This window comes from Dendropsophus ebraccatus, chromosome 1 (assembly GCF_027789765.1).
Source record: "Dendropsophus ebraccatus isolate aDenEbr1 chromosome 1, aDenEbr1.pat, whole genome shotgun sequence".
In the NCBI taxonomy this organism is placed as follows: domain Eukaryota; kingdom Metazoa; phylum Chordata; class Amphibia; order Anura; family Hylidae; genus Dendropsophus; species Dendropsophus ebraccatus.
The window spans coordinates 26,444,958-26,589,136 of record NC_091454.1 but is presented as its reverse complement, the minus strand read 5'-3'; the positions used below and the strand labels follow the sequence as shown (position 1 = coordinate 26,589,136).

At 45.0% G+C, this 144,179-nt stretch overlaps 1 protein-coding gene across 2 annotated transcripts; it reads left to right on the top strand.

Annotated features, from left to right (window-relative positions):
* Positions 1-60,529: 60,529 nt before the first annotated feature.
* On the top strand, positions 60,530-143,599 carry ARSI (arylsulfatase family member I). 2 transcript variants are annotated; one of them, XM_069969145.1, is made up of 2 exons: positions 60,530-61,098; positions 141,049-143,599. In XM_069969145.1, the coding sequence occupies exons 1-2, from the start codon at positions 61,073-61,075 to the stop codon at positions 142,454-142,456; spliced, it is 1,434 nt and encodes a 477-aa protein (XP_069825246.1). In that variant the 5' UTR covers positions 60,530-61,072; the 3' UTR covers positions 142,457-143,599. The 2 variants fall into 2 exon arrangements, with proteins under 2 accessions (XP_069825246.1, XP_069825245.1); XM_069969144.1 differs by lacking the exon at positions 60,530-61,098 and adding an exon at positions 134,223-135,291.
* Positions 143,600-144,179: the final 580 nt, after the last annotated feature.

The following is a 144,179-nucleotide window of genomic DNA, read 5'->3' as shown; positions in this document are numbered from 1 at the left end:
TCTGCACATAGGTTAGTGTGCCAGTGTGTAGCCTGAGTATATATACTGTACAAGTATACAAGTATTAGGGACTAGTTAGGTCTAACCATGTTATACTGTCATGAAGCTTGTTACTACTGGAATAACTTTAGCCTCTCTAAACCCCCTGCATTTGGATGTTATTGGTTGTTACATGGTTGTTCAAACATGTTGAAAGACAAACGACGGGGATAACAGCGATCTGCCGCCGTTACTCTGTGGAACAGAAGCGGCGGCAGCAGACCGCCGCTATCCCTATGGGCTGCCCGAACGATCTAGTGATCACTTGGGCAGCCCTCTGCAGCTCCCTGTGGCTGCCCCCGGACTCACCCGCTCGCTGTTGCTGCGTTGACAACTGACAGCGCTCGTTTGCTCCTCTCGTCAGCCCGTGGAATAGGGCCTTAACTAGTGTTGCTTTACATCGTCACCCCCCACCATCTTAGAATATGATCTGACACTTGTTGCCCCCTTCTCTTCATAACTATGTGCAGCAGCGATTGTCATTCTTCTTCCATAGAACACCTCCACTCCCACACCACTCAGCAGAACATCAGACTCATTCACTCCATAGACTGTAATGAAGCAAACAAGTTGCCTTTGATTGAGAGCTGAGAAGAGACGCACACTCCCCCAGGCTGTATCTCATGATATGAGGAGTCAGGCCCAGTGCGATCAGTATCCTTTCATATGTCACCAGCAGTAGCGAAATTAGAGGGGGGCAAAGGGGGCGGTCGCCCCCGGGCCCACCAAGGCTGGGGCCCCCCCGGGCCGGTCCCCCCCAGTACACTTAAGGGCCGTAGAGGCCGGATGTTAATTAGGCTTCTCTGCCACTTTAAGGCTGCCCGGAAGTAGCGGCCGCTGCACTCAGGGCAGACACTGCAGCTTCCTGTCTGTGTGTCTGCTCACTCTATACCAGGGCAGAAGAGACACAGACAGGACCCCCTCCTCACAGCCGGGGCCCCTCCCCCACTCCCTCACTACCTCCTCCGGCTGCTTCCTGCTCTCCTGGATGTCGGGACAGAAGAAGAGGAGGGGCCCAGAGTCCGACTGTGAGGAGAAGATCAGAGAACTGCACCACATGGCCCCCTCAGAGCTTCCCTGCAATTACAGTAAGTGCTGTGTGTCCTGGGTGCATGTGATGTGTGTGTCCTGGGTGCATGGGATGTGTGTGTGTGTCCTGGGTGCATGGGATGTGTGTGTCCCTGGGTGCATGGGATGTGTGTGTGTCCCTGGGTGCATGGGATGTGTGTGTGTGTCCTGGGTGCATGGGATGTGTCTGTGTCCTGGGTGCATGGGATGTGTGTGTCCCTGGGTGCATGGGATGTGTGTGTGTCCCTGGGTGCATGGGATGTGTGTGTGTCCCTGGGTGCATGGGATGTGTGTGTGTGTCCTGGGTGCATGGGATGTGTCTGTGTCCTGGGTGCATGGGATGTGTCTGTGTCCCTGGGTGCATGGGATGTGTCTGTGTCCCTGGGTGCATGGGATGTGTGTGTCCTGGGTGCATGTGATGTGTGTGTCCCTGGGTGCATGGGATGTGTGTGTCCCTGGGTGCATGGGATGTGTGTGTGTGTCCCTGGGTGCATGGGATGTGTGTGTGTGTCCTGGGTGCATGGGATGTGTCTGTGTCCTGGGTGCATGGGATGTGTCTGTGTCCCTGGGTGCATGGGATGTGTCTGTGTCCCTGGGTGCATGGGATGTGTGTGTCCTGGGTGCATGTGATGTGTGTGTCCCTGGGTGCATGGGATGTGTGTGTCCCTGGGTGCATGGGATGTGTGTGTGTGTCCCTGGGTGCATGGGATGTGTGTGTCCTGGGTGCATGGGATGTGTGTGTGTCCTGGGTGCATGTGATGTGTGTGCCCTGGGTGCATGGGATGTGTGTGTGTGTCCCTGGGTGCATGGGATGTGTGTGTGTCCTGGGTGCATGGGATGTGTGTGTGTGTCCTGGGTGCATGGGATGTGTGTGTGTGTCCCTGGGTGCATGGGATGTGTGTGTGTGTCCCTGGGTGCATGGGATGTGTGTGTGTGTCCCTGGGTGCATGGGATGTGTGTGTGTGTCCCTGGGTGCATGGGATGTGTGTGTGTGTCCCTGGGTGCATGGGATGTGTGTGTGTGTGTCCCTGGGTGCATGGGATGTGTGTGTCCTGGGTGCATGGGATGTGTGTGTGTGTCCTGGGTGCATGGGATGTGTGTGTGTGTCCTGGGTGCATGGGATGTGTGTGTGTCCCTGGGTGTATGTAATGTGATGTAAGAAGAGATAAGTAAAACTTAGTGTTTAAGGCTATGTTCACACTACATACAGTAAGTTCCGTAGTAATCATGGCCGTTGTAACAATGGCCGTGATTTCTACGGAACTTATGTAGTACTGCCTTCTGAGGAATCCCGGCTGGAGTGTATACACATAGGTAGAGTTTATTTAGTAGTGTTCTCAAACCTGTGACAAAACTACAGCTCCCATCATGCCCTTCTGGCAGGAGATAGTGGGGATTGTAGTTTAGGAACAGCAGGAGGGTCACATGTTGGAGAATACTTTACTAAATAAACTGTACCCCTAAATGATTGCTTCCTAACAGTGGCTCCTGAGCTGTTACCAAACTAAAACTCTCATCATGTCCTGCCACCAGGGTACAATGGGAGTTGTAGTTTTGCCACTGGTAGGGAAACCATAATTTAGGAGGGAGGTTTATTTAGTATAGTGTTCTCCAACATGTGACCCTTCAGTCGCTACAAGACTAGAACTCCCATCATGTCCTGACATAATGGAGGTTGTAGTTAAGGAACAGTTGAGGAGACACTGGTTGGAAAACAATGATTTAGGAGGTCAGTAGTAAAGTACATTAGAGGGGACAGTGGTACAGTACATTAGAGGGGACAGTGGTACAGTACATTAGAGGGGACAGTGGTACAGTACATTAGAGGGGACAGTGGTACAGTACATTAGAGGGGACAGTGGTACAATACATTAGGGAAGGACAGTGGTACAATACATTAGGGAAGGACAGTGGTACAATACATTAGGGAAGGACAGTGGTACAGTACATTAGAGGGGACAGTGGTACAGTACATTAGAGGGGACAGTGGTACAGTACACGAGAGAGGACAGTGGTACAATACATTAGAGAGGACAGTGGTACAGTACATGAGAGAGGACAGTGGTACAGTACATTAGAGGACAGTGGTACAGTACATTAGAGGGGACAGTGGTACAGTACATTAGAGGGGACAGTGGTACAGCACATTAGAAGACAGTGGTACAGCACATTAGAGGACAGTGGTACAGTACATTAGAAGGACAGTGGTACAGTACATTAGAGGACAGTGGTACAGTACATTAGAGGACAGTGGTACAGTACATTAGAGGACAGTGGTACAGTACATTAGAGGACAGTGGTACAGTACATGAGAGAGGACAGTGGTACAATACATTAGAGAGGACAGTGGTACAGTACATTAGAGGACAGTGGTACAGTACATTAGAGGACAGTGGTACAGTACATTAGAGGGGACAGTGGTACAGCACATTAGGACAGTGGTACAGCACATTAGAAGGACAGTGGTACAGCACATTAGAAGGACAGTGGTACAGTACATTAGAAGGACAGTGGTACAGTACATTAGAGGGGACAGTGGTACAGTACATGAGAGAGGACAGTGGTACAATACATTAGAGAGGACAGTGGTACAGTACATGAGAGAGGACAGTGGTACAGTACATTAGAGGACAGTGGTACAGTACATTAGAGGACAGTGGTACAGTACATTAGAGGACAGTGGTACAGTACATTAGAGGACAGTGGTACAGTACATGAGAGGACAGTGGTACAGTACATGAGAGAGGATAGTGGTACAGTACATTACAGGGGGCAGTGGTACAGTACATTGGAGGGCAGTAGTAATATAGTTTATTAGGTAGGTAGTGGCAAACTACATTGTGGGCACAGTATAATACGGAGACAGTGGCACTATTTAATATAAAAACAGTTCATAAGAGGCACAGTTTATACAGGGGTCGGTGGTACAGTTCATTAGGACAAAGGGGTACCATTTATTTAGCACAAAGGGGGGGGGGCTAACTGCAGATGGAGGCACAAAGTGGGGGCCCAACTAGTGTTGAGGGTATAAGGTGGGGGGCTAACTACAGAGAGCAAAGAGAGGGAACACAACTACAGATGGGGCATGAAGAGGATGTCTTGCTACAGATGAGGGCACAATGATGGATCCTAACTACAGATACAGGCATAAAGAAGGGGATCTATGTATAGAAAGAAGCACGGAAAAGGAAAAATGACTACAGATTGGTCTTCAAAGAAGTCTCTGTTACTGTTTAAGGGCACTATGATGGAGAGTTTGTATAGAGGTGGTTAAAGGTGCTGTAAAAGTAAGGTGCTGAAGATGTTTGTCTGGCAGATACTGCTGTGATGATTTGTGGTTAGAAGAGTCTTCACAATGAAAAAGAAAAGGAAACCTGACCCACTCTCATCAGAGAAGACGTCACCTGTGAGTCACTGGATGTGTCTGCACTTTACTTACACCTCTATTTGTTTGGGGTCTACTGAGGTTCCCTATGGGTAACATAATAGGTTGGAGGCCCACTCAGACTCACTCGCCCCCCCTAGGCTGAACCCCTAGCTACGCCCCTGGTCACCAGATATGGAAAAAGTTACTGCAAATGACAGTAATGCTTTAAAGGGAACCAATCACTCAAAACATCGCTGTAACAATAAAGGGGTATTACAGCGAAAATCTTTTTTCTTTCAAATCAACTGGTTTCAGAAAGTTATAGATTTGTAATTTACTTTCATTTAAAAATCTCCTGCCTTCCAGTAATTATCAGCTGCTGTATGTTTTGCAGGAAGTGGTGGATTCTTTCCAGTCTGACACAGTGCTCTCTGCTGCCACCTCTGTCCGTATCAGGAACTGTCTAGACCAGTAGCAAATCCCCATAGAAAACCTCTCCTGCTCTGGACAGTTCCTGACATGGACAGAGAATGCAGCAGAGAGCACTGTGCCAGACTGGAAAGAATACACTTCTTGATGCAGGACATACAGCAGCTGATAAGTACGGGAAGAGTGGAGATTTTTAAGTAGAAGAAAATTACAAATCTGTATAACTTTCTGAAACCAGTTGATTTGAAAGAAAAAGATTTTCGCTGGAGTACTTCTTAAGGACCATGACCAAGTCCTGCGCTGTGTGTAAATGACCCTCAACTGGTCATCTGGGCTTTTGCCCACCACCAACTAGTCACAGGGCATGATTACAGCACTGGCACGCCCCCCTGGGCATGGTTCAAAGCACGATAATCTCCAGAACGTCACAGAGAGGCAGGCCTTCATGTCACCGAGGGGTGGAGCCCATGCGCATAACTGGCGCAAGGAAGACGTCTGCCACTTGTTCCTCGATGGCGTGAAGGCCCGCCTCTCTCTGATGTTCTGGACATTACAGCGCTTTGAATGGCGCCCAAGGGACTGCAACGCTACTGACACAGACGGCTTCACACCAAGTCTGTTATCTAATATCTTATTAATATGTATGACCATTCAGAAACTTAAAACAATGATCAAGGCAAAGCAGAAGTTGTCTGTAATGGGATTTACAGTGGTTTACGTTAATATGATTTGCTGCAAGGAACACTGAGCTATGGTACATATGGAGCCTGCCAACTTTCCTAGCCGCCTCATGTATAAGCCAAGAAAGCTGTTAGATTTTTTAGTTTAACATTGAATACTTAAAGGGGAGGTTCACTGTAAATGATCATCTATATTCACACATGTGGCTATAAGTGAAAGGGGTTTTACCCACATTGAATATATGGATGCACAATATGCCCGGAGACACATTGAAGGATGCGTATTATTTTAGGGTACGGAAATGCAACGTAAAATCCGTTGCAGATTCCGCAGCTCTGCCTGTGTCATAGACTTTATTCTATGCACAGGCGGATTCCGCCCTCCGTCTAAAGAATGAACCGATTCAGAGGGTGGAATCCGTCCGTGCATAGCAGTGGTGGATTCTAATGTGGGTGGTTTGGGCAGCCGCCCGGGGCCCGAGGCTCTGGGGGGGCCCATGCCGCCGCCGCCACCCACATTATTGGTATGAAGGATGCTACACGGCAGCACATCACTTTTGGGGCCCAGCGGGCCCCTGAGTGATGTGCTGCGCCTGCTGTGGTGTGCATCCCCTTCAGGCCCCCCGCCCGCTGCTGCGCTTCAGCAGCAGCGGCGGTACTGACAGAGAGAGAGCGCAATTGGCTCCCTCCCTGTCAGTCACTCTTGTGGCCGCACTTCCTGCGGTCACAAGAGGCCGCACTCTCCCTCTGGCGCCCGACGTCACCGGAGCGTCGGCGCAAGGGTAAGGGGAGTGCAGCCTCTTGTGACCGCTGCAGTGCCAGCCACAAGAGGGAAAAGAAGAGGAACGCGTGGACCCAGGTGAGTATAATTGTTTTTTTTTATGTTATATTGGGGGAGGGGAGCACAGCAAGGGGGCTATATACTATTGGGGAGAAGGCGCAGCAAGGGGGCTATATACTATTAGGGGAGAGCACAGGGGGGCTATATACTGTTGGGGGGAGCACAGGGGGGCTATATATTATTGGGGAGAGCACAGGGGGGCTATATACTATTGGGGAGATCACAGGGGGGCTATATAATACTGGGAAGAGCACAGGGGGGCTATATACTATTGGGCAGAGCACAGGGTGGCTATATACTATTGGGCAGAGCACAGGGGGGCTATATACTATTGGGCAGAGCACAGGGGGGCTATATACTATTGGGCAGAGCACAGGGGGGCTATATACTACTGGGGAGAGCACACAGGGGGGCTATATACTTCTGGGGGAGCGCACAGGGGGCTATATACTACTGGGGAGCACAAAGGGGGCTATATACTACTGGGGATAGCGCATGGGGGGGGCTATATACTACTGGGTTAGCACACGGGGGTCTATATACTACTGGGGAGAGCGCACAGGGGGGCTATATACTACTGGGGGAACACACGGGGGGTCTATATACTAATGGGGAAGCGCACAGGAGGGCTGTATATAACTGGAGGAGCACACAAGGGTCTATATACTACAGGACACCTTAAAACTATGGAGGCACAGAGGGGTGTAACTATGTAGGGGTACAGAGGGGTGTAACTACTGTATAGGGGTACAAGGGACCTAACTACTGTATGTGTTGGAGCCTAAAATATTTGTCTGGCAGATTCTGGAGAGAAGATGCACAGCCAGGAGAAGACTTCAAGGTGGTCCGGGCTAAAGGTGGCGCAGGCTGGATGGAGAGAAAAAGAAAAAGTGACAGACTCTGATCGGAGGAGACGCCCCCGGTTAGTCACTGGATGTAACTGCAATATGTTTATGGGGGGGGGGGGGGCGGTTAGGGGCCCAGGTTGGGTGGACAGCCCGGGTGGATTTTACTGACTAAAGTCAAGGCAGTGTACAATAAGGCTTCTTACCCTGAATCAGGCGATATAGCTCTTATTTACAACTGCTTATCCAGTGCTGGGATATAAACTTATTAATGCAAATAAGGAGATGGGGTTCACCTGGCTTATAAAGCCCAGCAACAATTTGCCCCTTCTCTTATAGCTAATACCCCTATTCATTTACCTGCCCAGTCTGTGAACTTTGCTGGGTTTTTGCAATCTGGGTTGACTCCCCCTGGAGCCTTATCTTCCAATTTACATAAAATCTCTAAGGCTTATATCTTAGCGCTGGAGCAAAAGATTGAAATAAAAGTTATATCTCTTAAAGTATCTCTGTCGTTTAATTTTTTTTTGCAGAAATCAATAGTACAGGCAATTTTAGGAAACTTTGTAATTGGGTTTATTAGCTGAAAAATGCATTTTTATCATGAAAAAGCAGTTTGAAGCTCTCCCCCTGTCTTCACGGTTCTCTTATGGAGAGGGGAGGGGTGGAGGGAGATGAGGCACCACAACAGGACAACAGAGAGTTAATTTACAGCTATATCACAGGGCTATCTCCTCTGAAGTCAGCCCTGACCTCTCTGATCTCTGAATAGAGGCTTTCACACAGGTCCCGCTGTGTAATCCTGCTCTCTGCTGGTGACTAATCTCCCTTCTCCCCCCTCCCCTCTCCATAGGTTAAACAGGGCTCAACTGATGTAAAAGAGTTCAGATTTCCTGATAATAAGCAGTGAATGAGAGAGAGGAGGGAGGGTGGGGGGACCTGGGGAAAGTCTTTTTGAATGCAGATAATGGCATATGTGCCCAATAAACCCAATTACAAAGTTTCTTAAAATCGCTTGTACTATTTATTTCTTAAAAACAAAAACAAAAACAAAAAACATGACAGTGACACTTTAAAGGGAACCTGTCACCCCCCGTGCCGGGGTGACAGGCTCCCGGCCCCCCGTTAGAGCCCCCTATACTCTCTAACGGGGGGCCGGGATCCTGTCACCCCGGCACGGGGGGTGACAGGTTCCCTTTAAGTCAATTGTCTTTAATTTAGTCAGCAAAGCTGGTGACAGGTTCGCTTTAAGTCACTGTATAGCAGTATTATTCAGTCACTGTATTTAGTAGGTATGTTTGGTCGATATGTTTAAAAAAAAAATCAAAAAGATAAAAATATAATAACTATGAGGATTGCTTTTTGCCATATACTCTATTCAGTAAACAGTCCATAAAGTAAGGGGGTTTATGGTAGAAATAAAACAATGTGAGAGAAGTAGACTAGAGAAGAAAGAGAAGAACCTGAAATATACAACAGGTGGATTTTTCTGACATTGAAGTGTTATGCTGTGTGTGAGGCTTTTATCCCTCCGGTCACTAGACCAAAAAAATAGAATTGCTGAATCTGTGGACACCCAAGGATACATATAACCTCCTCCACAGAGGGCTTCAAAACAACCCTCATGGCACCAGGGTACTGAGAGCTTTCCTGCTTTGTAGATTCTCTGATCAGAAAGTCCCTTCACATTCACAGAAATGCTGCCTCTACAGAACGTGATTATAAGGATGGAAAAGCGACTGACGTAAATCGGGTCTTTCATAGGTGAAGGAGCGGTTTTCTCAACATGTCTTAAACATCCGATCAAACTTTACAATAACTTTAATGTGAAATAATTGCTGACACTTGTTTCAGTACCCATATAATAACAATGCTGTAGCATCTTTGTATATCTCTGGTCCCTGATTTTACTTTCTGGTTAAGCTGTTGCTCAGTATTACAATTTCCAGAATGCATTGCTTTCCCTCAACCTGTCTACTCACCATCTACAGTACTTCTGCCAGTTGCCTGCCCAAGACAAAAGCAGAACATCTAATTTCACTGCAGAGTATTGCATCAGTGAGGTTGCAGTACCTGTTGCACTCATTTCCTGTCTGCTTTTTCTTTAGCATAATTCATTACAATGCGGCATGCTTTAACGCCCTTCCCACAGGATCAAGTCCAATTTTGCACAGTGCTCCAGCAGATGGATGTGCCCATACGTGACAGGCATGACACGGGCGCAGAAGATGAGTCTGTGTCATCCGCAGGGGGGGGGGGGCCCGTCTATCAATGACAGCTGGGCACCCACCGCGATTGCTGAGATCACACACAAAAACAAAAACACACTAAAAAAAAAATCTCAAAAAACAACCTCAGAATGAAAAAAGAAAAATTATACTATCATGTAGCTACAACCGCATAAAGTGAGATAGGCTGGATTTTAAAAACTGTCTCTGATCCTGAAAGCCACAATCAATCCAGTCCTGAAGGGGTTAAATAATCTTCACTGTCCCTAAATGTCCCAATAAAGGTATATATATATATATATATATATATATGTATCTATGTATATGACAGGGGGTGGTGATGTAGGTTGGAGGGGCTGCGTTGAGCACAATTTGAGAATGCTCTGGTCCTTCTGAGCCCAAGCATTCTACATTCGATTACCAGTGGCTGAAAATGTTTTTTTTTTTTTTAATCCAAATGATTTTTATTAAAAGATATGCATTTTTTAGAGTAACAAACAAAAACTCCCCAAAGGGCATACCCTCCGACCCCTACCCTCCCTAACCCTCCCCCCACTCCCCAGAGTGGCTGAAAATGTTAGATGCCACCCTAGGGAGTCCTGGAAAACATGGATACAACCACAGGCCCCATCATTTAGTACTGGTCTCATTTGGGGGAGAGAGACTTTGTGGACCCCCCTCAGGCTTCTGGGCCTAGGTACCACACCCTCTGCACCCCCTATAGATACGCCCCTTGTGATAACACTATATTAGTAAGTTATATGTTTTCGGGTGATTTTTCTTATTTAGATACAAATTTGTGACACCCGAATAACCCTGTAACACACAATTTGTATTTCCAGAAGGAATAGCAGAGGAACCACACCACATAGAGATCTGAAAAAAGATGATCCAGAATTGTCTGCTTAAATAGACACGTCAAACCTTCTAGAAACCATGGATAAATCCATAAAAAAATAATTTACTTGGAGTCTATCAGATGAACAATTTGTCTTTTATTAAAGCCGCTCCTAATATTGACTCTAACACTGATTCTGACCCGGGACAACATTCCCCTAAACCCCTTTTCCTTGTTTACTTCTAAAGGCACCTTCAAAGCTATTGGCAAAACATCCAACATAGGTGTTTTTGAATTCAATATTTTTGTAACGGGTGGTCGTTTAATTGGACGCCTATTCAGACTATGTTTCTGTGACCTTACCAAAACAGAACCTTGGATTTTAAATATTTTTCTAGTCTAGAATACCTCCTTCGGTTTACTTTTACGAACTTAGCATTGGAAGCATATGGTGAGTTGTACAGATGTTTGTGACCAGAGCTTTTGAAAGACTCCCCGGAGACACGACTATCAATGCTAATTTGGTTTGTTTATTTTCTTTTACAAACTCTTTTTCATCTGCATTGCACATTTTGACAGCTGAATGTATCAGGTAAAATATTAATTAGACTCCAAAGGGAAAAAGATGGAGGCTTTGCCAAGAAGCCCTCGCTCTGAGCTAGCTATGTAAGCATTTCCTTATTAAAACACTTGGATGTGCTGTTCGGTGAATCAGGCCAACAGCAATACGAAGGAACAGCTTGTTGGAATTTACATTGGTTTCTGCATATTCAGATTTATGAAGTTCTGTGATCCTGCAGAAACATCTGAACATGCATCCTCCTCGTAATTAAAGCCTTGGCTTGCTATAAAGAGTGTTGGGATAGTCACTCAGAAAAATAAAGTAGGATTGAGAAGTGAGTGTGATCGTTTCAGATGAATTACTCCGGTAGGGCCAAAGCATGATTGGTGGAGGCCATTGGCCAAAAATTTAGTAAGAGCCTCCTTCCCAGAAGCAGTGTCTTATAATTCAAAGATATCTTACGCTCAAAATAAATAAATGACACTCATGTCTTGTGGCATGTTAGAAAGGTCCCTGGAAATAGAGGTGACCACAAAGTGTCCTCTTGCCTGGACCTTCATTGGTCAACTGTAATCTTTCTCGCTTTATGAATCTGTGTTGCTCCACCCTGATCCTCCATTTGTATTGGACTATACCTGTGCCTCAGTTATCCTCGGTTATTGTTCTGACTCTTTAGTGCAGGGATGGGGAACCTCCAGCTGTTGCACAACTGCAATTCCCATTATGCCTGGACAACCAAAGCTAAAGCTTCAGCTTTCCAGGCATGATGTGAGTTGTACTTTTTCAACAGCTGGTGGGTCGAAGGTTCCCCATACTAGTCTAGTGTATGACCTAGTGTCAGGAGCCAGGAGGCGTCCCAGGTAACCGGCCCGGTCGATTGCTAGGGGCGCACCAACGGCGTCCCTAGCTACTGTACATATAACGCGGCCGGGGTCGCCTTGCTCCTTGGCCAAGCGTCCCAGAAATGATGACTGGCAAGTGCAGAGGCTGCGATAGAGCGTCTTTGAGTGTGACCAAGCTAGTGTTGTATCCTGATTGTTATTTCCTGGTTTCCAGATTTTGGCTTGACTTTCTGACTATCCCCATGACTTCGGGGTTTGGTTGTTTGGTCTTGTCCTTGTCTCTGTGTTTCATTTATACTAGAACAGCGACCAGTCTTCAGGTTGGGGCCGGCCTGCTAAGAAGCTGATCACCCCAAAAGGAAGAGACAACGGGGCGGGTGTCAGCATTAGGGCTTCACTTGTCCTTTGTTCCTGGGTCCCAGGTTGACACCCAGGCTGCTGACTACCTGCCTGACCTCCCGGATGCCCTGCACCAGTTCCAGCTGCTACCCATGCCGGATCAACGCTTGTGGTACGATTTATAGTAGCAGGCTTCTGCATCCTCTAAAAGGATAGAGAATGAAGAACTGGAGCCAAACTGCTCCGCAGCCATTGCCTGTTACAGACCGGAATATGTATTCAGGATAGGACAGGTTCTCCAGGTTAGGAGACATTCTCGGTAACCTTGCTGCTATTAAACCCCTTTAACCTATTAGTAAGCAAGCTATTTTCTTATTTTTTGCAGACCATTGTCTTAACTTGGGCGCTGTAGCCACATATGTATAATTTTATATATAAAATATATATATCTACTGTATATATGATTTTCAATCTTTTTTATGACATTTTTCTGAAGGGGACTGATAAAATACAGCAATTCTGGTGCTGTTTTTTCAAATGTTTTTACATGTTAAACCGTGCTATATAAATAATGGTAAAGTTTTATAGCTCGGGTTGTTATGGACGTGGCAATACCAAACATATTGGTTTTTTTTTTATGAAACAATTTTATTTATAGTGAATAAAATGTAATTTTATTAAATAGGGGGTAAGATGGGGGGGATTTATACTGGTGTACATTAACCAGTAATTAACCAGCCTTCAGGAGGTCTCCGGGACTGCCATTGTTACTGATTGGAAGCCAGACCATGCCGGAGGAATTCTGCTGAGTAAGTATAACTCCATCACATCACCGGAACCCATTACATGCCGTGGTCATGATTTGACAGTGGCATGTAATGGGTTAAACTACCCCGAGCATAGGATTCTTCTCTTCAAGTAGTTACAGCGGGATCTTCTGTGCCACTGGCGCAGGAACGCGGCATATCCTTATTCGGACCGTGATGTAAAAAGGCCCATTAGTGAATACTGTAAAAAGGAGTATTGGCGGTCACTAAGGGGTTAAGTACTAGATTTTAGAATTTTTAATAGTTATATTATATTATATCCAACTATATTGTGTGTTGAAGTCTCACAGGCCCTATAGAAAATCACTCAGACAGTGAACTTTTGTGAAAAGTGCGCATATATTCTTTTACACACAGCTGTTTTTCATAAATTATGCAAAAAAAAAAAGGACATAAATCACTAAGAAATGGCCAACAAATTCCAATATTTTATGCTTTGTATCAGTGAGTGTTGGCTGAAACTATTGTTATGAGGGTTATGCTATATTATGGCTACGCAGCTTAAAGTGTACCTGTCGTTATAACTTCAAAATCTAAATCAACAGTAGATGTGATGTAAAGCACGTTTGCAACTTACATTTTTTTTTAGTTGTTTTCATGCTGTAAAACATGAATCTCCAAACTGCGGCCCTCTTGCTGTTGCAAAACAAAAAATTCCCATCATACTCGGACAGCTAAAGCTTTGGATTTGGCTCTCCAGGCATTATGGGAAATGTAGTATTGCAACAGCTGGAGGGCCGCAGTTTGGAGACCTATGCTGTAAAACAAAGATATACTTACCAGAAATCCAGGTCCAGTCTCCTTAAGGCAGATTATCTGAAACAGATAATTGAAAAAAACAGACTAAACACAGGAATTCCGGCCAGTACAGAGAGTCACAGCTCAATGTGTCCATCAGTCACATGACTGCCTTCTCTCTGTGAGCGCTCAGATGGCCTGGGATACACAGGACTTCCTGTTTTTGATTCAGAAAACAGGAAGTGCCATGTTTTCCATGCTAACTAAAAAAATAAATAATAAATGTGAATTACAAACTTGCTTTAAATCACATCTACTGTTGGTTTAGATTTTGAAAGTTATAATGAGAGTGAAACAGAAAAGTGACACAGAAAAAAGACAGTTCAAGGAGCTATCTAGAATGAGAAAAAACACAGCTACTTTCTTACAGACACAGCGTCACCCCTGCCCTCAGGTTGTGCGTGGTATTACAATTCAGCTCCATTCACTTCACTATTCACTATAGAACTGAGCTGCAATACCCACACCCAAACTGAGGACAGATGTTTTTGGAAGAAAGCCTAGGTAACACCTTTAAAAAGTAAAATTTGACATTTTAGAAACAATAGTAGTCAGAAATGCGCCAATTCCAGAAAAAAAGGAGCAGCTAAGATGTCTGAAAAAACAATGAACCACCAAGAAACCAAGGACCTACTTGGGTTAAAGTAGTTTTTTTTTAAGTAAAAGTAAAGCTTGAATATTAAAAAATACAGTGCATAAAGAATTTTGAAAGCCAAAAAGGTTGTTTTTTGGGGGAAATTGTTGGCCAAACAGAGGGATGTCTCTGTGTATTTGGGCCACTCGTTTCATGGCTGACTAGGTTGTTTTGACCCTTGTTGGGTCACGGAGACACATGCCTTTCATATTTCTGTTTGTGCCTTCAGAACATAGAATAATTATTTTATTCTACAAGGATATACAGGCTTTTCTAAGCTCCTGAAGTGCAGCAAGCTGTAGCGCCTTCTTAAAGGAGAAGTCCAGCAGATTATAAAATCCTGAAGGGGATAAATTTATTACAAGTCTGGCCTAGAAGGCCTGTCCCTGTGTTCTCTATGTGGAGGAGTTAGCCACAATCAGAATTTTTTGGTGGTGGCTTATCTCTCCAAGAACAAAGGGGTTGGGCAGTGATTTTTCCATCATGCCCGACCTCTACCTCCACCTTCATCTGTTATGGACGGTTGGGAGAGCCCCATACACCCTATACACACCCTATACTGACGGTCAAACCGGCAGACTAAAATATAAGGTGTATGGAGACCTGAACACACAACTACAGCATCGGACTGCACAGAGGGTATCTATAACCATATTGTCATTAGAAATTGAAAAATGTGTTAATTATAACACAGTGCACTCCTATACAGACTATTTTAAAGCTACAACTCCCACCTTGTGGTTATCAGGGCCTGCTGGGAGTGGTAGTTCACTTGAGAGCCATCGTTTGGAGGACATTGTTCTATCCTATATTATACAATAGGACACATAGATTATCTCTTGTGACTTTGGCAAATAATACTGAAGATGATGATTGTACTTCAGTGACTCATATGAGGAAGCGATTGTCAGGCTAATGCTATCCAAGAATTCTCAATGTGGCCAGTTTCCTGCAGGGATAGAGGCATTAATAAAGCCTGTCTACTAAGTGCCAAGACCAAGACTGATAAATCCAACAAAAGAACTGATTTATTGTCTTGTAGAAAATGAGCAAACCTGATTCCAAGAAGTACGGAAAGTTTTTTAATCTCATCTTATCCCTTGGTGCCTTGATAGATCCCGTGTATATGTTAACGTGCATGTGTTTACGACTGTAATCTGTGTGTGTATATATATATTCAGGTCTCCTCTATCCGCTGTCCTTGGGTAACTTTAATTGGCTATGAGCCTGATGAAAACCAGGACTTATTGCAGCTCAGGTTTCATATATATATATATATATATATGTATATATATGGGGTAGTTCACAAAAAAAAATTCTTTCAAATTAACTGGTGCTAGAGATTTGTAATTTACTTTATTAAAAAAAATGTCAAATCGTCCAGTACTTATCAGCTGCTATATGTCCTCTCCCAAGGTGGTGTATTCTTTTCAGTCAGACACAGTGCTCTCTGCTGCCACCTCTGTCCATGTCAGGAACTGTCCAGAGCATTAACAAATCCCTATAGAAAATATTAATGTTCCTGTTTACTCCTCTTTCACCATGGTCCTAGTTAACCGGACTTTTATGTTACTATATCTCACATGTAACCATAAGCTTTATTGTATGTTTTATTGGGCATTTGTTAAAATACTTTTGAAAAATTTTCAATAAAAAGATTGAACAGAAAACCTCTCCTGCTCTCCAGACTGGAAAGAATGCAGTACTTCCTGCAGGACATACAGCAGTTGATAAGTACGGGAGGGTCTCCTCATTCCACTGTAATTGGGTAACTTTAAAGGGGTTATCCATGGCTACAAAAACATGGCCACTTTCCCCCCTCCAGTTCAGGTGCGGTTTGCAATTAAACTCCATTTCCTTCAATGGAACTGAGTTAGAAACCCCACCCAATCTGGAGACAAGAGAGGGAGAAAAGTGGCCATGTTTTTGTAGCGCTGGATAACCCCTTAAATTGGTTATGAGCCTGATGAAAAACAAGACTTCATGCTGCTCAGGTTTCATATAGTTTAAGGGGTACTTCACATTTTTTTTTAAAATTAACTGGTACCAGAAAGTGCCAGAGAGTTGTAATTTACTTCCATTAAAAAATCTCAAATCTTTCAGTACTTATGAGCTGCTGTATGTCATGCACAAGGTGGTGTATTCTCTCCAGTCTGACACAGTGCTCTTTGCTACGACCTTTGTCCATGTCAGGAACTGACCAGAGCAGTACCAAATCCCTATAGAAAACCTCTCCTGCTCTCCAGACTGGAAAGTATACACCACTTCCTGCAGGACATACAGCAGTTGATAAGCACTGGAAGATGAGATTTTTTTAATAGAAATAAATTACTAATCTCTGGCACTTTCTGACACCAGTTGATTTGAAAGATTTTTTTTTCCAGTGAACTTCCCCTTTAATCTCTAATCCAATCTATTGAACATAACCATAAATACAAAGTAATCTGGTATATTCTAGTTCTAGAATTGAAGGATATACAATACACTAACACTTCCTGTTTTCCATAGCTCACATCAGCTTTGCTATGTAGACTGGGACAACATGAGCAGAGTCATCTCATTAGGTAAGAGAAGAGAAGAGAGAGGAAAGCGGGGGCGCCTCCTGGTGCAATAAATAATGGCAAAAAGTGTCAGACACGAGAAAAGAGTGTTGCACTCACCTAGGGGAGTTGTGCTAAATTATAGGCACAACTCTATAGCAGGCATAGTAAATAGGACACCGCAGCTCCTGCCGGGGTACGTCCAAGGGAGTCGTACGATGAGAAGTGTAGATTGCCAGCTACTGCAGGCTTTTGGACCATATGGGGTCCCGGCTTGTATAGGGCGCAGGTGTCCAAAAAACCACAGATTGAAGTGGTTATTTCATGGAAGGAGTATTTATTAAGAACAAAACGACGCGTTTCGGCCGCCAAATATAAGGTGGCCTTTCTCAAGTTTCTCAACTTGAGAAAGGCCACCTTATATTTGGCGGCCGAAACGCGTCGTTTTGTTCTTAATAAATACTCCTTCCATGAAATAACCACTTCAATCTGTGGTTTTTTGGACACCTGCGCCCTATACAAGCCGGGACCCCATATGGTCCAAAAGCCTGCAGTAGCTGGCAATCTACACATCTCATTAGGTAAAACACACTAATCAGGAGGTTGTGGAAACCTCAGTTTCTCAATCACTTTCTATACAAGAAATTTTTAATAATCTAAGCCTTATCCATCTTCTTTCCACTATACTGTAGGTCGCACCTTCTATTAGACAAGGTGTAAAAAGATCTAAAAACAGTTTTTTGGTGAAAATTTACTCTATTTTACTTCTCCATAGACTCCTATTTAATGACCTATTCACTCTATGTAGCACAAGAATATAATGGGATTGTCCTTGAGTAATGTATATTACTATGCATTGGCTATGGAGGCCTTACAGCCAGACAGATAGGATGATCCCAATTCACCTGAGGTTTTGTATTTCGCCACAGGAAATTTTGGCATCTCATTCAGACGACGAGGAAAACCGCGACATGGCCAAAAGTATAGGTTTTTGTTTCCACATTTGTGGTGGTGTAGTGATTACAGCACTTACTTATGAACCCTATAATTTATAGGCCTCTATTCATTTCCGAAGCTTTTCATGTTTTATTTGGCTAAAAGAAAGCGCGGCTGCATGTCGAACATGGCTGCTGTCATTTTCTGCTGGTTGCCATGGCGACTGAAGACGGCATTGTCTGAAGTCCATAAATTTAGGCTGGAAAAAATCTAAAGTTTCAAAACCACTTAATGTGTAAAAGGGAAAAACGTTCTCTGCTGTCACCACTTTATCCTGGGGTGATAATTCGGAGGCGCTTACAATTGGAAATTGACTTTAACAAGCATACATAACTATAAACCCCGCTGTTATGTTGTTTATAATAAGACAATGCATATCCCAGACTGCATCTCCATTCGGAAGTGTCGTGTATAATGGGATCCATGTTTTCTGTGGCGTTGTCGCTAAACCAGTTAAAAAAACTTTAAGTGTTATTTTATACATTTCTGTTGCTGCGTATATAGCGGAGCTGAATGTGGCGTACAACATCCTTGGCTCCTTTAAAAATTGCATTATTAGACTATGATCACAACACTTTTATTTTTGAAAAACTACGGCCAAGTAGTTATTACGAAAATATACGTAACATTGCCACCTATAGAGTCCCATCCGGAATGTATACACATAGGGGGACATGTATCATGTGGCGTATCTTTTTTGTTCGGCGGAAAGGGGGGGGGCGCGGACTCATAGTCCGCGCGATTCAGCATTTTTTCCACTTAAAAATATGCCGAAAACCTACTCCAGCCCTCAGCTGGCGTAGGTTTTCCGCTGTGCGCACCAGAGCGCACGGGATTTATGTAGAGGCAGTCCGCCTCTACATAAATCTCCGTAGCGCCGGAGATGCAGGGACATTTTTAAGTCAGTCGTAAAAAACATCGGACTTAATAAATGTCCCCCATAGTATACACTCCTGCCGGGATTACTAGCGGCGCCACGAGAAACTGGCAAGTCTGTCTGGCTCCGGCCGCACGCTCCATTGTGTGCAGTGGAGAGTTCAGATGCGGGCGCGCACGGATGCGCCTGCATTAGAACTCTGCGGTGCTAAAGATCACCCAGCCGGTACTGCAGTACCAGCCAGGATCATCTTTTCAGAGACCGGCCGGGTCATGGAAAGCCGGTCTCATACTGTGTATGAACATGGCCTTAAAAAGAAAAGCACCTCTTATGGGGGGAGATTTATCAAGCATGGTGTAAAGTGAAACTGGCTCAGTTGCGCCTAGCAACCCATTAGATTCCACTTTTCATTCTTCACAGACTCTTTGGAAAATGAAAGGTGGAATCTGATTGGTTGCTAGGGGCAACTGAGCCAGTTTCACTTTACACCATGCTTGATAAATCTCCCCCATGGTGTCTGGAAGCAAAAGTTAAAGGTAAAGGCTATGTTCACACGTCGTATGAGATCGGCCGTTCCATGACCCCGGCCGGGTCACGGAACGGCCAGTCTCTGGCCGGATCATCTCATCAGAGCTCTGCTGCCGGAAAGATCATCCGACCGGTACTTAAGTATCGGCCGGATGATCTTTCCGGCCACGGAGCTCTGATGCAGGCGCCTCAGCGCGCGCCCGCATCAGAGCTTCCCATAGCCCACAGTGAAGCAAGCGGCCGGCTCGCTTCACTGTGTGAACTGACAGGTCTCACTGAATTCCAGGCGCAGAAAACTGGCATGTCAGTTTTTTCCGGCGCCGCATGGGATCCCGGCCGGAGAGCATACGATGTGTGTACGCTCTGGCCGGGATCCCATTGAAAATAAGGCTATGTTCCACCCCTCAAAACTACGGCCGTAGTTCTGTGGCGAGAACTACGGCCGTAGTTTTACGTAGTGTGAACATAGCCTCAATAAGTATCAGACAAACAGTTATCTCTCCCATCCTTCCTACACACATTAAAGTGAATGCACCACTAGGTACATCGCTTTTTTATATGAACAGACCGACGCTGGTGTGGATGCCGCTGCCGCAGTTCTTTTTTTTAACCGCAGCCCGGTACCTGTGCACAGCACCGGTCTATTGTCGAGCACCGGCCGGGCATGAAGCACTTAGGGTGGGGCTGCCGGCACACAGTGTGACGATCTCATCTCTGTGCCACAGTTGCATTAGAATCAATGGATCCATGTCACACAGGGGAGATCATCACACTGGGGGCCGGCAGGCCCACCCTCAGTGCTTCATGTCCGGCTCATGCTCGATAATAGACTGGCACCGTGTGCGGAAACTAAGCAGTGATTCAAAAAAAGGACCGCTGCACCAGCACCAGTCTATTCATGTAAAAAGAAGAAGTGATGTACCTAGTGGTACATTCACTTTAACCTTTTGGCATGGCAGAACGTTCCTGTGTTCACTATGGGGAGGGGCAAGACGTAGCCAGACAGCTCTGGTGCTTAATCCTCCAAGAACAATGGGGTCAGGCAGTAAAAAACCAACAACCTCAACCCCTATCTCTGCTGACATCATCTATGGGGGGAGCCTTGGGAGACCCCTACATTTTACTGAGAGCCAAACCCGCTGCCATTGAAGGGCCTGGATTACCTTAGTGTAAAGTGCACAGAAGCCTTACAAGACTCTTCATTTGGCAATCTGGAAAACAACTTTTTATTCATGCAGCAAAAAGGGAGGACTTTCTACAAGCTTTTGGGGTGTCTACAGAAATTTTTGCCCATTTATTCAAAAGAGCATTTGTGAGGTCAGACATTGATGTTGGAGGAAAAGATCTGGCTCACAGTTTCTGCTCTGGGGTTCGATGGGGTTGAGGTCAAGACTATCTGTAGGCCATTCAAGTTCTTCAACACCAACTTCATCCAACCATACCTTCATGGACCTTGCTTTGTACACTAGGGCTGGAACTGAAAAGGGCCAAACCCAAACTGTTCTTAATTCTTAACATTTCACACTTCTAAATTTAGGGGTCAAACCATGAAATACAGGCTGATACCATTGCCCCTTCCCCAATATATACTCCAGTAGACCATTCATGAAATCCAGATTTTTTCATCAAACCATCAGATATCGAAGCGTGATTCATCACTTATAGAACGCATTACCATTGCTCCACAGTCCAGCGTTGATGTACTTCACACCACTTCAGCCAATGCTTTGTTTAGGACTTGTATGTAGCTGCTCATGAACAGTTCTTGTGCTGATGGCACTTCCAGAGGTAGTTTGGAATTGTGCCTACATAACAAGGGATAGACTTTGGTGACCATCTACTGTAAATGATGTTACGCCTGTTTCTCCAACTTCATAATATTACTTGTGGTTGACTGGGTAGATCTAGCAGGTCAGAAATTTCAGAAGCTGACAATAATAATGGTGGCACCTATGATAATGGTATGTTTCTTCTATGGTAGTGCACCTCCTCCCTACCATTTTCAAAACTTTCAGTTGATGGTCAGTTTGGAGCCGAGCCCTGTTTCCAAATCCTATTCCTGGGCTCGGCTTCCAGCTGACTGTCAATCAAGCAGAGACAAGGATGGGAAGAGGAGTGGCTAGACACTACAGTCCTCAGCACTCGGGAATGCCTCTTTGACTCTTGGCACCACAAAATAAAGGCATTTTTTAATGGCCTCCTCCCTGCCTAAGTCATCATGATTTATGCCTACACACAACCGTAAATCAAGGTCTAAATCTACACTTGCTGGAAGCAGGTATAGATTTGGTACGCCGGGTCGGGTGCACCGCCAGCCGTTTTCACTAAGAGGTGTGTGCTTCTTAGAGAATTAGGCAGGGAAAGGGGGCAGGGCCTCATTTAAGTTAAATTAGATAAATCCCCCCTATATGTCTCCTTGACCTAAAAGCTATCTAACAGTGTCCACCATTTGGTACAGGAATTACAGCTGACAGATTTTCTCTGTTGCATATAAAACACATGTATTATATATTCTTCTAATGTGTCACACCATCAAACAGATAGCAATTCCATAACCCAGCCTCACTACACATAATAAACTTAGCTTTATTGCATTTCTAAACACATTTACCACATTATCAACCCACAGCACTCTCTAAAATAGCATCACTAGAAAGATGGCTGCTTCTATTTATGAATAAATGAAGCTTCAGGTTCCAGCATTTCATGTTTTGACACTTGCAAATAATGAGGCATACAATGAGCAGCCAATATATTAAAACCCTATGTGAATAGCAATGAATATCTGACTACAATGGCAACTATCAAGGCAGCAAGTGAACAGTCAGCCCTTGAGATATCTGCAGGAACGGGTCACAGAATCTCTAAAATGATAGGTCTTAGTGGGTGTCAGGTATATAGTGGGTCATACATTCCAAAAGTGGTCAAAGAAGGCACAGGTAGTTAACAAACAGCAAGGCCTATGAGTGTCTAAGGTTTATCCATACGCTTCGAGAGTAAAAGCTGGTCCATCTGGTCCAGATGATCTGTGTCCATCACTGAGACAGCTTATAATGGGAATGCAGGCAACAGACTGGGAACATGGTGAAATGGAAGATATTGGCCTGGTCTGAATGAATTACATTTTGTTTTACATCACGTAGATGGCCAAATACCTTGTGTGTCACTTCCCTGGCAAAGAGGCATTGGAGGAGCAACACACCTGGGACCCCCCCTACATTGGTACCTGGCGCACAGGGAATATTTTTTGTCCCTGACTGGTTTGCTTATTATGGAAAATTCATAAAAATATATTTTATAGATTGATGAATTCCATCGATTGTTTTTATGCCTTACTGCTAATGGGAAGCACATTGTGCAAGTTGTGGTTGATCAGCAGCCATCCTTATGGTTCACATTATTGCTCTGTTGACACTTTTATTCTTTCCTATTAGGCTTCACCGTTTTTTTTTTTTTTAAATCACATTGGGCCCACAAAAGGAGAAAATTTAGAGGGCCCGTCCCACATCTATCCATGTTATCATGGTACACAAAGGCAGGGCCGCTTTAACCAGAGGGCACATGGTGCACGTGCACCGGGCCCACTGGTTAAAGGGGCCCCCCCCCCCGAGCAGGCCGGCCGTTGCTATGTGCGACCAGTGCGGTCGCACAGGGCTCCGGCCACCAGCCTGTCAGGGGGGAGCGCCATGGATGGGTAATCTACTTACCCCTCCATGGCGCCCCCTGCAGGGCCCCCCCATCCGCCGCTGCCCCCATCCGCCGGCTGCTGCTGCGCGCTTCAGCAGCAGCGATACAGACAGAGAGAGAGCCATTGGCTCCCTCCCTGTCAGTCACTCTTGTGGCCGCACTTCCTGCGGTCACAAGAGGCCGCACTTTCCCTCTAGCGTCGGCGCGAGGGTAAGGGGAGTGCAGCCTCTTGTGACTGCAGGAAGTGCGGCCACAAGAGGGAAGAGAAGAGGAACGCGTGGACCTAGGTGAGTAAAAGTGTTTTTTTCATTGTTATATGGGAGGGGGAGCACATATACTATTGGGGAGCACAGGGGGCTATATACTATCGGGGAGCACAGGGGGCTATATACTATGGGGGAGCACAGGGGAGCTATATACTATTGGGGAGCACAGGGGAGCTATATATTATTGGGGAGCACAGGGGAGCTATATACTATGGGGGAGCACAGGGGAGCTATATACTATGGGGGAGCACAGGGGGCTATATACTATGGGGGAGAACATGGGGCTATATACTATGGGGGAGCACAGGGGGCTATATACTATGGGGGAGCACAGGGAGCTATATACTATGCAGGAGCACAGGGGAGCTATATACTATGGGGGAGCACAGGGGAGCTATATACTATGGGGGAGCACAGGGGAGCTATATACTATGGGGGAGCACAGGGGGCTATATACTATGGGGGAGCACAGGGGAGCTATATACTACTGGGGAGCACAGGGGGCTATCTACTATTAGGAGCACAGGGGGCTATATACTATTGGGGAGCACAGGGGAGCTATATACTATTGGGGAGCACAGGGAAGATATATACTATTGGGGAGCACAGGGGAGCTATATACTATTGGGGAGCACAGGGGAGCTATATACTATTGTGGGAGAGCATAGGGGGCTATATACTATTGGAGAGCACAGGGGGGCGATATACTATTGGGGGAGAGCACGGGGGGGGGGGCTATATACTATTGTGGGAGAGCACAGGGGGGCTATATACTACTGGGGCGAGGGTAAGGGGAGTGCAGCCTCTTTTGACTGCAGGAAGTGCGGCCACAAGAGGGAAGAGAAGAGGAACGCGTGGACCTAGGTGAGTAAAAGTGTTTTTTTCATTGTTATATGGGAGGGGGAGCACATATACTATTGGGGAGCACAGGGGAGCTATATACTATTGGGGAGCACAGGGAAGATATATACTATTGGGGAGCACAGGGGAGCTATATACTATTGGGGAGCACAGGGGAGCTATATACTATTGGGGAGCACAGGGGAGCTATATACTATTGGGGAGCACAGGGGAGCTATATACTATGGGGGAGCACAGGGGAGCTATATACTATTGGGGAGAACAGGGGTCTATATACTATTGGGGAGCACAGGGGAGCTATATACTATTGGGGAGCACAGGGGTCTATATACTATTGGGGAGCACAGGGGGCTATATACTACTGGGGAGCACAGGGGTCTATATACTATGGGGGAGAGCACAGGGGGTCTATATATTGGAGAGAGCACAGCTGCACAGGGGGCTATATACTATCAGGGAGAGCACAGGGGGGCTATATACTATTGGGGGGAGAGCACAGGGGGCTATATAATATTGGGGGAGAGCACAGGGGGCTATATACTATTGGGGGAGAGCACAGGGGGGCTATATACTATTGTGGGAGAGCACAGGGGGGCTATATACTATTGGGGGGAGAGCACAGGGGGCTATATAATATTGGGGGAGAGCACAGGGGGCTATATACTATTGGGGGAGAGCACAGGGGGGCTATATACTATTGTGGGAGAGCACAGGGGGGCTATATACTATTGTGGGAGAGCATAGGGGGCTATATACTATTGGAGAGCAGGGGGGGGCGATATACTATTGGGGGAGAGCACGGGGGGGCTATATACTATTGTGGGAGAGCACAGGGGGGCTATATACTACTGGGGAGAGTGCACAGGGGGGCTATATACTAATGGGGGAGCGCACAGGAGGGCTGTATATAACTGGAGGAGCACATGAGGGTCTATATACTACAGGGACACCTTCAAACTATGGAGGCACAGAGGGGTGTAACTATGTAGGGGTACAGAGGGGTGTAACTACTGTATAGGGGTACAAGGGACCTAACTACTGTATGTGTTGGAGCCTAAAATATTTGTCTGGCAGATTCTGGAGAGAAGATTCACAGCCAGGAGAAGACTTCAAGGTGGTCCGGACTGGATGGAGAGAAAAAGAAAAGGTGACAGACTCTGATCAGAGAAGACGCCTCCGGTGAGTCACTGGATGTAACTGCACGCTGTTATAGGGTTGTAGTGTTAGGGGTCATGATGTGGCGGTATTATGTAATGGTATCATTGGTGATATCTTTCTGTTTTGTTTAGTGCAGTTTTTATGTAATATGTAATCACTGTATGGTGGAAATAGTGTTATAAGGTAACTACTGTATGTATTGGGGCTCTTGATACAGTGTGGGGGCAAATTCCGTACATTATACAATGTGCAATGTACAAGGGATGGGGGGGGGGCCCACTCTTGAGGGCTGTGCACTGGGCCCACCAATGTATTAAAACGGCCCTGCACAAAGGACATATCATATGTAAATTGAAATAGGTTACTTGTGCATTAGTCCATAGTAAATGGACCCTAGATAAATAATACTGTTAAAAAAGTTTAATCAAGAGGTTTGGGCTATGTTTAACTTTACATCTTTGTTTTCCTCTTATATATTTACAGTAAGGTAGGATACCCATAAGACATAAAGCATTTTGCTCTAAACTGGAAGAATTTCCCTTCTGCTTTTGTAGTGTCCCACTATTTCTTTTCTTCTCTTACACATTGGAAAAGCTGTTTCTCTCTAGTGTCACAGGATAGGACAGGAGGCCGCTGTTCCTTACTCCAACCACTAGATGTCACTTTTACATAGCACAGCTGCAGATAACACTTAGGTCTAGCTACACTTACACTTCTTCTCTCTAGTGATAACTTCCCTTTTGTAAGAAGGACACTAGAAGCCAGCTCCATCCAGAGCAGAGACCTGGGACTTGTACTACCCCAGAGGACGGGTCACCTGAAACAGTGGGGCAGAAGGCGGTTAGGTGAGATAACTAGACTCATCCATACGTGAGTACGAGGATTTCTTCAAACACTTCTCAACACCTCACGACATCCCGGCAGAGTAAAGAGTACATTAGGCAAGGGCCTTTCTCGTGTTGTTGTTTTTCTATCAACTCACCTATCTACCTGTTGAAGTATTGATTTGATTATGCACTAAGCACCTGAGCACTGTTTGTAACTGTTTGCAATAAGATACCTTTCCACATAGTCATAGTCTTGGCCCATCTTGTGGGTTCGGCCAGACCTTGATTCTGCTTTATTCTATCCAGAAAATAGTGTAAACTTGATGTACCCATTAATAGTAATCAAGATACAAAATAGATTGCAATTATTCTGCCATGTGTCTTTTAAATACAGAAGCCATGACACCAATGTTTTAGTTCTTTACCTGTACTTTGACATGTGTAGACCTTTACTTTCCATTTTAAATAATTGGAAAATGTTTTGTAATTTTAAACATATGGTGATAAAATTCTATTTCGTGTAAACAGTTCAGGTTACGTGATATGTTCGCTGTAATGTTCTCACGTAAAATTAAAACAAAGTACCATACAATGCATGTTCTTATTTTACAGAACCCTCTAAACACAGCTTCAAAGATCTTCCTGGATCTGAGCATGTATTGTGGATATGTAACGCCTGGAGTAGTGGATCCACTGGACCGTCACCAGCGATGGCACTAACCTCACCAGGGAGCGGAGTCTAAGGGGCCGCTGGTTTTCACCAGAGCCCGCCGGAAGGCGGGACGGACTTGCTGCGGCAGGCGACCCCCAGGTCGCTACCCCTGGCTTGATTGCTGGTGACGGCAGGCGAGGCGTGGCAGGAGCAGTAGGCAGGAGATCGCGCAGGCAGAGGACAGAAGGCGTGCTCGCAGGTGGCGGACAGGACTCAGGAACAATGGGAAGGCAGCGGGCAAGGATAGGGACAAGGACTAAGGACAGGAACAACAGGGAGCTGGGCCAAACGCTATGGGAAGCATGTAGAGGCTCCAACACGAGGGACAGGGCATGCTGGGATTTATAGGGAGTGATTGGGTGCAACTACCAATTAGGGACGCACTGGCCCTTTAAATCTGAGACAGCCGGCGCGCGCGCCCTAGGAGGCGGGGACGCGTGCGCCGGCCGGCACAGACGGAGAGCGGAGTGGGACGAGGTGAGGCGCCCCCCGGGGCCGAACAGACCGCAGCGCCGGGTCCCTGCACCGGGACCCCGGCAGCCGCGTCAGACAGAGGGCGGTCGCGGTGGCGGCCCGGAGCACGGGACGCCGCCGCGGCCATGACAGTACCCCCCCCTTTGGCCTCCCCCTCTTTCTTGCCTGCAGGAACCCCTTGATGAGATCTTTATCCAGGATGTTAGCCTCGGGTTCCCAGGACCTCTCCTCAGGACCAAATCCTCTCCAGTCCACCAGAAAGAATCGTCTCCCTCTGACAGTTTTCATGGCCAGAATATCTTTAACAACGTAGACGTCGTCAGAGACGGCTTGTGGAACAGAGAACGGAGACTGATCGGAGAACCGGTTGAGGACCACTGGCTTCAAGAGGGAGACATGGAAGGCGTTCGGAATCCGCATAGTAGGGGGCAGGCGGAGTTTGTAGGTGACATGGTTGATGCGTTTTAGCACCGAGAAAGGACCAAGGAATCGAGGACCCAACTTGTAGCTGGGAATCTTGAGTCGAACATATTTGGCCAAGAGCCAGACTTTGTCACCTGGAAGAAAATTCGTGGCAGGTCTCCTCTTCTTATCAGCCTGGTCCTTCATGCGTTCAGAGGCTTTGAGTAAGGACTGTCGAGTTTGTTCCCAGATCGACTGCAGGTCAGATAACAACTCCTCCACGGCTGGGACCCCAGAGGATGGAGAGAGAGGCAGAGGAGGACGAGGATGATGCCCGTAGACCACATAGAAAGGAGACTTGCCTGTGGAACTCGAGTCCAGATGGTTATAGGAGAATTCCGCCCATGGAAGGAGATCGGACCAGTTGTCTTGGCGGCTGGACACAAAATGACGTAGGTAGTTACCCAGGATCTGATTGACTCTCTCCACTTGCCCGTTGGTCTGGGGATGGTAGGCCGATGAGAAGTCCAGCTTCACTTGGAGTTGCGAGCAGAGGGCACGCCAAAACTTAGAGACAAATTGAGAGCCTCGGTTGGACACAATGTGATGAGGAAGTCCATGCAGGCGGAAGATGTGTCGGAAGAACAACTGAGCCAGACGAGGAGCAGAGGGTAGGCCAGGAAGAGCCACGAAGTGAGCCATTTTAGAGAAGCGGTCCGTCACCACCCAAATAACTGTATTGCCCGCGGATGGAGGTAGGTCTGTGATGAAATCCATCCCAATGTGGTGCCAGGGATGGTCCGGGACTGGCAAGGGCAAAAGTAGGCCGGCAGGTCTTTGACGGGGAGACTTATTCCTGGCACAGACTGCACAGGAGGCCACAAAATCCTTGACATCCTGGAGGAGATTGGGCTACCAGTAGTGACGGGAGATCAATTGCCCAGTCTTTTGAGTTCCTGGATGCCCGGCCACCAAAGAGGAATGCCCCCACTTCAAGATGCGTTTACGGAGTGCGGGGCGCACATAAGTCTTCCCGGGGGGCAGTCTCTGCAGAGCAGAAGTGGCAACTGGTACTAGGCGGTCGGGAGGTATTATGTGACGAGGAGATTCCTCTTGCCCCATGACATCGGACGCTCGGGATAATGCATCGGCCTTTAAATTCTTCTCGGCTGGACGAAAATGGATGGTAAAGTTGAACCGGGAGAAGAAGAGGGACCACCTGGCCTGCCGGGGATTGAGGCGTTGAGCCGATTGAAGGTAGAGGAGGTTCTTGTGGTCCGTGTAGATGTTAATGGGGTGTTTAGCCCCCTCTAGTAGATGACGCCACTCCTCCAGTGCCAACTTAATGGCCAGGAGTTCACGGTCCCCAATAGTATAGTTCCTCTCGGCAGGGGAGAAAGTCTTAGAAAAGAACCCGCAGGTTCTGGTCTTGCCAGATGTGTCCCTTTGCGAGAGAACGGCTCCTGCGCCCACAGAAGAAGCATCGACCTCGAGAGAAAACGGCCTGGAGACATCCGGGCGGACTAGAGCAGGAGCAGAGGCAAAGGCAGACTTAAGGCTATTGAAGGCTTGTTCGGTCTCTGGAGGCCAATGTCTGGGGTCCGCCCTCTTCTTAGTGAGGGCCACGATGGGTGCGACCAGGGTAGAGAAGTGAGGGATGAATTGCCGATAATAGTTGGCGAATCCAAGGAAACGTTGAATAGCTCTAAGTCCCACAGGGCGTGGCCATTGGAGGACAGCTGAGAGCTTGGCCGGATCCATTTGTAGACCCTGGTCGGAGACGATATAGCCAAGAAATGGAAGACTGCGCTGATGGAAAACGCACTTCTCAAGCTTGGCATATAGATGATTGGCCCGTAGTCTTCGTAGGACCTGACGCACTTGTGCCACATGAGTCTGCTGGTCCGGGGAGAAGACCAAAATGTCGTCCAAATAGACAATGACGCAGACATAGAGGAGGTCTCGGAAGATATCTTTCACGAATTCCTGGAAGACCGCTGGGGCATTGCATAGGCCAAATGGCATGACCAGATATTCGTAGTGCCCATCTCTGGTGTTGAAAGCGGTCTTCCATTCGTCTCCTTTACGAATACGGATCAAGTTATACGCTCCCCTGAGATCCAGCTTGGAGAAGATCCTAGCTCCACGAAGACGGTCGAATAGTTCAGGAATAAGCGGAAGAGGATAGCGGTTCTTAACAGTCACCTTATTCAAGCCCCGGTAGTCTATGCATGGGCGGAGGGAACCGTCCTTCTTCTGAACAAAGAAAAATCCAGCGCCAGCGGGAGACGTGGATTTACGGATGAAGCCCTTCTGTAAGTTCTCCCGGATGTAGGAGGACATGGCTTCAGTCTCAGGCACAGAGAGAGGATATACTCGACCACGTGGAGGGGAAGCCCCTGGAAGAAGGTCTATAGGGCAATCATAGGCCCGATGTGGTGGTAGAGAGTCCGCCTCCTTGGCCGAGAAAACATCAGCAAAGTCTTGGTAGTCCTCCGGTAGTCCGGCTTAGAGGCTTTACATAAGCAGGTGACCTCGTAGAGCACTTGGGTTGAGGAGATCTCAGACACAGGTTATGACAGTCCTGGCCCCAGCTGAGAACCTCCCCCGTTCTCCAGTCCAGCTTAGGGGTATGTAATTGCAGCCAAGGAAGGCCCAGCAGGATGTTAGAAGAGGAATGGCGCAAGACATAGAAAGAGATCTTCTCCTGATGTAGGGCGCCCACCTGGAGGACTAGGGGTGCCGTCTGGCAGTGCACAGCTTCGGTAAAAATCTCCCCCGTAACCGAAGAGATAGACCGGGGTTGGGCTAGCTGGATCACGGGTAGCCGCCATCTTTGGACCAACTAAGCAGAAATGAAACTGCCAGCAGTGCCGGAGTCGATGAGGGCAGTAGTCTGGAAAACTTGCCCAGAGGGTGTCTGGATGGAGACGGGCATAATCAACCTTGGAGAGGTGGCATTCACACCTAGGGAGGCCTCTCCCACCGGACCTAGGTGCGAGCGTTTCCCGGACGCTGAGGACTTTGGGGACATCTCTGCCGGTAGTGACCAGCGCCACCGCAATAGAGACAGAGATTCAGCTCCACGCGGCGGGCTCTCTCATCAGTCGTAAGGCGAGCTCGTTCCACCTGCATAGGGACTTCCGGAGACGACTGGGGCATAGGGGCAACGGGACTCTGGAACACCGGTGCCAAGCGAGGATGGCGACGGGGCAGGCTCAGTCGTCGTTCCTGCGGGACCTCCTCCTCTCTCTCGGAAAATCGGTTGTCGACTCTGGTAGCCAGTAGGATAAGATTGTTCAGAGATGTAGGGAGGTCACGGGCGGAGAGCACATCTTTCACTCGACTGGATAGGCCCTTCTTGAAGGTGGCTAATAGGGCGGCCTCGTTCCAGTCCAATTCAGCTGCCAGGGTGCGGAACTGGATGGCGTAGTCACCAACAGAGGAGCTCCCTTGAGAGAGGTTGAGGAGAGCAGTCTCAGCTGAAGTAGCACGGGCAGGTTCCTCGAAGACGGAGCGAAACTCGGCCAGGAAGGCCCGGAGATTGGCAGCAACAGGATCATCACGGTCCCACAGTGGCGTGGCCCAGGCCAGAGCTCTACCCTCCAATAGGCTGATGATGAAAGCCACTTTAGAGCGCTCGGTGGGAAACTGACTACTTAGCAGTTCAATATGCATTGTGCATTGAGTCAGGAATCCCCTGCACAACTTGGGATCGCCTCCATATTTACTCGGGAGGGCCAATCGAAGTCTCGAGGTGGCTGCAGGTGGTGGTGGGCGCTGAGCCGTAGTATGCTGCTGTAGGGCGGCAGTCAATTGCTGGATTTGCTGCGACTGTTGCTGGATCTGTTGAGCCTGTTGAGCGACCACTCTGGCGATGTCACGGAGATCAGGCACCTCGCCGGGATCCATGGTTGGAGCCTACTGTAACGCCTGGAGTAGTGGATCCACTGGACCGTCACCAGCGATGGCACTAACCTCACCAGGGAGCGGAGTCTAAGGGGCCGCTGGTTTTCACCAGAGCCCGCCGCAAGGCGGGACGGACTTGCTGCGGCAGGCGACCCCCAGGTCGCTACCCCTGGCTTGGTTGCTGGTGACGGCAGGCGAGGCGTGGCAGGAGCAGTAGGCAGGAGATCGCGCAGGCAGAGGACAGAAGGCGTGCTCGCAGGTGGCGGACAGGACTCAGGAACAATGGGAAGGCAGCGGGCAAGGATAGGGACAAGGACTAAGGACAGGAACAACAGGGAGCTGGGCCAAACGCTATGGGAAGCATGTAGAGGCTCCAACACGAGGGACAGGGCATGCTGGGATTTATAGGGAGTGATTGGGTGCAACTACCAATTAGGGACGGACTGGCCCTTTAAATCTGAGACAGCCGGCGCGCGCGCGCCCTAGGAGGCGGGGACGCGCGCGCCGGCCGGCACAGACGGAGAGCGGAGCGGGACGAGGTGAGGCGCCCCCCGGGGCCGAACAGACCGCAGCACCGGGTCCCTGCACCGGGACCCCGGCAGCTGCGTCAGACAGAGGGCGGTCGTGGCGGCGGCCCGGAGCACGGGCCGCCGCCGCGGCCATGACAGGATAATAAGGGTCAATGGCAACTTTTGATTGTGGATACAAATTGGGGCTACACCAAGCGGCTGTATCAGTAACGTGCCTGTAATGGCTGGAGTACAGTGGATCCACTAGGCCTGTGCAAGCGATGGTTAAAGCCGAAACCAGGGAGCGGAGTCTAAGGGGCCACTGGGCAGGATGGGCTTGCTGCAGCAGATGACCCACAGGTCGCTACCCCGGTACAGTTGCTTGCGTAGGTGGTGAGTTGAAGTGAGAGTACAGTAACATGAGACGAATCTAATGTTGTGGGACGGAAACAGGCCAGGGCAGGTGGAAGGCAAGAACGGAGTCTAGGAACGGTTACAAGGGAACTGTACATAGAAACGCAATGACTGGAAAGGAACACTTTTCCTGAAGGCTATGAGCACTGAAGATCTGGCAAAATAGACCAGGAAGTGGCAGGCTTTATTATGGGGTAGGAAGAGGCAGCAACTAATAATCAAGGCACTGGCCCTTTAAAACAGCAGAGCCGGCATGCGCGACCCATGTGCAAGCTGGCCCAAAAAAGAGGAGGCAGAGCAGTGTGAGGACCAAGCACCTGGGAGAGCAGCACAAAGAGGGGCAGGGGCATGGGAAGTGGCTGGAGGAGGAGCACGACCAGAAAACAGGGCAACACACGCACGTCTGGGGACACAAGCCGCATGCACAGCTGTGACAGTGTCGCAAAGATCTAAGAAGTTACAGCTCTCCCAGCATCGTATCGATACATGACACCGGGAGGGCTGCGAGTCCACTGCTCAGCTTCACGACTCCTCCCCCCCCATCCCCCCCCCCCACCGAGTCGTGACATCACCTGAACGCGGAGAGAATGCCTTCCACCTGTGATGCTGTGCTTCGCAGGCACGAGGAGAAGTGAGTAATGATTTGTTTTTAAGTTCCCTCTTGTCTCTGGCACCTCTGAAATTTTTAAAATCGCATACTACTTTCACTGAACACAATACAATCTGTACAATAATGGTGGATTCAGAACTGTAGCATCTAGTCGAATGGCCTTAGAAGAAATTTAAAGGGAACCTGTCACCATAAAATCTCTTAGCATCATAGTATAGAGCAGAAGGAGCTGAGCATGCTGATATACATATTTGTGGGAAAAGATTCTATATAACTAAAATTTTTATTAAATAAATGTTGGCTCCTTCTGTGTTCAAGGAGTCCAGAGGGTTGTCCTATTGAGTTACTGACGGATACCCTTCTATGCACACACATACAGGAAAGGCTGTCAGGCACTGATAAGAACCTCCCATAGGACAACCCAGAATGGGCAGAGGTAGAAATAGATACATTTTCAGTTATGTAGAATCTTTTCCCACAAAACTTTCTATGTATCTACTCAGCTCTTCCTGCTCTATGTCATGCTGCCAGCAGATTGGGCTTCATTTTCATTGTGACAGGTTCCTACATTGAACATTCCTACATTGAAGGGGCTTTTAATGTGTGCAGGGCCGCTCCAGTGAAAGCGGTCCTGCACACATCAGTGTCACCGACGCCAGAGGTAATGACAGCTACCTGTCATTAACCCCTTAAACGCTGTGATCTAAAGTGATCACAGGATTTAAAGAAGTCAGTGACAGGATAGGCACCTATCTCTGAGTGATGGGGGGACCCCCGATCACTTTCTCTGACAAGCGAAGGAGAAACACTCACCTCTGTCTTGTCGGATCAGCGATCTTCAGGCAGGCTCTATGAGAGGATCGCTGATAGTACTGATCAGTGCTATGTTATGGCATAGCATTAATCAGTATATGCAATCCAATGATTCAATTACCTCCTTGCCCACTAAAAAAAGTACCGTATTTTTCGTACTATAAGGCGCACTTAAAATGCTATGATTTTCCAAGAAATTGTAAGTGCGCCTGATAGTCTGGTGCGCCTTATATATGGACCGGGACAGCTCCAGCCTCCATGGCGCAGATAGGCTGCTTTGCTGAGGAGCTGTCTGCATTTCGAAGGGGAGGGGGAGCCCGAGTGGAGGCAGAGGGGAACTGATGCTGCGGCTCTGCGGCTAAGCCTGGCAAGGGTCCGGGGGAGCCGGTATTTGCAGGCAGGCTGTTCCGATTGTTACCTCTGTCAGATGAGGGAAGAGTATGGGCTGCCATGGGCTCCCTGCGTGTCCCCGCTGATGCTGTGTGTGACGGAGCAGTCTGCCACACCGCTCCACCGCCGGCATATGAGCAGGAGGGAGGGGGAGCTGCAGGGACTCCGGCACCATGTTGCTTTGACCGGGCAGAGGGGAGAGAGGCTTTCAGCTTCCTCCGTGCTGTTGCCACCGCCGCTCGCCTAGATGTAGTTCTCCTCTCATTCAGTTGCTGAGTCCAAGGAAGAGTAAAGAGTAAAATAAAGTCTTTCTGTGCAGTATAGCCGCCGTTCGTAGCGGGAGCTCGGCCAGGACACAGCCGCTCTCCTCAGTGGCTAAACCACGCCCCCTCTCTCCCGCCACCTAGTGGCCGGAGGTTATAGAGCAACACTGTACTGTACTGAGGCTCCTAACTATGGTGGCCACAATGCTCCATGCAGAATTCTGACAACGGGATTCGCTGGCAGAATTCTGCCTATCCTGCATGGTGCATTACAGCCACCATAGTAAGGAGCTTCAGTACTGTGACATAGTAAGGAGCCTCAGTATTCAGTACTGTGACAGGTGACAGGTGACTTACAGCAGACCCTAAAAATGCCTCCTGTTAAAAGACATGCTTATAAGGCTGATTTTAAGCTTAAAGCAATAAGCTATGCAGCAGAGCATGGAAATAGAGCAGCTGCAAGGGAATTTAACATTAATGAATCTATGGTGCATAACTGGAGGAAACAAAAAGATGCCCTACGCCAGGTAAAGAAGAGCACACTGAGTTTCAGAGGACACAAAGCAAGATGGCCACATTTGGAGGATAAAGTAGAACAGTGGGTTATCGAACAGAGAACTGCAGGGAGAAGTGTCTCCACTGTCTCTATCCGACTCAAAGCCACAGCATTCGCACGCGACATGGAGATCAAGGACTTTCAAGGAGGTCCTTCATGGTGCTTTCGTTTTATAAAAAGGCGTAATCTCTCCATCCGCACCAGAACAACTGTCTGCCAGCAACTGCGAAAGGATTATGAAGAGAAGCTGGCCATGTTCCGCACCTACTGCAAAACCAAAATAAATGAAAAGAATATCCAACCAGAAAACATCACTAACATGGATGAGGTACCCCTCACTTTCGACATCCCTGTACAACGTACTGTTGAGAGAACAGGGACCAGTACAGTATCTATACGTACCACAGGACACGAGAAGTCTTCTTTTTTTATAACTGTAATATTTATTAAAGTTTTCATATAAACAGTAAAAGAATGCAGTGCACAATAAACAGCGGTAGCATAAAGCAATCTGCAGTATGCAGTGTAATCGTGGACATGTTTCAAAACCGCAAGTACAAAAAAGGTCAAGGAGTCAAACTAAGGTGAACACCATAAGGACCTACAGGGGAAGACGTACATAGACAATAAGACATCAAAGACAGGTTGAGGGGGAGGAGATGGGGAAGGAATCGGGAAGGTAAAGAGGGGGTTGGAGGGGGGGAGGGGGGATCAGTTCTGGAGTCCATCAGGTATAACCCTGTTGTGAACAATACCCGTCCCATGGGACCCATACAGCCTCAAAGGCAACTACACTATTATTCAGCCTTGCCGTCAGTGATTCCATCGTTCGTACCTCCTTAATCCTTGCGACCAAGTCAGTAAGGGAGGGAGGGAGAACTGACTTCCATTGTCTAGCGATCAAGGTTTTAGCTGCTGTCAACATTTGCAAGAGCAGCTTGGTGGATTTCTTTCCCACCGACTTAGGGGTCAGGTTAAGGAGGCAAGACACTGGGTCAGGTGGAAAGGGGTGTTGCAATACTAAGGAAAATACCTCGCATACGGTGGTCCAATAAGGCCGAATAACAGAGCATTCCCAAAAAACATGGTATAAAGTCCCCACCCCAGTATGGCACCTCCAGCACAGGGGCGATATGGATCTGTTTAGTTTGTGGAGCAACTCGGGGGTGTGGTACCAAAACATTAGCAATTTATATTGGGTTTCTTTGTAGGTAACACATGGAGAAGACTTAGCCGCCCTGTCCCAAATAATTTCCCAGTGCTCAGGGGGTATTGGTTTGGCCAAGATCGTCTCCCACTTAGTCATGTATGTGTGCCGGACTGGTGAGTCATTTACTGGTGAGCCCAATATCTTATATATGTCGGAAACAAGACCCCTCACACCCGGGCCGGCTCTGACCAGTTGTTCAAAGGCCGTGGGCTTAGAGACCGTGGTGCTACCTATGTGCGTCGACATGAAATGCCGCAACTGCAGAAAAGTGTAATGCTCAGAAGTGGGCAGAGCCCGTCTCTCACATAAATCGTCAAAAGAGAGCAGGGAGCGCGTCAGAGGGTTCACAACATCCGCAAAATGAAAGAATCCTCGAGAACCCCAAGCCTGTACCACCACGGACTCCAAGCCCGGCCGAAAAGCCGGAGTGAGAAGGAAAGAGACCGGGGGGGAGCTGTGGAAGAGAGTTGAAATCGCTTAGAGCAAGTGTCCCAGATATGCTTAGTGAATCTGATAGGCCCTAAGAGTGATCGGGGCAAGGGGGTGACAGGGTCAGGAAGCCACAGGAGGGAATTTGGGTGTATGGGGGCCAGCCACCTCCTTTCTATTGCCATCCATTTGCTGTATGCATGGTAGGAGGACCAAGATGGGATAACCCTTAGGTGCGCTGCCCAATAATAATGCAGAATATTAGGCGTCGCCAACCCCCCCTGAGTCTTACTGGCCATCATGACAGTTTTGGGGATTCTATGGCGCTTAGAGTTCCATATAAACCGGAAAATGGCGGTTTGGATCGCTTTTAGTTCTCGCATAGGGACTTTTACTGGTAATGTCACAAAATGATATAGTAATTTGGGGAGGATAGTCATCTTAACCGCCGCTATTCGGCCTAGTAGGGAGATAAAATGTTTATTCCAGGACAATAGGAGGGATTTCACAGTTCGGAAGAGCGTGGGATAATTAGCTAGGTACAAGGAAGAATATGAGGAGGTGAGGCGGATACCCAGGTACCCGATGGAGTCGCAGGACCACCGGAAATGGAAATTGGCTCTGAGGGAGCGAAGTTCGTTTTCGGGCAAGTTTAATGGAAGAGCCTCCGTCTTGGCAGTATTCACCTTGTACCCAGATAAGACCCCAAAGTCTTGGAGCAATTTATGGAGGTTCGGGAGAGTGGTGGGTAGATTAGTTAGGGTAAGTAAGACATCATCTGCAAACAGCATCAGTTTGTATTCCATACCCCTAATGTGTACCCCCTGGATATCCGTACTGTTTCTGATGGCTGCCGCCAGAGGTTCTATGCAGAGCACAAACAGTAGCGGGGACAGGGGGCAGCCCTGGCGGGTCCCATTGTGAAGGGAGAAAGTTCTCGAGAGTTGGTGAGGCATTTTAATGGAGGCCGTGGGGCGGGAATAAAGCCCCTGGAGGGCTGTAACAAAGGGACCTGCAAAACCAAAGGTCTGAAGAGTTTCAAAAAGGAAGGGCCAACCAAGGCGGTCGAATGCCTTCTCCGCATCAAGGCTTAGTATCAAGGCTTTATCCGCTTGTAAGTTAACCGCATCTATAATGTTGGCAGCCCGTCTAGTGTTATCCGCTCCCTGTCGACCCATTACAAAGCCCACTTGGTCCTTATCCACCAATCCTGGTAGCCAGAGATTAAGGCGGTTGGCCAAGATTTTCGTGAAAATCTTCAGATCAGCATTGAGCAGTGCAATGGGCCGGTAGCTGGAGCATTCTAGCGGGTCCTTATTAGGTTTGGGGATAAGGGTGATCAGGGAATGGAGCATAGAGGGGGGGGAGTCTCAGAGCCCTCCATGAAGGAATTAAACAGGGATACTAGCCGCGGGCCGAGTTGCTCCTGAAAGGTCTTAAAGTACAGATACGTAAATCCGTCTGGTCCCGGCGAGCGTCCCGAAGGAAGATCCTTAAGCACCCCAGATAACTCCTCTAAGGAGATTGGAGCATTTAAGTGCTCAACCGCCTCCTGGGAGAGTGTGGGGAGTCCACACTGTGAAAGGAAGGCTTGTATTTGTCTGGCTCTCGCTGCAGGATCAGAAGGAAGGGAAGAGGGTAAAGAATACAATTTTGAAAAGTATCGCTCAAAAATCGAGGATATGTCCTTAGGGTGAAATTTGGTACGGCCCAGGTGGTCCCTAAGGGCCTGCGGAGACTGAGCAGCCGAACGGTCATTTAGCATACGTGCCAGCAGGGTATGAGCCCTATTCCCCTTCTCATAGAAGCGTTGCTTCGAGAACAGGAGCAAGCGTTCCACTTTGTGTGTAAGGAGGTCTTTCAGTTTGGCTCTGGCCGCGATCAGTCTACGCAGACCCCGGACAGATGGCCGGGAGGAAAGAGCAGCCTCCAAGGCACTAATCCTTGATTTGGTCTCTTTAATAGCCTCTAATCTATCCTTCTTCCCTCTAGACCCCAGGGCGATGCAGTGGCCTCTAATAACCGCCTTATGGGCTTCCCACAGGGTAGACTGGGCAGAGACCGAACCTTCATTCTCAGCAAAGTAGGTCTCAATACAGTGTTGGATAGAATCTTTTAGAGTCTGTGTTTTCAATAGCGACTCATTGAGACGCCAGTGACAGTGGCGAATAGGGGACAGTAGGGAAGCTAGAGAGATGCTAACCGGTCCGTGGTCTGACCAAGAAATGGGGTCGATATTTGAACCTTTGAGCAAACGCACTGTAGGGATGTTGCCGAAGAGATAATCAATTCTCGTGTGTGTTTGCCTAGGGTGGGAGTAGAAGGAGAAAAGTTTCTCCCCAGGGTGCTCAATGCGCCATAGATCAAAGAGACTGTATTGTCGGATTAGCTTCCGAAACTCAGTAGAAAGCCGACACTGGTTGGGGGAGGGTGGGGCGCCAGAGATCGAGTGCCTATCCATCACCTCAGAAAAAGGGAGGTTAAAATCGCCTCCTAGGATCCATGGCGAAGGAGGGTATCGAGAGAGGCGCCTGAGGACCCCGCGGAGAAAGGGAATCTGCTTCCTATTAGGGGCATAGACGTTGCATAACAGTAGAGGTCTGCCTTGGATGGACCCCTCAATTATGACATATCGACCGCCGGGGTCTGAGTAGGTCGTCTCCACTTGTAGGGGACAGGTCCGGGAGACCATGATGGCTACACCCCCCCGCTTACAGCCCATAGAGGCAGAGTGAACTAGTGGATATGAGTGTTTGGCAAAGTTAAAGGTGGCGGAGGCATCAAAATGAGTTTCCTGTATATATGCTATATCGGCTTTCTGAGATCTTAATTCCTGCAGGAGCAGGCGTCTCTTCAGATTGGAGTTTAGTCCCTTAACATTAAGTGTGACAATCTTAGCCATAAGAAGTGTAGGGGGAGAGGACAATGCGTGTGCAGTGAGACTCACCAGACCCCATCCAACGGGCTCCAGGTAGTGGGAAGTCAGGAACAGTGTCGAACCAGGGCAGCAACCTCCAGAACTGTAGGAAAAAGGAGGGGGACACAACAGTGGGAGAGACATGGAGGGAGGGGACGAAAAAGACAACACGATAAACACAAAAAAAAACACATTGGTACAGTAAATCAATTAAGAACAAGGGCTTCCATAAAGGAAAAAAGTGGCTGTGAGCCAAAAACCCACGCAAAAAATGCATGGGTGGGAGCAATAGGTCCTTCCTCTGTCACCAAGGAAAAGGAGTTTGGGGAAGGAAAGGACAGAGGACAAACGCTCCTAGGGAAGCGGGGGAGCCAGGCAATGAGCCCAGAGGGAGAAGAGAACTAAAGACAGCAACCACACAGCAAACGGAAACCAACAGTGTGGGTACTCCGTCCTTGCAGCTTTGTAGCTCATAGTTGGCAAAATAGTACAGCCCATCAGGGGTGTGGCAAAGGTCCCGGCATCAGGAGAAAAAAATGGGAACAAGGGAAATGGAGGAGGGGGAGTCCCCAAAAGTGGACGGGAAGTAGCCTGCCATCAGCGGCCGCTCAAGGAGGTGATGAAGGGTTTCGGGGATGAGGCCTCTGACGCTTCTGTCGCACAGGCCGCCAGACCTCATCCGGCGGGGGTGGAGGAGGTGGGGCAATCACCCACTCAGAGATCTGCGGAAGGGGGATGTCCAGGGTTTCACAGAGATGCGGCAGGTCCTCCAGGTCACGTAGAGTGGCCGACTTGCCGTCCCTCCTGGCCGTCAGGGAGAAAGGAAAGTTCCAGCGGTACGTTGCCTGGTGATCCCGTAGGACTTGCAGGAGGGGGCGTAGAAATCTCCGCTTCTGTAGAGTGACCCAGGCAAGGTCCGGAAAGAGCTGAAGAGGCGCTCCATCAAAGTCAAAGTCCTTCAGGGAACGTGCTTTGGTCATAATGCGTTCCTTTAAAGCAAAATCGTGTACGCAGCATATCACATCTCTCGGGTTGCCGTTAGCTGATTTAGGCCGGAGAGCCCGGTGGGCCCGGTCCAACTTTATCTTGTGGGAAGCGGGTTCCCCCAGAATTGTATTAAATATGGCTTCCAAAGTGTCCGGAAGATCGTCAGCCTGGGTCGCTTCCGGTAAACCCCGGACTCGGATGTTATTGCGGCGTCCTCTATTATCTATATCCTCTAGATGGCGTTGCACGTCATTCAGCATAGATGATTGGGCCGCTACAGTGGTGTGTAATTGGGCTATATAGGCCCGAGTGGCATCATGTTCTTCCTCAACACCCTCAACCCGGTTAGTAATGTGCTGGATGTCTTTGCGAATTTCAGAGATTTCGGTTTTAAACGCTTCCTTAACCTCGGCTATCAGCAGTTGGAAATCATTTTTGGTTGGTAGCTGAGATAGAAGTCTATGCATGCCTCTCTGTGATTGCGGGCCAAACAAAGAGGAGTCAGAGTCTGAGTCTCTGGAGGTCTGCCAGTCAATAGTATCAGGGCAGGCATCCCTGGCAGTGTCTCTGGTTGCGGGCTGGGGTGGAGGCTGTTTAGGTGCTTTCTTTCTCATAGTGCCAGCCTGCCCCCCCTCATGAGGTTGAGGGGCAACAGACATGGCTGGCTGTAGCAAGACAGGGATAGAGGAGGGGAGGGGAGCAGCTCCAGCCACAGGGAAGTGGGCCTCCTCAGTTAGCAATATGCCCCCTGATGTTGTGGGGGTATGCTGTCTTGGAGCTGGGGTGAGAGAAGCCGCAGGGGGAGCAGCCAGGTGGAGGGTAGGCAGTCTCTGTGAGGAGGAAAGGGGCTGGGGAGTGACTGCGGCGTGTCCCCCGGGAGAGCAGTGCTGCAGGCAAGATGGCGCCTCTCCAGCAGCAAGAGCCGACTGAGGGGACCTGCCGTTTTCCGAGCCTCCCCCACTCACCCGGCTCAGCAAGTTCGCCCCCCGGAGAGTCCTTGGAGAGGAGGCCTGCGAGCGCCTGGTGGTCCGAGCCGGCAGCCAGGAAATGCCCGGTCTGGATCCCGTACCTCTGCGCCGGACACGTGGGCAAGATGGCGCCCGTCTTCCTCCTCCCTGCTGAGCCGAGCGCGTCAGAGGACCTCTACTCGCCTGTTCCAGAGGGGTGAGCGGATGCGTGACCGGCGGGTCCGGCGGTGAGGTAAGATGAGCCGGGGACCGTGTCTGGCGGGTGGAGACCGCCTCAGCCTCCGACGGGGTGTCCGGTAGGGTGCTGCTGCTGGGCCCCGGAGCTAGGAACCGATCCAGCGTCTGGGTACGGCTCCTCCGGTGGGTTTCCGGTGTGGGGTGCTGCTGCCGGCCTTTGGGGGTCTTCCCCATGTGTAGGGGGAATCTTTGGGGGTGCCGGGAAGGCTAATTCTGGGCTGATTTGCTGGCCACAGGACGGAGCTCCAGCACCACGCGTCTGCTCACATCGCTGGCTCGCTCCGCCCCCCACGAGAAGTCTTCTTTCACTGTAGTCCTCGCCTGTCAGGCTAATGGACAGAAGTTACCACCCATGGTCATTTTCAAGAAGACTTTGCCAAAAGAAAAGCTTCCTGCTGGTGTCATCGTCAAGGCTAACCCAAAGGGCTGGATGGACGAGGAGAAGATGACTGAGTGGCTGAAGGAGGTCTACGTCAAGAGACCGGATGGCTTTTTTCACAAATCCCCATCCCTATTGGTCTGTGACTCCATGCGCGCCCATGTGACCGATGCTGTCAAAGCCCAAGTGAAGAAAACTAAATCGGAGCTTGCCGTCATTCCAGGTGGATTAACCAAAGAGCTCCAGCCGCTAGATATCGGCATTAATAGGTCATTGAAGGGGTTAAAGCTCAGTCTCCTAAAATTGAACAACATTATATTGGGAGACTTTATGAAGCAACGATAGGTCAAGGATAGTGGAAACCCATGACCGATCCCTGCCTCTTAATAGTAGCCACCGCATAGCATCCTCCACCTACAGTTTATTGGTTATTCTCCATGTGTTACACCTACATTATTGTCTCATAGGGATATACAAGCTGTACAGGAGCTCTGTAGGAAAGTGCCACTGACTGCCACCTTATAATCGGCTTCCTACCATTTATTCGATTTATTGTACATGAAGTACTATGGTAATTAAATTCATAGCTCACAATTACTGGGGAATTGTTAGGCAGACAATAGGATGGTGTCATGGGGTTCACCTATTGTTGTTCTATATTCTTGTAGTGTGAAGTTTCATTTTTCTAAACATATTTTACAATGCTATGAAACAAACTTTTTTATTTTAAAGAGTTTAATTTCTTACTTTTGAAGTTTAATTTGAAATAAATTTGAATTTAAAATTTTATTTGCGTAAAAGCATATTATGTAAGTGAAATGTAATAGCCAAGTACAATTGCCATCCTGCCTTTTGATAGTAACGGTGGATTGGTTCATTAACATATATTCATGCTTGAATGGATTTTTTATTACAGTAGATTCCAGTAATGTACACAGAATGTGGGATGTAATTATCATGTATAATATTGTATGGGCTTGTGTCATAATTGGGTTCAACTCTCAACAAGTGAGGAAAGCTTGTCCAGGTTGTTAGGCACTGTCATGTACGCACTTCCCCAGCATGTGACGTAGATGTAATGGTGGGGGGTTAATCTATTGCCACTCAGTCTTGTACTTATCTTCAAATCAAGTTGCAAACTAAACATACATGACGCTCAACATAGTCCATACACCCCAAGTACAAAATAAGGTGCCATAAGACAATGGAAACAATCCTCGGATATCAGATCTAACTTTCACAACGCCTTATTGTTGAGGTCATACTGTTATACCCCCAGTCCTTGGTTCCGATTTCTAGATTTAACTGTCCATTAATAGAGATGAGCGAACCGGGTTCGGGTTCGAGTCCATCCGAACCCGAACAATCGGCATTTGATTAGTGGTGGCTGCTGAACTTGGACAAAGCTCTAAGGTTGTCTGGAAAACATGGATGCAGCCAATGACTATATCCATGTTTTCCACATAGCCTTAGGGCTTTATCCAACTTCAGCAGCCACCGCTAATCAAATGCCGAACGATCGGGTTCGGATGGACTCGAGCATGCTCGAGGTTCGCTCATGTCTATCCGTTAGTTTTTTAGGCAAATGTGGTATTTTTCTATAGACAGTGAGCAGATAAGGAAAACAAAGTTGAAATAGTCTATTATGCCTTAAAGGGTACCTCTAACTTGGCATCTGTGGTCCGTGGGTGGTCCTCTTTTGACACAAGCTCCGGTACAGAACTCATAGACTGCATTGTAACATACTTATAGTGCAGTCTACGGGGCTTCTGTGAGTTCTGTACTACAGCTCGTGTCAAAAGAGGACCACTCACCTGCTGAATTTTTTCAGAGGATCCTGCCATGGTCGCCAAGTGAGATATCTTTTAAGAAGGCATTCACTGGTTGGGTGCATGGTCAGTAACTACGGACAACGTGCAACATAACAGAATTCTGACCTCCCGGCATCATCAATCGTAATGATACCGGGAGCTCGAAATGGTTTAAATATTTGCGCTACTACACCCCAGTTCTTCCTACCTCTCCCTGTACCCCTGAAGCTGCAATCATGGCCCCTGTGGGCCTCCTGACTCGTGAAGTCACGACTCGGCTGAGAAATGCCTGCTCAGCCAGTCAGTGACTGAGGCGGGATGCTGCTGCAACCACTGTCTGGCTGATTAGGTAGTTCCTTCCTGCAGGTAGTAGCCAATATCTTTATTATATTCCTACCCTACCAACACTGAATTTTTTTTACTTTTAGGCGGCGTTCTCCTTTAAAGAGCATAGATAACTGTTTTTTGGGTGACTATAAATTTTATCTTCTGTTATTTGGATCTTCCCTATTCCCTTGATCACAAGTTATCGGGAACAAGGGACCATAGGGACATTAGGGAACAAACATGACCCTTCTTTTCTGTATTGTGAAATTATGCATCACATTGAGGAACTCCATTAAGATTAAGACGCATCAATTGTAACTAATTCCAACCAAAATGAAGGAGAAGGAAGGAAAATGAATGATGGATCATGTGACAATCAATATGGCAGCACCTCCTGTTGTCACTTGGTTGCAGTTGAGTATTGGGCACAATTTACAAATTTACCATCAGCTTTGCAAATTGTGACCCCTAATAGCGTCATCTATGGTACTAAGAAACCAAGATCCCTCCGGGCCCTAAAATAGACAGTGGTAATCAAAATGGAATTTCTTTTCTCCACAAAATATAAGGGCTCTTCTTCTTGATAAACTAAAACCATGAAGTGGGTGTGATTATAATTGTATTTTAAATTAGCAGTACAATGAATACCAGTGCATAGCAACGGCGTAACCATGGCCGGGATTCAGCGCTGCCTTGTTACTGTGAAGAGCCATTGCCTGTTTGATTGCACATTATCCGCTCTCCAGCTCAGCCCCTCGCATTTATTCTGCAACTGAATGGGATTTAGGAGAACTCCGAGCCAACGTATTACTTCAAGGGGCAAGTGTTCTCCAAATACGACCATGAAGAGTTCTATTTTTAACAATTTTCAACCAAAAAGAAAACCGTAGTATATTGGTTGTTACAACTCCCCTACCCGACCAAGGACGTGTGGTTACGTCCTTGGTCGTGAAAGGGTTAAGGGTGCCTTTACACGTACCACATAGCAGCGGATTTCATACATTGAGCTCGGTAGTGTCACAGGGAATTTTTTATTCTGCTGCGAGAATGTAGCCCCTTCCCACTTAACCCACCGATGCTGGGCTAATACCTTACCCGGTCACGGTCCAGCTTGCTTGTCAGGCTCCCAGCTCCCTAACGTTCCGCTCAGCCAATCAGTGCGCTATCCCGCCGCAGCCACTAAGCAGGTCGCCAGGGAACCTGGGAGCATGAGAAGCAGGTGGGAGCGTGGACAGGTAATGTACAGCCCAGCAGCCCAGGGACTGTGATGCCCAGTGCTAAGTATAGGGGGAAAGTCTTTAGGGGACTTTCATCGGGGGGGGGGGGGGGGGTGGATTGATGGCAGTGCTAGTGGTGAGGACTGAAGGGGTCAGTATAGGCTTCTTTTTTAATTGGCGGCTGTAGCAGTGATTGGCAGTGGCGGGCTGTTAGCTAGTCAGGACCAGAGAAGCAGACAGGAGTGCGCTGGAGGAACGGGGGCATGTAAGCATGGTGTCAGTATTGTTTTTACCGGAACGGCATGGAAGTAGTTAAAGACAACTGCCACTACATTCTCACAGTGGATTTTAATTCTAGGACTATAGGATCGCAGTGGATTTGCTGCAATATGCCCAGTGTGAAATCTGCTGCAAACTTGTTACATGTGAACGTACCCTAAAAAGTCATCCCAATATCCTTGCTCATGACAGTCACGATGACCCCCACCACCACTATGCACATCTGTCTTTTACCCTACTCTGGAGTCCAGTGGTTTCATTGGTTTGAGCAAACAGGAAATTATCTTAGAAGAAAAGGAAGGAGAGCTGTATGGGAACTGGAATTACAATAAAAACAACCGATAAGGGGGTAGTCTTATTATCCATGACGGGAAGGATTATGTTTCAGAAGCACATGGATTCTAGCAGATGTCGACGTTTACGCTATTATCCAGAGACCCAACAATTGAATTTAGTGCTGAAGTGTAAGGTCTATGAGAGACTAGGAGCATCCTCAGCTGCATTTGGATCAGCGAAGCAGCAGTGTCTCTTTTTTACAGTGAAAACAAAAATCAGCCCAAACCGCCGAGCAGGCCGATCATCTCCAGGATAAACTCCTTAACACCCTATCCTTCACACTACATCAACATCTGCAGAAATGTTCTCAGTAGAGATGAGCGAACCGGGTTCGGGTTCGAGTCGATCCGAACCCGAAAGTTCGGTATTTGATTAGCTGGGGCTGCTGAACTTGGATAAAGCTCTAAGGTTGTCTGGAAAACATGGGTACAGCCAATGACTATATCCATGTTTTCCACATAGCCTTAGGGCTTTATCCAAGTTTAGCAGCCACCGCTAATCAAATGCCGAAAGTTCGGGTTCAGATCGACTCGAGCATGCTCCAGGTTCGCTTATCTCTAGTTCTCAGGTTGAAATCTTACTACAGACATCATCTAATCAATAAGAAGTATCCCATGGGAGGATCATTATACCTCCCTAACCATGGATGGTACTGCATTGTGTACTGCTATCGATCATGAATTGGGAATTTCATGCCTACTAACTAGTAAGAATTGAGTAAGGTATAAAGTTTATTTTAGAAAACAGTTAATTGTTTTCCATTGTATTGATGAAGCAAAGGAACAGCCATGGGGAAGAAACTTGCCCCAAGTTGTGTAAGTTTTCTGGAATTATTCATATACACAAATACATTTTACTTTTTAGCTTGCGAATATAATGATGTTTTTATGTGTAATCCATTTTTTTTTTTATAAATTGTTTATTTTTGGATATTTCAAAAAGACATACAAAATAATCAAAAGCAGATAACCATATGTCCAGGTAACAGGGTTCACCAGGTTTCACAACAGAGAAGCTATACAATCAGCATAGTACATCCCACCAGGTGCTTGGTATGTTCTAGACACAAAGATTATGGGAATGCCAGCAAAGAACAAATGCTGTGGACTTCATTCACAGGAAACCAGGGTCCCGAACCTGAGGAACCAACCCATAGGGCCAACTGGGCCTCTATATCAAGAGAACAGTAAACACTTAATACAACATCAAACATAGAGAGGGGAAGACCAGGACAGGACAGAAACAAAAGGGGCAATAAGTTGTTCATGTCAAGTGCCCGCTGGTGTATGAGAGAGCTCATAATAAGTATCCCAAGGTGCCCAAACCTTCAGGAATTTGTCCACCCTGCCGTCCTGGGACGCTGTGGTGTACTCCAGTCTCCTGACATCTTGTATACGATTGACAAGTTCAACAGCAGAAGGGATAAGACGTTGTCTCCAATACTTAGCCAGAAGGCATTTAGACGCTGTGAGTATATACAGAAACAACCGAGCTTGGTGCTTCCTCATAGTTTTTGGGGGGATATTCAAGATGTAGGAGAGCGGAGTCAGAGGTACCACTTGACCCAGTACCGCCGCGGTCAGCCCCTGGACCCCAGCCCAAAATGGTTTCAACTGAGGGCAATCCCAGAAGATATGTGGGAGGGTCCCCCTGTGAGCAAGGCATCTCCAGCATTCTGGCGGAGTAGCAGGATACAAACGATTTAGCAAATCCGGAGTGTGGTACCAGAAATAAAGGATCTTATATTGATTCTCTTTATAAGAAATACAAGAGGAGGATTTGGCCGCCTGGGCCCAAATAAGTTGCCACAGGCCCCGCGACAATGGCCGCTGCAGGTAGTCCTCCCATTTCTCCATATATTTATGTTGCAAGGTATCGCCACTAGAGGGAGAATTAATAAGGGTATAGATGGTTGATATTAGCCCCTTAGTACACGGGACACCTTTACACAGCTGTTCAAATAAGGTAGGTCTCTGGAAAGGTTTATAATCCGTGATCTGGGCTGCATAATAGGATATCATCTCGTGATAGGCTGCTGCCCGTAGGGGTAGGTCAAATCGCTCTCGGAGTGTCTGGAATGGCAAGACCTGTCGAGTAAAGGGGCACACTACATCAGCAAAATGGAACAGTCTAGCCCTTTGCCAGGGCGAGATTGCGTCATAGCTATAGGCCTCAGGTATCCGATCTGTATATAAGAAAGGTGTCAACAGAGATGGTTGTGAATGTAAATGAAATTGGGCATTGGTCTGTCTCCATACGTCCCAGGTATGTTTCATCGGACTCAGCAGAGAGAGGGTGTCAGAAGGAGGGGTAGGGGACCAGATTAGGTTACTGGGGTGCAGTGGGGCTATCCACAATTTTTCGATCTCCGCCCACTTAGTGTAGGCCAGGAGATTAGTCCAGAAGGGTATATTCCGGAGATGGGTCGCTAGATAATATTTATAGAAGTCTGGCATGGCAAGTCCCCCATTACTACGCCCCGCACAGATCACTGACTGAGCCACCCTATGTCTTCCCCCCTTCCAAACAAACTTTAACAACGCCCCCTGTAACTTCCGGATGGCTAATTTAGGTATAGGCACCGGCAACGTTTCTAACAGGTATAAAAACCTAGGAAGGACGTTCATTTTCACGGAATTTATCCTACCTATAAGAGATAGAGGGAGTTTGGCCCATTTAGTCAGCTGTACTGAGATATCTTGAAATAGTGGGGGAAAATTTTGTTTATATAGTGCAGAGTAGGTCGGGGTTATATTTGTGCCCAGGTATCTGAGGGATTGGTGACCCCACCTATAGGGATAGGAGGCCCGTAAAAGGGAGACCACCGAATCAGGAAGGTTAATCGCCAGTGCCTCACTTTTATGAGGATTTATCTTATAGCCTGATAAGGTGCCAAATTCATTCAAGAGAGAGTGCAAGTTAGGGAGGGTAACCAGGGGGTTCCTTAAAGTTAGCAAGACGTCATCCGCAAAGAGGGACAATTTGAATTCCCGATCCCTAACCTGCACTCCCTGTATGTCTGGAGATAGACGTATTTTAGCCGCAAGGGGTTCCATACTGAGGACAAACAATAGCGGGGACAGGGGGCAGCCCTGGCGAGTCCCATTTTTGATGGATAACGGTGACGACATAGCATGCGCCAACTTTACTCTAGCTAAGGGGGTTGCATAGAGCGCTCGCGTTGCCTCTAGAAATGCACCAGAAATACCAAAAGCCTCCAAGGCCGAGAACAAAAAAGGCCAACCTAGCCTATCAAAGGCTTTCTCGGCGTCGAGACTCAAGAGAAGGCCCTGGGTCTCAGTCTTGTTCAGGATCTCAATGAGGTCAATGGTACGCCTGGTGTTATCCCCTGCCTGCCTATTCACAATGAACCCCACCTGGTCCGCATGCACAAGTGTCGGTAAATACTGTCCCAGCCTAACCGCTAGAATTTTAGTAAAGATTTTCAAGTCTGAGTTCAGAAGGGAAATAGGGCGGTAGCTCGCCGGGTCAGAGGGGTCCTTTCCCGACTTGGGGACCACCGTAATAAATGAATCCAGCATCCTTGGCGGGACAGGACTACCTCGCAGAAAGGAATTATACATTTCCAGGAGATACGGGGTCAGCATAGTAGCGAACGTCTTATAATAAGTATAGGGCAGACCATCTGGTCCAGGAGACTTCCCATTAGGGAGATTTTTAATCACCTCGCATAACTCCTCTAGGGTGATGGATTCATTTAGAGAGGCTAGGTCAGAGGGTGCAAGTCGCGGCAATTGGCAGGAGGCCAGGTATTGGTCAAGGAGGTGTGTACGTTGTGCTGGGTCTGATGGGAGGGAGTCAGGGAGGGAGTATAAGGAGGTGTAAAACTCCGCTAGAATTGCGGCTACTTTATTGGGGTCATGATGCAGGTGACCTTGTTTATCTTTCATGGCATGAGGGGAGGTCAGGAGAGTATTTTCCCTTAATTGTGAGGCTAGTAGTGTGTGAGTTTTGTTGGCTCTACTGTAATATTTATGCTTGGTAAAATAGAGCATACGGTTGGCCCTGGCTGCGGCCAAATCTTTCAATTGGTTACGTATGGCTACCACTTCTCGGAGGAGTGGCAGGGAGGGGCGACTGGACAGAAGGGTTTCCTTAGATTTCAACGATTGTGTAAGTAAAGAGACCTGCTGTTCCCGGTCTTTTTTAAGGCGGGAAGACAGGGATATACAGTTCCCCCTAAAAACAGCCTTGTGGGCCTCCCATAATATGGACGGGTCGGATACACTACCTTCATTAAGTTGGAAATAATCTCGCAGCCCTGTCCCCAAGGACTCTCTATGCGGAGGGTGTTTCAATAACGCCTCATTGAGCCGCCAATGACAAACCCTACGAGGGCGTGATGATAGTTCAACATCCAAGGAGACAGGGGCGTGATCTGACCATGTGATGGGGTGTATATCTGCTTGTACCATGGATCTAAGCCCCAGTATATTTCCTAAGAAAAGGTCAATTCTGGAGTGGGTGTGGTGAGGATGTGAATAAAAGGTGTATGCTTTAGCTGTGGGCTGTCCAACCCTCCACAGGTCATAGAGAAAGTGCCTTCTAAGCGTTTTGCGGAAGGCCGCTGAGAGCTGCTTCACGTGTTTAGAGGGGGAAATCGATGCGACCGATTGCCTATCCCAGACCTCCGAGGGCGGTATATTAAAGTCGCCGCCAACCAACAACAGGGCAGGCGGGAGGCAAGCCACCCTGGTCAGGACGCTCTCCACAAACCCGACTTGACCCGAATTAGGAGCATAGAGGTTACATAATGTGACTGGGGTCCCATATAGGGAGCCCTGGAGGAGAATATAGCGACCCTGAGAGTCAATGATCGAAGTATCTACCTGCAGCGGGCAGTGCCTGCCAATCAGGATGGCCACACCCGCTCTCTTTTTATCTTTGGGAGCAGAGTATACCCGGGGAAATTTATGAAGGGCGAATTTAAAGGAACAGGTCTCATCATGGTGGGTCTCCTGAACAAACGCAATGTCCGCTCCAAGATGAGTCAGTTCTCGCAGCAATAATCGCCGTTTCAGGTCAGAATTAAGGCCCTTCACATTAATAGTCACTAGACGCACCATGATGAGAACAACATAAAAGTGATCCAGTCATGTACCTGCGCCCTATGCATCAGGGCCCGTGAAAGAATCCCTCCAGGTCCCAGCGAGCCCTTCGGGAAGAGAGGAGATCTCATGGTGACACCATGCCAGCCGACATCACAAAGAAAATTATGGAACAGAGGAACCTGAAACAAAAGGGAGGGTACACAACATATAGACTCGGGGGACTGACAAGACAAAACATGGACTGACAAACACCAAATAACAAAAGAAAAACAACAAGACAGCATTATGCACCAGAGGAGCAATCCAAGCTCCCCAGGTGACCGCCAGGCGTAGAGGAAGGCGTAAACCACACATTCCCTACGGCTGCCCCACCCATAACCCAGGGGAGAGGGCACCAATCCCAGCAGGTAAGAGGGGAGTCGAGTCAGGAAGAGGAGAAGGTGAGTAAGAAAGGAAAGAGCAAGGCCAATGCCCTGCATGGTCATTTGAACAGTAAAGGGAGGAAAAAAAAAAGAAAAACACAGAGACCCTTCCACTGCAAGTGAAGGACAAAACAGTAGAATGGATAGCGGTATGACTAAGTAGGGACCAACAATCAGTAACCAAAATAGAGAAATCAGGGCCTTAGCGGCCTGTCAAAAAAGATAAAAGGGGGTCAGGAGCCTCCCAGCTCCAACGGGAGGGCAGTTCACGGGGGATGAGGCAGTCCACTTGCGTTCATGCGTCGGGGCTGGGTGCCAGGAGAGGGACGCTTCTTCCGTGATCGCACCGGAGTCCAGACCGGTGGTGGTGGGGGAGGTGGGGGTAAAAGTTCCCAGTTTTGAAGGCGGGGAGGTACAATATCAAGTGCCTCGCAGAAACTTTCCAAGTCTTCCGCCGCTCTCAGTGTGGCCGAGCGGCCATTCTTCCGGGCTGTCAGGCTAAATGGGAACCCCCAGCGGTATAAAATATGGGCATCTCGGAGCACTTGGAGCAATGGGCGTAGCCGCCGCCTCTTCTGAAGGGTGATCCAAGAGAGATCAGGTAACAATTGTAGAGGGGCTCCATCATATTCAATGTCCTGTACATCACGGACTTTAGCCATAATAGCATCCTTTGTCAGGTAGTCCGTAACACAGCAAATCACATCTCTAGGCAAGGGGGAGGCATCTTTGGATCTCAGGGCCCTATGCGCCCTATCCAACTGTATCTGGTGATCTGGTGGAGCTCCAAGGATCTTGTTAAATATCATTACCAGTGTGCGTCTAAGGTCAGTATCACGAACCGTTTCAGGGAGGCCTCTCACTCTGATATTATGTCTGCGGCCCCTGTTGTCTAGGTCCTCCAAATGGCGTTGGTAGTCACATAGAGCCCCATGGTGGGAAGCAACCGTAGCCTGCAAGTCAACAATGTAAGAACGTGTATTATCATGGTCATCCTCCAGGGATTCAATTCTCTGGGTCATAGCTTGCAGGTCCTGTCTCACTGTGGCTATTTCTGCTTTGCAGGTCTCCCTCACTTCAGTGATCAGAGAACGAAAGTCCTCCTTAGTAGGCATATTTTGCAGAAAACGTGACCAGTTGCTATCTGCCAGAGTGGGGAACTCGTCCCGGTCAGAGGTGGTAGATTGGGAGGACCACCATTCGTTTCTGGCTGTGGCTATATGGCTAGGGTCCCGTATCCCCTCCCCCTGTTCCATATGGCTCACCATCTCTCCGGTAACGGCCGAAGTATGTGGCTGTGGCGGGAGGCGTTGAGGTTTAGGGGGCAGTTCTCCACCCGGTCCGGAGGGTTGTGAGGGTCCCGGCCGGGGAGAAGCAACCCGTTCTGCGGCGTGGGGGGAGGAGGGACTCACGTGTTGCCGTAATGGCGGCCAGGCCTGGTCGTCTCGGTCTACTTCCGGTTGCGGTCCCGGCGGGTTTTCCGACCGTTCAGGGGACCGGACAAGCTGGCCTGCGGTATTCACCGCTGTGGGGATCCCCACCGGGAGATTCAGCGAGGCGTTCAGGAGCGGGGTGCCTGGATCTGAGGCGCGCCGCGCGCCACTGGTAGGTGCCGGCGCCATCTTGGGATCTGTAGCTGGTCCGGACGGATTCAGGTAAGCGTCCAGGGTGCCGGATTTGGAGCTCAGCTTCAGGGTGGCACGGGTGACAGGCTTCTGGGAGGTCTTTTTCCCCTTCATGGGTCACTTTGGTCCAGGTGGGCAGTAGATATACCGCTTTACAGGCAGTGTGGAGCGGGAGCTCTGGCTTAAGCGTCCTCACCCATCAGCTTCCGGGCACGCCCCCGTGTAATCCATTTTTATTGGCACAGCACCAACAAAAATAATAAGCGATGATACAAAACCAAACTGAACGTCTACCTGTCGCCATAGAGACATATCAAGAGTTTTGATTGGTCTGGGTCTGAGTGCTCACACCCATACCAATCTTGAGATAGAGTGGGGACAGGACCGGAGCCCCCCCAAAAAGTTGGGCTCCATAGGAGTCCATTATAAGTCTGACTTTTTTTTTTTTTTTTTTTAATTCAGAGCGCTCTGTCTCCCAATCGGTATGGGTAGGGTACAGCACTCAGGTGCTCTAGACAGCACCAGTGGTGGGACACCACAACATTGCCACAGTGTTTGTTGCTTGAATAAATATTTATCCCTTTTACTACTGGATGCTGTAGGACCAAGTTTTTCCATGAGGTTTAGCCGTCTCTGCTTGGGATTGGAGACCTGTGTAGATGTGCGTCCCATTTCTTCTAACATGACAGGCATCATCTCTACTGATCAGGTGCTGTTGTACAGTTCGATTTTTTAGTATGTCTTTATGACATGTCAAAGGTTTTTTCATAACGACAGGTACACTTGAAACTAATTGTCATTTGACATTGTGTGATGTCAATTTTTAAATAAAGTATTTCTAAAAAAAAACATGGGCCTTACATCCAGGCTATCATGGTGCGAAGCAAGGAAGCAGTGTTGGCTGCAATGGAAGTCTATCTTCTTAAGTGATAAAGGTCCATTCACTTCATAGTTCTGTTGAACCCACCACTCAAGACACAATGGAAAATCACTGCCTAAACCCCTAGTTCTCAGAGAGTTAAGCTGCCATCAGAGCTGTCTGGCTGCGGCTTTCCCTTTTCCATAGAGAACACAGGCCGTGCCTAACGTTCCTGTGTATAGGGAGGATGGTAACGAGAAGCGTTGGCCTGAACAATCATTTTTAATTATTGAGTTTTTGTTTTGTTGACCTTTAAAGAGTAAAGTGACAAATGTAGGCAGGGAAGATGGGGTGGGGAATATGTAACAAAGAAGTCCCACCCCCGTGCAGTGTCACCGCTCATGGTCCCCCACTGAACCCCTGGCTGTCCCGGTCTTGTGACATCATGGCCCCAGCTCAGAAATGCCCATTTAGCCAATCAGTGACTGGGGCAGGGCACCACTGCAGTCACTGACTGGCTGAACTGTGACGAAACAGGAACAGGAGATTTAGGAGCCCCGTGAAAGAGAGAGGCGCTGATGCAGTACTGTGGGGGCCCAGGAATGGAGCAGGGAAGTAGTCCCTCCCCTGGATTTTTCACTGTTGCCCAAAGTCCCTATTTTGTCTCAGACAAAAAGATAGTAATAGAGTGACTGAATATTTTGGGAGAAGGCAGAAAAACAGTTGTTTTTTTTCCCCTTAAAAATATCTGCTGTTAAATATATAAAGTTGCTGGCTGAATAATATAACCATTGGCCATTGCATGTTGGTCAATTTGGGGATCTGGTTTAGATTCTAAATGTATTTGAAGGTCTAAATTAATGGTAGGTTGTGACCTTAGATGTGAATAATTTTGGAGTCTGGAGGAGTCTGAAGTCTGAATTAATAAGTGGTCTGGTTTCTATTTTATGGTTAGGACTGGAGTCTTTATTCAAAGTGTCACCGTTTCGCAAAACTTTTGACTTTTGAAGTTTTGATCGGTCCGGGTCTCATTGTTTAGACCCGCACCTATCGGGAGAATGGGTGGGGAGAAAACCATGCTGCAGCACGTCCTCCCGAATTTCTGTGTCGACATAATCAGTCAGGCTCCATAGAGCTCCAGCCTGACTGATCCTGTGACAAAGAGCCACGAAAGGACTATGCTTAGCATGGTCTTCTCCCGACTCAATCTTCTAATCGGTACGGGTCTGAACAATGAGAACCGGATCGATCAAAACTTTTAACATGTCTCTATGACATGTCAAAAGTTTTGCAAAACGACAGTGACACTTTAAGGTTGTTATTACAATTTGGGTTTTCATTAATTTTGTGGTTTTGATTAGGGAGGGTCCGAACCGGGTTCGGGTTCGTACAAACCCGAACCCTCGGTAATGATTCCCGCTGTCTGGGAGGACCGCCTGGAAAACTGGGATACAGCCATAGCCATAGGCTGTATCCCAGTTTTCCAGGCATTACTCCCACTGGATCCGCCCGCTCCACAGAGCGGGCAGACAGCGGGAATCTGCTGCCGAGCGTTCGGGTTCATACGAACCCGAACCTTGGCAGGTTCGGACCATCCCTAGTTTTGATAGTAAAATCCCAAATAATAGTGACTTCTTTTTTCTTTACATTTTTGTAGGGAAACAATTAATGAACTAATTTTTATTAAAGAAATAAACGTATGATTGGCATATTTACTGTATATGTATTAAAATATATCCATAGATATTGGACTGTATATATCTCAAAGAGGTATTTTAATCGGTCAAAAGATTTGGCAAAAATTTTCGGACAAATTCGATTACCTCCAACAGGTAGAATTCCAACAATAAACATAAAATGTCACCAAAGAAAAAGTAATTATGATTTGTCATAGAGAAGATTGGGAGATCTCTGTACTTCTGTACAAGGCCCCATCAAATGTTATTCCCTATCCATAGAGAATGAATGGAGCAGTACAGGCACACTGAGCACTCCATTCAGTGTGGGGTAATTGTGTCCCCATTAGAGATGAGCGAGCATGCCAAAAGTTCAGACAAACCCGAATGATTGGCATTTGAATTACATTGCCTGGAGGACATCTCAAGGATTGCATCCACTAACCTCTAGTCCCCATTCTCGGGATCAGTGAGGTTTTGTGCACTTGGGGACCCAGCAGTCAACTTGTTATGCCCTGTCCACAAGCCCAGATTGTAATAACCCTTTAACCTCACCATAATTGGCGAACATTCCCATTTACTGGGGCTGATTATTGCCAATGACCATTCCTGCCAGCTGATTATTGACCTGTGTACAAGGGCCTTAAAGGAGAAGTCCCATGACAAGGAGTTGGGAGAACATAATAAACAAAGTAAACTTAGCTATCCTTGTGCCCCGTAGCATTGCTTCCGGGTCCCGCTGACAGTCTCTGCCCAGTTTGCTGGTGATTGGCTGAGAGGGCAGTTGCTCATCCAGCCGTTGCAGCTGGAAGAGTCGGGTATGTCACATACCCAAATTCCATACCCAAATTGATTAAGAGGTACAGGTGCAGTTTGGTCACCCATTGTGCATTAGTATGTGACCTGCAATAGTCACAAAGTGAGGAGAGCTGACGCTCTGACGTTACAGTATAAAGTATATTCTAATATATCAAGTTTAATTAACGGAGAAAGCCTTTGTTTGCAACAAAACAAATTCCGCACAGGGAGCTCTTTAACCTATAGCCGGCCCTCCTCCCCACAATCAAGCCCCAGTGGAAACCTGGCTAAAAATATTTAAAGCAGCGCAGAACAAACTGAACAAAGGACGCGACTAGTCAGCACTAAATCAGAATTGTTTCTAGCTCTGAAAATGATTAAAACATGAATCACTTGTTTGTGGTTAGACCGGACTCCAGCAAATCATCAATTTCTCATTATCTATTTGACTAATGATGACAGCTCCATAATTACTTTGTAAACAGTAGAATAAAGCTAAACATACAAAGGATGAACAAATATTATTTTAGTGGGGAAAGAAACTATGGATATAGGTGAGGCTCCCTCTGGGGGAGCATGGCTGCCATCAGAAATATTTGGGCCTCATAGGGGCATAGTTCTTGCCAAAAAAATTTCCTTATTATTACCCTTTTGGATACATGAAGTCCCCCGATCCCCTGCAAGCACCATCCTCTTCTGCCATTCAGATGAAGCTCCTCGCCATTAACTGGTATCCTGACTTCAATTTGGACCTGATGGTACCTCCTGGTATATGACCCATTTCCCCTGATTGGCTATTGGGTTTTGACCCTTTGGCTTGTTTTCTTGTTATTGTTCTGTATTTGTCCCTATATATGCCTGTGTGGTCTGGTCTCCGGGACTGTGACCCAGTTTAGGGCAGATCATCCAAATGGGTATGGACACAGGTTGACGTAACAGAAGTTGAAGTCTGTACATTTCATGTGAAATTTAGAGCACAATTGGGAACCAGGGGGGACATTTACGAAAGTCCCACCTGAGGTGTATGCCAGGCAGAAGGCGCAGATTTGCTCCTTCTCGTCTGCCGTATCCCTGCTCGCCCGATGGGTGGGAAGGGGGGTTTGGGGGGTGGGACGGCAAGGTGGGGAGGTAGTGTGGCCTCCTCCCGCGCCTCATTTGTCATGATTTACTATCATGATTCATGAGTCTAAATTGGTATCCTCAGTCCAGAATTCTCGTCCCTTGGTCAAAGAACATCTCTCACTATAGTAAGACTTGTCCTCTTCTCTATTACAGCCTACTGATTTGTGTAGGGACTGTGTAATGCCTAATCTACACTGTGGTGGTCTTGCCAACAAATTTTTCCAACCAATTTACTGGGAGATTGCTTAAACTTTGGAATCACTTTTAAAAACTGAAGACCCAAATCTACATTACTGGGGCTGTATATTTCTCTGTATTTGGCTTTTGCAATGTCCCAAAAGGTACGAGTAAATAGGTTGTATAAGAACTACGGTCATAAGCGTGCGTCAATCAGCGAGATCACTGGATCATCGTTGCGGTCCATTGACTTCATAATAGTAACTCACTTTTGAAGATTACCAATGATTTTAATACTCTCACCAGAGAGTACTTCATTGCGAACCTGAACGTGAACCGGCTGCGGTCTCGTCTTGTCCCATGTGCCCGGAATAGATCGTTTTTGCAAAGAGAGCATTTTATGGATTGTATGGCTGTTACACCGGTCAAGCACCACTTGGTTCCAGTACAGTAGTCCAATACACACCAGGGTTGAAGGCGAGATCATTCCAGCATCACGCATGAATAGTGCCAAGAAACTATTTTTGTGCTGTACCACCCGAGGAACAAAGACTTTTAGTTTGTCAGCTGATCACTGGCTCTTTTAGGCAGATTATTGGCAGTGAGGGCTACTGCCTACAGATAATCGGCCCATGTAAAAACACCACCTACACATCGTCCTGGCCTTCCTTCCTTGACCAGCGCACCAGTTTACGAACAGTCCACACTCTTCACATTTTAACTTAATAGAGTGAAATGTAAATTCGAGACACATCTCGATGGACCATACACCTTGGGCCACCAAAACCTTGAATATCTGGCAAACCTCAACCACATTTCCTGCCAAGGCTCTTTCTTCTGATCTGCCTTGCCCAGAATTTCCTATATATACCCATCACTGGGAACCCCACCACTAAAAATGGGGGTCACTTTCTTCAGCTTTATAACCTACTCTCTTTGCGGCTACTATAAGATTTTGGGTTGGAAGCCCCCACCAAGTTATTTTTTGCCAGGGACCTCTATCGGTTTGCATTCTGATTTACAATGACCTTAATGTTACAGGTTTTGCTAGTCTAAACATCCAACAATGGGCTTACTTGTTACGATAACTCCATTAGGATACGAGAGTGATAGAGTACTGAGCTCTCCGCCATTCCCTTGCATTCATTGCCCCCATCTACTTCTGTGTTTTTCTCTGGCCATCTGTTCCTAATTTGTCTCTGCAATGACATACAATCCCTCCAGCTCTGTTCAGAACAATTTGGCTATGCTTTACAATTCCATACCCAGCACAGTTCATAACTTTCACTTTTTTTTTATTTCTATGCAGCTTTTCTTTTTTTTTCCCACCCGGTTCCCCCACTGCCACCTTTTTAATAGCTATTTTACTGCAGCTACAGGTAATTTGCTGGCAGATGACATAACAAACCGAGGAGCTAAGAGAAGAAAGAAAGTCATTATATATCCAAAGAAGTTTAGAACTGCTTGTACTTAAATGTCTTAAGGAGAAATATGTCAATGTGGCCATATCTGAAGGATATGGAGTATGGCTAATGATGCGTGGAGGCCGTACTCTCTAAATTGTCAAGAATAACAGTACAGTGGCATACAGGGTCACACCGGGCCCTAAAGCTGCCCTGCTGGTGGGGGGGCCTCAGAGGGTCTGGCACCTAACAATTGTAACCACTGAGAAAAATATTAATTGCATAACAGTATTGTTTTGCATCGGTATTAGATTACATTATGTACAGAGCTTTTATTTGGTCTGTGTGTGTTGGTATTTAGTATACTGTGTGTCAATGCTAATAGGGTATTTTTCAGTATATCATGTTAGTAGTGGATAGTGGTGATGTTACTGTATAACACTTTTATTTATGATTCTTTATAAAAGACACTGAATGTTCTATGAAACACCAGTCATCAATGTTGAGTGTACCACTGACCACCAGGTATGTATTCCAAGTGGGTCACTGGCCGTCTGGGATGGATTCTGTTTGTACCCCTGACCACCTGGGATGGATTCTGAGTGTACCCCTGGCCACCTGGGATGGATTCTGAGTGTACCACTGCCCACCTGGGATGGATTCTGAGTGTACCCCTGACCACCAGGGATGGATTCTGAGTGTACCACTTACCACCAGGTATGTATTCCAAATATATCACTGACCACCTGGGATGTATTCTGAGTGTACCCCTGACCACCAGGGATGGATTCAGAGTGTAACATTGACCACCAGGGATTGATTAAGAGTGTACCACTGCCCACCTGGGATGGATCCTAAGTGGACCATTGACCACCAGGTATGGATTCTGGGGGAGATTTATCAAACATGGTGTAAAGTGAAATGGTCTCAGTTGCCCCTAGCAACCAATCAGATTCCACCTTTCATTTTGCAAACTGTCTGTGAGGAATGAAAGGTGGAATCTGATTGGTTGCTAGGGGCAACTGAGACCATTTCATTTTACACCATGTTTGATAAATCTCCCCCTCTGAGTGTACCCCTGACCGCCTGAGATGGATTCTGAGTGTACCAGTGCTGACCTGGGATGGATTCTGAGTGTACCCCTGGCCACCTGGGATGGATTCTGAGTGTACCCCTGGCCACCTGGGATGGATTCTGAGAGTACCACTGACCACCAGGCCTGGATTCTAAGTGTACTACTGAGGCATCCTGGCCTTTGTCCTAGATGCTAATAAGGTGTCCTTAAGAACACTGGACTGATCTTACAAAAAATGTTGTATGGCAGTGAAAAGGATATAGTGAAGGAAGCAAAAATGGAACATTTGAGATTGCTTGAAAATACCCCAATGGATGGGATTTACATGAACCTCAACCCTTTTCTAGTCTGGTCTAGTCTTCTATAGGTGCCATATATTGGCTCACTACAGCCTGGTGCTGGTAAAGAGTGCATGAAGCTCCAAAACTGTAACTCTTCCTATGCCAATGGAAAAAATCATTATGTACTCTCTAATAGAACATGCACAGTGGAAGAAGTGACCACAATTGTGATTTTTACGATTCAACTTATTCCTAAAAAGTGACAGAGTAACTATTAAAAGAAGACTGTAAAATGCAAAGAATTTTTCTTTTCTTGATCCAGAGGCAAGCAGGTCCATGCGGCTGTTTTCCTGGAGCAATAGGTGGGTAATAAAATTCAATGTCATGATGGTGAAAGTTTTCCTGAATGTAAAAACAGATGGTCAATTGATATTCCCCTGTAGCAATAAACGAGACGGCTGGACTGTGTGCGCCGCTTGTCCTGCACAGTATTACGGGTTATAGTATATATTACATAGGAACATTTCACCTTTATAGAAAACTCAGAAACCTAATTATAAGAGCAAAGTGGAATAAAAACGGCGTGAAGAAAGCGCTTTCTTATGGCCGTGCAGGTGGTGGTATACAATTAGTGGTCTTTTATGTCTCACTTATTTTTGTCCTTTTTCCCCAGTTTATTATAATGAAGGAAGGCGCACCTGTAACAAGTTTATTTATTCTTGTAATTGAATAAAACAAATGGCCGTGCTGTTCATTTTTAGGTGCTCCAGAGGCTCCACTGGTAGGTACCTAAGGTTTCTTTCACTGGGTACCACTCTCATATACACTTATTTTATCTGTGGCTTTTTTAAGGCCATGTTCACACAACGTATATTTTCGTAAAAGTACGGCCGTTGTTGCTGATTGCAATAATGGCCGTGATTATTACGAAAATATACGTTACCTAGTTGTCTATGGAATCCCAGCCGGAGCGTATACACATAGTATACGCTCCGGCCGGGATCTCTAGCGGCACCGCAAACAACTGACAGTACACAATAACCACGGCTGTAGTGTATACAACCCTGTCAGTGCACTCTATGGAGCGAGCGGCTCCGGCCGCACGCTCCATAGTGTGCAGTGGAGAGTTCTGATGCGGGGGCGCATGGATGCGCCCGCATCAGAACTCTGCGGCGCTAAAGATTATCCGGACGTTACTGCAGTCACAGAAAGGCCGGTCTGTTACGAGGTCTGAACATAGCCTAAAGGTGTAAAGGATCATCAATGTTCCCCTTAAAGGGATCAAAATGCATCCTTTTTTTAGTGTACACAAAAATCTGGTCAACCATGTTTCTGTGTACACTGAAAAAACATTCGCTTTGATCCATTTTTTGATCCGTGTTTTTTTTTTTTAAATAATGGAAGTCAAAGGAAAAACGGATGCACACAAATGCATCAGTTTTTTTGCATAAAACAGATGAAAAAAAAAAAAAAAAACGTATTAGAAAAACGGAGGGTGAACCCAGCCTAAGCTTAAAGTGGTAGGGCCCTATTACACCAACAGATTATCTGACAGGTTTTTTGAAGCCAAAACCAGGAATGGATTTGAAAAGAGGAGAAATCTCAGTCTTTCCTTTATCACCTGTTCTCTGTTTATAGTCGATTCCTGGCTTTGGCTCAAAAAATCTGTCAGATAATCTGTTGGTGTAATAGGGCCTTCACTGTCATTATAATTATCAAAATCTACATCAACAGTAGATCCAGGTCCAGTCTCCTGAAGGCAGATTTTCTGACTTGTTCTGGTTGAAAAAAACCCCAAAAAACTGACTAAACACTGGAATTCCATCCAGTACAGAGAGTCACGGCTCAATGTGTCCATCAATCACATGACTGCCTTCTCTCTGTAAGCACTCAGATGGCCTGGGATACACAGGACTTCCTGTTTCCTGACTCTTTGAGAAAAAAAACAGGAAGTGCTGTGTTTCCCATGATTGCTATAAAAAAAAAAAAAAAAAAAAAAAAAGAATGTAAATAGACAACTTGCTTTATATCACATCTATTGATTTAGATTTTGAAAGTTATAACGACAACAACACTTTAAGGTTTTCAGGACAGGCAATGGGCAAAAGATTAATGTTTGCAACACATGTTGGGTGCTCTGACTTGAATGTTACTAAAACTTTCAATTTCAGGTTCCTGATGCTTCACAGAGACCCTGGGACCAATGTGCTGTTATTGGAGAAAGTATCTACTTTACACCTCACCAAATAGTTCAAACCACTAACTATCCAACTTGGTAGTACTTTTAACTGCCAATAAAGGAGTCACTATCGAACTGAAGTCCACGGACCAAAGACACCTATAATAATATCCCTTCTTACCATGCCCATTTGGTCCACTCTATTCTAGTTAAGACAACATCTCTCATGTGTCCATACCTAAGTGACCAGGTAGAACCAATTTCTATCCAAAAATTATGCCTTCCTACACTCCCATTTAGTGATCTGACTCTGTTCACACAACGTTCCAACGCGTGTTTTGCAATCTTCCTCAGGGAACTGTCTACATACATACATCCTCTCCAGTGGCGGATTAAATGTACCCTGGGCCCCGGGCTGTCCACCCAACCTGCCCCCCCCCCGGTCAATCCGCCCACATTATAATCCACTACTGCCCCCCCCCCCCCAGTGCTGTCCCCAATAAACACTGCCTGCCTCCCCTCCCTGCTGGCCCCAATGAACATAATGTTTGGTCCCTTGCTGCACAGAGGATGTCAAGAGAGGAGGGTGCTGATCTTATAGGGGAGGTCACAGCAGCACAGAGGATGTCAGGAGAGGAGGGTGCTGATCTTATAGGGGAGGTTGCAGGGTCACAGCAGCACAGAGGATGTCAGGAAAGGAGGGTGCTAATCTTATAGGGGAGGTCACAGCGTCACAGCAGCACAAAGGATGTCAGGAGAGGAGGGGGCTGATCTTATAGGGGAGGTCACAGCAACACAGAGGATGTCAGGAGAGGAGGGGGCTGATCTTATAGGGGAGGTCACAGCAGCACAGAGGATGTCAGGAGAGGAGGGTGCTGATCTTATAGGGGAGGTCACAGCAGCACAGAGGATGTCAGGAGAGGAGGGGGCTAATCCTCTTTCCCCCTTATAGATGGTCCCCCTCTTCCCCCCTTATAGATGGTCCCCCTCTTCCCTCTTCCCCCCTTATAGATGGTCCCCCTCTTCCCTCTTCTCCCCTTATAGATGGTCCCCTCTTTCCTCCTTATAGCTGGTCCCCCTCCCCCCCTTATAGCTGGTTCCCCTTCCCCCCCCCCCCTTATAGATGGTCCCCTCTCCCCCCCCCCCCGTGCAGATAACACAAAAAACAAAACAAAAAAACAACACAACTCACCTGCCGTCCGTTCCCCCGTCAAGCCTCTTCTCCTTCTGCAGCCTCCGGCTGATGTGCGGCTGCCGGGGGTGTCCCGTCCTATCCCCGGCAGCGCGCATCAGAGAGCTCCCTGTGCGCCGGAAGTCAGAGCCACAGGCGCACGGGGAGCTCTCTGATGCGCGCGGTGCCAAGGATAGGACGGGACACCCCCGGCAGCCGCACATCAGACGTGGCAGAATATAATGTGGGCAGCGTGGCATGGGCCCCCGGAGCCTCGGGCCCCGGGCGGCCGCCCAAACCGCCCATATTATAATCCGTCACTGATCCACTCCCTTTTATATGTATCTTATACCTCCATTGCATCCTCCTCATCTGGATCCTCGGCACAAGAACGACACATCCGTGCCAGCGGCTCAACCTTCTCCACATCTGCTAGAGCAGTCATCCCAAGGCATTGGAAAAAGAGCGATCCTCCTACAATGGTGGAATGGGCTCATGAGGTCAATCAAATTAAGAGGATGGGAGAACTAGTGATTGAAAAGAATGGAGATTTCATAGGATCTGATCGAGGTTGGGAGCCATGGATACATTTTATGGATTCACAGGGGTTTCGGTCAATGGCGGGATAGGTGTAACTAGCTAGCGTGAATGGCCATTATGTTCCTAAGTATTTAACTATGTTTATCTCGAGCTCCTTTCTATCATTTCTTTTAATCTGTTGTGCAGTGTGTAGTATATACTGTGCAACAGACGAGTATACAATATGTATGTACAATAAGTAAGATATCGGCAGAGTATAGAACATGGAGGGGAAGGGTACTAGGATCCTGAACTATTAGGGGGCGAGGGCAGGGAATGGATTTATGTTAAGGACTACGTAAAGCCCCTTGCAGTAGGTGAATATGGACTTTATTTATTTTTATATCTATTTATTTTTTATTTCTTTTTTTGAGGGGGGGGGGCTGGGTTTTTGCCTTTCTATTCAAATGTCTATTTGATGTGTGTTATTTGTTTGCTTTGTGTAATATATGTATATCTTAAAGTGTTAAAAATTTGGATAAATAAATTTTGAAAAAAAAAAAACCCTTCTCCACATCAAAAGGTCCCCATATACTTTGGTTCACATTTATCAAAGTGCACCCCTGTCGCATGCCATAGAAAGGGTGCAACAAGGCAGGGAGAATGCATGGCCTCCCCCTGCGCCAAACTTATCATAGTTTCTAGGTGTAAACCATGGCAGAGATCTACACCTGATCCAGAGCAGGTGAACATTCTGGGTTAATGGGTGTAAGGCTTTCCATCGAGGGGACACATTTATCAATGTATGCCACAGAAGAGAAGTTGCCTTTTTCATGTCGTATGCCAGGTGTGTGCCCTGCTCACCTGACGGGTGGGCAAGGGACCGCGGCAAAGCTAGAAGAAGGTATATCCGTCTCCCATGCCTAATTTATCATGGTTTCCAGGCATAAACTATGGCAGAAATCTACACCTACTCCAGAGCAAGTGAAGATTCTGCACCCGCCATGCGGCAGGTGTAGGTCCCTTTGGATTTACTAAGAGGCGTGTGCCTCTTAGTAAATGCAGTAGACTGCATGGGGGTGGAGCTTTATTGTACTTTATTGTACGCTGGTCTTAATGAATCTCCCCCCAGGTCCCAAGATGGCGGTGGAGATTAGCAGTCAGGCATAATGGAAAAAACTAAGGCGTCAGATGGTCCTAGTAGACTAGCAGATGGCATGCCCAATCAGAGCTGGCTCGGAATCGTGCACATACAGTATTTTGTATAGATGGAGAGTGGAGACCTGAAATCATCTCTTCTTTTTGGACCAAATTAGAAACTGTTTCTTGTTTGTTACTGATCATATGAACCCATTACGCCTTTGCTTGGTCCGGCCACCCATGCTCGGCTTTACGTCTACTGGTCAGTGGGGCACATTTGGACAATGATCTCATTGTTTGATTTGCTTCCCATTTTGCTACTCCACCCAGGAATTTATTATGCTGATTTTCTAATGTGTATATCTTGGAGAAAAGGATATAAACAATATCAAGATGATATCATAGAGACATTGGAGCCAACAAAGACGCTAACGGGTGGGGAGATATTTGGTTACATATGTTGATTTTATTTTGTTACGGATTGATATTTTAAGGCGCGTTCTACTGCGGTTATGAGCAAATGGTGATCTAATATGGATGAGATGTTGAGGTTGCAAATGAAGGGGGTCATCCAAGTTTCTTGAGATGCTTAAAAAACACGTCCCAGAGTCAGGTAAGTATTGTTGCTGGCTCCTAGATGAATTATTATTATAACATTTTCTCTAGTGCCATATCATGTGATCATTTGTCATTTAAAATTCAACAAACCTCACAAACACTTGTGTCCCTTTTAAGATACGGATATTCTTATTTTAAAAAAAGTAATCCAGTGCCAGAAAAATAAAAGAAAACAGAGTCAGGGCCAACCATTCCCGATCCCTGAAGCTCACTGCTGCTTCCGAGTTCTTGTAATGCATGAATCCCCCCTCAGTATCTGCCTGCTCTGTGACCGCACTTGTCACCCGCCTTAGCCAGTGATTGGCTGAGAAGGCAGTTCCTGTGAGGTCGGCACATCACAAGAACCAGGAAGTGGTGGTTACCAACAGGGACTAGATGCTGGTAAAAAAGGGATTTTTTTTAACATCGGCCGTTGTTTAACAGCACTGCTTCATTCAATAGCAGTCTAAGGAACCATGGCCGTAGTGTATACACCTTGTGCGCGCATTCCAATAAAAATAAAGTGATGTTCATCTGTCCGATACTGCAGCCAATGTTTTCAATGGCCAATGTTTTCTCAGCATGTGAACACCTCCCCCCCCCAAAAAAACCTCACAAACACACAGCTGATATACTTACCATCCCTCCGGTGGTGATCGCCGCTTGAATCGCGTCCCCCTGCATGCGCACAGGCAGCCTTTTCATTGGCTGGAGTGCATCACATGGCTTCCAGCTTGCTCAGCTAATCAGGGCTGAGAAAACGGGAAATCATATGATGCGTTCCAGCCATTTCCTCTTCCATTCACTGTTGTGGAAAACAGCGAAGTGGAAGAAGACTAGGCCCGCCCCCAGCTCTGATGACATCGGCCCAAGATGGAGTCCGGGAGAAGAGGACGGGATTGACAGTTATTTGGTAAGTATACTTTATTTAACATCCTGACTTTTTCCTGGGGCCGGTATTCTGGCTAAAAGCAAGTTTTATTATGCCGGCACCTTTCTCCCCATCTCCTCTCTTTTTCGCATGCCCCTGGGCTAGAAGAAGGAGGGAAGAGAGGCGCTGTAGGCCTAGGGAAAGGATGCTCTAGGCCCCGCCTCATTGACACTATCATTAATACCTTGTCACTATTTTGGGGTCACTGTTAGGATATGTTCACATCCTGTAGGGGCTATACATTGGAGGTATACATTTAGGGTATTCTCCAACATAACTGATTTATACGGACATGGAGAGAAGGAGCTGCTGCACCTCACACCTATGGCTGACACTGATGCCTCTCGGCTACATTTATAAACCAACGCCAGGATGTTGGTATATAATTTGATCAAACCATATTGCCTCATGTACCACGTGCAGGTCTCCTGGTTCACATATGTCCCTACACTAAATAAACACTGTGGTACATGAGGCAATATGGTTTGAACAAATTATATACCAACATCCTGGTGGTGGTTTTTAAATGTAGCCGAGACATTAGTGTCAGCTATAGGTGTGAGGTGCAGCAGCTCCTTCTCTCCATGTCCGTAACTCTGATTTATGCCAATGTAAAGTCATATGTGTCACTAATATGAGAAGTCACATTGATGTCATTTTTGCATCACCGTGGCTGTCACTAATATGGGGCTTTTCTGCTTTTACCATCATGAAGGTTTTGTGGCTATCTTTATAGCTGTTTTTATAGCTGTCACTATTATGGTGGTCGTGCTGCTGTCAATATTATGGAAGCCTGTTGCTATCAGTATAATAGGAATTTGTGACTATTATTATTAGGGTATGTCCACACTGCGGGACTCACCCCTGCTCGCCGCCGCGTGCATCTCCGCTGGTCCCATAGGCTTCATTGTATGGTTTACCAGATTCTGCTGTCTGCCCGAATAATGAGCGGGTTCATTCTTCGGGCGGATGGCGGAATCTGGCAAACCATACAATAAAGCATATAGGACCAGTGGAGATACCCGTGGCCGTGTGCGGGGGGCAAGCTGCAGAATCCGCTGCGGGTGATCCGCCGGGATTGCATAGTGTGGACATACCCTTACAGTGATCTAGTTGCAGTCACTATTGTAAAGGCCTGCTGCAGGGGTCCTCATGCTATCGTTGTTGGGTTCTACGGCTGTCAATATTTTGGGGTCCTGTAGAGGCCCTGTCCCTGATACTGCTATGGAGGTCTTGCTTGTTATGGGGTTAGGCTTCTGTCACCATCACATGATTTCATGTTATCAGAACTATCAGTAACCAGATATATGATAATTTGTTAATATGAAGTACACATCTGAGGCCTATTATTCACATTATTAAGATTATTGTTCCCACTAAACAGGAGCAGCTGTAAAAGTTGGTTTGTGTCTAAAACTCAGATGTGATTTTTTCACTGGTAATCCCTCCTGTTAGTTGCGGCCAACATCCCCGTCCAGCTCCCATGCATTCTAGTCTGGGTGATGAGTCGCCAGGATGAATAGCATGTACTCATCATACGTAGTGGGTTTTGGGTTAGGTGAGGTCATGGTCCTTGTCTAAAACAGTGTCACACAGCTGGTTCCATCCAGTGTTAATTTGTATTATTAATTCCGAACTACACTTATAGTTAGTTATCCCAATGGGAAGTTATGCTATGTGGATGTGTCATGATAATTTCCATGTTGGATACAACCAGAGAAGCCCTTTCTTTCTCGTCTGCATTGCTCCGGCTGCCAAAACACCCTGCAGCTTGGATATGTGTACTGCCGGCAGCTGGGAAGAGTTGTACTCTCAGACTGTAGGAAGGAAGGCTTCCCGGTAGCAGATGTAGGCTGTATGCGTTCAGCATATTTTATCTCTAAGACCCTCAATAAGCAAACGGAGTAAACACCAGATTTGCGATTTAAAGGTTCTCTCGTCTGGCTGCCAATAAGAAATGGGGGGGGGGGGGGATAAGAGTGTAGGGTAAACAAGGAAACTTGGTGAATGGCTAACCCACCCAGTTCTGGAGACACTTACGTAGAATTGCCTAATAACTGTTTTTTTTTTCCCAGAACGTCTCCATAAGGTTTCAATTAACTCTAATGTCTATAATTTCTTTTAAAGAGATCTCAGAGTACAATGAAATACATGGAAATGACATAATGAGAGCATGGCCTTTCAGGTTCACATATGAATGGTCCCATAGGACTGCAAAGCCATGTGTTTTCTTGGAACATGCCATGGTGTCAGATCGAGTGGAAATTGTCCAAGAACTTAACCTGACAGGACATGTATTATGTGTTCAGTATAATTGTTTATGACTGGCCTGTCATTGAAGGGGTTGGATTTACAAAAAGTAACCCTAAGGTTATTTGGTTCCAGAGCTCTCGTATGCTAAAAAACCATCACCAATATGGAATAAAACATCCATCATATTTATTAACCTAAAGTGGTTGTGTCATGAAGATAACCTGTGTCCATCTGTGTGGATAAGTATGCTTAGTATGCCAGTCTATGGGCCTCCTCCAAGCCTCTGGACATGTGGAACCCAGATCGTCAATGTATTATCTGTATAGCCATTTATTTCCAGATGTGGCTTTCTCCCGCATTGCTAGAAAAGGTAAACCCTCGCCTATCTCCCTAGGACAAACCTATTAACATCTTAAAGGGTTTATCCCAACATTAAAAGTTATCCACTATCCACAGAATATGGAAAAAGCAGCTGATCGCCAAGGGTCTGGCCACTAGGACTTGATCACAAGAATGAAGGCCAGTTCTTCCTCAGGTGAATAGAATGGCTGCCCCTATGTTGTTGGATGTTAGGTAGGGGTCCCAATGGTTGGACTCTACCTTGGGGATAGGATCATTTTAATCTTGTATTTTCAACTCAAGAATCCATGAAATATGCTATAATCGGTGGGGTAGTTCCTCTGGGACCTCCACTCATCAGGAGATTGAAGCTCCTCCGATGCAAGTCTGCCTACGCAAAGCAGCTACCAGTCCCCATTTGTTTATTCTGCTTTAATGGCGATGTGGCTCTATGGGAAATACTAAAATGATGTTCCATTGGTACTCGCTTTAGACTTTAGAGGTGCAAGCTATTTAATCTACAGCTTTCTGAAAGAAGTTAAAGAATACTTTAGTCCTATACCTATACTATGCAAAAGAACACTGCAGAGACACCATCACATGTCTCGACGTCAGTGAACTAGCCAGACCTTCCCTCCGGGAAGGAACAACCAAGCCAAAGCGTTCTCCAGTCAAGGAAACCACCTCAGCAAGGTATCCATCCACAGACAGCTGTTTCGGGGTTTTTGCCCCTCATCAGTGTGGAGTAGGTTTCTGGCTAGTGGGAGCAATGACTAGTAAGTGCATGCAAAAGGACGCTGGTTGACCTCAGGGAGATCAACCAAAACACCGCAGAGACACCATCACGTGTCTCAACGTCAGTGTATTCTAGAACATTGCCCCCTGGGAAATCAAATATGCAAAAGAACACTGCAGAGACACCATCACATGTCTCGACGTCAGTGAACTAGCCAGACCTTCCCTCCGGGAAGGAACAACCAAGCCAAAGCGTTCTCCAGTCAAGGAAACCACCTCAGCAAGGTATCCATCCACAGACAGCTGTTTCGGGGTTTTTGCCCCTCATCAGTGTGGAGTAGGTTTCTGGCTAGTGGGAGCAATGACTAGTAAGTGCATGCAAAAGGACGCTGGTTGACCTCAGGGAGATCAACCAAAACACCGCAGAGACACGTGATGGTGTCTCTGCGGTGTTTTGGTTGATCTCCCTGAGGTCAACCAGCGTCCTTTTGCATGCACTTACTAGTCATTGCTCCCACTAGCCAGAAACCTACTCCACACTGATGAGGGGCAAAAACCCCGAAACAGCTGTCTGTGGATGGATACCTTGCTGAGGTGGTTTCCTTGACTGGAGAACGCTTTGGCTTGGTTGTTCCTTCCCGGAGGGAAGGTCTGGCTAGTTCACTGACGTCGAGACATGTGATGGTGTCTCTGCAGTGTTCTTTTGCATATTTGATTTCCCAGGGGGCAATGTTCTAGAATACACTGACGTTGAGACACGTGATGGTGTCTCTGCGGTGTTTTGGTTGATCTCCCTGAGGTCAACCAGCGTCCTTTTGCATGCACTTACTAGTCATTGCTCCCACTAGCCAGAAACCTACTCCACACTGATGAGGGGCAAAAACCCCGAAACAGCTGTCTGTGGATGGATACCTTGCTGAGGTGGTTTCCTTGACTGGAGAACGCTTTGGCTTGGTTGTTCCTTCCCGGAGGGAAGGTCTGGCTAGTTCACTGACGTCGAGACATGTGATGGTGTCTCTGCAGTGTTCTTTTGCATATTTGATTTCCCAGGGGGCAATGTTCTAGAATACACTGACGTTGAGACACGTGATGGTGTCTCTGCGGTGTTTTGGTTGATCTCCCTGAGGTCAACCAGCGTCCTTTTGCATGCACTTACTAGTCATTGCTCCCACTAGCCAGAAACCTACTCCACACTGATGAGGGGCAAAAACCCCGAAACAGCTGTCTGTGGATGGATACCTTGCTGAGGTGGTTTCCTTGACTGGAGAACACTTTGGCTTGGTTGTTCCTTCCCGGAGGGAAGGTCTGGCTAGTTCACTGACGTCGAGACATGTGATGGTGTCTCTGCAGTGTTCTTTTGCATATTTGATTTCCCAGGGGGCAATGTTCTAGAATACACTGACGTTGAGACACGTGATGGTGTCTCTGCGGTGTTTTGGTTGATCTCCCTGAGGTCAACCAGCGTCCTTTTGCATGCACTTACTAGTCATTGCTCCCACTAGCCAGAAACCTACTCCACACTGATGAGGGGCAAAAACCCCGAAACAGCTGTCTGTGGATGGATACCTTGCTGAGGTGGTTTCCTTGACTGGAGAACGCTTTGGCTTGGTTGTTCCTTCCCGGAGGGAAGGTCTGGCTAGTTCACTGACGTCGAGACATGTGATGGTGTCTCTGCAGTGTTCTTTTGCATATTTGATTTCCCAGGGGGCAATGTTCTAGAATACACTGACGTTGAGACACGTGATGGTGTCTCTGCGGTGTTTTGGTTGATCTCCCTGAGGTCAACCAGCGTCCTTTTGCATGCACTTACTAGTCATTGCTCCCACTAGCCAGAAACCTACTCCACACTGATGAGGGGCAAAAACCCCGAAACAGCTGTCTGTGGATGGATACCTTGCTGAGGTGGTTTCCTTGACTGGAGAACGCTTTGGCTTGGTTGCTCCTTCCCGGAGGGAAGGTCTGGCTAGTTCACTGACGTCGAGACATGTGATGGTGTCTCTGCAGTGTTCTTTTGCATATTTGATTTCCCAGGGGGCAATGTTCTAGAATACACTGACGTTGAGACACGTGATGGTGTCTCTGCGGTGTTTTGGTTGATCTCCCTATACCTATACTAGTCCTATACTCTATGTATCCTATTTAGCTGCACTGTTTTTTTTTTATAGAAAATAGGCCCAGGCCAACAAGCTAAGTAGGTCCATCTTTAGATTTTAGATATTTGCTATTGTCCATTTTTCAGTCCATATAAAATTCCAATCAAAGGAGAGACAAGCTCTGTTGGTGGCAAAGGTTCCAAAATGCTTACCAGTATGATAATTGTTAAATGAACAATCATTCTTTTAGAATTCAGTTAGAATTGCTCATTAAGTTGTCCATTTTTATCTAAAAATTTCTTGGATCTTTTTGGGTCATGTGGTCTTATGACCCTGGGATATTACATGTGTTTCTGTGCTCTGAACAGAGTCACCATCTCAGTCAGCAGAACCTCATGTATGAAGCTACATTAGCTGTACACACAATACCCTTCACGGATAACTCCCAATACTAATAATGATCATACTGTCAAACAGTTATAGTGTCATAATGGAATTGATGACAGTTCAGCCTTCTTGACTGTAGACGTAGGACTCTATTACACGAAGTGATAATCTGCCCAATCAGACCGATTTGGCAGATTATCGCTCCGTGTGATGAAAACAACAATCAGCTAAAAAAAACAACCATCGGCTGATCGTACTCCTTCAACATGTTCAACATGTGTAATATAGCACGTATATTTTAAGTGACATATAGAGATAAGTATTAGAGATGAGTGAACCTTGAACCATCCGAACCCGAACGTTCGGCATTTGATTAGCGGGGGCTTCTGAAGTTGGATAAAGCCCTAAGGCTAAGTGGAAAACATGGATATAGTCATTGGCTGTATCCATGTTTTCCAGACAACCTTAGAGCTTTATCCAAGGTCAGCAGCCCCCGCTAATCAAATGCCGATCATTCGGGTTCGGATGGACTCAAACCCGAACCCGGTTCGCTCATCTCTAATAAGGATTATTACTGGCTTTAGCTGCCCATGTAATGCTGTGCTGATGCATCATAGGATTAATAGCAAATTAAAATGGCAGTTGAAATCTAAAAGTCAACATAAAGGCTTAACAGAAGTCACATGACCCAGCTGGAGTAAAGAAAATACTGTGTGTGGTGCAGCAGAGCTGGGATGAAAGAGATGACACTTCAGGAATAATGGTGATCAATATAATGGAAAAGAAATCTGTGAGTACTTCTTTAAAGGGGAACTATAAGCAGGTTAGACAAATGTAACCTGCTGATAAGTCCCTATTGCGCAGAAGACGCAGAGAAGGAAGGTATGTCTCTTACCTTCCTCCTCGGCGCCAGGTACAGTTTCCCATGGTCCGGTGAGACCGTTATGAGCACTGGCGCGCATTAGGAGCACTATGGAGCGGGCAGTGCTCCTAATGACCCCCAGACCCCCACAGGGAACACAACTAACTACACCAGAACAGTGCCGAGGAGGAAGGTAAGAGACATGCCTTCCTCCTCTGCATCTCCTGTGCACTAGGGGGCTATCAGCTAGTTAGATTCATCCAACCTTCTGGTAGCTCCCCTTTAAGGCAGAACTTTAAAAAAAAAAAATCTAAAAACTATATCCCATTTAGTGGTACTATAACAATAGCCTACTGTGCCTACCCCTCATATATAGCCCAAATAATAAGTATGTATTACATACAAACCCTGGTAAATTGAGACTCTTGAAAGTTGCCCAGTTTGGCATGCTTTAAGCCACTCCCATATTTACAAAAATATACATAGTGAATATCTTGGTCCCGGCCACATGGTCCTGACAACCATCTTTGACTGAACCACATAGATATGATGAATTGTGCTTCTTCTTTCTGCAGTTAGGTAATGTGTACTCAGTACTCAGTGGTAAAATATTCAATGTTACTAAAATGGTCCGTGAAAAGCATCTTGTCCTAGTTTTCTCCTAGGATGTGAATATTCTCTGGAGAAAAGGAAAAAAATAAATCACCGCCGTTATATATAAAATATTATGACTTTTATATGAGGACTATTTATACCTTGCAGATAAATTTAGACCCACAGGACTCTGGTGTTTATTCTACAGTGTCAGGGATACAAACAGTACTTGGCCAATGGCTGCAGCTGGTACAGGGACGGCGTTCAATTTTATTTATATATCTTCAACCTTGAAAAAAGTGATAGAAAACAGCCAGTCCTTTTATGCAAAGTTTTATTCCAGATGGAGGAGAAAATATACATAATTAGTTAGCAATATACACTATGCTATTAACATAACACACCATGGCGGTCTATGCTATATGCTATGCAGTTGCGGTCCTTGCAAGGAGCAAAGGGGCGGAGAATTCCACTGCGGAATTCCGCCAGCCTCCCTGTCATAATGACAGTCTATGGGAGGTTTGCGCGCCTCCTCTCTTGGCGCTGAAGAATGGACATGTTCCACTACTTTTGCTCTGTGTGCATGGAGCCTAATGCTAAGTATTTGAAATTTTCACTGTAAATAGGCTACATTAAAGGGAACCAATAACCTAAAATACCATAGTAATGCTATTAATGCCTCCTAATCCACCTCTAACACACATTGGAAATGTATCCGTATAACCTGGCTGCCTGCCAGGTGTACCCTGAAAACATACTTATATCAAATCATCCACTGTACGCAAATGAAGGCCATATAGTCATCTGGGCTGCAAATAGTCACAGTTCCGGGGCCTGGTTTGGCTGTAATCCCACCTCTATGGGTATGATTTAGAGCTATTTGTCATGTGGCTTCATCTAGAGTCTGTGCTAGCAATGAGTATCAGCGACATAGTAGCTCCAATGTACATGCGCAGTACAGCTGCGCCCTATTCCCGCTTTAATGCAGTACCGGCCGCGATGATCGTCGGTAACATCGGCATAAATACAGACTTAAAGGGGTCACCATTCCTGATATGTCTGTTTTAGTAAATCATTGTATTCCTCATGAAGTAACAGTTCTTGATCATCTGTTTTCAAAGCTCTGCGATGTTCCGTTCGTCGATTATTCTTACTAGAAATGTATGACTCAATTCGCATTTGGATGTTACCAACTAGGGGGGGTTGAGGGGGCGTGTCAAAGTCTGGGAGTGTCAGCTCTGATTGGATGGTGTCAGACAATGTAAGGACACGCCCCCAGCTTGTAATACTCAATTGGGTATGCAGTCATACATTTCTAGTAAGAATACTAGAGGAACTGCACATCGCAGAGCAATAAAAATAGGTGACTCCATAATGTTGGAGGTACTGTTGTTTGTCCAACTGTATATGATTGGTCACCGCTCTAGGCCTGTCCTTTTTAGCAAATAAACATACAATGCCCATGAAATAACAATTCCAAATACTCCCATAGGCTTCTATGAGACATTGGTGCTGGAATGTCAAATGAAAACAGGAAAGGAACTATAATTCCCTTACCTATTCTCCAGCATGGACACCTATCAGAAAAAAACACCTGAAGGGTGTCCGTGTCTAATAGAAGCCTATACGTCCAGAGACCTATTGGGAATTTTTGATAAGAAATCTGGATATATTTCCCTGGCATATTTATGGAGCCTTAATGAATTATTTCCCAGTCATTGTCAGCCAGTGGTTCAGACAATGATGTCCACTTTCTTCCATGCAGCCTTGGCCATACTCAGTATGTTCACACTGAGTAAATGTGGCGTAGTTCCGTTGCAAAATTCTGCCGGCCTCAGTGTCAAATGGTGTCTCTATTGGAGGGCTGGGGCGCCTCAACTCAAAGAATTAACATGCGCGCAAGCCCTCCCATAGAGACGCCGTTTGACACTGAGGCAGATGGGATTCAGTTCCGCAGCGGAATTCCGCCACATTTACTCAGTGTGAACATACACTTATACCTACAAGATTGTATTCAGGCTCCTGATCTTGCACCAGTCTCTGCCATGATAGAACCATCAGTACTAGAGATAAGCACAACTTCAGCAGGGTTGAGTCCATTCATTCGGCATTTGAATACCGGTGGCTAAAGAAGTTGGATGCAGTCTTGAAAAACATAGATACAGCTTGAGTTGTGCTCATCTCTAATCTGTACATACTAGCTGTGAAGACTGGCTGGTTGCTTGCTACAAGGCTGAAAAAAAAATGTGAGCAAACAGTTAAAATCATTCATATTATAGATTTCATGTTTATTTTTCTTGACGCAATCGGGGAAAAAAAAGAGAGCGATGAAATAGCCCACAGATTTAGAATGCGCTATCTTTAGACCGCAGCAAGTTTGTATTACAGGAGCACAATAGAAAGGTTATTGGAAAGGAACAAAAGAAATAGGCGTCAAGTTGAGAGCAATAGATCTGCAATCAGTGGTTGGCGGGTGGCGGAGGTAATAAAGGAAAATGTCAGCAATTATAGGAATACTTTGCTTTCGGAATGTTCGAGTTCAGATTTAATACTGGAAGGGTTAACTCTGAGTGCCTGGCCATCATTGTGAAGGTATGAGGCTGCTGGGGATAAAGAGGCAAGTCCTGCATTCCTGATAGGAGGGGAAGGCAACCGCAAGACTAAAAGTAGATTAGTAACCCATCAATCCCCCCATTCCTTGTATCCGCAGTCATCAGAGAAGGAATTTAAATCCAGAATATATCTCCGATCCAATATGAAAGGCCTCTTTTTGGTAATTACAAAAAAACACGAGCTGGCATGAACTTGTTTTTGGATATAGAGTTCCTGTCTTTGATAGATGGAGGCTGCAGATGTGGTTCTCGGGGCGGGCAGGTGTGTTTACCTTTCTCCTAAGATGGGGCTGGTGGGGAATAAACAGGAAGATCAGGTGATCAGTGCCTCATGTTCAACCCCCCGATCCAGGTCGAAGGAGAAGATAGAATGGGCGCCTTGTTTCAAGAACCCACTTCGCCGGGATGTTAAAACATGCCTCTGTTGTCTAATTCTGACTCGAGAACAACCTGACCCCAGAGAGAAGCTGCGGAGAAGGGAGGGGGCAGTAATATTTAACTTGTTATACACATAACCCTGTTCCTGGAAGAGGTATACAGTTGTGGTTAACATTGAATGGCAAAGTTTAGAAAATGTCATCACGTAGCTAGTGCCAAGTCACCGTGACCCATGCGTCTGTGCCAACCTCTACTGACAGTAGCCGCTAGTGCCAGGCAGAGAAAGCACATACCTTGCATTATAGGGTTTATTTAGTAGAACTCGGTGTAATTGCCGGTTCGTTTTGTAGACTAAACATTTGATGGGGAAAAGTTTATAATACGGTTTTCTTTTATTCGTTAAAATCAACGAGCGATGGAATGAAAAACTGATGCAAGAGTCTTGTCTGAATAGATACCTTTCATTTTTAAAGGGAATCTGGGGCAGATCAGTGGCGGAATATAATATGTCAATTTTGGGCAGCATACCGGGACAGCGGGGGGTCCATGGCTTTCCAAAATGGACATATACTTTCTGCGCTGAATAGTTCTGCCATGATTTGAGTAGAGCAGGGACACCAATCTGGGTGAGGAAGGAACTGAAAAGAGCATTCAATGAGATAGAGGAGGGCCACAGGAGCGGTCAGCTGGGCTCGCAATAAATGTTGAGGTCAATGTTACGGGTTTGATTGGAGGATGCGCATTAAGTATAAGAATACGTCCTTCAGGATTAAAACAAAAAAAAATTAAATTAAATTAAATTTAAAAAGTTCTTAGAACTCATTTGTTTTAAAAGTTCTAAAGCCATTTATATATATATATATATATATATATATATATTTATATATATTTTTTTTTTAAAGAAAAATTAGTTTTATGATAAAATTACAGCAATGTGCACAAGCACAATAGGCGTTTTGCTGCCTAAATGCCTTAAAGGGGTTGTTAACCAAAAAAATCAACCAAACAACCAGTTCCAGAAAGTTCCAGAGATTTGTATTTTACTTCTATTAAAAAATCTCAATTCTTCTAGTACTTATCGGTTCCTGTATGTCCTGCAGGACGCGGTATTCATTCCAGTCTAGAGAGCAGTTCCTAACATGGACAGAGATGGCAGCAGAGAGTACACTGTAGAGAACACACTACTTCCTGCAGAATATAAAGTAGCTGATAAGTACTAGAAGATTATATTTTTTTAATAGAAGTAAATTACAAATCTCTGGCACTATCTGGCACCAGTTGATCTGCAAGAAAAAATAATTTTTGTGAACTACCCTTTTAACAGAGGTGACATTGTCCCTACTTTCTGTTGTACCTAACTGTAAATGGTGCTTCCTGCACTGGCTCCATGGCACCCATAGCTAGAGCGAGACCAAGTGTAATGTGATTGTGCGGTACTGTTTTTCCCCTCCTCCATCCTCCCTTCCCTGCATGATTGATATACAAGACTCAGTTCTGGACACCAGACAGGTGGGGTGGAGAATGGGTGGACATAGAGAAAAGCTCACACACAGATTTTTGTGTCTTCAGCAGAAAGCAGCAACTCAACTGGGGGAAGGAGACTAAATAGATAATAACAAGTATGAAATGATGTGATAGTCACCATAGACAGCAACATATAAAAGGACAAACCTGGCCAAAAGTATTTTTTAATATGTTATTGCTTATGGTAAGTTAGACAAATTTCTAATGTGCATTAATTATGGGAAATGCACATTCCCTTAATTTAGTAGATCATGGAGTGTTCAAATTCTCTCAAGAACTGTGACGTCACAAATCAGGTGTAATTCCTATGGAGTGTCCACCAGGGGGCGCAGTATATGTAGAAGGTGATCGGGACCAGATCTGGAAGGTTGGCGTATGTGGCGGCGGCGGGTGTGGGGTGGGTTGGGAGGATGTTGAGGGGAGGGGCCTTGGTGAGGGGGATCTTCCTGGTACTACTCCTCCCATCATCTGCTCATACTATGTCTATCTGTCCCACTGCACCAAGCAGGGAGGGAGGGAGGAGGTAGTTAGATGCACCGGCATCTTTCTCCCTCCCTGCTCGGTGCCCTCCATTAGGAGAACAAATGTCCTTGCGCCCCAAATTATTCCATAAACATAGTCTATTAATAAAGTGTAGTTTTTACATTACATTACATCTTCCATACACTTGGATACAGTCCATAGGCTTCTACATATACTGCGCCCCCTGCTGGACACTCTATAGGAATTACCCCTGATTCGTGACGTATCGTTTTTTGAGAGAATTTGAACACTCCATGATCTACTAAATTAAAGGAAATAGCCCTATATGTGCATTTCCCATAATTAATGTGCATTAAGAATTTGTCTAACTTTACATAAGAAATAACATATTAAAAAATACTTTGGGCCAAATTTCTCCTTTAAAAGGTATGTTTGAGTGGAATACCCCTTTAAGTCTAATAAGCCCAAGAATGTATACACACTATGTGGTAGGTTGGCCACAATATCATATATCAGTATGAAGAGACTTGACCCATTGTAGGTGGTCCAGTGCAACCCTTGTAGAGAGCAAATGGATATGTACCATAGAGAAACAGCCAAGGTCGTTGGTATCGTCCCTCCTATGAATTTTTTTTTATCCTTTGCTGCTGGGTACAAAGAGCCAAAGTGTTTTCTAGTTTAGAAAAACATTTTCATATATCTTACTAAAGAACTAAAGTGTACCTGACGTTATAACTTTCAAAATCTATGTGAAATGAAGCAAGTTTGCAATATACATTCATTATTTTTTTAGTTGTTATCATACTATAAAACAAAGCTGTACTTACCAAAAATCCAGGTCCAGTCTCCTGAAGGCAGATTTTCTGACTTGTGCTGGTTGAAAAAAACAGACTAAACACAGGAATTCCGGCCAGTACAGAGAGTCACGGCTCAATGTGTCCGTCAATCACATGACTGCCTTCTCTCTGTGAGCGCTCAGATGGCCTGGGATACAGGACTTCCTGTTTTCTGACAGTTTCCTGTTTAAAAAAAACTGTCGGAAAACAGGAAGTGCTGTTTTTTACATGATAACTAAAAAAAACTAAACAATTATTGGCTTTCTCACAGATAACAGATGATCGTTGAGGCTCCAATAGGAGGGCAACCTGTAATAAGTTTATTGTCAGGCTAATTGAGATTAACTAAAGCAGAGAACCCCTTTAAATTGGGATTGTCTGAAAAAGAGAACCCTGTTTAAGGAATCCCCACTTTAGAGGAACTGTGTTGTTTGCAAACTAAAGGTCATACCATGGAGCAAGAAACTAACACCAGGCCCTTGTGTACTCTTGTGGCCCCACAATAAGGCGACCATTTTGATCTTGACTATGACTATATACATTTTTGTGTGGCATTTTTGCGTTCATTTCCTGTTATTCCATAATTATACCTGACTAGTGAGATGTTGTCAAACTGAAGCCTCTATAACAAAATCTTCTTGGAAGAATGTCTCTTTTTCCGAACAGAAATGACACAGTAAGACTCCTAGGGCACACAGAGTACACCTGCGATAGTCCTGTGCACATGAAACGAGAACAAACAAATGTCATGTCATGTGATAGACAGCTTACTACTGCTAGAATAACATTTGTTATAAATCCAGCCAGCACGTCTGGGCCCGTTTGCCAGATTGGCAGAAAAAATTCCGACAGGTCCTAAACTACAACGAGCCTCACAGGGAAGTCGGGATAAATTAAAAAATATTCCCTTATTCAAACCATTGAAGTTTCATATTTTATATTTATGATATTCATCATCCTATTTTACCACTTTTCTGTTCCAAATTGGCTCTAAATTCACTATTTATTTCAAGGAGCCATAAGGCTAAATTACAAAAATTCAGGGGCCCCAGGGGGCACTCACGATGTTTTGTACCATACCTATTGAACTTAAAGGGGCTGTCCAGGCAGCGTGCTAATTGAATGGATAGGCCCGTGACAAGGCATGCGTCTATGTGACTTGCATATGAGTACACTGGTCTTAATAACTGTCCCCCTCTTGTCTTATGCCTGCTGCATGTAGCATACTATAGAAAGTCACCTCCAAACCCCAGATATTCTTATATGATGATCACGGTGACCTATATCCAGGAACTCACAGGTGACATCTTCTCTGATTAGACTCTTTTTTTTTTCCGGTTTAGTAAGATTTATTGTTCTTTTTCTTATTACATTAATACACACAATAACTAAAATAAATAGCATTTCCTTGGTGGGTTAATGCGAATGTACCATCTGGTGACAGATATATATATTTCTTCTACACTACCCCATCAGCACCGGCATGGCAGTCTATTTTTTTCAAATGCTGCTTAGTTCCCGTGCTGGCTGCTGTTTTTTTTTTTCCTTCTTTTGCATCGGCCCCCTCCATGCACCTAAGACGGGCCTAACACCACCCGGGGAGGCACAGGGTCCACGCCCAGCGCATAGAACCAGGCCGATTCACAAGAAAAAAAAACGGGACTGCGCCACTGGGATGGACCGCGCCTTCGGGACCACCACATCGGCGCCAACAAAGCACTCCAAAAAAAATAAAAATAGAAAATCCATTACCAGATGGTACATACGCCTTAATTATCTCTTCTCAGCTCATCTTTTCTTCATCTGTAGAGTGGAGATGTGTCTGTCAATCTATAGTGTTTATATTGGATCCACTGGTTTTAGTGTGGACTGGTCACATGATTTTACCATGTTTTTTTAAATTTTTTATTTCTTTATTAATTTTTCATAATACAAAATCATGTTAAAACCTTCAATTATCCACATCCTACCCCATACAGTCTCCGTTTGCTAAATATACCCGGTTCATTACCATCCATTATAAAACATTACCAAATAACATTATGCTCCGGAGGGGATTTCACCAGGGGGCTCAATCCATCCCTTTACCAGGTACTATCCAATTTTCCAAATTCTTCCCCTTACCATCACTATATCCCAATTTACTAACACCACCACTATATCTTACTATACTAACCGCTGAGTCCAGACACCGCTGGGAGAGCACAACAAACTAGCTTAATTTAAAAATTCTAAAGTTAACTCTAAGCCAAGAGTCTCGGTTGTCCCTCAGCAGATCTCCGCTCCCCTTGCGTATAGTTCCTAAGGAAGTCCGGTTGACCCCTGAGGAAGTCCGGTTGGGCGGACGGAACGCGTGGGGCTCTCTCCCCTGACACCCCATCACCACCCTGCTATTTATACTTTCATGGGAACACCCCTTTACTTGGTTTGATTTTTTGTTCCTTGGAGATTTTTTCATTTTTTGTCATTTGATTATATACATTTTGATTAGTGATTTATATTATGCAGTATCCGGGTACTTTGTGTATATTGTAGGTATTATTATCACTTGTGGATTGCACTTGCACCTTACCTATACAGGGTGTGTGACAGACTTGAATTGGGGTGTCATTGAGGGTGGTACCATACCTGGTAACCCCCTGGTCTGTGGTTTTTAATTGTTTTTAAGTCTATGGGATTATTGACCTTTAACATTGTACCTGTCTAAATAAAGTACTTTTATTTTATATTTATTGGTGTGCTATGGTTTCTATTGGCATAGCTTTTCTCTTTGGTTAGTTATGATTGTTTCATATGCTTACCATCTAGCACCCATTTCACATTATTTAGTTGTGCATGCCCGACATTTTTGTTTATTTCTTGCGTATAGTTCATCACCAGAAGAAGAAGAAGAAGAAGAAGAAGAAGAAGAAAAAAAATGAAAACAAACAAAAAAATCAAACAAACGGGAAAAAACTAAATTACAGAGATATACTTCTGTTCTCTATCCACCTGGTAATTCCTTCCATTCAGGGTACCCTCTTTGGCTGAACCGCCCCTTTTCTGGAGCCGTTCTGCCCAGCAGAACACTGATTGGACTCATTCACTTTCCTTTTTTTTCTTTTCCATCTGCAGAATCTGCCAGAAAATCATATTGGGCTCCTTGCTTTAGGACATGTTGTAAGTAGGTACCCTTTGTGCCCACATATAGTATTAAGGCTCTAATGGGTCATCAAATAGTAAAGACCCTCTGTGCCATCATTTAGTAGTTAGTAGGGATGAGAGATCCGGCCGAGGTTCGGGTTCGTATGAACCTGAACGATCAGCTTCTGATTTCCGCTGTCTGCCCGCTCCGTGGAGAGGGTGGATACAACCTTGAGGACCGCCTGGAAAACTGGGATACAGCCATAGCCATAGGCTGTATCCCAGTTTTCTAGGCGGTCCTCAGGCTGTATCCACTCTCTCCATGGAGCGGGCAGACAGCGGGAATCAGAAGCTGATAGTTCAGGTTCATACGGACCCGAACCTCGGACAGTTCGCTCATCCCTAGTAGTTAGGTCCTCTCTTTAAGCCTATAAAGTATAAGTCCCCTCAATACCCCCAAATAGTAGTTAGGCATCTCTGCCCCCTATATAGTATTAAAGGGGTAGTGCGGCGTTCTGCTTAATTAACACACATTACAAAGTTATATAACTTTGTAATGTGTGTTAATAAGCTATCTTGGACCCAAGAAGTCACTGACTGGTTAATACAGACAGCTAAACATTTGCTTAATATTGTACATGGTGTCGCCCTATTTGTCAATATACTCATAGGTTAAATGCTATTTTTAAAAGTTCAGTCTCACTGTCCCCAGAAATTATGTGTCATTCCTGATTTTTTTATTTTTATTAATGCTCAGGAAAGATGGACCAGGAGCCAACATGACTCGGCAACTCGTCTGCCTTCCATCCTTAGAGGGAAGTGAGATCCTTGTTTTTCTTTACACTGAATTCTAAATTAAAGTCAACATTTCTGGTTAGTCGCAAGTGCCAGTATTTGCTCAGTGTAATCCGCTACTGCTGATCATTACGGTTTACGGCATGGGGACATTAATTATTCTAAAGGCCAGCGGATATTGCCAGCTTCAGGGAGGGGACCTACCAAATTGCTGTAAAGTCCTGGCCAAACAGATTGCACATTTTTACTGTAAGAGCGGCTGAATTATTGCCGTCTCTCTGATGTTCCCTCGAAATCAAATTGAATATGACACTGAAGGGTTGAAAGGGATATTAAACCGAAAATTATTTTTTTTTCACAGATGATATAAATTTTAAAGTAATCAGCGCGGGCACAAAGCGGCCACAGGGGAGGGAGATGGCTCAGAGTCAGGCAGATCTGTCTACTCTGTGTAGGCTTACAAAAAGAAATCTTCATTAAAGGGGTATTCTATCTATGTAGCCTGTTATCCTCTATCCATAGGAGGATTGCTAGGCGTCCAATCACTGTTACCCCCACTGTTCCCAAAAAATGCAATCATCCTTACAATAAATGGGATACTTTCTGTTTTTGTGTGATGATAAGGAGGAGGCTGCTGGAAAGTGATCTGCATAGCATTGCAGCCAAAGGTGACACTATTAGATAGAGGAGACAAAAGATGATGTTCATAGCTCAGCCTCCCCCTCCCTGTGGGATGAATTCTTTATTGGTCACAGGGCGTGCCCAGACACCTTTCCCATTCATGTCAGTCATACAGGTCCTGTCTATAGCTGCCTCTGTCCATGGAGCATGCTGTAATTGCTGTTATAAACAGCTCAGGTAAGGTGGATGACCCCAATATTGATAGAAAAGAGTATTGGGCACTAAGTACTAATTGAGTACAAGTAACCATGCCAGCTTCTGTTGAAATATCAGCAACAGCTGCAGACATGTTAACAGTTAATGTTTATTAATACTTATAGTGCTCCCTTGTGTATTATATTGTTCTCTTCTCTGTCTTCGCCATCTTGATGTTATGTACATAGTGGTTCATGTCTCAGGCCGACGATTCGGTGTCCATATAACAGGGGGCCACATAACCCTTCCATACAGATGCCTATATCACAGTGCTACTAATACTGTTATACTATAAGATTCATGGTGGTCATAAGCCTCATGTTCTAGGCCACCTTGAGGCCCCCTCTTCATCCATAAGGTCGTCCCTATGTACAAACATCAGGGCTTACTATAAAAATAGTCGTTCAATAATTGGCCCCATCACATTTAGTCCATAGAGCAGTCGGTTCATGGTGATATTTTACAGATTCACGTAATGAAACTATCCAGATGAGGCAGTGCCATGCTGACCGCAGGGTCACGGCCTTGCAATAGGGCACATCCATTACGTGTGGAACCTTTTGCAGCTGTTGTGAGAGCACAGCATGTTCTGTTTAATGGATATAATTTAAGGTAGAAATCTCTGTTTTTATATAGACAACTAGTGCCAAGCTGGTAGCGCACACTACTCGGAATACTTGGAATTGCACAAGAATTACTGAAGAATTTTCATCCCGGAGGGGGTCTGATAATGAAAAACGCATTGGCATTTATCTATTTATAAAATGTTACTGATAGACCGAGGAGGTTTCCTGAATAATAGCTTCAGTATATGATAAGAAAGACACAGCAGCTATCTTTCAGAAATGGCGCCACTCTTGTTTGTAGGCTGCTTCCAGTATTGCAGCTCAAACCAAGTCATAGAGGGTTAGGTTTGCTGTTCTATATGCTAATGCAGGCACCTATCCCCTTTAAGAATTTATTACTGGCACAGGAAACTTATTAGTATAGGCATCCTTAAATATAGAGTTGTGCCTTAAAGGGAACCTGCCATCAGTTTCAAACTGCCCAAACCACAGGCAGCTTGAAACTAGAACAGGCTCCCTTATGACTATGATGTGTGATTCATCCACCTGGAAACACTACAACTTCTCAAAGGAATCATAGTTAAAAAACCATAAATGGGGCTTGAATCATTTGAGTAATCCCTGATGACTTCTTTCCACCCTGCCAGTCTTGATTCATAGAAGTTTACCTATTCAGTATAGGGGGATATCTATCAATCATGACTGTCAGGACTTGCAACATAAACTAGTGTTATAAATGCCGAACAGATTTTGTTCAGCTGTTCTCCTAATATGTAGGAGAATAGGTTTATTGCCGCACCCCTCCCCCCCGCCCTCTAGTTGCTGATTGACAGTTGACTGCCTATATATAGCATGGATTGATAACTGCCAATCATCAGCTGGTAGGCAGAGTTTTCTGCTTCTCATGAATATCCAGGACTACTGGGCTCATGCACATAATGGAGAGGACTACTTATTGTCCATGTTATTCAGGAGGATATCTCTGGATCAGCTGCACAGAACAATGTAAGTGATACATCATTCTGTTCAGCTTCTCTGTCACTAGTTTATGCTAACCTGACAAAGGACAGCCTAAACCTGCTGATAAAGTCTCTTTAAAAGAATTTAAGCTTAACCTTTTGGAGACACATGAAATACAGTTAAAGCTAAGCTCGCTTCATAGACGGCTCACATCGCTTACAGTCGTTGACTGGCATCAGGGACTACACTGACAGTCACTTACATACAGACATATATAGAATAAAAAAATATATAATATAAATATAATATAATATATATAATATAAAATATAGAAAAATGCTGCAGCAAACTGCAGGTGTCAGGACTCAACGCATATACTCCCTCCAGCGTACATACGATAAAAACCTGTTCTAAAGTGTGTGTTTTTTTTTTTAAATAAAAAATGAGGTTCTTAGCAAACCATTTTATCAAATAGAATGTACCAACTCGTTCAACCACGTTAGGTGAATCCCAGTTTGTATGTTAGCCACTGCAGTGTGCAAGCTGCATAGTGTGAACGAGTGTTAGTGGAGTGCTGGCTATTCATTTGATTTTTGTATCAGAGACAGGTCAAAAGTTTTTATTAGTCGGCGTCTGAGTGTTCATCTCTAGAGTACATGAAAATTGCAAACTAAGCACGTTCTTTCCTGGCTCTGTGCCATGTGGCCAAGACGGAATCCCAAAGTAAATCAAATGGACTGTCTCAAAGCGAGAAGAGAAGCACTCAGCAGTGTCCTTCTGCCTCTGCTCCTTCTAGTGAGTGGTCGGGGTGTTAGACCCTGACTGATCAAAACTTTTGCCATGTCAAAAGTGACAGGTATACTTTAATTGCCATAAGCAACCTGGTGTGTGTGTGTGTGGGGGGGGGGGGGGGGGGGGGCTCAGCTGATGGGACCTCCCATGTCCTTGAGAATAGAGGTCCTGGGTTTCCTGTCAGAATAGAACGGTCAGATGCATGCACTACTGTTCCATTCGTCTATAGGACTGCCGTTAATAGTTAACCCTGTACTTGGCTATCTTTGACAGTCAGACAGACCTCCAGATGGAAAATAAGTAAAAATAGATTTTACTTTAATGCTAAGATCCCTGCATAGAGAGAGTTAAAGATTTTTCTGGTATCAGAAAGTTTTGCAGATTTTTAAATTACTTCTACAGTATTTAAAAATCTCAAGTCTTCCAGTACTTATGAGTTGCTGTATGTCCTGCAGGAAGTGGTGTATTCTTTCCAGTCTGACACAGTGCTCTCTGCTGCCACCTCTGTCCATGTCAGGAACTGTCCAGAGCAGGAGAGGTTTTCTATGGGGATTTGCTGCTGCTCTGAACAGTTCCTGTCATGAACAGAGGTGGCAGCAGAGAGCACAGTGTCAGACTGGAAAGAATACACCACTTCCTGCAGAACATAAAGCAACTGATAAGTACAGGGTCTCTTTTTAAATCGAACTTTCCGACACCAGTTTATTTAAAAACATTTTTTTCCCTCTGGAGTACCCATTTAAATGATAAAAATCTGGCTTCATCCACTTCTAGGTAGAGGGTTGGAGTTTATTGCAAACTGCTTCTTCCCTGTAATAATACAGTATGCAATATATCAACTAGAGATCTAATCCCTCTAAGAGGATATTATAAATGAATCAGAAGAGAATGCTGGCTGTAAATGACATGGGGTTACAAGGTGACTACTAATATTCACTGTGATGAAATGAACCATGTTGCTTATGGAGGACGACGTTTGATTCCAGCAGATAAGAGGTGGTTATTGTGGAGCAGGGAAGCCATGGCTGAAGGATGGAGATTATTTTGTACGTCAAACAGTTGACATACTGTATATGGCAACAAATGGAACGTCTAAGCTCCGCGCAAAACCCGCCAGGTCCATTTGGCTTCTGAATATGTTTTTCCAGACAGTAACTTGTCCCAAGGAATTAGAAAGATTAAACTTTAAGAAAGCAGCCTGACATTCCTGGATCTCGTCCCTACGATTGTGTCACTTATATTGGACGACAGACTTAGTACCACAGGACATAGTTTATATAGTCGTCCCACCACTGGTTAAAGTCAATAAAGTCTGACCCTTCCGCTTCCAGACGTGAATCTGAAGACTGGGCTACTCTCCAGTGCTCCATGACCGCAAGTCTACCAGAAGACTAGGTGACAGGATACTGAGTCTCTACTTCATAGAAAATAGAAGGGATTTCCAGAATATTCCTCCTATTTGAAGACAAAATGAAGGTTTTAAATAGCTATGATACGATCCTACACATTTACACAGGGTTAGCAGGAAAATTTCTAAGTATCATTTAACCTCTTAAGGACATATGACGTACCCGTACGTCATATGTCGGCATTAGCACTTCAAAGCGGGGCCGCGCGGCGACCCCGCTTTGAAGCGCCGCGGTCCCAGGTGCTGCGTGTAGCCCAGGACCGCCGCTATTAGCGGGCACGGTCTCATCGCCGTGCCCGCTAATTAGCTAATCGGAGGCAGCTGTCAAAGTTGACAGCTGCCTCCGATTACCGGAGGCAACCGTTCCCTGGTGTCTAGTGGGGGAGATCGCTCCTGTCTGATGCCGGCCGGGGACTCGTCCGAGATGGCGCCATCCCCGGCTCGGCACTCGTTTGTTTCCGGCTGCAGCAGCCGAAAGCAAACGAGTGCCGATCTCATTGATCTTTGCTGTATATCTATACAGCAAAGATCTCAATGAGAGATCAAAGTGTATATACTAAAAGTCCCCCAGGGGGGCTTCTAGTATATGCGTAAAAAAAAAAAAAAAAGTGTTGTTTATAGTAAAAAGACCCCTCCCCTAATAAAAGTCTGAATCACCCCCCTTTTCACAGGTTTTAAATAAAAGTAAACAAATAAATAAATAAACATGTTTGGTATCGCCGCGTGCGTAATCGCCCGATCGATTAATTAATCACATTCCTGATCTCGCACGGTAAACTGCGTCAGCGCAAATAAATCCCAAAGTGCAAAATTGCGCATTTTTGGTCGCATCAAATCCAGAAAAAATGTAATAAAAAGCGATCAAAAAGTTGTATATGCGCAACCAATGTACCAATAGAAAGAACATGTCATGGCGCAAAAAAATGACACCTGACACAGCCCCATAGACCAAAGGATAAAAGCGCTATAAGCCTGGGAATGGAGCGATTTTAAGGAACGTATATTTGTTAACAATGGTTTGAATTTTTTATAGGCCATCAGATACAATATAAGTTATACATGTTGTATATCGTTTTAATCGTAACGACTTGAGGAACATGCATAACAAGTCAGTTTTACCCCAGGGAGAATGGCGTAAAAGCACAGTTCCCCCAAATAAAAGAAATGCGTTTTTTTTTTCAATTTCACCACACTTTGAATTTTTTTCTGGTTTCGTAGTATACTTAATGCAAAAATTCAGCCTGTCATTGCAAAGTACAATTAGTGACGCAAAAAATAAGGGCTCATATGGGTTTCTAGGTGGAAAAATGCAAGTGCTATGGCCTTTTAAACACAAGGAGGAAAAACCGAAAATGCAAAAACGAAAATGGGCCCCGTCCTTAAGGGGTTAAACCTCTCACAGTTTTTGGTCTGTTTTTTAAGCTGTTGTGTGATTTTGGATTAGTATAATTGTTTTCTTCTTTCCTTGAAAGACATTGATTCTTCTATGGAGATCCAGCTAGAAGAAAATGCCCTACTAGCTTGACCTCCTTTAAGAAAATCAGTACCCTCCAAGAGGATGTATACATGGCATCTCACAAAGCCAACGATCATTGGCTGATCGTTGTTTTAAGTTTAGACGGAAAATTGTCAGACGATGCACAGCCGACAGCTAATAATTGCCCAAACCCCTTGTTACCTTACCTATCCCTGCTCCCGGTCTTCTCTCCTGTGCTCCGCAGCTTCCTAGTCTGGGCGGCAGCAGCATCTGAGTGGCCTGCCAGCTGACAAGCCACACACAGAGAAGACTGGGAGCAGGGAGAGGTAAGGTATCAGGTTTTAGGGCAAGAAACACGATGTCCATGCAGTCCTTACTGCCCAATTATCGGGACATATAATAGGTGAAGTAAAGGAGCTCCGATCTAGCAGTAAGGCCTACCTATCAATATGGGTATCACTTATGGAACTGGCAATGATATCGGCGGCTCTTGGTAGAATTTTAGATGGCGTTAAGGTGTTTCTATACAGTGTTGGAGCCAGTAACTCCAATACTGACACCTTTTCCAGATTCTTGCAGAACCAGAAAGCAATGAAAGTCAAATTTTATGACCCCTCCACTTCTGTCTTTAAAGGGTTTATAACGTTTCAAAAATTCCTTTTTGTTGCGGGGTCACTAAAAATAAGCTAACTATAGAGTATCCTATATACCCCCAGTGATCAGCTGTAATCGGATTCAGAGTAAGTGTTACGTTTCTCTGCAGCACCTCCACAGGCGATATGAGGTATTACATGGTGTCCACTGAAAGGGAATCTGTCAGCTGCAATTCACGTTCTTAACTGCTGACACTGCTTAAATCAATAGGCTAACTATGTAATGCACATACATTCTGAGGCCTCCCGGGACACAGACTCTTTTAGTAGCCTCTGTCTTCTGTAGTTTTGCGGGAACTCCCCCTATGAACTCCACTTAATGCTCTTATAGAGTATTTGAAAAAGGCTTTTCTAAACTAGATGACCCTAAATAAAATAGGTTTCTGATCAGACCTCTTGGTATAACCTTACCCCGGTCTCCAGTCAGCCGCGACCTGGCCCCGGTGGACGCCACTTTTGAACACCTCTTTGAATGACCTTGTTATTGTAAAATATAATCTAATTTCTGGTAATACGAACTGTGTTTTTTTCTTAATGCCCGGGATATACTGAGCCGTCCAGTGTGTAAACAGCAATAACTCTGTGTGTGAACGGATTTGATCTAAGGGTTATGAGCAATAACTATGAAGGAGGAGGATTTATTTAGTCCAAAAGCAATATCATGTTGAAGGGTGGGAGATGAGAGTGAGCAGAGCTGACCAACAGCTTCCAGTAAAAACAGCAGTATCAAAGGAAAGGCCGCCACCGAAAGAGCAGGATTCCAGCCCAACGCAAGGAAACTTAAATATGTTGACATAGCTATTAGCGTTATTTGGTTTAACCCTTTACTCCTGGGAAAAGCATCCTAAATATGTAAACTATTGGCTTACCGCTTTCCATCTAACGCTCCAACTACCTATCCACTAGAAAGAATCCCGATACATTGAAGTCCCACCTTTTAACCATTGGGGGGGCTTCCATGTTGATGGTTGATTAATAGCAGGAAAAATAAACCTTTCCTTTATGTGTTTGGGCGAGGAGCTAGGTATTTATTTTACTCCAATTAATTGAGAGTTGGTGTTTGTCGGAGACATTTTTTCGAGCTCGGCATTGCCAGGAGACTGAAGGCAAACAAAAACACCCTCCTGCCGCATTTAATCTTCAAAAGGCGCTTTTATCTCCAGGATAATTGGACATGTCATGTTTGCAGATCTTAATATTTTATAGATTACATGGAAATGCAGATACCTAAGTGATTGTGAATTAGACATGAGCATCCCGATGAGACGTGATAAAGCCGACATGATGGCCGTCAACAATCGTGTGAGCTCCGAAAGTACTTTATAAGAGACTCTTTGTCATCTTCTAGCTGACATCATCCATGTCTAGCTGTGGCTCCAGTATTTCCCTGCACTATTAGCCTTCCCCCCACTTTCTATTCGCAAATTCTCAGTACTGTTAGCTTTCACTCCCAATATGCTAAGAAGGGTCTAGACTGTCAACTCTTAGCTCATAGCTCATAGCTCCATGTCCTGTTGTGATATGGACAGAGGTGACTGACTCCTTGACAGTCTATGGACATTGTTGGACTTTTAATGTGGGGGGTAACTCTGCCAGGTGTCTCACCAAGTGCGGGCAGCTGTGATTTCCACTAAAGACACTAGGTGTCTCACTCTCCCCTACGCACAGCTGCAATACTTCACAAGGTTTTAGCTATGTTGTGTTGTCTAACCAATGACAGGTGCCTAAACTTTATCCTTGTTACACTCTCTTACTCTTATGGTACTTTCACACGGGACGATTGATCGTTTGTTTTTGCACGATAACGGTCGAATTCGAACGATAATCGTACGTGTAAACGCAGCGAACGATCAAACGACCAGCAAAAAATCGTTCATTTTGATCTTTCAACATGTTCTTAAATCATCGTTGATCGTTCGCAAAAAATTTGCAGATCGTTCCATGTAAACCTTCTTTCAGCGATTTCACCTATGTGTGAGATAGGCTTAAACTATCGCAAAACGATCGCATAGCGAATTTTCCGTACGATGTATCGTTCCATCTAAACGCTGATCGTTATAAAAAAAACATTGTTCATTCAAAATCGTTAATCGTGCGATCGGGCGAATTATCGCACCGTGTAAAAGTACCATTAGTTCCTGTGGCACAGCCTTAGGCAGGATAGGAGATTCCTGTGGGAAGTTAGTTGTGATCTAGCCAGAGAAGGGAGAGGAGTGTCCAGTCTAGGCTAGGCTTGCATCCACTATGCAGTGCTAAGCAGGGGCGGATTAACTTTACCATAGGCCCCGGGCTGTTCACCAAGCCTAGGCCCCTCCACCCCACTGTAACTATGGCAGCACTAGCCTGGCGTTCATAGTACAGGACAGATAATGTCATGATGTCCTGATTTGTGCAAAATTGCCATAAAAAAACAGTGAATTTTTGCAAATCATGGCGGAAGTGTAGCCAGGAGACAGTACACCACTGAAAGTATAAGTCTTTTTGGGTGGTCATGGGCCCCCCAGGAGCTCAGGGCCCCGGGCTGCCGCCTGAAACGCCCCTATTATAATCCACTACTGGTGCTAAGCTTCAGAGGTGGGGTAACTGGAAGATTAGGACCAACCCTTTGCCTATTCCGAGGACAGTCACCCCCTTAGGAAAGACAAAGGGACTGATCCCCTGTAAGGCAAAGTTGCTAAGGGCTATGGCCAAAGTATCTTACTGACGCATGCTCCTCTCCCTGGGAAAATCTTCATTGGGAGCTCCACCCAGGAGACCTGGGACTTGTACTACTTTACATGCCGGTCTTCGAACTTATATACACATAGCTATATGTAAGTATGAAGATTCTTCTTTTAAGTATTTTTCAGCACACATCCTGATTGTTACTAATTAGGCAAGGACTCCTATCCAGCCCCTATACTACCTTCTTTTCTTCGTTCTACTATCTCCAGACAGTGTACCTCAAAAGTCTACCCGCCTGTGAGCAGTTGTTTTAATATATTGTGTATTGCACTTTCAGTAAAGTTCAACTCCTGTTTAAGTGCTGGACTCTGCACCTGCATCCCACACATTAGTTCTACCAAGGTCCAGTGCCCGTGTACCCAGGGGTGGGTATTACCAAGTTTCCCCCAAACACCAGAACCCACCAGCTGTATATAACATCTGCAACTAGCACCCGGGCCATGGCACACCCACTTACTTTGCTATTGTCCAAGAGAGAGGTGGGCACTTAAGCTTTTTTCTCTAAGGTACCAATTACATGGTTTTAGTGATGAGAGAACTTCAAGTATGTTCGGATTGGTCTGAGAGTTCAGCGAGAGTTTGGGTTCGGACAGACCCGAATATACTTGAGGTTCCCTTATCTCCAATGGTCATACTTATTTATTGGCTAACAGAATATTGGAATCAATGGGGAGCTAAGAAGATTTATGTTTCTGTGTGAGCCTGGAGCAGAAGTTCCAGGAGCTGTAATGCTAAACTTGCCCCGGCCATAGCTACAATAAGTGAAACCAATTTATACAATAAAGTGTTCAAAATGATTCATCTTTAACCCTTGTTTATGAACTGCATAGGCAGATACCAAATTGAGAAGAGGAATACACAGTTCTTATCTACTCTGCTCCTGTCAGTGCAGTGTGATACCTCGTCTCCTGTCATTGCTGCTGCACAGACCTCCATAAGCTGCTAAGCTTTGGATCATAATTATAGCACTTAAAGGGGTAGTGCGGTGCTACACATTTTTTCACTAAAAAACACACATTACAAAGTTATACAACTTTGTAATGTATGTTATTTAAGTGAATGGCCCCCTTCCCCGTGTTCCCCCCACTCCCGGAAGTGTGGTGCATTACACATAATTACTGTCGACCCCGGCCGCCATCTTGGGTCGAACACGTCATCTTCAGGAGGCCAGCCGAACCGCTCCAGCCCTCCCTCATGCCGGCCCCCTCTGGTTCGTCATCAGCTATTCAGCTGCGATTGGCTGAGCATAACAGTGCTCAGCCAATCGCGGCTGAGCAGCTGATGACGCGCTGGAGGGGGGGGCAACACGAGGAAGGGCTGGAGTGGTCCGGCTGGCCTCCTGAAGATGACGTGTTCGACCCAAGATGGTGGCCGGGGTCAACAGTAATTCTGTGAGTATAATGCGGCACACTTCCGGGGGTAGGGGAAACACTGGGAAGAGGGCCATTCACTTAAATAACACACATTACAAAGTTGTATAACTTTGTAATGTGTGTTATCTAGTAAATAAATGTGTAGCACCGCACTACCCCTTTAACCTTAAAGAGGTGTCTCTGGGCCTCCCGATTTATGGGCCTGGTTGCAGCTGCACCCCTGCAACCCCTATAGCTACCCCACTCCCTTCAACATAATAAGGCCAAACTGTATCCTTCACAAGGATGAGTATATAATATTTGTTGATATCTTGATCCATATACACAAGGAATTCTTCAGACAATAAGCCCCCCTTACACAATAAGCCCCCCTTACACGTAAACAACCTGATTCCTGACGTCCACCATTTCTGCAGGGTGCAGACTGGCCTTGCGTTATCAGGGAAGAAGTTTTATTCCATAACTCTTTATATAATTCAGTGTTTTTTAATGAATTATTGAAGCCCATCGAACATTGGCAGCACTGCGGCAGTGCACACATGACTAACTTCACAGAAAGGAGAACGCTTTCTGCTAGAGAAACTGCACATTTAGCCGAGCTCTGAAATCTACAAATTAAATGGTAAAAGCATCTGCAAATGTGATAAGTGTGCTGGGAATATAATTTATTGTTCTGTGTGATGAGATCTACAGGGACTCCACTTAGATGCTCCTGACGTAGCTCCGTACTTGTTTCTGACTTCTTTATTTCTTACAGAACATCCACATGAGAAATTATTCTAGAAATGCTGTCTGGATCTTTTAGCGGAAATTCACACAAGGCAGGGAAATCCTGCAGCGGTTTACAGTAACTGGGGACCGCTAAAGACTTGAAGACTTGCATTGGTATTTTGTTTGTGATTTTATGATCCATGGAATTCTTTTTAGGCCATGTTCGCATGGCGTATCATAACGGCCATTCTGTAAGCCGGCTGTGTCACAGAATGACTAGTGCAGTACCGGTAGGATGATCTTCATTTCTGTTGAATTGGGATGCAGGTTCATTAGTGTGCGCCCGTTTCCCAATTCACTATAGCACCATGTCAACTGACAGGTCTGTGCGGCCGCTGTTCATCGAATAGCGGCTGCACAAAACTGACATGTCAATTTTCCGTGCGGCCGATTGGAGTCCCGGACAGGATTTGATTAATTTATAAAAAACGTATCTTTTGCATTAATCACGGCCGTTGTTGCAAATTGCAACAACGGCCATGATTTATATAAAAGATACATTGTGTGAACATGGCCTTATAGTGTTGGAATGGACTTTCATTGAGTAGTAAAAATACACCTTTAGGGCAAGTTTGCTAGGTCTATTACCTCTTAGTGCCCCCCTCTAGACAATGACTTAATGACTACACTTAGTATTGATGCCTCTTAATGTCCCCTAAAGCCCCCATTACACGCATCGGCAGAGGGGGCTGCAGGGAGCTGCAAGGGGGCTGCCCGGACGATCTAGAGATCACTCGGGCAGCCCCCCTGCAGCTCCCCGCGAGAGACGGGGAGGATAGCGGCGTTCTGCTGACGCCGCTCCTATTGCACGGAGCGACGGCAGCAGATCGTTTGCTATCTAAGTCATATTTCTTCGGACGATTATTGTCTTGTGTAATAGAAGACAATGATCAGCTGACATGAACAATGTCGGCTGATCGTTGTCTTCTACTACACAAGACTATTATCAGATGAATACGGCTCATAATCGTTTTGTGTAATAGGGCCTTTAGTGTGTTCTGCTCAATTACAATGCCCCATATTGCCTTTACTGAGTAATGATGACCCCTTAGTGCCCCCCCCCTTAATGGTGATGCCCCCACTGGTAATAAAGCTTACTTTAGCAATCAGGCTCTCATTAAGTAACACTGCCCACTTATTACCCCCACTTAGTTATAATGCGCTCCTTAGTGCCCCCAGTGGGTAATGATACCGTCTTAGTAAAAAAAAAAAAAGACTCCCATCCCCTTAAGTGTTTCCCAGTTAATAATCATTGCTCCTTTATCAATGATTCTCTTCACTAATAATGCCTCCCTTATTGCTCCACCTATTAATAATGGCCTTGGTGCCCTCAGTGTTGAAGTGTTGAGGGTGTGTCTGACTACAAGCTTGTTAACTGTTGTCATGATGTCATGACAACCAGGAGAATTTACAATTCTGCTATAGAAAAGAGTGTAACTGGAAAGCAAAAAATACAAAAAACATTAAATATAAATATATATATATATATATATATATATATATATATATATATATATATTAGAGATGAGCGAACCTCGAGCATGCTCGAGTCGATCCGAACCCGAACTTTCGGCATTTGATTAGCGGTGGCTGCTGAACTTGGATAAAGCCCTAAAGCTATGTGGAAAACATGGATATAGTCATTGGCTGTATCCATGTTTTCCAGACAACCTTAGAGCTTTATCCAAGTTCAGCAGCCCCAGCTGATCAAATACCGAACAATCGGGTTCGGATCGACTCGAACCCGAACCCGGTTCGCTCATCTCATATATATATATATATATATATATATATATATATATATTTATTTATTTATTTATGTATATATATATATATATATATACACACATACACACACACACATATATATGTGTTTTCTAGATTATATCTATATACGAGTGTTAGGCGATGGAAGGGTAAACTCTCTGCCCTTATTTATCCTTAAATATGAAGTAATTGCCGTGTTTTTGCACATGTACGGTATGCAATGCATAGACATAGAAATACATACATCATTTTGCGTAATGTTTGCTGATAAACATTAGGCAATTCATAAAAGGGAAAAACATCTCCACAGATTAAACTGTACATAGGTTATTCAAGGAGACAACGACAAAGAGCCCAATGTATGAGGCTTTCTTTACATAGAGGACGATCCATCACAAACTTCAGGAGGATATAATTCTTCCATAAAGTGAAAACAGACAATGAGACAGAGCGAATTCTAAACTCCATTCAAAACAGTTAATTGAGAAACTTTCAGCCATTATGTTAATGCTGTCTGATGCACTCTCTATGCATTTAGCTGAACTCTATTCAGCGAGTTTAAGGGCATTGAATGTGCTACTAAGAAAGAGCTCTTTAAAGGGGTTATCCAGCGTTAGAAAAACAGCCACTTTCTTCCAGAGACAGCACCACTCTTGTCTTCATTTTGGGTTTAGGTTTTTTCAACTTGGTTCCATTAAAGTGAATGGAGCTTAAGTGCAAACCACCCTTGAACTGGTGGTGGCCTAGAGTGTGTGTGCATTAGACTGGCACAACCTCTCGGTCCCTCCTCCCCACCCTCCTCATCATTAGGAATGCTCCAGGCAGATTGTCTCCTATTCCTCAGCTGTGTGAATACTGAACATGGGCTGGATTGTTAAGGACCTGTGCAATGTTCAGAGAGGAGAAAATGTTCCAGTGGCATCTGTAATGATGAAGAGGGTGGGGCGGAGGGACAGAGGGGTGGTGCAAGCCTAGGCACAGATTCTCTAAGCCCCGGCTGTTGGGCACAAGGCTGCAAGTTTAAAAGTTGTTTTTAGTACAATAACTGCATCACCTGCCGAACGGACCCCAGGACAGATTTTGGATTAAAAGCAGCTATCTGAAGGTACAAGTGGTTTGGGGGGGTCAGATTGTGGGTACAGAGTCACTTTAAAGGAATTAATAGACTCCTACAATGACTAAATAACAGCCTGTCCCTGGCTGAATCAACACTACTTCCTACAAACACAGACAAGAGTACAATCAATAGCAAAAACCTTTGTTAATGAAATTCATAAAACACATGATACCAAATTTATAGAAAAAGCCAATGGCCATACACATGGGAACAACCACCACCCAGGATCAACATATTGGTATTGCACAATGGCCCAACAGTAATGTACTGCACAGTAGTCTATATCCCTAGAGCCAAATTGCACAGCCTTCCATAGTGTAAACTACACACACACTAGTTATTGCATAATGCCCAGGACCTTTGCTGTAGCCAAAAAAGAGGTAAATGGAATAAAACTTGTACTACCTGTAGTGTAGATGTGTGCCCGCTCCTCTCCAACACACGATTCACGTAAAGCATTTTCCAGGAGGTGTAGTTTACACTATGGAGGGCTGTGCAATTTGGCTCTAGGGATATAGGAATTAATAGGTATGGCCCCAACTCCTTGTGAGTGTTCTTACCGAGAAACACTCCAGTTGCGATCTTTTCCTCAACCCTTTCCATTTTCTATTTATTTCACTCTTCTGTGGTGTAGATAGTTCTGGCTTCTGACTGGTATAGTTACTAACTTCTCCCCTCACTTTACCTTCTGGATCTGAACTTGACTTTGAGATACTTTCTACAAAAAGGAAGGACATGGCTTTCGAAGATACTACTTATAGCGCGGACTTGGCTTCTGGGGATACTACCTACAGGTGGGGACATGGCTATTGGGGACACTACCTACAGGTGATACTACTTACAGTGGAGATATGGCTAATGGGATACTACCTAAAAGGGGGACCTTGTCTGGGAAATATGTCTTTAAGGGGGGCCTGACTACTGTGGAGACTACCTCTAAGGTGTGGGCGGGATTAATTTGCTACTAGAGAAGACTACCTACAGAAGGGACCTAGCTAATGGTTGAAATTACTTACTGGGAGGATCTGGCTATTAGCTACATGGGGTGGGGGTGGGGGGGAGCACTACCTATGGGGGGATCTGGCCAATGGTGTAAAATATCCACTGGGGAACCTGAATACTGGGAGAAATGGATAATGGGGAAAAGTTCCATGTAGGGTTACTTACTTCACTGGGGACCCTATCTACAAGGGGACCTACCTAATGGGGGTAAATTACATCCAAAGGGGTCCTGTCTATCTACTGGGGAAAATCTACTTTCTACTATTGGGGAAAATCTGCCCCCCCTTCCCCAACATACTTAATTACCATCTTTACTGTGCAAAACACCAAGAGAACATTATTACTATTTGGGGAACTATTTGTAGGGAAAGGATAAGGAGGGAGCTGGAAAACAACAGAGTCTAAGATGATTGTATAGAAGGAGCTGCAGAGATGAGTTATGGCTGGAAGATCCTGGTGTTCTAGAAGGTGGTGGAATAGAAGGCAACAATCAGCCAACATCGTTCATGTCGGCTGATTGTTGCGTTGTTTGTCTTTCGAACATGTTGTAAAACAAACAACTGTGATAGCAGCGCTCTGCTGTTGTCGCTTCGTGAAATAGGAGTTTCGGCAGCAAACTATCCTCTATAGGCTGCTCGGACAATCTAGCGATCAACATCCACCCCCCCACGCACCCCCCCCCCCCTCACTGCTGCCGTGCAGAATAGTGGCGGAAAGAGCGAGGAACAAACAAGCGCTGATAGCGCGCGTTTGCTCCTCACAGTCACCCCGAGGAATAGGGGCTTTAGCTAGATGGAGAAGAAAAGGGAGAGTGGTTTCAATCAGAGAAGACACCACCTGTGAGTCACTAGATGTAACTGCACTGTAATCTCTTATAGGGTCTCTATGGTGGTATTATTTAGCAATAATATATGCTATCATTGGTGATATATTTCTGTGTGTACAGCATTTTGTTTATTAGCAGTATGGGGGTAATACTTCATTACTGTAAGTGCTGCCGCCTCTTATTGTTTATGTAAGGTTTAACCCCATTTTGCACTTTTTGCTGTGCTTAGCTATTGCAGTTAGAGTAGAAATAAAAATAATTGACACATTGACACTATCTATATAGTAAGGATTAGTATCAATGTTGTCAGCATTATTTCAAGGGGTGGGGGGGGGGGTGATTCACGCTGTTGGCCAAATTACTTCGAAAATGCCCTGTGGCATGCAATGCTGCATACTAGGATTTATTTTTTTCTTCCTGGTTCTTACAAAATTCATGAAAGTAAAACTTCATTGCTAAAAATAAAAATAAAAAAATTCAAAATTGCATTTTAGTTGGAGAAAAAAAAATAAAGAACAATGACAATTTGCAGAGATCCAGAGGTAACAGAAGACGTCCAGCTCCGATATGTGTAATAATGAAGTGTCTATGAAGAGAGGGAGAAGGGAGTACTTGTGGACTGTTGTGGGGTTTGGGCCAGGGGATTGGGGGGGAGAGTAATTATAGACTGCGCTCAACACAGGCTGTTTGTGGTGCGAGCTGAGGTTTGCTCAAATAAACCCCTCCGGTAATAATGAGCCATTGATTCCTCAGCAAAAAGGATTTATTGAAGCAATGTGCCGAGAAAGGGTTAAACACTCACAAGCTGCTATAGATGTGGCGCATATGGTAATGTAAGCAGCTGTAATGCCATGTGTTTCACTGGCTCTTCTACACCCGACTGTGCCAGGAACCCTGAAATTCAACACAAAGCAAAGCAATAACAGAATTTCATGTCTGTTATCACAAGCGAGATAGATAGATACATATAGATAAAGAAAACATAAATAGATAGATAGATAGGAGATAGATAGATAGATAGATAGATAGATAGATAGGAGATAGATAGATAGATAGATAGATAGATAGATAGATAGATAGATAGATAGATAGAAGATAGATAGATAGATAGATAGATAGATAGATAGGAGATCTATCCAGTGTCGGACTGGAGTGCCTTGGGCCCACCAGGGGAAATCATTCATGGGGCCCACCCTTCAGCCACTATACTTATCTATGGTAACATTAATAAGGGTCCATTAACACGGTGTGATATGGGGCAGCGTAGGGCTGCAAACGATTGCTAATCAGCAGGGCAGGAATACACCGAGATGTGCGGCCAACAACAATGATTTATGCAGCAGCACAAAAGATCAAATCAGCCGACTAGCGGGCATTTGCGCGTCAGCTGATCTCTGACACTTTTACATGGGGCTTCCTAGGAGCTTTTGTTACCTATAATTGCCCTGTGCAATTGGCTATAAGACAGGTTTCTTTGCATGATAACACTTTATACAGATACAAAAGTCATACAGCTACCAATAACACCAGTATATAAAGAGCAAATATCCCCACACATATTACCACCATACTATTACTGACCAGATCCTGTATACCAAGACTGATATTACCAATAATAACAGTATATAGGAGGGAAATAGTATCACCATACATATTACTGCTATACTGGTGCTGACCAAATCCTGTATACTATGACCAATATTACCAGTATACAAGGGGGAAATATTACCGCCACTACTACTGACTAGTACCACCACATACTGACTTACACCGTCACCGCTGCTACTGAATAAAATCCTCTGTACACAGACCACTATCACCTCATACAGTCATATAGAGGTGGAAGCAGCTCCACACAGGCTCTATACACCATATACATTACACTGCAGTTACATCAGGTGACTCACAGGAGACGTCTTCTCTGATCGGAGTTCTTCGCTTTTCATTTTCTTCTCCATCTGCCCTGGGCCATTAGAACTTCTCCGAGCCACGAATCCACAGAATCTGCCAGACAGACATATTAGGCTTCACACTCTGGCACCATCCTCATCTCTCTACACACTGCACATCTGTATTGGCCCCTTTACTGGTCCCTTGTTCAGTCTTCCATATAGATGGCCCCATGTGCATCTACTATAGTAGAAATCCCCCTATGCGCAGTCCCCCTATAGTAGATGACAACCTCTGTGCATCCCCTATACAAGGGGTAGGGAACCTTGGCCCTCCAGCTGTTGCAAAACTACAACTCCCATCATGCCTGGACAGCCACAGCTAAAGCTTTAGTTTTGCATTAGCTGGAGAGCCAAGGTTCCCTATCACTGCCCAATAGTATATGACCCCCTCTGTGCATGCCCTATTATATACATCCCCCCTGTGTTGTCTCACCTATAAATGGCTCCCCTATGTTGTCCCCCTTATAAATGGCTCCCGTGTTATCCATCCCGCATATACTGTAGACAGCCCCCTTATGTTGTCCATCCCCCTATATAGCCCCTTATGTTGTCAATCCCCCTATACAGCCCCTTATGTTGTCCATCCTCCTATATGGCCCCCTTATGTTGTCCATCGCCCCAAAACAGCCCCCTTTTGTTGTCCATCCCCCTATACAGCCCCCTTTTGTTGTTCACCCCCCCCCTATTTAGCCCCCTTCTGTTGTCCATCCCCCTATATAGCCCCCTTCTGTTGTCCATCCCCCTATATAGCCCCCTTCTGTTGTCCATCCCCCTATATAGCCCCCTTCTGTTGTCCATCCCCCTATATAGCCCCCTTCTGTTGTTCACCCCCCTATTTAGCCCCCTTCTGTTGCCCCCCCATTTAGCCCCCTTCTGTTGTTCACCCCCTATATAGCCCCCTTCTGTTGTTCACCCCCTATATAGCCCCCTTCTGTTGTTCACCCCCCTAAATAGCCCTCTTCTGTTTTTAATCCCTCTATATAGCCCCCCTTCTGTTGTTAATCCCCCATATAGCCCCCTTCTGTTGTTAATCCCTCTATATAGCCCCCTTCTGTTGTTAATCCCCCATATAGCCCCCTTCTGTTGTTCACCTCCTATATAGCCCCCTTCTGTTTTTCACCCCCCTATATAGCCCCCGTCTGTTGTCCATCCCCCTATACAGCCCCCTTTCGTTGTCTATCCCTCATATAGCCCCCTTCTGTTGTCCACCCCCTATATAGCCCCCTTCTGTTGTCCATCCCCCATATAGCCCCCCTTCTGTTGTTAATCCCCCATATAGCCCCCTTCTGTTGTTCACCCCCTATATAGCCCCCTTCTGTTTTTCACCCCCCTATATAGCCCCCGTCTGTTGTCCATCCCCCTATATAGCCCCCTTCTGTTTTTCACCCCCCTATATAGCCCCCGTCTGTTGTCCATCCCCCTATATAGCCCCCTTCTGTTTTTCACCCCCCTATATAGCCCCCTTCTGTTGTCCATCCCCCATATAGCCCCCTCCTGTTGTCCATCCCCCATATAGCCCCCTTCTGTTGTCCAACCCCCATATAGCCCCCTCCTGTTGTCCATCCCCCATATAGCCCCCTCCTGTTGTCCAACCCCCATATAGCCCCCTCCTGTTGTCCAACCCCCATATAGCCCCCTCCTGTTGTCCAACCCCCATATAGCCCCCTCCTGTTGTCCATCCCCCATATAGCCCCCTCCTGTTGTCCATCCCCCATATAGCCCCCCTTCTGTTGTCCATCCCCCATATAGCCCCCCTTCTGTTGTCCATCCCCCATATAGCCCCCCTTCTGTTGTTCACCCCAATATAGCTCCCCCTTCTGTTGTCCATCCCCCATATAGCCCCCCTTCTGTTGTCCATCCCCCATATAGCCCCCCTTCTGTTGTCCATCCCCCATATAGCCCCCCTTCTGTTGTCCATCCCCCATATAGCCCCCCTTCTGTTGTTCACCCCAATATAGCCCCCCCTTCTGTTGTCCATCCCCCATATAGCCCTCTCCTGATGTCCCCCTAAAAATAAACAAAAACAACTCACCTTACAACACGCTCCCCTGTCGGTCGCGGGTGTCTTCTTCTCTCTTCACGACAGATCAGCCGCATCCTGTGGAAGTCGCGAGCAGCACGTCGCCTCTGAGCTCTGTGTGCGCCGCGGCGGCTGAGACTTCCGGTACACGCTCCCAGCCGGAAGTCCCAGCCGCCGCAGCGCACACTGAACTCAGAAGCGACGTGCTGCCCGGGACTTCCACAGGATGCTGCGGATCTGTCGGGGGCGGGAGCGGAGGTGACACTGACACTCTTGTGATCGCAAGCAAACGCTGCTTGCGGTCACAAGAGTGATTGACAGGGCGGGAAGCCTATGGCTTCTCGCGCTGTCAATCAGCATACTACATTTAACTGGAAGCGATTGTTGCGATCGCTTCCAGTTAAAAAGATAGGTGCCGCACCCGAGTGGGCCCCCTGGGAGCACGGGGCCCCGGATGGGCTTGCTGGCTGGAGACCACATGGCTGCAGTCTCCAGCCCTGTGTCCCCTGACAGGGGGCGGGGCCCACTCCAGCTCGGGGCCCACCGGGGGTTTCCCCGGCCCCCCGGTGGCCCAGTCCGAGCCTGGATCTATCCAAGGGGCATAGCTAGGATTCATTGGGCCCCATGGCAAAAAACTGTATGGGGCCCAATGAATACTCTAAGGGCCCCCAGCCCCCCATACTCACCTGGCCTGCCCTAGTCCCCACCTGACCTGGCCTAGTCCCCACATGGTATACACTCTGTAGTATACGTAGTGACGCCGTAAAAAACTGACATGTCAGTTTTCTGCGGTTGCTCCATAGTGTGCAGTGGGGAGTTCTGATGCAGGCAGTCATTAAGTGGTTAATATTCGATACATTATTCTTTATTTTTTTTACATGCCAGAAGAAACAAAAAATTATATTGTGGTCTTCTTCTTTTTTTTTTTTTTTTTTTACTATTGAGGTTTTGTGTTCTTAATTGTAAATGATGTCCCTGTAAAGTCAAGCTGACAAAAGCAAAGAATTTAGGATGTTTTATTAGAATCATTAGGTAAGTGGGTAAATGTTTGAGAAGAAGCAAAGTCAATCTGAGAAGTCTGTGCAGAAATATGAGAGCTCTAAGTGCTTTTCAGGTAAGGCTTCTGCCGTAGGGCTCCCAAGGGTTTAGCCTGGTGGTTTTGGTGCCAGCGCGAACAGCCAAGCAATGTGTGGTCTGCACAGGCTCTCTGCCTACGATGAGTAAGGACGACTGCCATGTCTTTGTATGGGTGCATTTGTGTTGTCAATCCAACGTGAATGTTCTTATGAAGAGCATTAACCCTTCTGTGCTTGGGCAACTATATGGTGTATCTCTCGAAAGATTTTTCTCGAGGACATTGAGTTGCCACACATTCAGGGTTTTCTGATTTCTATGCAGGAATGAGTTTGCATCGAGTCTCCAAATGGAAATGTACTGGCAAGGAAGCTTTATAATAAGAAGGGCTGCATAGCTGCACAACCTCTTGCCAAATAGATAGAGCTTGGAGCAGGTGCTTTAAAAATAAAGAAAGAGAAACATTATTCACTGATGTCCCATTCTGAAACCTACCTTGTCCCAATGATCTCCAGGAAATTCCATTGGGTGATTGGTTGAATGGCCGTTTCCAGCCATATGTTGTGTGTTGTAATGGAATCAAGAATTGGAAAATTGGATTGGTAATGATGTTGGTGGGGAAAAATACTTGGGACCTGGAAATCAATATTCGACAACTAGGAGGTCACCAAATGCACAATGACACCTCAGGAAATGATGCCAACACCTCTGGAATGCATATGGGACAGCAGGGGAAGCATGCATGTGCATCTAACACTAGTAATGAGCAGACAACCCAATGTTTGGTTCGGATCCCGAACACGAACAAAAAAAAAATGTTTGTGATCGATTTGTGTACACCGAACATTTACGAACAAATTACGAATGTAAAGTAGAAGCCTACATTTCGGTCTAGCTTTACGCACTTGCGTACGTATCAGTAGTAGCAAGATAACAGGTATTATTCCGCACTCACAGTATACAGCCGTATACCGGATATATAATTGTTTTTTACAATAATAAAATGAAAGAACTGTTCAAATTCTTTACAGCATGCAGACTGTGCAAATCAGTAGTAGCAAGATAACAGGTATTTTCCCGCAATCAGTAGATGTCTGAACACACTGCCTGTCTCACAACAGCTTCCATCTACTGGGCACACCTTGGTGCCTTATCTTAAAGGGAACCTGTCACCAAGACAATGCTATCGAATCTATTACCATCATGTTATAGAACAGGAAGAACTGAGCAGATTGATATATATCTTTGTGGGAAAAGAGTCAGTATAACTTGTCACATGTTGATTAAGTTCCCTGCTCATTCTGTGTTAAGGAGTCCAGTGGGCGGTGTCACTCAATGGACTGGACTCTTTTGCATGGAAACATCGGAGATTTCAATCAATAAATTACAAGTTATACTGAATCTTTTCCCATTTATTAAGTTATATATCAATCTGTTCAGTTCTTCCTGCTCTATAACAGGATGCCAATAGCTTACATAGCATTTTCATGGTGATGGTTTCCCTTTTAGTCCTGGGAAACTTTTGAAAGTGCTCTCACTGCTGCCCCTACTGTCAAATCACTGCCATTAATAAGCGCTCACTATAAACTCTGGCAATACAGTAATCTTCATAATGAGATTGAGCATCTCCATTTTGTTCCTATGAGCGGAATCTTGAACCGTCATGGGTTGTCACACAGACACAATTATGAATCAGAATCGCGCTGAGTAAATGACTTAAATGTGTCTCTGGGTTTTAATGGAAGCGGAAAGCAACAAGCATTTATCACTCCTGCATTTGTAATGGAAGAGATCTAAAGAGGCCGGATTTGAGCATTGTGCCGCTAACTCTTTCATGTTCTGCTTAGCTTCTCGGCTCGATTCAAGCCGTTTTTAACACCACTTAATCCTCACCTTGATCAGCAGGCATTAAAGGGGTAATGCAGATTTCTAATTCTTTCATTCCATTATGTGCGGATTTAGGAAATGTCTCGTCTTCCGCGTTCTTGATTCCTTTTCCTTCATGCATAACTTCTTTCTCTATAATTATGGTAAATCCACAACGTTTGGTGACCACAAGTGATGTGCACAGAAAGTTATACAGGGAATATAATGTGTTAAAAAAAATCCATGAAAGAATGACCTTGTAGTCAGGCATGCAGTGAGTAGTAGGCCATAAGTTACTTGTATCACCCTTATGCTCTTAGGTAGTGAGGAGTGAACTTGCCGAATGTTTGGGTTTGCCTGAACCTGACCGCTCGGCATTTGACTCCTGGTGTCTGGAGATGTTGAATGCAGCCCTAGGGCTGCCAAGAAAACATGGATACCACCTATGGCTGTATTTATGTTTTCCAGGACTCCATAAGGCTACTCTTAGGTGATCTTTGGTTAGTTTATATATTTTCCCTGCAGTTCTTTAAAGGTGTCTTAAAGCATCTTCTTCATCCTTGTGCTACAATGATACCTCTGGCCACTAGGGTGCACATGCGGCCAACTGCGCAGTATTTATAAAGGCAGCTTGTCTCCACGTCCTAGTGCCGTTGGCCAATCCAAAGCCACCTGCACCTCTTTAAAATAGCTCTGGTTGCTCCTCCCTCCCTGAGCATTGTTGCATTCCTGCACGTGTAGACAAGGTGTGTCTGCCATTCCCGAATTCCCTGACCTGTACCTGTTCTTTGGATTATCATTCAATGTTCACTCATCGCTCGCTTGACCCTTGAGAAAGCTATGGAGACATATAGCAGTACGCATACGGTTGGTTTGCGTACACCAGGCAGCTCACTTGCTTTATTTGTTACATCTCTGGGTTTAGGTTTTCTTCCTTAGGCCCCGTTCCCACTGAGGAAAGGTAGCGGAATTCCGCGACGGAATTGTCCGCCGCGGAATGCCGTTAGCCTCCCGCTCATAATGGGAGTCTATGGGAGGCGCGCGCTCCTGCTCTGTATGCGCTGAAGAATGAACATGTTCATTCTTCAGCGCGGACAGGGCAGGAGCGCGCGCCTCCTATAGACTCCCATTATGAGCGGGAGGCTAACGGCATTCCGCGGTGGACAATTCCGTCGCGGAATTCCGCTACCTTTCCTCAGTGGGAACGGGGCCTTAGCATTATTTTCGGCACTTGTTCTGCTATAATGATCTGTATATGATATATTTCATTTGTTTTATCGATTGTTTATGTGAGCTGTCTCTATTCATTACTTTTCTAGTGTATGGTGGTGGTCCAACTATTGGGGACCCATCGGTTTACATGTGGACCATGCTTGACCACTTTTTAAATGTTTTTAACAATGTTTTTAAAATGTTAGTAGTATATGTAATAAATATAGCATTTTTTGCTATATTTTCTATATGTGCATTGAGACACCAGCACCTTCTGGCGTTTGGATACTGAGCAAAGTTCGACTTCCGAACATAAATCTGTGTAACTTTTTATTCATTTACCAAACAGTTCAAACTCAGAAGCGTTCGAAAACCGAGGTAACACTGTATATTACTTTACATTTAAAAAAAAAAAAAGTAAATTTTTTTTTTACATTGTTAAATTAAGTGACTGCAAAGAATGGTGACATGGCCTCTCTACTGCCACCAATGGCTGTGTTGGAACCTGCAAACTGCAGGGCTGCTAAAGCAACGTTTCCTGTTGTGATCTACCCGTCAGTGCGATCAGTGACCTTGAGGTTTCGCTTTTTGCACAAAGGACAGGAGGTAGCCCAACCCCTGGTTTCCATAGTGACAGAAGTAGAACACGTCTGCTAATACAAAATGGTTGCCATCAGCTGTTAAATGTGTATATATATATATATATATATATATATATATATATATATTTATATTTACTACCTGCTGAACATGTCATGCTGTAAATTAATTTTATTTGACTTATTTTCTTGCCTTTTTGAATGGGTACAGGATGTAAGAGGGGGGAAATGAGCCGTCATACACGGTAACCTACCACTTATCTTACTAAAATAGTTATGGTTTGCAAGCGGTAGATTTGGTTGCCATGGTAATTGCCTCGAGGGAAAGAAAATGTCAAATACAGTGATAAATTTCACTGCATAAGGAAAAAGTCCGCTTATAGAGAAATAACAGTGGAGCGCTCACACCTTGTACTATGACAGCCGTGAAGACGGTCCGTAACCCACGCCGGAGTATGCTATGTAAATGACACCATTTTCTATCCCGGCATTAATATTTCATTATTAATTTGCATTCCTGTTCAGTCGTTCTGTAAATATAGAAACAAATTCAGAGAGTAGAACGTGAATAATTAATATTTACTGATAACAAAGCTGCGCCGGTGATGATAGCGGGCGCCGTACGCAAAACCGTGTTTACTAAAGCTGAATGGCAAGGAGATTGCTCCATTTTTACTTGTATTACATTGTATGATAGAGCTGCTCTCACTGGGGTGTGAACATTGTAACTCACACTATAGCACCGGTCTACCGTATTTCTCTGAAAATAAGACCTAGCGTCACTTTGCAGTTTTTTTTTTTGTTTTTTTGGAGTAGGCTTGAAATATAAGCCCCACTCCAAATATAAGCCCTAGTTATAGTCAGCTGACCAGATCCCTGACACCGGGTGGATGAGCATCAGCCAATCAGGGCCAGACTTGTTATGCTCCGCCCCCACCTGCTCAGCACAAGCTGCAGAGAAGGCAGGAGGGGTAAGAAGATGCACAGTAGGGGCAACGTGGGCTAACTACAGAGGGGGAGACTACCTACAGAGTGAGGTATATACAGTATGGGGGAACAACTACAGAGGGGAAGACTAACTGCAGAGGGAGGTATATACAATATGGGGGAACAACTACAGAGGGGGAGACTACCTGCAGAGGGAGGTATATACAATATGGGGGAACAACTACAGGGGGGGGAGTATACTGTATGGGGACTACCTGCATAGGGGAATGTATACTGGTTGGGAGAATAACTGCAGAGGAGGGAGGTATACAGTATGGAGGCCTTCTTGCATAGGAGGGATGTATACAGTATGAGGAAAGAACTACAAGGGAACCTACAGTATAGGAGCCTAACAACAGTGGGACATATAATATGGTGGCTGACTACAGTATAGAGTGGGGCTACAGTGTAGAGGCATACCGTGTTTCTCTTAATATAAGACCTACCTCTAAAATAAGTCCTCGACCTTTATTCAGAGAAGAAGAAAAAAATAATAAAACAAGACTGTCTTATTTGGCATTGTCAAAGAGGTCTGGCAGCGACTTACTCTATTAAAAAACATGCACTATTGTCTGAGCTGAGTGTGCATGTGTATGGGGTGATTGGGTTAGTTAGCTATTCAGTGTCAGACTGGCCCACCAGAGTAACAGAGGATCCTCAGGTGGGCCCCCAGCTTTAGAACCTGCACATACACTGACTGACATGTTGTTTCTCACTGATTCTTCATTGGTGGGCCCCCATGATCATTTCCTCTGGAGGGCCCCAGATACCCAAGTCCGGCACTGTAGCCAGGGCCGGCCTTAGGGTAGATGGCGCCCTGTGCGAAACTTTTTTTTGGCGCCCCCCCCCCCCCCCCCCGCCTCTGTTGATACCCCCTAATGGTGACATAGACTAAATCTTACAGCCTCCCATCCCTCCAGACAACCCCCACAATAAAACCACAAACAGGACGGGAGGCTGTAGTATTTAGATACGATATACTAAATCCTACTACAACAAGCTCCACCCCTAAACCCCAGCCCCCCAAAACCACCCGACCCCCGATAGAAGTACCATCTATGTATCTATCAATCATCTACCCCCCCCCCCCAACTGTTACATATGTGACCTTTTCATCACTTTTTGAATTTTTCTCTGAGATGTGACTTCACTAAAAAACAGCAAATTTGGACTTGGCCTATTAGGCGATTAGGCTAGGTTCACACTGCGTTTTCAGCATCCGTTTAACGGATCCGTTTTTTTTAACGTCCAGAAAAATAGGGTCAGCAACCTTTTTTTGTCCGTTTTGGTCCGTCAAAAAAACGGATCCGTTTTTTTTTATAATGGAAGTCAATGGAAAAACGGATGCACACAAATGAATCCGTTTTTTGCAATCCGTTTTTCATGCGTTTTTTGCAAAAAACGGATGCGTTAAACGGATGCTGAAAACGCAGTGTGAACCTAGCCTTACACTGTTTACCGTGCAGGGGGCAGTAGTTATGCACTGTTTCAGCTGATATATAGGAGATAGGTGGGAGATAGATAGATAGATAGATAGATAGATAGGAGATAGATAGATAGATAGATAGATAGATAGGAGATAGATAGATAGATAGATAGATAGATAGATAGATAGATAGGAGATAGATAGATAGATAGATAGATAGATAGATATATAGATAGATAGATAGATATAGGAGATAGATAGATAATAAATAGATAGATAGATAATAGATAGATAGATAAATAAATAATAGATGATAGATAGATAGATAGATAGATAGATAGATAGATAGGAGATAGATAGATAGATAGATAGATAGATAGATAGGAGATAGATAGATAGATAGATAGATAGATATAGGAGATAGATAGATAGATAGATAGATAGATAGATAGATAGATAGATAGATAGATAGATAGATAGATAGGAGATAGATAGATAATAAATAGATAGATAGATAATAGATAGATAGATAAATAAATAATAGAAGATAGATGATAGATAGATAGATAGATAGATAGATAGATAGATAGATAGATAGATAGATAGATAGATAGATAGATAGATAATAGGAGATAGATAGAAGGGAAAGAGATATATGGGAGAGAGGATAAAGAGCTAGAGAGACAGAGGAGAGAGAAGCATCAGACTTACAGCAGGGGCACAGGATCCTGGAGGCTGCAGCATTGCTGAGGAGGAGGAGGGAGGACGCACATGGCTGGGCAGAGGTCACAGGTCAGCACACTGATGGGAGCACACAGCAGGCTGCAATGTGGCAAGTAAAAAGTCAGCATCCCATCCGTGTTGGGTGCTGGGGGCGGGGCTTGTCGGCGGGGCAGAGCTTACCGGGATCAACCCGGAACATTACTTTGCCAGGTCCCTGGCCCCTCTATCTTCTGGAGCGCCCCAAACCAACCCCTATGCAGGGAGGACAGGTGGCCAGCTAGGGGGGCGCTCTGGCAGACAGACAGAACGTCTGTCTGTCAGACCAGTTAAGTGTGCAGCTGACTGTTTGCCAGAGCGCCCCCCCCAGCTGGCCAGGAGTGATGCGCCCTGTGCAACCGCACAGGTCGCACACCCCAAAGGCCGGCCCTGACTGTAGCTATTAACTGTGTGAGTCTGTTGCCCTCTCTTTATCTCTTTAACAAAGTATCAGTAACTTAGTGAACTATAATTTGAATTAGCTTAGTCACTAACATGCATTCTTATAGACTATAGGACTTAAAAATGGCTCCCCTACCTAGCAGGCATTAGTGCAGCTGCACAGGTTGTACATATAGTATATCAACATGAAATCTGGATAAAGTCATTTAAAAATGATTTGCACACTATAAAGGTGGCATCAATACATCTTCAGTTATGAATGTTTGCAAAGTCAAATGTTTATTTGTTTCCTTTAGGGAGTGGTGAGCTACAGCCTGACAACTCAGTCGCTGGCTTATCCCTCTGAGAACAATAGTGTTGGGCAGTGAAAATTGATCTAGATGATGTCAGTGGAGAGTTGGCAGGCCCCATAAATCTTGACAGAAGTGATTTTAGTATAAAGTATATGGAGGCCTTAACTCTGTAAGCCCTGGAGTACAAAGCAAAGTACTCTATGACTCAGGAAGGGGGAACCCAAAACTTCTTTAGTAGTTATGCTCTATAATGTATTTAAATGCATGGATTTAGGCTTTCCTTTTGGAGTTAGGTAGCTGCTTGTGTAAAAGGTAGAGGAGGGTAGGGTTTATAAAAAATAATTTGAGGACATGTTGAATTTTGGTATTACCTTCTTAGCCCAAGAAAATTATGGTTCTTCAGCCATGGCTTCCTCAAGGTTTCCTCCACAAGGTGTTTTTCCTCTCTTGAGTGGAGGTTTAATACTTTCTTATGGATGTTAGCCTAATTTTAAGTAATACAGTTCTCATTCCAGAGTATGTGTGCTCAGATATTGTTACCCTTTGAGGGTCCTTGGAGAACAGCACTGGCTGCTTGAATGAATGTGGCAAATAAAAAAACGTTAAAATTTGTTTTCTTTTTCTTTTATTTTTATATCTCTCTATCATGGACATATTTTAATTCCTGTGTAATAAAGTCTGCATTTTATTGGAAACTCAGTTAATTTTAGTTAGAAATTTTATATTTCAGACCTTGATAAAAATTCAAATATAATAATTTTATTTATTTAATTTATGTGTAATCTGTACCAACTGTGATGTTGCAGTTGGGGAATCAGGGACAAATTTGAGACATGTGGGGGTGTATCAGTTTTAGAAGCTGACCTTAAAGGGGTATTCCTATCTCGTTGTAACGCCTGGAGTAGTGGATCCACTGGACCGTCACCAGCGATGGCATTAACCTCACCAGGGAGCGGAGTCTAAGGGGCCGCTGGTTTTCACCAGAGCCCGCCGCAAGGCGGGATGGACTTGCTGCGGCAGGCGACCCCCAGGTCGCTACCCCTGGCTTGGTTGCTAGCGACGGCAGGCGATGCGTGGCAGTAGCAGTAGGCAGGAGATGGTGCTGGCAGAGGTCTGTAGACGTAACCGCAGGTGACAGGCTGAACACAGGAGCAATGGAGTGACAGGGGAGCAGGAACCAGGAACAAGGACTAGGGACCAGGTAGCGGATAGGTATCAGGAACAAGGACTTGGGACCAGGTAGCGGATAGGAATCAGGAACAACAGGGGGCTGGGCCAAACGCTATGGGAAGCATGTAGAGGCTCCAACACCTGTAGTGGGGCAGGGCTGGAATATATAGGGAGTGATTGTGCAACTAACCAATTAGGGGCGGACTGGCCCTTTAAATCTGAGACAGCCGGCGCGCGCCCGCCCGAGGAGGCGGGGACGCGCGCGCCGGCCGGCACAGTGAGAGACAGGAGCGGAGGAGAGGTGAGGCGCCCCCAGAGGCCGAACTAGCAGCAGCGCCGGGTCCCTGCACAAGGACCCCGGCGGCTGCATGGGGCAGGAGGAGGTCGCGGCGGCGGCCCGGAACACAGGACGCCGCCGCGGCCGTGACACTCGTTAAGATGGCTACCTGACCATCACTGGCCTGTTTGTGGTTTTAAATGAAGCTGTAGCCATTTAACACCTAAAATAATGTTTAGTTTATTTATGTGGATTGTATGGTTACTGCAGTTTGGGTAATTTTTCCAGTAAGAGAAGGTCCCATATCCATCCCATATCCAGAAATCCTTTGATGAATCTCATAGACTAATTAACCAATCGTGGTCTTTATCGTGGTCTCATGATGCAAAAACAGACCATCTCTTTATCCAGGCCTGTTTTTCTGTAACACATTTTTGGTTTAATCCCAGTTCCCATTTACATCATAATTTGGCTTCCTATTGGAGGAATACATTGGGAGCACTCCCGACATATATCTCTAGTGGGAGGCTGGAATGTATCCCACTGTGAAGACATACACTGAGATGCCAGATGTAGGTCAACTGGAAGCTCCAATTCTATAACTGTCCAAATATAGACAGTTATAGCATTAGCACTCATTTATACCATTTAGATAGTATAGGTTTGTAATGGACAGCGCATTTGGACCCACCATGTTACCAAACCAATTTGGCTTTGGGCCACACCGGGAGCAGATTGGAAGTGCACTCTAGGTTTTTACCTTTTATCTCCATGAGGAGCCTGGACTTCTGCTGCTAGGACACCAGGTTGCCACACAAGCATAGTCTTGATGTTTGTAGTGGTTGGTCCTGGGGACCAAACAGTGCTAGTGAAATGAACCAGGTGGAGAGCCAGTAAAGGCATAGCCAACACAGTCAGTCAGCAGGTTGACACAAGAGATTTAGACTGGTACCAGGAGTGAGACAGAGACATTAATATATATATATATTTATATATATATCTATCTATCTATCTATCGGAGCGTCAGGAAAGGGGGCTCAGATGCAGGTCAAGAGCCCAGGGCAGTAACAGAAGATGCAATACAGCACATAAAGGGTCAGGCAGCTGATACAAGAAAACACCTTTGCTCACAAAGAGAAGGAACCAACAGCACGCAAGCAATAAGGAATACAGTAACTATATGTGGAGTTGGTGGACCAGGATGGGTAGAGGAAAAATAAGGAGGTACATACTGACCCTTTAAATCCAAGAGAGTAGGTGCAGAGCACAGGCCAGGAGGAGAGAGCAGGGCCATGGACCGCAGCAGGAGTGCGGGCAAGATCAGGTCGCAGGCTGTAGGAGGAACCTGAGGAACCTGCTATGGTAGGTTCCTCTTCTTTGGGAAGGTTTTCTTGGAAGATGGGACCTACTATATAAAAAATTTTGAGCATTTTTATGACGCAATTTTTGAACATTTTGAACTGTAGGGATTTACATAGTTTAAATAGTTTTTCTCAATAAGAATTTTATAGCATTTACATTTTTCTATATTGGAATTTTGAAACTTAGCCCAAAGTATGAGGAAATATCCATGTCTATTACTGGTACCTCCAATCTTGGGATCCAGGTCCGTGTTAATCTCAGAATTGTGCGCTGCCACACATGGGAAATCTGTAAAACAGGTGTTTTTTCATGACATTATCTCCGGGGTCAGATTAAAACTTGGTAGTTAATGCAGCAAATGAAGAGATCATATGAATTAGTCATTCCCATTCTGTGATCTTATACAGTATTGCCTACTGCTTCAGAAAGTGATGTATACTATGACACCACCTAATCGAAAATCATTGATGTCGCCAAGACTGAATGACTATATGCTTTGTTATGACTAATATGATCAGGCCCACCAATTAGAGGAGATGTCTATGTAATTTTGGCTGGTTATTGAACGCTACTTATGCATCCACAGTTCCCCACACTTTATTCGTTGTGTCACCATGTCTGGGATGGGCGCCGAATGCATTGGAAGGTAGAAGAGACATACAGAATTGTCAGTTTGCCTATGTTTTACTGTTTGAGTTAAACAACCAAAACAATGCAAAAAAAGCTGCAATCAAGAGGCAATTCTGATGCGGTCAGGAGAATAACAGAGACGCTACACAGTCCAACCTTTTAATTATTGTAATTAGATCGCTGCCTAATTGCATCTGGAACATTAGCTGGCAGATTCCCCAGTTCCAATAGAGATGCATACATACAATATAATTTGACTGGCACATATGGATTCAACAGAAATTAGCAGCGAGAAATCTCTATGTTGTAGAGAAAGGGATTCTCCTAATGATCAAAAATATGTTGATGTTTAAAGACTTTCCCCACCTTCGCAACCAGAAATATAGCTTTCCAAAAAAATGGGGTAACTTTTCAAACTGGTAGCTATTGCATACCTATGCATCTCCATGGTAACAGACTACAAGCACTTTGTTGTCTGATACTGCAGCTACATTGCTATTTGTAGTTTGTAGTCTGATACGGCAGCCACATTGCTATTTGTTGTACCCCAACTTTTCCCAGTATTTGTCAGTAAGAAGTAGAGGACAAATGAAACTGAATATGACTGCATGATCAGACTATGCTGGGTTTGTTTGTAGTCTGTTACCATGGAGACACATAGGTCTGCAAATGAATTATCAACACTACTACTAGGAGATTTTCACTGCTAATTTGCTTCCTTTTTAATTACCAATCATCCTTCTATAATCTAATGTCTGATGAAAAAGAAGACTTCGGCTCTATCTCCTTTAAAACACAGAAATGAACTGTTGTAATGCAAAAGTATTAATTATGTTTGAGGACATGTTGACGTACATTTTGGTATTACCTTCTAAGCCCAAAGGAAGAGTGGTCCTTTAGCCTTGGTATCCTCAAGGTTTCCTCCACAGGGTGTTTTTCCTCCTTAAGTGGGGGTAAAACCTTCTTATGGATATTAGCCTAATTTTAAGTCATAGAAATTTAAGTAGAAGAAGTTTTTGCGGATTTATCTTTGCTTTTAGCGCAAGGCTATGAGCTTCTAACTTCCCTTTATCTGTAAATCCTTTAGATGGTTGATGGACAGCCAAAAAGGCTAGTAATTTTCTTCCTTGTTCTATGAACTGCAGATACATACCCATACCTACATAGGTTTGTAAGTAAACCTAGCCTCTTTTTTGTTGATCTTGGATGTGTACTGATACAGATGAAGAATTGCAGAACATTGATGCTTATGGGAATATTTGTTTGTTCCACCGCATGACTGAGCAATCACGATGTAAGAACATTTTTACTTGAATGCTTTGTCACCAATACCCGAGGGAACGCTATGATGGGGATCAATGTTCCTGATTTCCTATTCCATCAGAGTTCTGCTCGATAGACTGGCCCTGCTGTTGTCTACTGCTTAGAACAGGTGGAGTGTATCTGATCCTCACATACAGAATATCACAGCCTATAATTTACATGATTTTTGCTCCCGCTGTGTGATCTGGATTACTAAGCTGCTAAAACGTTTTCTTGGATCAATTCACATCAACTACATAAATGTGACCATGTATTCAGGTAAAGAAGAAAAAAAAGATAAATGACCTCATTTTTTTTGAGTAATGTAGTCCAGAGATTTTAGCCTAAATTCAACTCTGATTTCCACAGCCGTGGGGTGCAAACTGAATTTTGTTGGTTGCCACTTTAGAAACTAGGAGGAAGAGATGATATAGTGACATCAATGTGCTGCCTCTACCTCTCATTGGATTTAGAATGATATACTGGTCAAAGAGTTGGGGGTGAGTGGTATCGAAACCTGATTCAACCCACTTACAAGAGTGATGTAGGATCACAGCTTCTTTATAGTGGTGTAGGATCACAGCTTCTTTATGGTGGTATAGGATCACAGCTTCTTTATGGTGGTGTAGGATCACAGCTTCTTTATGGTGGTGAAGGATCACAGCTTCTTTATGGTGGTGTAGGATCACAGCTTCTTTATTGTGGTATAGGATCACAGCTTCTTTATGGTGGTGAAGGATCACAGCTTCTTTATGGTGGTGTAAGATCACAGCTTCTTTATTGTGGTGTAGGATCACAGCTTCTTTATGGTGGTGTAGGATCACAGCTTCTTTATGGTGGTGTAGGATCACAGCTTCTTTATGGTGGTGTAGGATCACAACCGGTTTGTAGACACCCGGGAGAACTTTCTGGATTTCACCTCTGCCAAAGTGGTCCTTGGCCAAGTTAACATTACATACAACTCACACTAGTCATGCGACACACCCGCTTTTTTGGCTCTCAACTACTCTGTTGGAACAGTGGTGTAAACCGGTGCCATCAGGCCCTAAAACCACCACTGCACAAATCAGTGAGATCATTTCCTTTAATTAATTGCAGGCTCCTGTACTGTTTGTGCCGTCATTTAAATACATTGTTATTGGCTGCACACTTGAAACTTTTTAATGGGCCAATTAGTTGCCCAATATGTGTTTCTAGAAACACTTGAAGCCGATAGTCGGCCTATGTAAAAGGGCCCTTACACTGCGTGATAATCTGGCACTTACAGTGGTAAAGAAATGCTAAACAGCAAGATCGTTGCTCGCTTGTGGTGATTTTACAAGGCCCAATCAATCTTGGAGCCGGGCAGTACAAACAATCACTGTATCATTCGTGCAGCCATTGAAATACATTGTTATTGGCCGCACATCTCCTGTTTATACAGGGAGATGTACGTCCGGTAAACAATTATTTATAGGGCTGCTCAAAAGATGTGATCGGCTGACAAGCAGGCGGTTTCCTGCTCCTCAACTGATCATTGACACTTTTTCATGGGCCGATTAGTAGCCCAATATGCGATTCTATCAACGCTCATTGCCAATAATCATGCTTTACACTGCTTGATAATTTGCCATGTACCGTGGTAAAAAAGCACCAAACAGCAAGATCAGCGCTCGCTTGTGGTGGTTTAAAAATGCAGAATCAATCTCGCAGCCGGGCCACACAAACAATCACTGTATCATTTGTGCTGCCATTTAAATACATTGTTATAGGCCTGAAAATCTCCCATTTGCACAGGGAGATATGCGGCCGATAACAATGATTTTTGCAGCTGCAGAAAAAGCAGACACTTGCTTGCTTGTCGGCTGATCGCCGTCCTTTTTACATGGGCCGATGGGTGTTCATAGGAACAGTTTTTAGGGATAATCGGCCTCAAGTGTAAAACCATAGCACATTAGCTGCAAATCTTCCTGTGTTATAAAGGACCAGTGATGGCGGCTATGGAAAACCAGAACAATTCACTGATCATTGATGTGGCCTCCTCAATCTGTAAGCGAGCACTGATCTATAAGATTGGCACTTGTTTACAGCATTGAGCCATCTAATAAGGCTCTATGGCAAGAAGAGGGCCTTAAAGGGAAAATGTTTTTGTTTCAAATCAACTGGTGCCAGAAAGTGCTAGAGATTTGTAATTTACTTCCTGTTATGGACAAAGGTGGCAGCAGAGAGCACTGTGTCAGACTGGAAATAATACACCACTTCTTGCAGGACCTCCAGCAGCTGATAAGTACTGTTACACTTAAGATTTTTTAATAGAACTAAATTACAAATCTCTAACACTTTCTGGCACCAATTGATTTGAAATATATATATTTTTTTGCTTAAAGATACCCCCATATATTGCGCAAATAACATCATGCAGTGTGCAATAACAACAATACCATAAAATGTCTATATAAGCAGGTATGTGGAAGAGTAGGGTGATAGATGGCAAGGGCCCAGATATAAAGTCACCCTGGATAGTTGTGTCTCTGACTATGGATTTGCATATGTCCTCCTTACATCGGAGTGAGACACAGAAGGGGACGTTTTACGCATTTGAGTTCTCTGCATCCTAGTGATGACTGCCTAATACATTTCATAGTACGGCGTAAAATTGTTGCCTGAGATGCCTAATAGAATTTATTGCTTTTCAAGGGCACAGAACATGCAGAAAAGTGTTTTCATGATGAAGAATATACAATTTAGTCATAGTACAGAGAGATCTGGATAGAAGTGATTTTGTATTACAAAGGAATTTTAGAACGTTATAGATAAGAAAAATATAGAAATACTAATTTTGGCATGCCTGAGGAGGGGGGATGTAGTGTCCCGATATGGGTGGGTCACTAAGTTTCTATACCACCTGGGTAAAGTGTCTCTGTCAGGTATTGCATTAGGTGTCACTCTCTGTATGTATATGTTGTCTATTAAGCACAGCTGAAGGAAAGTTATGGGTTAACAGTTTGTCTGTCACATGCCTGCTATAGTCCTATCACAGATGCAGGTGCTTTCCCTCACTTTTTCCTCCCATCCTAATGCTTCTGTGGTCTCTCTACACAGCCCCACCAATCACAAGGAAGCTTAGTTTACCCCTATAAAAGGGAGGTCAGTTCCTGGTGGGAGGTCTTTTGTCAATTGGAGTAGACGGACTAAGTCACAGCAAGAGAGAGATTTCCATACTGTGAGTATGCAGTGCTAAACCCTCAGGAGGGGCAGCCGTCCTCTCTGGGATGTCCACGTCTGGGATCCCTCTCCACTATTCTCAAGGCAGTAACCACAGCTAGGTACTGACCCCCAGAAGGACAAAAAGCTGGAAGCTGACGTATCCTACTGACTATGCACGGCTCTTCTGGGTAGTCTTGGAAAGTCTTCTACACTCAGTTGTAAAGTCCTTGGGCTCCTACTGCCCAACCTGGCACTCGCTGAACTTGTTGGGCAGAAGGCAGGCAGAAAGCACACTAAATGTGAGTACAGGTATTCTTTTCTTCTCTATGTATACTAAACCTCATGCCGGCAGAGCACACTTCTATTTGGACAAGGCCCCCAAGACGGTCTCCATACTTACTCAAGCTACCTCAACCCCCTTCTCTTCCTCTGTCACCTGCACCTGCTCTTATGGTTATCACCACAACTGTATTGTATTGCACTGAAGTTCTCCCAGTAAAGAGAGTTGTCCTGGTTTAGCAATTGGCCTCTGCTGTATTTTTGTGTCATCACACCTGCCCCCACACCTTACACTTGGGTTACTCTTTTTACCTCACAGTCCCCGTGCGTCCTGTGGTGGGTTTCAACACCACTCCTGGCCACCATGACAAGAACCCAAGTGACCCAACACCACCTCGCAGCCACTCTGGCCCATGGCAGGGAGAAGCACTAAACTGAGCTCTTCTCTCCGTGTCTTACTTTTCACTACATCAACTTATAGAATCCATCTCCTGCAGCAAAATGGTTTTCCATAATCACTTCCTATAAATATGGTATTTTTTATAATGTGGCAACACTCTGTAAAAGTGGAATTTTGTGTTTTATTGTATGCTGTTTGTGCTCGGTTTGCATTTCCAGTATGTGCTGTGGTTTCCTTCCTATCATATCCCTTTAATGTGCATTGAGCAGCCGGGTTAATGCTTCTTATCCATGCACATTGCCCTGTGACTGATCCTGTGGTTAGATGGGTTTTCCATCTGCCAGATGTGTCTGCTTCACTTCATTGTAATCTCTTCTGTGCATACATACATGTGCGTTGCAGTGATTTGTGGTGTCAGTTGTGTTCTCTCGCGTCAGGGATCATGCAGCGTATAGTATGTGGAGCTGGAAGACTATTGAATATATACCACCTAAATTATTAACCAGTCATGTTCACTCACAGATCTTCTGTGCAGTTTAGATGTATCTAAACTGTATCTAAGGATCCCAGTGGGCCTCTGCAGTGAGACCCATAGCAATCAGAAACCTGGGATACCAGTGGGTCTCTGCAGTGAGACTGTAGTGATCAGTAACTTAGGATTTCAGTGGGTCTCTGCAGTGAGACCTGTAGTGATCAGTAACCTAGGATACCAGTGGGTCTCTGCAGTGAGACCTGTAGTGATCAGTAACCAGTGGCGTAGCGACAGCGGTCGCAGGGGTCGCCGCCGCGACCGGGCCGCTACCAAGGGGGGGCCCGCGAGGCCCCCCCTTACCACTGCACTGCCCGCCTCCCACTCCCTCTTGTGACCGCAAGCAATGTTTTGCTTGCGATTACAAGAGGCAGGGGCCCCCGGCTGTCTTGCGGCCCCCAGGGAGCTCTGTGTGCGGCGGGGGGGGGAAGTACTTACAGCGCAGGGAGCATCGCGTTAAGAAAAAAACAGGTCCCGCGAAGCTCCGCCCCCTCCGCGCTAAGCCCCGCCTCCCGACGGGGGAAGCCCGCCAGCGCGTGTGACCTGGGGGCTACAGAAATCATGCAGGTGAGTATAGATTTTTTTGTTTTTAAGGGGATGATGGGGGTGTAGTGGTATGATGATGGAACAAGAGAATGATGGGGTGTAGTGGTATGATGAAGGAACAAGAGGATGATGAGGGGTGTAGTGGTATGATGATGATGGAACAAGAGGATGATGAGGGGTGTAGTGGTATGATGATGATGATGGAACAAGAGGATGATGGGGGTGTAGTGGTATGATGATGATGGAACAAGAGGATGATGAGGGGTGTAGTGGTATGATGATGATGGAACAAGAGGATGATGGGGGTGTAGTGTATGATGATGATGGAACAAGAGAATGATGGGGGGTGTAGTGGTATGATGATGGAACAAGAGGATGATGGGGGTGTAGTGGTATGATGATGATGATGATGGAACAAGAAGATGATGAGGGGTGTAGTGGTATGTTGATGGAACAAGAAGATGATGAGGATGTAGTGGTATGATGATGATGATGATGGAACAAGAGGATGATGGGGGGTGTAGTGGTATGATGATGAAGGAACAAGAGGATGATGAGGATGTAGTGGTATGATGATGATGGAACAAGAGGATGATGAGGGGTGTAGTGGTATGATGATGATGGAACAAGAGGATGATGAGGGGTGTAGTGGTATGCTGATGATGGAACAACAGGATGATGAGGGGTGAAGTGGTATGATGATGAAAGGGCAGGAGGATGAAGGGGTAGTAGTATTATGGTGGAGGTGGTTGTAGTATGATGATGGAGGGGCAGGAGGATGAAAGGGGCAGTAGTATGATGATGGAGGGGCAGGAGGAGGGGACAACATGGGGGGCATCTGTAAGGGGGATAAAATGGGGGGCATCTATATGGTTGATAACATGGGGGCAATCTATATGGGGGATAACATGGGGGGCATCTATAATAGGGACAACACAGGGGGCCATCTATAAGGGGGAAACATTGGGGGGCCATCTATAAGGTGGACTACACAGGGGGTGTGTACAATAGGGGGATATGTACTATAAGGGAGTCACATAGTGTCAGGGCTACCCACTAAATGAGGGTGTAAAGGGGCCAATACAGATGTGCAATTTGTAGAGAGATGAGGATGGTGTCAGTGTGAGGAGACTAATATGTCTGTCTGGCAGATTCTGTGGATTCGTGGCTCCAAAAAGTTCTCATAATGGCCCTGGGCAGATGGAGAAGATGAAAAGGGAAGAACTCCGATCAGAGAAGACGTCCCCTGTGAGTCACCTGATATAACTGCTCTGTAATGTATATGGTGTATAGAGCCTGTGTAGAGCTGGGGCCACCTCTATATGACTGGATGAGGTGATATTGGTCTATGTACAGAGGATTTTATTCAGTAGCAGCGGTTGTGTTAGTCAGTATGTGGTAAGGGGGGGGGGCCCAAGTTGACCTCTTGCACCAGGGCCCAAGAGACATTAGCTACGCCCCTGTCAGTAACCTAGGATACCAGTGGGTCTCTGCAGTGAGACCGTAGTGATCAGTAACTTAGGATCTCAGTGGGTCTCTGCAGTGAGACCTGTAGTGATCAGTAACCTAGGATACCAGTGGGTCTCTGCAGTGAGACATGTAGTGATCAGTAACCTAGGATACCAGTGGGTCTCTGCAGTGAGACCCGTAGCAATCAGTAACCTAGGATCCCAGTCGGTCTCTGCAGTGAGACCCATAGCGATCAGTAACCTAGGATTTCAGTGGGTCTCTGCAGTAAGACCCGTAGCGATCAGTAACCTAGGATCCCAGTGGGTCTCTGCAGTAAGACCCGTAGCGATCAGTAACCTAGGATCCCAGTGGGTCTCTGCAGTGAGACCCGTAGCGATCAGTAACCTAGGATCCCAGTGGGTCTCTGCAGTAAGACCCGTAGCGATCAGTAACCTAGGATCCCAGTGGGCCTCTGCAGTGAGACCTGTAGCGATCAATAACCTAGGATCCCAGTGGTTCTCTGCAGTGGGACCTGTAGTAATCAGTAACCTAGGATCCCAGTGGGTCTCTGAAGTGAGACCTTTAGCGATCAGTAACCTAGGATCCCAGTGGGTCTCTGCAGTAAGACCCGTAGCGATCAGTAACCTAGGAACCCAGTGGGTCTCTGAAGTGAGACCCATAGTGATCAGTAACCTAGGATCCCAGTGGGTCTTGGCAGTGAAACCCGTAACCTTCATCAGTAACCTACTGTATGATATCCCTGAAGCTGTGTCAAAAATTTCTGTATATGACAGAATTGAAAAGTAGACACCAATGTGGTATTACAGCATCTATATTAGACTGCGTTCACATTGAAGTATTTCAGAGGAATACATCATACAGAGTATTGGCAGCAGCCGGTACATTTGGCCCATTTCCTGTGTATAGAATTACTAGTTGACTATAATAAACCATTAAACTGAATGGTTCATCTTCTCTTTTAGCAAGAATGTCTCTTGTCTTGGGAACCTGGGAATTCCATAGGCAGCTCACCAGTTCTAATGAGAAGTGTGTAATACTAAATTTCTTCAGTAGTGGCGCTGCAGGGAAACTGAACACCTACTGCTCCAGACAACTTCCTTAAGTACTTCGTGTTTACGCTCCGGCCGGGATCACATAGATGGAAAAGTAACGTATATTTTCATAATAATCACGGCCATTGTATAACAGTCGTGGTTTTTCCGAAAATACATGTTGTGTGAACATAGCCATAATGTAGATGTATTAGGATATAGAATGTATATGTTGTACATGGTGGTTCAGTGGTTAGCACTGTAGCCTTGCAGTGCTGGAGTCCTGGGTTCAACTCCCCCACCCAAAAACATACAGATAGGTGAAGCGCTGCGGAATCTGTCTGCGCTATACAATTAAAAACATTATGGTTATATATATGACAGACCAATGCTTTTAGGGCAAAGTGGTGGTCTGTATCCTAGACAACAAGAGAAAATGCAGCATATCAGGAGAAGGAGACAAGTTTGCTAAATGAATGTATTTGCAAAAATGTACAACTTGATGAGCCCTGCTATCCCTACTGGAGACGGGAATACCCCTTTAAATAGAATAAACTAGGACTCTGTTCACACAGAGCAGTTTGTAATGTTAAAGGGGTTTCAAGATTGGGTGGGGTTTCAAACTCAGTTCCATTGAAGTAAATGGAGCTTAACTGCAAACCACACCTGAACTGGAGACAAAAGAGGGGGAAAAGTGGCCGTGTTTTGTAGCGCTGGATAACCCCTTTAAACCAGGAATGAGAAGAATTAATATCTCTTTTTCTTTGGCTTGAATTACAATTTACCAATCTAACCCCTTCACAGAAATAAAACACAGGAATACTAAACAGTAAAAAAAACAAAAACCTTAGTTGTCGGCCACTGAAAAGCCGAATAAGCTGCGGCCTACACTGATAAATAAGCTGGCCTTTCTGATTCGGCTTTACAACCAAGGGTCTATATAGACATCAGCAGATTGAACATGTATCTCCGGCTTTAAGAGGAAAAATACATTTTCTCCTTTTAAATGATTCTATTGACATTTACTGAATCCGACCGAAATCTCATTTTATTCCCAGGAAATGCAGCTGTAACAGTAAGCAATGGAGAACCAGAGGGACTGTAATAACGGACAGGACGTATGGCTGCCGCTGCCGGGGATGAGATGTGTGATTAAAAATGTGACAACATCTTTATTGCTGCCGATATGGAGAAGCTGTGGGGAAACACAGGAGAACGAAGGCAACTCGCCTCCTAATTCTTCTTTCTATGTTTAGTACTTCCCTTCTTTTCCCTCTTCCTCTATCATATAGCGGTGTTACACTTACAGCTGGGCAACAGGCAGGAATTTGCCCCTTGGCGCTTCCCAGAATAATATACCCTACCAGGTCCCAAGGGATTGGTGCCAGCTGCCGCATGTCTGCAAAACACAGCCAGTTCTCAGTCCCATCCTATTGTAGCTCAGGTCAGGAGAAAGATCACCTCTATCTGATATTTTAGAGAGGCGCACAATGGCTCGGCCTGGTAGAGTTTATGTGGGCAATGAAAATATTCTGATTGATGAAACAGATTGTTTGACTTACAGTGTGATTTCAGGTCTTCTAAGTATTACTGGTGAGAGAGCAAATAAGCCACATGGTAAAAGCTGTTCTCACTGGTAGAGATGGATAGAGAGAGAGAGATAGATAGATAGATAGATAGATAGATAGATAGATAGATAGATAGATAGGAGATAGATAGATAGATAGATAGGAGATAGATAGATAGATAGATAGAAGATAGATAGATAGATAGATAGATAGGAGATAGATAGATAGATAGATAGATAGATAGATAGGAGATAGATAGATAGATAGATAGATAGGAGATAGATAGATAGATAGATAGATAGATAGATAGATAGATAGATAGGAGATAGATAGATAGATAGATAGATAGATAGATAGATAGATAGATAGATAGATAGAAGATAGATAGATAGATAGATAGATAGGAGATAGATAGATAGATAGATAGATAGATAGATAGATAGATAGGAGATAGATAGATAGATAGATAGATAGATAGATAGATAGGAGATAGATAGATAGGAGATAGATAGATAGATAGGAGATAGATAGATAGATAGATAGATATATAGATAGATAGATAGATAGATAGATAGATAGATAGATAGATAGGAGATAGATAGATAGATAGATAGAAGATAGATAGATAGATAGATAGATAGATAGATAGATAGATAGATAGATAGGAGATAGATAATAGATAGATAGATAATAGATAGATAGATAGATAGATAGATAGATAGATAGATAGATAGATAGATAGATAGTACAGAGAAAAGCCGCACTTCCAAGGAAAAGGAGTGGGTGCTTGCGGAGAAAATCCCTTGGCCGGGGGTCCCAGACACAGTCCAAAAAAAGTCTGCAGCACTCCAACATAAAGTAAGGTGGTTTATTCCATCAACACAGGTACAAAAGAATTAGCAACGTTTCGACTCCCTCACAGAGTCATTCTCAAGCATTGTGGGAACATCCGTAGTGCATATTTATAGGGCTAACACATTAGCATATGAAAACACCAATTATGATAAAAAAGATAAATAATCATTTAAAATTGTATAATAATTATTTAATAAAGTGCATTCGTGTAAATAAATCTATAGAGAGTGAAATCACCCCGGTTCTGTGCTATATGTGACCTTTTTTTGGACTGTAGATAGATAGATAGATAGATAGATAGATAGGAGATAGATAGATAGATAATAGATAGATAGATAGGAGATAGATAGATAGATAGGAGATAGATAGATAGATAAATAGATAGGAGATAGATAGATAGATAGAGAGATAGATGGATAGATAGATAGATAGATAGATAGATAGATAGGAGACAGATAGATAGAGAGATAGATAGAATGTAAAATAGTCTGCAGCACTCCAAATAGTACGTGCAAAAAGTGGTTTATTCCATCAAAAAAATAAGTTCACAACATGTGAGTAAATGCGGCATATGCAAAAGCGTTTGCATATGCTGCATTTACTCGCATGTTGTGAACTTATTTTTTTTGATGGAATAAACCACTTTTTGCACGTACTATTTGGAGTGCTGCAGACTATTTTACATTGGATTTATCAGCCCTTGGTCAAGGCAATCTGCTGGCACCATCATAACAGGACTTGTGTTGTGCTGCTTGATTATACTATTTAGATAGATAGATAGATAGATAGATAGATAGATAGATAGAGAATAGATAGATAGATAGATAGATAGATAGATAGATAGATAGATAGGATAGAAAATAGATAGATAGATAGGAGATAGATAGATAGATAGATAGATAGATAGATAGGAGATAGGAGATAGATAGATAGATAGATAGATAGATAGATAGATAGATAGATAGGAGATAGATAGATAGATAGATAGATAGATAGATAGATAGATAGATAGATAGATAGGAGATAGATAGGAGATAGATAGATAGATAGATAGATAGATAGAGAATAGATAGATAGGAGATAGATAGATAGATAGATAGATAGATAGGATAGAAAATAGATAGATAGATAGATAGATAGGAGATAGAGAGATAGATAGATAGGAGATAGAGAGATAGATAGAAAAAATACATTCACCAGCAGCACTCCAACTGCGGTGTTTATTTCCTCCTAGGTATTTTCTTTTTAGTCTGACACAGTGCTCTATGCTGCCACCTCTGTCCATGTCAGAAACTGTGCAGAGCAGGAGCAAATTCCCATATAAAACCTCTCCTGCTCTGAACAGTTCCTGACATGAACAGAGGTGGCAGCAGAGAGCACTATGTCAGATTGGAAAAAATTACACCACTTCCTGCAGGACATACAGCAGCTGATAAGTTCTGGAAGACTGGAGATTTTTAAACAGAATAGTAATTTACAAATCTGTATAACTTTCTGACACCAGTAATAATAATAATGATAATAATAATAATAATAATAATTTCTCCAGAGGACCCCTTTAAAGTGTCAGTGCCGGTTAAACTTTCTTTGCAGCAATCAATAGTACAGGCGATTTTAAGAAACTTTGATATTGGGCTTATTAGCTGAAAAATGCATTTTTATGATGGGAATGCAGTTTGAAGCTCTTCCCGTCTTCATGGTTCTCTTATGGAGAGGGGAGGGGTTGAGGGAGATGAGGCACCAAAACAGGACAAACAAAAAAGTTAATTTACAGCTACATCACCGGGCTATCTCCTCTGAAGTCAGCACTGACCTCTCTGACCTCTGAATACCGGCTTTCACACAGCTCCCACTGCATAATCCTTTGTTCTCTGCTCTCTGCTGGCGACTAATCCCCCTCTTCTCCCCTTCCCTCTCCATAGGTTACACAGGGCTCGACTGATGTAAAAGAGTGGAGATTTCCTGATAATGAGCAGTGAATGAGAGAGAGGAGGGGGGGGGGACCTGGGGAAAGGCTTTTTGAATGCAGATAATGGCATATTTACCTAATAAACCCAATTACAAAGTTTCTTAAAATCGCCTGGACTATTGATTTCTGTTACTGTTTCTGTACCCTGTTACTCTCTCTCTCTCTCTCTCTCTCTCTCTCTTTCCCTTTCTCTCCCTTTCTCTGGCTTCTTTGCACTCAGAGTAAATGATTTTTAGCAGTTTAAACTTCTACTACTTCAAGTGACTCTTGGCAGAAATATCATCTTGCTGTGAAGCTTGGATTACATTACATCCCATATGAAGATGGTTACTGGACTGTGCTGTGAAATAGAGGAATAGGAAAAGGAAAAAGACAAAAAAGACACACAATTTTTGGATTCTGTCACTGAAAATTCTTGCATATGCTAAAATATCTAATTTTGTTAATATAAAATGTAAAGTGTTCAATGGGTCGTATAGCATTAGAATAACATCTAATCACATATTTTCTTCCAAAAATAGAGCCCCATTTGTCCACAGCTTGTGTGTGGTATTGCAACATATATTGGATGTATTCCAGAATACTGGAAGTTTATAGCACCCAGGATTAATTTTGCATGAGTTTATAGCAAGGAGTCTTGAGGTGGATGTGCTTAGACAAAAAACAAACCTTATTTTCAAGCCAAAGCCAAGAAGAATATCTGCGCTTCTTTTCCAGACAGGGTTATAACTTTACTTGAAGGGGTTATGCAGTATTAGTATTAGTATCTTTCGAAAACAGCGCCACATCTGTCCGCTGGTTGTATGTGGTATTACAATTCAGCTCTATTCACGTCGATAGAATTGAGCAGCAACACCCACACCGAATCACTGGTGCTTATTCTGGAAGAGAGTGGCCACACTTTTCTTAACCTGGATAACCCTGTAAGTAGTGTCGAGCAGATTTGCTGAACTGGCTGTATCCATGTTTTCCAGGACTCCCTAGCGCGGCATCCAACTTCTTCAGAGTCAAATGCCAAACATTCGGGTTCACATTATGTGGCCAAACCTTAAAAGTTCAGCAAGTCTGCTCAACACTACCTGTAAGAAACTCTTTCCGACTGAAGAAAATCTGTGAGAGTAGAGTTGGCATGGCAAGGAAGAGGTACCCTGAGATACTGTCACTACACAATGAAGATAGACAAAGCCTCTCCCATGGGATTATTATATTGGGATCCATAAATGAGGTTCTGCGTCAAAAGCGAAGATTCAGCCATTGTGTAGACTACAAGTTTAGCAAATTTTTATAATCCAAGTGGGTTATGACTGGATCTTCAGATAGAGGGTCAACCAACCCCCATCCAGTTTGGCAGTAGCCTTGGTGCTACACTCTTTACTCAACTCCCATTAAAAGGGTTATCCATTATTAGAAAAAAATATACTGTAGTTACTCTTTTTGTCCGTAGTATTGCAGGTTAGTTCCACTGAACTGAATGGTGCTGTTTTTTTTTTTTTTTTTTTACCCCTTTAATGGGGTACTCCATCCAGTTAAAATTTCATTATATTGCTTCAGAATCCAAACCCAATATAATAATGACATAGGAGAGGCTTTGCCTTTGCCTTTGTACGGTTAGGTACAAAGTATAAAAAATTGCCGAATTACCCCTTTAAAACTGGACTCCTTCTGCCTAAGAAGTCCAGTTTTCGGCAGTAACTCTTTCTGGTGAGGGTAGTTATAGGTGGCACTAGAGCGGAGAATTGGTAATCTCTATAATATTGGATTGGATATCCAGTCCTGGGGACAAGTGTGAGATCTTGGGCTGCCCAGTGGGTAAAATATCTGGCCATTGAGTGGATCAGGATGCGTAGATCTATATAATACACCTAAATGTTGCCACCATAATCTACGGTTATAATATAGTACAACATATCTTAAGAAAATAATGGAGCCAAAAAAATATCTGTGGATTGGGACTTTGTGATATGATGAGATGGCGGAGAAGGTTAGTAGCGGGATTCTGGGACATTTGCACATTGCGGTGCTTTAAGTCAACCAGTGGTTGGCCTTAGGGCAGGGATGGAAACCTGAGGCCCTTTAGCTGTTGCATGACTACAATTCCCATCAAAGCTATGGTTGCTCAGGCATGATGGGAATTGTAGTTTGCAGCTGGAGGGTCAAAGGTTCCTTATCCCTGGCCTAGGGGCTTCCTCTTAATGTCCGCCTATTTAATTTCAGCTCAAGCCTTTTTGTTTTGTATCCTCTGAGACAGTAGGAGCCACACAGCGAGAATAGGTCACTGTATGGTTACATGAACTAATCTTACGCTCATGGTGCAGGTTATGTATGTCCCTGCTTCTCTTACAGCAGGTCAACAAGGGTCAACAAGGCTTAACAAGACATACAACAATCTGGCAAAAATTAAAGTAGAGCCTTACCTCCAGCATTTACAGGCATGTTATACTGGGATTGGAAACATAATATAAGGAGTTAATGTTACCTATCAAGGTTTACAGGGTTGTATGGATTAACGGAATATTACCGGAGGGCTAGAAGTTAGTGTCTCATATATGTAATGGTCTGTTGTGGTTCCCAGCATTGGGCACTTTCCAGGACGTAGAGACTTTTCCATGTTTTCAGTATATAAGTTAAGTATATACCAGATATATGAACTAGTTTAAATCTGTTGGTCCATATTACTGTAGAAAAAACTGACTATAAGTTTCCACAAGGTGCTTTAATTTGGAGTTCTGGGGGATTCTGGGTGCTACAAGCTAAAGACCCTATTACATTGAAAGATTATCTGCTGAATCAGACCGAATCGGGCAGATATCGCTCTGTGTAATAAAGACAACGATCAGCTAGGGAGCTAGCAATCGTTCACTCGGCTGATCGCTTTCTTTTAACAAGTTTAAAAATTATCGGCCACCAGCCGCGCACCACTCCTTGTAATAGCTGGTGCGTGGCCAATGGCTGAATAAAGGGATATTCAGCATCACTCTATAGAAAATAATAAAGATTATGTCGCTGAATAAAGACATGTCGCTGGGCCCCTAGCTGACAGACAAACCGTCTCTGCAGTGACAGCCCGCTCAGCCAATCACTGACCACAGTGCTGTCCCGTCTCAGTCAGTGATTGGCAGAGACAGCAGGGACTGCAGAGACATGGCACCAAGGAGAAACAGCAGGAGGTAGGCAACATCTTATTTATATACTGATACCGAAGTAGTAGCAAAGACTTACCCCTCTCATTGGTCCATGTAGTATGCCCTTAGGGGGGAATTTATTAAACTGGTGTGAAGAAGAATTGTCTTAGTTGCCCCTAGCAACCATTCAGATTCCACCTTTTATTTCTGTGAGGAATGAAAGGTGGAATCTAATGGGTTGCTAGGGGCAACTGAGACAATTCTACTTTACACAAGTTTGATAAACCTCCCCCATAGTGTCCAAATGGGAATGTCCAGCTGTATGTTCTCATAGGCGTATGAAAGTCCCCTTTAACTTACTTTTCTCATGTAATCTTCCCTCTCTCACTTTTTTCTTTGTTTAGCTCTGTTTTACTTGACGGATGCCGAGTTACACAATAACATGATTTTCTCGGTAAATCTGCTGACACGATGTGACACATACTCCGTGATTTGGGCAAACAGATGATTCTTATTGAAGATGCGAACACGTCGCTCTTATTCCAACAAGGGGGGAGGTGGGGGGGGGGGGATGCTATTAACTACAGTGACCAATGCCAAGTTTTATCATGACACAAACTCTCATTTCAGTCCATGGGAGTTTCCACGCTCTGGTGACAAATGAAATATATGTGTTGTTGTGTCTTGTCTGTTTCCTGTATGAAAAACTCTGCCAGGCCCCCGAAATGTGGCACTAAACTCATGGCGAAGAATAACTTCAGGCAGTGAAACGAAATGCGACCCAGATGTAAGGAGACGAAAACAGCGTCTTTGTATCCCTATAGACTAAATATAGGAAGTGTCCTGAATTAGGACTGTCCTGCTTTGCAGATGTCACTTAACAGGTCCGGAGACTCAATAAAATAGCAGATTCCTTTTCAAGTGTCATAAATTACTCGCAGCAGCTTCCTACAGTAAAGCGAGGAGGTGTAAATGACTTTCAGTAACTTCCTATGGTGGGACAATAACTACTTGACCTCATAAAGTGATCCTGAACATTTGTCTTTTATGGTGCGTTCACACCTACAGGATCTGCAGCTGATTTTCTGCAGCAGATTTCATTTAAATAACTGAACACAGCATTAAAGCTACTGCAGATCTGCTGCAGATCCTGTAGGTGTGAACGCACCCTAAGTTATGAAAGTCTGGATAACTGTTTATTGCATCTGCCAGAGGATGAGGGAAAAAAAAGGAGGCACGCTAGGACCCTGGAGTGTCCCAGGCGGACTTTTTGAAGCTTCTCTTTCGGAGCAGAGGAACTGGGAGGGACCAGCATCCCGAGCTCCTTAAACCTGCTAGTGCCTGCCACATCCAAACAGATGCTCGAACTACTACTTATTTACTTGGACACCTCTCGCACTGCTGTCTAAAGAGAGCCTCTCACCCCTGGATGAGTGCGGATCCAGATAAGTTTAGGGATACCATCCAGAATCCTGCTTGGCCGGGACACAAATTCATCCCATACATTTGGCAGCTCTGCTTGACTCACTAAATTAAAAGAAAAAAGAAAAAAAAGTTTTGCAACAGTGTTGGAGCCTGAGGATGCAGGACTAGGATCGACGGAAAAAAGCTGAAATATACTTTTGAAGATCTAAGATTTTACACATGCGAGCAATACTGCGGATACTGAGCACATGATTACAAAGTATCCAGTTCATGTACGGTGGGAATGTCTCCGCTTTCGAGGAACAGAAAGAGACTGACTTAGTGGCATGGGAGCATATTTAACCCTAGTCGTAGCGACGCTGTGCACGTGAGGGATTGCTGGATTCCTCAGGTGAGGACTTCTCGTGGACACGTGTTGATGGCATCATTCCAAAAAGTTCTTATATGACTTCCCTATGACTTCTTCAGGAAATCTGAACTTGTCTTATTCAACAATTACTATAGGATAAGTGTTTTTGCTAATAATATGAACTAGATGGACTCTATAGGACACCGGATTATCACCTTGGACTTGACCTTCCGTTATGTGCACTAGTATTTGCTGTTAGCCTTTGATTATCTTCTTCTGTCCTACTTGGCAACCGGTTGTTGGATCTTGGTTATGGCTGTTCAGACTCTAACAGGATTCTCTCTGGTCAGCCTGCTAAGTTTCGGTTACATGTCTTGGGACTGGATGAAGCCGTCTGTGCTTGGGGACAGTCCTGGTGATGACCCATCTAAATTTCAGGCACTTTCTTCTTCTAGACCTCCACATATTATATTCATCTTGACTGATGACCAAGGGTTCCATGATATAGGGTACCATGGCTCGGATATACAAACTCCAGCTCTAGACAGATTAGCTGCGGAGGGGGTCAAGCTGGAGAACTATTATGTCCAACCCATCTGTACTCCCTCTCGTAGTCAGCTGATCACTGGCAGGTAAGAAAATCTTAGTCACTTGAAATGAATATTTTTAAAGTGATACTCTATGTACAGGTTTCCGCACCATCCACAAGCTTAGATGCTGCACATTTAATATATATTGGTATAAAACTTGCTTCCTTTCATCAGAAGACAGTGTCAACTAGGCGGGGCTTCACAGCATTTGGACCCAACTTCCATGAAGCCCCACCTAGGTGACACTTTTCACCGATGAAATGAAGCAAGAGTAAAGGGGGGTGACAGTATCACTTTAAGCAGTCTCTATTTTAGGAATATCTGCAAGCAGTCCTGTAAATATAGCTACTTGTTGTGGTAATGCACATATTCATATTTTATTATGTTTATCACTATTGTAGTCTTAAGAAAGTTTGAAAATCTTTAGTCTTGCATCCCTTATACAATGTTGACTCTTTAGCCATATAATTCATGGCCCTATACAAGTCTTATGGAAACTCAGTTGGCAAATGCCAGAAGTAGACTTCCTAGAGGGTCATTCGCTGAGGGACTAAAGTTACTGAGTATGTAAACAAGAGAACACTTGTGTAGCCAGCAGACCTTGCCAAGAAAGGAACTAAGTTGGCCCCCTTCCAGATTGATATTAACTCTTTTGATGAAGGACAGTGGAATGTAATGACTGAGTGCAGAAAAATCCAACTCCCGCTCACAATAAATCCTTTTACTTTCAGTAAAAAAAAAAACACTTAATGGGTTAAAAAAAAAATACAGATTCTGTGTTCTCGGTGTTCGCAAGGACCATTTTGCCTTCAGGTGTAGAGTTTCTTCTGTGTATGTAGATTTCCCAGTGGGATCAACTTCCTGGCTGTAGGAGCGATAGGATGTGCTTACCTGAGAGCCGTCTATTTAATGTAGACTGGGGGGTTGGTGGAAAGTCTCACGCACACAAGGGTACAGCGTAAGACAAAGGTGTTTGTCCTTGTGCAATGATGCATTATCTGTTGGAAAGCTGGACAATCATGGTTCATCATAAAATGGTATATGAGATGGCCTATGTTTTTCAGCAAGGTTACATCATACCCTTAGAAGTAGAAGTAACTTCTTTGAGATTCCACCACTATGAACAAGAAGACACAGATGTTCCAATTCTATTGTCCAATGTTTCTTCTCATTGGCCCTATAACAATTAATTGTGTATATCCCTCGTGTCTCCGTACGATTTATATTCTAATGTCTGCACTGTCAAACAGATCTTCACATCCCCATCAATATTGAGATGGACACATAGTTCCCACTCTTCGCATAAATAAATATTTTCATTGCTCAACTGGCCGGAGATATTGTTGGCAGGCCTCGATCTAAAGTCATCATATCCATGATGACTGACATAAACTGTTCCTGATAGCTTCCACCCTTTCTAATCCTATTTCCTCCTCTGATTTCCTCTCATCTGACTTTCCCAACACTTGACCATGGTGACGCTGGGGAGATAGGTAACGAATAGAGATGAGCGCAACTAGAACATGCTCAAGTCCAAGTAGAGATGTAGCCATAGGCTGTATCCATGTTGTCCCGGACTCCCTAGGGCTGCATCCAGTTCTTCAGCCACCGCTATTTAAATGCTAAATGATCGGTCTCAAGGATGCTCCAGTTGCGCTTATCTCAAGTAACGACCATTCATTTCATCTGATGTATATACCTAATTCTCTAAGACAGTGTTTTTCAACTTCAGTTCTCAAGACCCATCAACAGGTCATGTTTTGCGGATATCCCATACAATGCACAGCTGTGGCAGTTACTGGTGCACTGACTATAATTATATCACCTGTGAAATCCTCAAAACATGACCTGTTGGTGGGTCTTGAGGACTGGAGTTGAGAAACACTGCTCTAAGAACATCTGAAGGACAGCTCTACTCTTGCAGCTATGGCATGGGATGGAGAAACCAGTCCATTTAGCACCTCGAACATCATCAATATTGAGCTAACAAGAACTTCTAGGACAGTTCAGTAACAATGTCACACCTTATATTAACTCCTAAAAAGTTTCTACTCACACTAATGGCTCGAAGTCAAAATGTGACCTAAGATCTCCCCCTTGAATGTGCTGATGTCTTTTCTGTTGAGTAGCTGTGGAAGGGCTGGTGATGGTGATGTAACAAAATTTCTCCCCCAAAGTCATTCATAAGCATCATTTGTATTTAAAGGGAACCTGTCAGCAGGTTAGAAGTAGCTAACTTGCTGATATAACCCTATAGCGCACAAAGTGCTGGGGGTTATAGGTAAATTCCTTATCTTTATCCTAAGCACCCTTTCTATGTTACTAGTAGTTTATTCTCTATGCTAATAAGTTGCTTTAGTGCACTGGGGGCGGGGCTAGCATCCCCAGTGCACTAACTTGCCCCCAGCCAGCTCACCCCTCCTAATGAATATCAGGAGGGTCGGATCAGTGCACTAGGGGTGGTAGTCCCACCCCCAGTGCACCAAAATGACTTTTTAGCATAGGGATTAAAGTCCTAATATTATAGAAACAGGATGAAGGGAAGAAACTTACCTTCATCCTCAGCACCCCCGTGCGCTATAGGGACCTATCAGCAGGTTAGATACTTCTAACCAGCTGATAGTTTCCCTTTAAACACTCACCCTGGATTCTTAACTTGACAGTGTCAACACTATATCATGCAGATATCTGATCGAGAGATTACAAATGATACCTGTCTCTTAGCTGATGGCCGCTGCAAAGTCATAAAATCCTTCTAAGACCAGATGCTGTGGAGCTTGGGCTGAGCTACAGTATGCACACCTTCTCCCTCCCCTACTCTTCCCTTATGGCAGAAGCATCCCCAATGATATGATGTAAACATTATTGTATCTGGACCTTAAAGTAAAGCACAGTGTACCCTGTCCTTTAGGGTCTAAGTACAAATGCATATATATATATATATATATATATATAGCAAATGACCTGAATGTTGTCATTATGTTCAGGCCAGTAAAGTCTATGGGGTTCAGGCCTACCTGTGCTGAGATACATTGGCATCACATTTAGGCTTAATAGTGATAAATACATGCCTGGGAAGGCACAATCATGGTGTAAAAAATGTAATTTTGCTAAAACATTACTCGGAATAATATATTAGTTTCTACCAGGAATAGACAATTTCCAGCTTTCCAGCTGTTTCACAGCGACAGCTGCAAAGTCACAGATTATATTTTACACCAGAAAAGAGGTCAATGCTGTACTCACCTACAGAGGAGGAAAAAAATGTGCCTGATAAGAATTATAAAAGGTCGAAGAGCATACTAAATCACTGATCGATATTATTGAGAACAGATTTGGAATGGTGTAGTATATAGAAGTACTTTATTACCATCCTAGATACAGGCTGTTTCTAGTACTGTTTTTTATTCTATTCACCGGCAGATTTAGATAATGCCGTTTCACAGATGCCAGGAACAACTACAAATTAGGGAACATTGAATCTCTTCTCCTTGTCATCACTCTTGCTACGAATCCCATCTGTTTGGAGATGCAACATATTTATGTGGGTCATAGCTCCTCATCCATGCAAGATAAGGGGATAGGGGGATGGGGGTTGATGGTGTAAAAATAGATGGTGTAAATATGGTGTAAGTAAGCTCAGGTGTAAATATAGAGGGTGCCAGCCAGAAAGAATTATACAAATTTACCAGACAGTTTTAGGCTAAGTTCATACTCTGTATAATTTCTTTAAGCTACGGCCATAGTTGCAGTTTTGCAACCAAGGCCGTTATTTAATGAAATTATCGATCACATTAAAGTCTATGGAATCCCGGCCGAGGTGTATACACTCTGGCCGGGATTCCAAGACATGTCAGTTTTGTGCGGCCGCTATTCATTGAGCAGACAATGTAAAGTGCGGCTCCGGCCGCACTTTACCTTATTGGCTATGGGTAATTGGAATGCGGGCACACCGGAATTTGCCCGCATCCCAATTCTAAAGAAATTAAGTTCTTACAGCCGGGTCATACAGCGTGTGAACCCGGCTTTAGTATTAGCAGTCTTAAAGGGAACCAATCAGCCCAATTGGGTTGATATGGTTCCCTGGAGCGCTGTATAAAGCTCCTGTGCAGCTCGCGGCACGTAACGGCAGTGGCTGCAGCAGCAGCATTTTTTTACAGGAGAAAATGAATTTTTATTTCCCGAGTGTGCGGCAGGCAGAGGTAGGCAGGTAATTATCTGGGTTAATCATTCCTCAGGAGCACCCACACCACATGTTTTATCGGTGACCGATTTATTACACAAACAGATATGCGTACGATCAGCGAACTACCAACAATAATTTTTCCACATGTTAAAAGACAAAAATTAACGATTTTTTGTTCGTCATTTGATCGTTGGATGTTATTACACGGACAGATAATAACTCATTTTCCATCATTATAGGAAATTTTGTAAGCGATAATCGCTCTGTGTAATAGGGCCTTTACTTTGCATGTTGAAAGTGAGCCAGGACTGAGTGAATCTATGTATCCACATCCCATACAGGGATTTGTATACATTACTTTGTGAAAAAGGGACACTAGGGGGGACGTGTATTAAGTATGCATAGGCCGCGCCCCCTCTGCGTGCTGCCACACCCCCTGTAACGCCCCCCTCTCTGCCCTACTGGCGCAGATGGGCCCAATGCGAATAAAATATTTGCAAAAAGACCATTTGGGAATATTTTTATGCCAATTGGGTCCATCTGCCCCTGAAAAAGGCATTTTAGCCTTTTAATAAATGCCCCCCTAGATGTTTTTCTAGTCGTGTGCACGCAAGATGGGATCCATCACTTTGCACCTCCACCCTAAGCCTTATATTAAGCAAAAAAGAGATAGAAGAATTTTCAGAATTCCGTGCATTCTTTGTGGTTTGTATTATTCCTATATATCACAGGGAGGTATACAGTTTTTATAAAATGTACATTTTATAGTTTGTTATTTTAATGCAATTCAGCCAAGACATTTATTGCTTTACAAATTAAAGTTCATGTTATTAAAGGGGCATTCCCATCTTATGATGTTATTCCTTATTCCTATAACAAGCTGATCTTTGGGATCTGACCACTGGGACCCCCCACTGATCCTGTGGTGTGGGGTCTCTGTGGTGTTACCCCTTCTCCCAGTGATCAGCTTCTTATCTCCTATCCAATGAATGGGGATTACAAGCTGAGATGGAAATACCCCTTTGAGGCACTTGAGGTGTAGTCCTTCTGATTGTCCTATTCATAAAATATTAGCAGCCATCAACTATATGGAGCCACTGCTCTGCTGACACTTTTTATTTATTTATTTATTTTAGCTCTCCACCCATTCATTATCTATCAGTTCCACTATTTTCTGCATATAGTTTGTCAACAGGGCGGTCTTCCCCACTCAATTATCAAGAGGAAGAGCAGTAGTGATGATCCATCGACAGCAATGATGTCCATAAATTGCCAAGGGGGGTTAGCTCTGCTCAGTTGTCAACTAAATGTCGACCTGGTTGCCCTCCCAGTAGAGAACGGAGCAGTTGTGACCATCCAGTTGGCAGTCTAGGCCATAATTAGAATACTGTACACTGAAATTAATGGCACTGACACCTGAAAAACGGAGAAGACTAAAAAAACTGCTCCACATAGATGATCCCAGTTGATGTTTTTGGAAGGGGCTCTTCTCTATATCCTTGATTTAATGCTATTGACCTTACTTAATCCATTGTCTTCTGCTGCTCAATTGTATGTTTTTTTTCTTACCAAGTATATATATATATCCTTATTGTCATTTTCTTCTTTTGTAGGTATCAGATCCATACTGGTTTACAGCACTCCATTATTCGTCCTCGGCAACCAAACTGTTTGCCCCTTCATCAAGTCACCCTGCCCCAAAAGTTACAGGAAGCTGGTTACGCAACACACATGGTGGGAAAGTGGCACTTGGGCTTCTATAAGAAAGAATGCCTCCCAACGAGACGTGGCTTTGACACCTTTCTTGGTTCCTTGACCGGCAATGTAGACTATTACACTTACGACAACTGTGATGGTCCAGGAGTATGTGGCTTTGATTTACATGAGGGGGAGAATGTAGCGTGGGATCTTGCAGGCAAGTACTCCACGCTTCTCTATTCCCAACGTGTAAGCCACATCTTGGCAGCTCATAACCCTCAACAGCCAATTTTTATATACATATCTTTCCAGGCAGTGCACACTCCCCTTCAGTCCCCTCGAGAGTATATATATCAATATAGGAATATGGGCAATGTAGCAAGGCGCAAGTATGCTGCCATGGTAACCTGTATGGATGCAGCTGTAAAAAACATCACCAGGGCATTGAAAAAGTATGGTTACTATGACAACAGTGTTATCATCTTCTCATCAGACAATGGAGGTCAAACGTTTTCCGGTGGAAGTAATTGGCCTTTAAGGGGCCGCAAAGGAACATACTGGGAAGGAGGTATAAGAAGCTTGGGTTTCGTCCATAGCCCTTTGATCAAAAAGAAAAGAAGGTCTAGTAGGACGTTAATGCACATAACAGACTGGTATCCTACACTGGTTAGACTAGCAGGAGGAAATATTTCAGACACAGAGGGCCTAGATGGTTATGATATGTGGCCATCAATCAGTGAAGGGAAGGAGTCCCCTCGGACAGAAATTCTGCACAATATTGACCCTTTGTACAACCTTGCCAGATCAGGGTCGATGGAAGAGGGTCAAGGAGTATGGAATACAGCTATCCAAGCTTCTATCAGAGTCAAAGACTTCAAGCTAATAACAGGAGATCCTGGTTATAGTGACTGGATTCCACCTCAGACTCTCACCAACTTTCCCGGAACCTGGTGGAATTTAGAACGTCATACCGATGGAGCCCGTAAGTCTGTTTGGCTCTTCAATATCACAGCAGATCCTTACGAGCGCCATGACTTGTCTGCACAGAAGCCAGAGGTGGTTAAGGAGTTATTGACACGCTTGGCTTATTACAATCGTACTGCTATCCCAGTACGATATCCGAATGAGGACCCTAGGGGTAATCCAGAACTCAATGGTGGTGCATGGGGACCATGGGCAAGCGAAGAGGACGATGAAGATGATGAAAACTGGATCAGAGGAGGACACGTAAAGAGCTCAAATAAAAAGAAAAAATGTAAGATCTGCAAGTTAAAATCTTTCTTCAGAAAGCTGAACACACGTCTTATGTCCAATCGCATCTAAAAGGGGGTGGGCCGAAAGTATTTTTGGACTTGCTATACAATTTATACTTGTGCAAGAACTCTGCAGAACGGCAAAATGTGCAAGAAAATTTAAGGACGCTGACTGTAACTTCTATGGGAAGTTCTATGGGAGGGAACAAATCCTGAGACTTGACCTATGTATCTGGATGGAGTATTCGGACGACGCTTTTATAAGGTTGAAATGTAATCAAACACATTTGCATTCTAGATATTAAAGGGAATATTTAGTAATTTTGGCCTACTTCCACTGCCTTAAAGACGATTTGTAGACATACATGTTTCAAGATGAAGGGTTACTTCCTGAATATATTTATATATGTTTTTTTTTTTGTTATCCATAGGCAGTATTTACTGTGGCACTTCTTAGATTAAGAAGATGGCAGTCTAACCATTAAAGGGGTACTCCGTCATGGAAAACTTTTTATATAGAAAATAAAGATGCTATTCTTACCTCACCATACCACCATCCCACAGTGTCCTTCTGCCACATCTCTTGGTTCCACGTGGAACGATCCAGCTGCCACTTCTAAGACGGACTTGTCTCAGCAGTGACAGCCTGCTCAGCCAATCACTGATCATAGTACTGTCCAGATTTTGTGAGTGATTGGCTGAGAGGGCTGTCACTCCTCAGACTAGTCAGTTTTGGAAGTGTGCCAGCATCGTTTAGGGGGGACACAAAGGCGTCGCAAGAGGACACTGGGGATTTGGGTACGAATAGGCTGTTTATTACTTTCTGTATAACTGCAGCAATAGATACAAGTTTTCCATGGCCTCTTTTAGTTTTGGATCTGTTTTACACATTTTTTTTAAAGTATTTCTATACCTATTGTATAACCTTTTTGAGGTAACCACCCTAAATATGGTCTAGATGAAGTGTGGTCTTCTCAAAGAGGTATTCTTTTGGAGGGGTTTCACTGTATTATACCTCTGATTGACCGTATGTTAACACCGTTCTGATAGGGCTTCCATATCTTTAGTACATGGGGTACAGGTAATATCCACAAATCTACAATTTTACCACATCCCTGACACAACATTGTTCAACAGGCAATGGCAATTCCTAGGATGGGGAACGAAAGGTCCGTCTACATTGCAGACAAGATGAATAAAAAATTGAATGTTTTATAGTGTGACTGTCAAATCTTTTGTTATTTGCTTTACAATGAGACTTTTCTGTAAATTTATAAATGTACATTAAATAGGCAAGACTTTGTAAACTATATTTTACCATCCTTGTGAGTGTGGTAAGGTAGAGTATCTTACCCAGTTCTGGGTCTCTCACTGGAGACAGGATTTATGGAGACAAGGTAGGATGCTCCATCTCATAAGGTTCCACTATATCCAACAGGGAGTAGGGAGAACGGTGCCTTGGAAGCCTATTCTGGTAACAAATTCAAAATAGATATTTGGAAATGACTATAAGGCAATACTGTGTCACAATAGTAATTTCTGCAAAGTACATCGGTACTGAAATAGGCTTCTGAATCGCCATTCCATCGCCATTCCTTCTGGAGCTTAACTATCAGATAGAGGTGCATCTTGTTATAAAGTCAAGTTAAGATATACAAAACATAGTCAATAGATCAAAAATGAAGTGGGTAAAGAATTGTCTAATTGCAAGGTAAAGGTCAAACATGTCGGTCAAGGAATCCAAGACGGAGGTGGTTAAAGAAGGGTCTGGTTGTACAATCTAGTCATATAGA

Coding starts and splice junctions, on each gene's coding strand:
- ARSI (XM_069969144.1), top strand. CDS start 134,972: ATGGCTGTTCAGACTCTAACAGGATTCTCTCTGGTCAGCCTGCTAAGT. Junction 135,292..141,048: donor AGTCAGCTGATCACTGGCAG/GTAAGAAAATCT, acceptor CTTCTTTTGTAG/GTATCAGATCCATACTGGTT.